Below are 121,896 nucleotides of genomic sequence, written 5' to 3'. Positions count from 1 at the left end.
AAGCAGAATGGCTCTGTTTTAAAAGTATTTTGCTTCGCCGCATTCATTAAAAAAACGTTTTGTTTTCTTTTTTTTTTTTTTTTTACATATGGGTTGGAGCGGCAGAGTGCGCGATGGGCTGGCTCCGAGCCTGCGCGATTGCTCGAGGGACCAAAATACTGTTGTCGGTGAATTATGCAGCGTAAGCCCTTCAGCAAAATTAATTTCACCTCGCCAGTCAGTTGCTTCCATTTTTGTGTTAAGCCTCTGAATTGTTTCAAGACGCTCTTGTCCCAGACGTTCGCCGTGATCAGCAACGTTATTCCGAGAGAACCGTAGCTTTAGTTCGTGTTTTTTTAAAGTCAGTCTCACTCTCAGACAAAGCACTCTACATGGATTTGCTCAATTGTATATAAATAGTAGTATTTCAATTACGGAAGCACTATTGGAACAAATTTTACAGTTTTGTTTTTTCATGTATTACACCTTTTTAGGTATTTGTACCCTGTCGTAGTGTCTATCTATACACTCATTTTCGTCACGATTACTACTACCAGACACAACGTAGTGCATATCGTTCGCATAAAGTCATTTGGTTGAATAACCAAATGACTTTATGAGGCATTCAAAGAATTTTATTCAAGGAAACTGGCCCATGTGTGCTGTTCAGTTCATTCTGCGGAGGAACTATGAGGATTGTAATTCTGCCCAGACAGTTAAGAACATTCTGAAATGTCGGGACTGCAGATGACAAATAGACAAATATACTCAGTGACAAAAATAAAACACGAACACGAGGGACCCTACATCCAGGACACTGACCAAAGTAATTGATCAGGTGTATGCCCGAAACTGGCACTTGGCAAAATTCGCAGTCTCGAGCCGGAAAAAATGCATATATATTGTTTTCTTTTCTTTTTAATTCAAATTCTTTTTTCTTTTTTAATCAGATGGATGTTTTGACTCTGATGGATGTTCTTACTCAATGGATGTTTTGACTCAGATGGATGTTTCGACTCTGATGGATAATCTGACTCGATGGATATTTTGATTCGATGGATGTTTAGGCTCGGATGGATGTTCTGACTCGATGGATGTTTTGACTCGATGGATGTTTCGACTCGGGTGGATGTCTTGACTCGTTGAATGTTCTGACTCTGGTGTCGCGTGACCTGTTGGATGTTTTGACTCGATGGATGTTCTGACCCAATGGATGTTCTGGCCATAAGCGCCGATGAGGGTGTATTAAGGATTCCGAGTCAGAACATCCAACGCGTCAGAACATCCATCGAGACAAAACACCCATTCGTGGATGTTTTGTCTCGGTGGATGTTCTGAATCGATGGATGTTTTGACTCGGATGGATGTTTTCGCTCAGATGGATGTTTCGACTCTGATGGATGTTCTGACTCGATGGATATCTTGACTCGATGGATGTTTAGGCTCGGATGGATGTTCTTACTCGATGGATGTTTTGACTCGATGGATGTTTCGACTCGGATGGATGTCTGGACTCGTTGGATGTTCTGACTCTGGTGTCACGTGACCTGTTGGGTGTTTTGACTTGGTGGATGTTCTGACCCAATGGATGTTCTGGCCATAAGCGTGTATTAAGTAGAGAGCATTTTGGCAGTCTGCGTAAGAGGTGTGGTCGGTTTGCCTTGCTGCATACCCGACCCGGAGGAATAACACGGAGCCAACGGTTTCAACAACAAGAAACTACATTTAATAAGACAAAGACAATCACAATACTAACATGATTACTTCAGCTCGGCGGAAATCGGCCGACTGCCCTCGCGCCACTCCTGTCTCGCCTAATATAGGCGAGCGGCACGACGCGCGCGTGGCCGGCTGCTTGCCGCCACCTTGCGGCCGAATGATGGCCGCGGTATTTGGGGTACCGGGCAACCGTGTGCCCCCACACTCTCCCCCCCTTAACAATCGGGCATGTCTATCACGATGTCGTCGGCGTCGAGGGGTGGGGTGCGCTGGCGCAGGAGGTCCGGCCGGCGGCACTGGATCAGCGCGATGGCTCGCTCTAGGTCGCGCTCGTTCAGCCTATTGATGCGGGCGATCCTGTCCGCGTCTGCCCTTTCCCCGTGCAGCTGGCCACGGATGTGGGCCGCTCTGGATATTTCTGGCACCCCACAGAGTGGGCAGTGGAGGCGCAACTCCTCGGCTGTATATATTAGGTGCCAGAAATATCGGCCGATTGCCCTCGCGCCGCTCCTGTCTCGCCTAATATAGGCGAGCGGCACGAGGCGCGCGTGGCCGGCTGCTTGCCGCCACCTTGCGGCCGAATGATGGCCGCGGTATTTTGGGTACCGGGCAACCGTGTGCCCCCACAGAGGAAGCGTGTTTTCCTACGTCACTTCGGTACAAATAGTGAGACGTGCTAATCGAAAAGCGCCGAGTAAGCGGGAACAAGGAAGTAGACAAGACGAAGTGCACTCTGAAATGTAGGTTTATCGCAACAAAGACGCTTTCTGGCTATTCGTTTAGAGTATAAAACTCTGTATGTTGTCAGGTGCATTGACGGGGCACTAACGCACTAGCTTTCCCCTTGCTATCGGATACATAATGCATCGTAAAATTCTAAGGTGGCTTTACTGCGTATCTCCCCAGAACTGTTGTTTGTGCTGATTCTGGTAGTGAGGTTCCTATCTTCTCTGATGATGATGTTTGATGCTGATGCTAGCTGCTTGATGTCAATTTTGAAGTCTCGCCTCTTGTCGAGGATGTCGAATAACGCATCACGGAGACTTGACGTCAACAAGAACAAATACGTTTACTAATTAAGAGCGAATATAAAAATTACGAGAGCAGAATTTTACAGAACACTCATCCTCGCCGGACACCGCATGAGTCTTCCGGCATGACCCGCTCCGGGAGCGTATATCTGGTCACTCCCTGGAGCCCGTACAAACACTTCCCTTTCCCCAGTCCTCCTCGGGTTTAACAACCCATGGCCGCAACTTGTTCCACCCAATCACAGTCCGATACCCTCCTATTGGGTGCAGTTGGCAACGCCCTCATAAGATAGATACGAGAGGTCACGCACCCCCCCCTCTGGGGCCGGAACGAGGACCCTTGGGTGATCACTGGTCTCTGAACACAGGGAGGGTCGCAGGAAGCGGGCCCGAACGGGCACCCTTTTCCACGTGTGGCGGCGTCGGTGTAGCCACCTGCCAAGGCGGTTCTCCAAAGAGAAGATGACGAAAGCCGACACGAGTCGGAAGCCGAAAGCAGTATCAGGAATCACGTATCTCCCCCCGGCCTGGCTCCCCTTGAGAAGCAAAGAGAGCCGCCAGGACGGAGAGACGCGGTGCAGGGAGGACCGGAAAGGCGAACATCGTCGGGTAAGAGAAAGAAGAAAGGGACCCTGACGAGTCGATCCCAGATGCTGTCCGTTCGGCACACGTGCAGGGTCTTTCCAAATGCACTGCCGCGGGCGCATAATGATCGGGACCCGACACCGCCGAAGAAAACCCCTCACCATCCACCCTTCTGAGCCAAAGCCGCCGTGTATACAAACAGAGAGCCTCCTTCGAGCATCGGCTTCAGGACACACGAAGCTCTTCAAATGGTGCGCCCTTTCGACCGCTGCCGCGCATTGCAACGATCTCACACGTCCCCTCCAAGAATGTGAGGTTAAAAACGCTAAAAACGACGGACAAGTAAAAAAAAAAAAACGTACAACACAGAGCGCTCTGTGTTGTACGTTTCTTTTACTTGTCCGTTGTTTTTAGCGCTTTTAACCTCACATTCATGGATCACCAACTACCCTAAGTGCATACGCTTCTACCCCTCCAAGACTGCGCCAGTACTTCTAGGGCTAATTAGCAGTACAAAAAAAAAAAAAAAAAAAGACAGGTCGCACGAAAAAAAAAGAGGGGAAAACAAGAACACAACAACGTACGACGTACACATAGAGAGACCACGTTAAGGTCTACCTTTGAAGGGCAGCTGCACCTCTTAAAAACAACCACGTGCCGCCTTCCTCCTCTGAGAAAAAATGACCTCCTTAGCAAGCACGTCAACTTTTCAACTATAGCGCATACAAATTAACGGAGTTAAGCAACATGTATGTATACGCACTAGTCACTACAAATAGCAAAACCGATGGAATGTAGTAGTAGGATCACTCTATACAAGGGGACAATGATAAACACGGCACCACCGCGAAACAATAGCACAGCGGACTCTCCTGCCTCCGAGGGGCATGACAAATACAGGCCGTCGGAGTATCCTCTCTTGCAGGATTGTCAAAGGGTTCACACATGAACACACCATCACACACCAGCCACTGGTAGGGCCCTCCGGCCGCTGCAACCCGCACACTCCATGACAGCACAGAATATTCTTTTGTTTCGCAAGTTGCAGGGTTATACGTTTTTACCCTCTAGGTGATCATGGCTCGACCGTCACCAGTCTGGAGAGCGCGTCCGCATCGGCATTCAGTTTGCCCTTCTTATGTACAAGCGTGACATTAAATTTTTGCAGCGCGAGAGCCCAACGCGTGAGGCGGGCGCTATGTAGGGTGCTGAGTGTCAAAAACCTAAGAGGATTGTGGTCAGTGACGAACTTGATCGATGCCGCGAATAGCCACGTCTCGAGCCGCTGTAGGGCCCAGATGATCGCGAACACCTCGCGCTCAATAGTAGCCGAACGGGTTTCAGCAGGGGTTAGTTTCTTGCTAAGGAAAGCAATCGGACGCTCTTTTCCGTTGTCACCTTCCTGAGCCAAGCACGCTTCGATCGCGAACTGTGAAGCGTCCGTAGCCAAAATGTACTCCTTTGATCAATGAGGGAGCATTATTGGGAGAGAAGACGTATTGAGAGCCATAATAAATCCGTAGCCGTTGTCAAGGTTGAGCAAGGAAAAAGGAACAAGGATACCTGTCTTGCGAAAAAAAACTGCAGATGGAGATGCCATTAGGACTAGCACTTCGAGTTTAGATGACTGAATCGGCAGAAACACAGAAGCAAACGCAGGAATTCTTGTGTCATCAGTTAGAAATAATTTGATCGTGTCGACAGCGCCATTTTCTTCAGGAAGCCGAATTTCAGCAAAGTCCACCTCTGCACGTTCACAGTCAATAAGGGCATTCGTTGCTTCCAAAAAGTCCCAGCCAAGAATCACGTCATGAGAGCAGGAGGAAAGCACCACAAATTCGACGCAGTAACATATATCTTGAATCACAGTGCGTGCTGTGCAGACCCCGGTAGCGACAATGTTTTGCTCACCAACAGCTCTAAATGGACGTCCAACAAAAGGGGTCGTGACTTTCCTCAATCGATTACAAAGGTCAGCCCGAATGACTGATACTGCAGCGCCGGTGTCAACTAATGCTTGAACATGCAAACCATTAATTACAATATCAATCATATTTCGTGCAATAGGGCGAGGACTTAAGGATGTAGAAGGATTCGCAGTTCTCGCCTCTGGAACTGCTCCTAGCAGTTTCCCTCTGGAGCGGGAGATCTCGTACGTGGGCGGAGAGGAGACAGCGAGCGTCGTCTGGGAGACGGAGATCTGCTTGGTCGTTGCTGCCGTTGGTAGTCAGAGTAATCTTGGAAAGCATCACTTCGACGACTACCAGCGAAGCCTGGTCGATAGTGAGATTGTGGTGGGGGACCATAACTTTCAGGGTACCGACGTCGACAAAACCGAGCGACATGTCCAACCAGACCACATGAAAAGCAAATTGGTCGATTCTCCGGGGTCCTCCATATGTCGGCTCTACGTCCTTGCCAACGAGGGGGAGGAAATGGTTGCTGGGGTTGGACGACAGGCATGGGGGGCGGACGCGCTACCATTTCGGCGTAAGTAGGCGCGAGCGGCATTGGCATGGTGGGCGGTATCACAGGGTTAGGGATAGCGGCTGTGACTTGCTCTTGAATAAGCGCTCTGATGGAAGGTGAGACGTAGGGCTCTGGGGAAGTGGCAGGCTTTCCTAGTTGGCGAGCCACCTCGTCGCGGACGATTTCCTGAATGAGATATCGAAGGTCACCCCATTTATCGGGAGGACAGTCCGCAGCGTTATTCAAGCTAGCTAGCTTGAATAACGTCTTTGCAGGCGCAAAGAGTGCAGGCGCCTGAGCAAACCGTGTTTTCACTTCTTCGAATGCCTCTTGGGCTTCCTTTGTCCATGGCAGCTTTCGCGGTACGCGCTTATTGGTGAGATCAGTCAGCGGCAGAACGAGACGAGAGTAGTCGGAGACGTAGTCGCGGTAATAGTTTGCTAGCTCCAGAAAACTCCGCAGCTCTCGCTTCGCCTGCGGCCTAGCGATGTCCTGGATTGCCTCTACCCGCTTCGGGTCCGGGCCATGTTTCCCCGACCCTTACAACATGCCCCAAGAAATATACTTCACTTCGAGCGAATTTACATTTCTGCACGTTAACGGTCAATCCAGCGGACGCCACTGCTGCCAAGAGGCGCTCCAGATGAATTACGTGTTCTTCTCACTTCCTCGAAAAGATCGCCACATCATCGACGTGGGCGCACGCATACTCAGCATGTGGTGCCAAGATCTAATTGATGATCCTCTGAAACGTAGAGGCTGAGTTTCGGAGCCCATACGGCATTACCTTCTACGAGTACTGACCTTGCGGTGTCACAAACGCTGTATAGTACTGCGCCTGCTCGTCTATCGGAATCTGCCAATATCCTCTAAGCATGTCGAGGATCGATATGAAGTTTGCTCCTGCAACTTCAAGCAGTAGATCACTCGCCCTGCTCATGGGGAAGGCATCTGGTTTGGTGATAGCGTTCAACTTTCGATAGTCTATGCACAGTCGCATACTTCCATCCTTCTTGGCAACACATACCACTGGATGCGCGTGACTACTTTCCACTGGATACACTAAGCCCCATTCTTCAAGCTCGTGCACCTGGCGTTCCACTTCTCGTCTGAACGTCATAGGAACCCGGTACGGGTACGCACGCTGAGGTTCGGACCCCTCTTGCAGTGTGATTTTATGCTTTCCAACGTTGCACATTCCCGGCCTTTCAGAAAATACGACGCGGTTTTTCTCTACCAATGCCTTCAGCTGATACTGCTGGGGTTCCGTCAAATGAGCGACCGTCGGAAGCTCACCGCTTTCCTCATTTCCCTTAGCAATCGGAAGGGTAGGAACGTCACCGAACGCTCGATCCTCCTCGAAGATCACGCCCACTACTGACACCCGAGAGTGATATGCCCTTAGGTTGTTTGCGTGGACAGTTCTACGGCTTCGATCCTCGAGCTCCACTTCATAGGAATACGGACGCAACCGCCGAACTATCGTGACCGGTCCGGTCCACTTTGGCCTCAACTTACCCTCTTTTTCTCTTTCCGACCACAAGACCTGGTCCCCATCACTGAACTGCTTATCCCTAGCCCGTAGGTTGTACCGGTTAGCATAGGCCTCCTGAGTCAGCGCACCTGTCTCCTTCGCACGTTCGGATGCACTCTCGAGGCGCTTTCGCAGCTGAGACAGATACGTTCCTGCTGAGACATTCAGCGAGTCTGGCACCGTCCACTCACCCGTCCATGTTTTCTGAAGTATAGCCAGTGGCCCGATCGGCACCCTACCGTACATCATCTCGAACGGTGTTTCACCGGTTGTAGCGTTGGGAACCTCGCGATACGCCCATAAGAGGTACGGTATGTACCTTCCCAGTCGCGCCCATGCTCCTGAACTACATGACTTAACATCACCTTGAATGTTGCGTTCCACCTCTCCACGAGTCCGTTGCTCTGAGGGTGGTCCGGTGTAGAGAACCGCGGCGTCGCTCCTATAGCCTTGCCATAAGCTCCTGAGTGAGTTTTGCCGTAAAGTTAGTTCCCTGGTCCGAGCAAACCGTCACAGGAACTCCCATTCTCGAGAAGATTTCTAAGAGAGCGTCACATGTTGCCTTCGCGGTCAGTGATCGAAGGCAGGCGACTTCGGGCCATCTCGTGCAGTAGTCCACGACACAGAGCGCATAGCGGTGACCCCTACCTGAAGGGGGTCGAGCGGGCCAATAATATCCATATTCACCATTTGGAAAGGCGCGTCCCGTCTCGTGAGCGGCGCAATAGGCACTCGGTCTGACTGTCGCGCGGGAGACCTCACTTGGCACGTGTGACAGCCTTGACATCGGCGGCCACGCCTGGCCAATAGAACGACTGCTTGATGCGCTGAAGTGTTTTACGCTCACCGAGATGCCCAGCCCATGCAGAATCGTGTGCCATTCAGAGCACCTCCTCACGTCGACCCTTAGGGATCACCAACTGGTTGCATGATCGACCGGCCATTGGTTCACAATGGTATAGAAGCTCGTCCATTACAACCATTCCATGCGTTCCCACGCGAGCTTGCTTCCAGGCCTCATCCAGTGTCGTGTCGCTCCCCTGACATCGCCTAAACTCATGCCTGGCAATCGGATTCGCCCCACTGCCAGTTTCTCGTTCCTCCGTCATTACAGTCAGCACTTCTGCTTCTAACGACTGCCTCGCCGATCTCCCCACCCTTCGCAACTGTTTCACTTGCCACTGATCCCATAGGCCGAGGCGCGGAGTCAGTGCACACTCGCTCGCTGCGAAGCTGCTCATAATCAGAAGGTGTGATCAAAGCGTCAACCCCCTCAACCAACCTCTCCGTAAGGGCGCATAACACCCCTTGACTTCCCGGTTGCAACGAGACATAAGGGCCCGCCGTGACGGCACTAAGTGGCTCATACGCAAGCTCCGCGGTCACCCGATCGCTGAACGCACTCGTTAGCTCACTCCTGGAGCCCGCGGCCTCATAGTCAAGGAGAATAGACTGTCGAATCACACTAATGTCGGCCCCGGAGTCCACGATTGCAGTAATATCCACATCGCCACTTTTTAGCGACACCGTGTGTCCGCCACTGCCCTCCTCTGATCTCGCCGTTCGGGGCTCAACCTCAAATTCTATTGCACTGGCCATAGCTGCCAACGTGCGATCCTTTTCCTCGTTACGTTTTCCCATTCGGTTGCTGGGGTTGGTGTTACGGGTAGGGCAATCTTTTGCGACATGACCCAGCTTGTTACAGCCGAAGCAGCGGCGCCCGAACGGTGCGGCTGACCGTCCGTCCTTGTCGCGTGCTTCTGTATTCGGCTTTTTTGTCGCAGCGCCCCTGTCTGTGGCCGAACCCCCCTTCGATCTCAGGCTTTTATCAAAGTCCTCTGAGAGCTGAGCAATCGCGCTCGGGGTCAGGAAGCCTCCCTTTTCCTTGAGTATGACGTGGGCTCTAGGGTCTGGTGCAAGACACTCCTTCATGCGGTCGCTAACCATCAGCTGTTGCAGCTCCTCCATGGTCTGTACCTTGGAGCTGTTCAGGTAGTATTGCAAGTAGTTCTCGAGCCTGACCGAAAACTGCTCCCACGTCTCCTTGCTACCCTTCCTAGAGCTCAGAAAGAGACGTCTGTATTCAGCCGCTGACAGCCGCAGACCCCCCAATACTTTGGATTTGAGCGTTCGATAGTCCTTGCGCTCTTCTGCGGAGAGCTTGGCAAGCATGCCCCGAGCCCTCTCACTCAACCGCGGCAAGACCATCCCCGCTCACCATTCGTTGGGCACACCATACGAGTCTATAGGGTCGCCTCAACATCCTCAAACCATCCGGGCACAAACGGCTCATGAGTAGGCATGGGGTCGAGGACGCCCTTCATTAGGCTGGCGTATTTCATCCTTCTATCTACCTCAGCACTCCCAAGTCCGCCTCTCCCATCCGTCACGGACACCGCGCTGGAATTTTGGAGGCGTTGAGTTTCTAACAGAAGCCTTTGCTTCTCCATTTCTGCCTCTGCGATTTGTAATTGCAATTGCATTAGTGACATCTTGTCTGCCACCGACATCTCCGAGCCACTACTGCTACTATCACCCTCAGCGTTGACCGCCGACGCACGACCTCCGTCCTCCCCGTTCATACCGCCTGGTTTGCCCTTGCCACTACGTAGATTATACCGATCTGTCATAGAGCGCGCAAGTCCCAGCAAACGAAAGGGCACCTACCAGTGAACGCGATGCGGTTCCGGTGCTCCTCCACCCAGGTCCGTATGAAGAGACGGTGCTTGTCTGTCGGACGCTGTTCGTGAATTCTTCGCGCCCAGTGTTCCGAGATCCCGGCTTCCAGCAGACGTCTCGATGTCACCAGCACTCCTCGATCAGCAGCCTTGCATACGCATCCTGCCGACTGCACCAGTGAGGTTCTTTTCTTCTCTGATGATGATGTTTGATGCTGATGCTAGCTGCTTGATGTCAATTTTGAAGCCTTGCCTCTTGTCGAGGATGTCGAATAACGCATCACGGAGACTTGACGTCAACAAGAACAAACACGTTTACTAATTAAGAGCGAATATAAAAATTACAAGAGTAGAATTTTACAGAACAGTCATCCTTGCCGGACACCGCATGAGTCTTCCGGCAAGACCCGCTCCGGGAGCGTATATCTGGTCACTCGAGCCCGTACAAACACTTCCCTTCTCCCAGTCCTCCTCGGGTTTAAAAACCCATGGCCGCAACTTGTTCCACCCAATCACAGTCCAATACCCCTCCTATTGGGTGCAGTTGGCAACGCCCTCATAACATACATACGAGAGGTCACGCACCCCCCCTCTGGGGCCGGAACGAGGACCCTTGGGTGATCACTGGTCTCTGAACACAGGGAGGGTCGCAGGAAGAGGGCCCGAACGGGCACCCTTTTCCACGTGTGGCGGCGTCGGTGTAGCCACCCGCCAAGGCGGTTCTCCAAAGAGAAGATGACGAAGCCGACACGAGTCAGAAGCCGAAAGCAGTATCAGGAATCACGTATCTCCCCCCGGCCTGGCTCCCCTTGAGAAGCAAAGAGAGCCGTCAGGACGGAAAGACGCGGTGCAGGGAGGACCGGAAAGGCGAACATCGTCGGGTAAGAGAAAGAAGAAAGGGACCCTGACGAGCCGATCCCAGATGCTGCCCGTTCGGCACACGTGCAGGGTCTTTCCAGGTGCACTGCCACGGGCGCTCAATGATCGGGACCCGACACCGCCGAAGAAAACCCCTCACCATCCACCCTTCTGAGCCAAAGCCGCCGTGTATGCAAACAGAGAGCCGCCTTCGAGCAGCGGCTTCAGGACGCACCAAGCTCTTCAAATGGTGCGCCCTTTCGACCGCTGGCGCGCATTGCAACGACCTCACACTGGTCACAAAGACACCTATCCCAGTGCACTGCCCGATTACTGGGCGGGGAGTGTTTTACTGACTACGCATATTATCTCGCTACCATGCCTGGCCATGCATGTTATCTTGCTCGCTCGTTATCTCGTTATCAGCGGCCCATGCAATGTTCTTGGCGGAATGTCAAAAATGGCTAGCGTCGATATGGAGCGCGGTCGACGGTGCGAAATAGCGAAGTGTCCCACGAACAGCTGTCGCTGTAATAAAATATGAAGTCTCTCTGCATCCGAGCAGCGTACGTAACCAATTAGATGGCTGATTGGTCGACCAAATCCGGTACTTTTGACCTTCTCGGAATCGTTTGTTTTGTTTTACAGCAAACGAAGATGACAAATTTCCTAGTGCAAATCCTCGGAGTCACGCTGTCCCTGGCCACCAGCAAGATAGTTCTTCTCGTGGCTGTCGGTCTACTTTGCCTGAAACTCTACCTGGTTCACAGTAAGGGCGTCTGCAGGTCCACACAGACGCTAGAGGGCAAGACGGTCATCGTAACGGGAGGCAACGCGGGTGCGTAAACCCTCTTTTTATTACATATAACGTGTGTAGCGTTACAACCGCTAATAAAAAAAGAACGGCAGGACGTGTGTTTCGAAAGCTTGACCTCAGCACGCGCTCCGTGCCTTCCGCCGGGCTTGAACTGCGCGCCCGAAACGCCGAAGCCTTTCTCGAATGCAGCAAGCTTGCGCTAGAGGCGGGACGACTGAATCTTCTTCCTGCCGTTTTCTTATTTTCAGTAATTACAGTAATTAAAAAAAAAAATCGTCAAGAAGGTGGCGCGCGGAACTGTACAAATATATCTCACACTAAATTTAGCTAACTTATGCCATAGCTTCCTCTATACTGACGAAGCCTGGCAGATCGCCACGAGAAGCGGCCGCCGAACTTGAACAGGTAGAGCGGCAGACAACGGATGAGAGGAGAGCCACGTGACAGGCGCCCCGCTGCGGCGAGACGCCGAAGCACACCTCTACCGACTGATAGAATGTCCGCTCATGCTCATCGCGTTCCTCGCGCTACCGCTTCTTTTCTCGTCGGGTTTGAAAACCATGTTTCGTGTCCTCGCTGCTGCAAAAGCTGTGCGCTGACGTCGAGGTTCCCCGAGAAATGCTCTGTGCTACCAGATCCTCGCGCTCCAAATCTGCGACCGGGCACTCTGTGGCTCCGTCGTCGAACTGCCAGGCTTTGTGAGTATAGAGAAGGTTATGCTTGTACCCTCCCGCTAAATTTAGCAGAAGCGTTTTCCTGATATATTTAACCCGAGCTTGGGAGTCACACTAGGTTTCGCTCAGTTTAACAGACTAATGTCTTGCCGCTAAATTTGGCGGGAAATCCTGAATTTCGGTATATTGCCAGGCCAATTAAAATTACCCGCTAAATTTAGTGGGCGAAACGCTTTCCGCTATAATTAGCTGGTAATTTTAGTAATTGTAGGATCACACGCACATTTAGGTTTAATCCCTTAATTTAGCAGTATTTAGCAGGACCCGCTAGCTCAGAAGAGCTCACAGGTTTACACACACGCCCAGAGGAGCTCAATACGCGCGTTACATTCTCTGCCACCTGATTTTATCACTAGTCATAACTCTTTAGCTACACTTATTTTTGTTTTCTTACCGTCAGTGGCCACTTACGAAACGCAGAGCATGCGACAGCTTGTAACAGAGCCTGTGATAACTTGTGACTGAGCCTGTGACAGCCTGTGGCAGTCAAAGCCTGTGGCCACTTAAAAAAAAAAAATCGCATAAGTCAATGACGGTTCGGGCTTCTTGGTTGAGGATTCGTTTTTCGGAGATCATAACAGATGATGCCACAACCCTAAATGGGTTTTGGGGCGCTGATCAGATCATCCGGACACGCCACGCTGGACATTTCTTAAAGGCCGACGACCAGACTCGAGATTCCGCAAGCCAGAAGATTCTCCTTACTATGGGGAGGAAAAAACAGCCGACGGTGGACGGGGCAGAAGGTTGGAGAGGAGGAAGCGGAGGAAAAGCGGAAAACGCGAACTGGTCGTCGGTCTTAAAGCTGTCAGTGAAAACAGAAGACTTAGAAGACTCGTGTAACCCTCAGGGATTGGGAAGGAAACGGCCAAAGAGCTGGCGCGGAGGAAAGCGCGGGTCATCCTGGCCTGTCGGAACCTGGAAAAGGCCAACAAGACGATGCAGGAGATCTTCGAGGAGACTCAGCAGAAGGTAGTCATCAAGCGCCTCGACCTGGCCTCCCTCAGGTCGGTCCGGGAGTTTGCCGACGACATCCTCAAGACGGAGTCTAGGCTAGACGTCCTGGTCAACAATGCCGGCCTCATTAACGGTGAGCTTCACCATAAAACGAGCCACATGTACAACTTACGCAGCCTGAGAGTCTCCTCGTGCTCACACAAAAATTGTAAAAAAACAAAAAAAAACAATTACGAGTCAGTATTTGTAATTATTCTTACCATGGGGTCCTGATCGTTTGATGCCCATACACAGTGCCTTGTCCCGCGAAATGGTAGAAGTAATATATTTTTAAAGTACGGACAAAAAAGTGGAAGCAACAAACGATGTTATATAGTAGTTAAAAAAAAAGAAAAACGTATCGAATTAACTTTGTTTTTCATTCTTACCATATCCTTTTAAATTGTTAAAAAATACTTACTGAAAATGGCACAAGCCTACGCAATAGGTTAAACGCTCAAGCTTTGAAGCAACATCTTCATGTCTTGGGATATGCATAAAAAGTTCGCTCCGCGCTTGCCGCATGTCCTTTCTGTGCGTGCAAAGTGCAGACAACTAGGATACTACTTGGAGGGCACTGAGGGACGACCTTCGCCCTGCCTCGGGACCTTGAGTTTTTTGTACTTGCTTCTATGTTTAGAGTGTCAAGAAAGGTTCGAACGAATAACATAATAACTAGGCGAGTTTCTTCAGAAACATTTACTTCATCTGTTGGCGGGAATTTAACCAACGTACTTTGTACTTTGACGTTCTACCCCTGCGTTACCGGAGCGGCTTAGAAAAGTATTATTTATGCTTCAAAATATCTGCACTCATGTGGCCACGAAACACGACACATGGGTAAAATATGGGTTACAAACCTTCTAAAGCTTAACGCGAGGGTTGAAGAAAACATAACGTTCCTTAATACTTCGCAAACGACAGACTGACGCAGAGCCTGTTGTGTGTTCCAAGTCTCATTCTCTAGCAGATTACCTCAGAGGCCTAAGGGGAAAAACGGGCGCATTAAATCCTAGCAGATCGAAGCAGGTCGACGCAAGCACACGACGTATTTTGCGTTAAATGAAAACTGGTGAAAACATATTTACGAATTTTCTGAGTAATTGTTATACATGTGCAACTTGTAACGCCTCTAAATTGTTGAATATGCCTCTGCCAGCTGCGCCATAGTACAAAAAAAAAAAAAAAAAAAAGAAAACGAGGAGGAAGAGAAGGGGAGGGTGGTCCCGTTGGGCTCTTTGCAGTTTTCAATTGTTCTTCGATATATAACACCTAATAGGTTACATTATGCCTTTATGACGCGTCTAAAACAATAACCAAAATGTCGATTTTGCAGCCTATCAATTATTTATCAATTCTATTTCAAAAACATGCAATTTTTAGATCTATACTCTGTACGTTACTCGCACTTATCTGCGTTGAGAATATTTTAGATAAATTAATAAACCAGCAAATATTGCTAGAATTTGTTATATGTAAACGAATAAGTGCCAACATACTTTGAAATCTCACATCCAGCAGCAGATGGTATTTTAAAGAAATTTCGGTAAGACAAACTTTCGCCTGTGAATGAACTAGATCGACACCTAGTCATTGGAGTTATGAGCCCAGGGTGTGCTGCAAGATGGTTAAATAAAAAAAAAGTATTTATAATTTTTATAATGGTACGCGCTTCCTTTTATATTCAGACAACTTAAATACGGTCGATTTTATTAACTTTTGCTAGCGTTACCAGGCAGCGAAGTTTACTATTTGTACTAATATATCCGTGAATGGCGATTCTGCCAGTAAAAACAAAAACAAACAAAAAAAACATGCAAATTGTTTAAAAAATCGGGACTCGTCGTAATAAAATAAGCGCGACCAGGATATATCTTTCTGCTAATTTCCACACGCGTTAAGGAGCATACTACGACTGTAGTTGGAGGCGTCGCACGTGCTCACGCTTGCAGAAAGAAGCGTTCTAAAGATAACTAAACATCTAAAACAAATAGCAAACTACACTTGCGTTCGTCAACATCTAATTTTTATAATTCACTTTGAATCCTTGATAAAAATACGTCGAGTGCGTGCATCACGTGTACTAAGATTTCTAACATGCTGGGAAATGCTTGGGTAATTTGGCAAAAGAAGTAGTATTCAAATATGCTCCAGGCTGAGATGTCCTTTAATTATTCAGGGAATATATAAACAGCGTTCGCGTAACATTGAGGATACATCCTTTTTCCAGATAGGAGCAAAGTGCAGCTCACTGAGGACGGCTACGAAGTGTGCTTCCAGACAAACTACCTCGGACATTTTCTTCTCACCATTCTGCTCTCTGGTAAGGAAAGTGTTTCTAGGGTGAAAATATAATTGAGATGTTTCATGACCTGCGGAAAAAAGAAATTGAAATGTTCTTTTTTTTTTCGTATTTCGTTCATTTGGAAAATTTAAAATCAGACGTCGATCGCTCCACCGCATTTTATGCTTTGATTTGGTATTTATGTGTCAGAGGGTTCGAGGGGCATACGTTTGGCTTACAATTCCGACGTTGAGTCATTTAAATGCGGCGGTCAGGAGGTAAAGAAGAATTATATATATATATATATATATATATATGGTGGCGGGAGGGGAGGCCGAAGGCGTGGGTATAAAACTGAGAAGAAAAAAAACCCTTAGTGAAAAACAGCAACAACGGACGATTTAATCTTCGACGTTTCGGCCGGAGTCCGGCCGAAACGTCGAAGATTAAATCGTCCGTTGATGCTGTTTTCCCCTAAGGAAGGCCGGACTCCGGCCGAAACGTCGAAGATTAAATCGTCCGTTGTTGCTGTTTTTCACTAAGGGTTTTTTTCTTCTCAGTTATATATATATATATTTATTTTTTTATTTATTTCAGTACCTTCAAGGCCCAGGGGGCGTTACAGAAGGGATTGGTGGAAAACATAAGAACAAACAACAGGTAGTAAATGCAGAAATTAAAACAGAGAATGAAAAATGCAGACAACGCCGGTTATTAAGAAAGTACATAACACTCAATGGCGGATCTGAAAGTGAAATCGTCGGTAATCATTGCGATGGAGGCGGGCAGGTGGTTCCATTCGTTACTAGTCCTTGGGATAAATGAATCGAAAAACAAGTTAGTCCGACAAAGTGGCACGCCTACTTTGTTATGGTGGTCCGAACGAGATGACACGTATGATGGCTCTGAAAAAAGCTCAGTTTTGAGGTGCGGGTTATAATGATACATTTTATGAAATAGCGTGAGTCGCGATATTTTGCTGCGCAGAGAGAGGTTCGGAAGTTTCAAGGTTGCCTTCATAGAGGATACACTAGATGAACGGGAGTAGTTCGACAAGACAAAACGCACGCTGCAATTCTGTATCGATTCTAAGTTATTAGTAAGAAATTCCAGGCCTGGGTCCCACACCGAAGATGCGTACTCCAGTTTAGAGCGGACGAGAGTTTTGTAGAGGAGAAGTTTTAAAGATGATGGTGCCATAGAAAAGTTACGACGCAAATATCCAAGCATGCGGTTAGCGTTATTTACTATATGTTTAACATGCATTTGCCAAGACAGATTAGCTGTTATGTGAACCCCTAGGTATTTGTATGACGTTACTTGTTCAAGTGCACTGCCTGAAAGTTGATAATCGTGAATGTTGCCACAAACGGTCTGACGCGTAATCCTCATTACTTTGCACTTGTTAGTATTTAGACGCATTTTCCAGATATCACACCAATTAGAGATTTTGTTAAGGTCAGACTGAAGCACATAGGAATCGGAACTAGTAGAAATGACTCGAAAAATGACGCAGTCGTCAGCAAACAACTTGATGGATGAGTTGATAGAGTTAGGAAGGTCATTAATGTAGATGAGAAAGAGAAGAGGGCCAAGCACAGACCCTTGCGGCACACCTGAAGTGACGGGGGACGAGGATGATTTGAAGTCGTTAGCAACTACAAATTGGGTTCTGTTAGACAAGAAACTTTCAATCCATGCGAGAATGTTAGGGTCAATATTTAATTTGCTTAATTTCAAACAGAGTAGCTGATGAGATACGAGGTCGAAAGCTTTAAAAAAGTCCAGAAATATGCAGTCAACATGAGATGCATTATCTAAAGCTGCAAAAAGTTCATGTGTAAATGAAATGAGTTGTGTCTCACAGGAGAACGTCTTACGAAAGCCGTGCTGGCATGATGTAACAAATGCATTACTTTCAAGAAAACTAACAAGGTTAGAATAAATTATATGCTCTAAGATTTTACAAGGAATACTAGTTAAAGATATTGGTCTGTAGTTAAGGGGAGAATGCGAAATTCCTGATTTAAACGAGGGTGCCACCTTGCCCACCTTCCAATCGCCAGGCACAATGCAGGTATCTAGGGACTGTGAAAAAGGTTTTGACAAAATTTTGGAGGAATATATACTTCGGTGTTCTTCAGGAACTTTAAGTTAATATCATCGGGTCCAGATGACGAAGAAACTTTTCAATTTCGGATTAAATGCATCACACCAACCCAGCCAATCAGCATAGGATCTATAGGAAAAAAAGCTCGAATCAGCAACATCAGGAAGACAAACGGAGGGTAGATTCAAGAACGACATTGCAAACACTTCATTAAACACAGAGCAGCAATCAGACTGAGGAATAGTCACACCATTGTCGTTGTTTAGATATATCTTATTCTGTTTCGGACCACCAACGACGTTCCAGAACTTTTTAGCGTTGTTTATCAGTAACGAAGGAAGTGTGTTATGAAAGAAAACCCTCTTAGTTTCTTTCACTGCGCTTTTAAACAGAGCTGTAAATTGACGATAAGCACACCAGTTGACATCACTCTGACTCTGTTGGGCTTTGCGATATAATCGCTTTTTCTTATTTAAAAGACGCTTTAATGGAACGTTGAACCAAGCGGCTCGATGCTTGCATGAGATTACGCGTAAAGGTATGCATTTTTGTACTAAATCATTGACCTTGTTCCTAAAAAGATACCAATTAGTTGCGATAGTGCGTTCCGAAAAATCCAGCATGTATTCATCTAAAAACACTTCAAGCTCTCTGTTTATGGCTTGATAGTCGGCCTTGTTGTAGTCCCTAATATACTTTGGCTTACTGACTGAACGATGAACAGATCCTTTAAGAGTGAAATTAATAAAACAATGATCACTTAGACCGGGCAAGTAGGTTATTGAGTTAACCAAGTCAGGAGATGTTGTCAAAATGAGATCAAGAATATTGGCACTCGATAATGAAGTTCGTGTAGGCTCCGTTACCATTTGGGAAAAATTAAAATCAGAGCAATGGTTTACAAATGCCGTAGATTCACTATGTGACTCGGAAACAACTGGGCATGAATCATTCCAAAGTATTTTCGGAAAGTTGAAGTCCCCGGGACAACATGCCCCGATTTATAAATTATATCAATATAAACAGTTCTTTTATTCTAAATCTTCCTATAAAGGACAATCGATGTGTAGTCCAATCAGTACTTAGTGCAATGACGGTCACTGTAAACCGAGGCCTGGTGAAATCAGCCTGCAGCTGATGTTATATGAAGCGGAAATTAAAATGCGCCACTGTACTGGAGTTAGAGATTTCATACACTTGCCTCTAAAAGTCTGAGCGGTGCTTTATGACGAAGAGACCTATGTACCCTCTCTGTGTAGACCTCGAGATATTAGAGGCTCTGAACAAAAACGCCGATTGTTTTCGTCTCTTTACGAAGTACAACGGAATGTTAGGTGTCGAAAAATGTTACGTAATTTAACATTTTTCTCTAAATTTAGTTTTTACAGATGCCAGTATAAACGTTTTATAAAGGTATTAGCAGAAGGGCGGAAAAAATTGGTTGTCAAGTTGCGATAATAAAAAAAAGAATTACTGCTAAGCTACGCGGTGGAGTACTTAGTTCCAACATTGTATCCCGTGACGTCCTAAAATTTTGCTGTCCGTAGTTTAGGGGTCTTCTTGCGAATAAGAAATAATCGCGCCTCTCTTGCGTGTGCTTTCACTTGGTGAAGAATATTTTCATTTATAAAGAAAGTTTAATAAAAAAGAAAAAAAGACGTAAGCCGCGTTTTCCGTATATCGCCGGAACAAAGGATGAATCATTTCCGCCTCGCTTTTCGAACATATTTGAGAATTTTATGAGATCGCACTCTCGTAGACAATACAGGTGTCGGCAGCTCGCTAAACGGTTCATTCAAACTTCCCATTGCCACGACTGTCCAAATCACATAAAGCAAGCACTGTTCAGGTCCACCTTGTGCTTCTAGAAGTGTGGGACTATGTTTGTAGCCATCACTAGATGTCTAGAAACATAGATGACTGCTATCTGAATGGCGATAACTAATATTGTTGATTCCATTCCTGCCGTAACTAATTATAACTTTAAACGGGTAGGAATCAATCGTTTAAATACACGTGTAAATTCTAAATTCCAGAGCAGATCGTGCACTATATGCGATGTCAAATTAAAACCGCTGCACTCAACAGAGAAAAGGAGACTACCAACAATATAACTGAGTGATGCACAGCCATTTATTGTGACCATAAAAATAACCATAACAAAAATAACTGCTTTTCAGGCGTCCGTAGAAATGCGTACTCAATTTCACCGTAAGGGCGAGCAAATGAGGAGGAGCGAAAGCGAGTTTGACACTTCAGACGTACCCGTAATGCACGCGTCCTCGAGAACAGAAAGCGTCGTTCGAGACAACTCGTTCGTGTTTGTAGCATCAGCTCGCTCAAATTTATGGGAAAAAGAAAAGAACTTTCGGCGACGCAGCTGACGCTCAAGAGACTCTCGAAACACTCTCGACGCGGTTGCATTGAACCGTCTCACCTTCGTCACAAAGAAAGAACGTCGAGAACTCCACACGACGACTGGAACAACACGCAGCAATTGCCCCCAGGCCACCTTGGCGGGTCCCTATCATTTCGTCGAAACTCGTTTCGTGGAATTACGTTTCGTGGACAACGTTTCGTGGACACACGTTTCATGGACACACGTTTCGTCGACAGTGTGACGTTTCATCGACAATCGTTTCGTCGACAGCACCACCGTAAAACGTTTCGTCGACAAAAATTTTTTTTTTTTTGCGGTTTTGAAAGGAATGCCGGAAACTTAAGGTACATGTAAAATAATTTAATTATGACTTTGTTCCTGAGTGAGAGCGATGAAAAGGACATGCTGGATCGCGAAAGGAACGGGGCAGCAGAACGAAGACAACGAAGTGCGCAACGATATAGCCTCAACGAATACCGAACGACGCAATACATACCGAACGCCTCAACGGATAAGAACGTTTTTCAACAATGTAAATATTGTACATAAACCGTTTTATTCCTTCTCTTAACGCTATCTAACGGTACATGCGCTTGTAACAGATGAAAAGGACGATGTCTAGCGCAGTTGCTCTCCAAGGTGAGCAACTGCGCTATCCTCTCGCTCTCATCCGTGTCAGATGGAAAAGCAAGAGCGCGCAGGACTTCGCGCGCGGCCTATTCGAATATTTGCAAGTTCCGATGCCCGTTTATGGAACCGAAAGTTACTGGAAGAAGAAAAGTGGTGGAGAAAAATATGCGTAAGCACAAAGCAAAACTTCGATCCAATGGTGGGTTGCGGAAAAGGGCGTAAACACTGTTTTTTTTTCTCTTCATATTGGTTATTTTTAAACAAAAATACAGCTTGCAGCCTTTTATTGCAACATTACAACCCTAATACTTCAATTGAAATTAAGCGTGTTCATTACCCTCAATTATTCAAAACGAAAAGTGATGCAGTGTTTTACTGGCTACTGCGGCTTATACGCGAAAAAACTGTTTAGTCACACTAGTTTCATCGTCATGTATCCTTAAGGGCCGATTAAAAAGGACATTACACAATAAGGGGGCTGTAAACAATGTCAAATAAAAATAAATAACAAAAGCACGAAAACCAATAACACTCGCACTACCGGGAGCGCGCTGCCCGCCAGTAAACCAAAAAAAAAAAAAAAGCTTACATTGCAATGCAAAAAATAAATAAACAAACAAACGCGATAATTGGTTACAGATAAATAAAACAGTACACGAAGTTTAGTCGTATTACACAAAGTAAACCATAGTTGATATCGAATGTGTATCTTAATCCATTATATAGCTTCTCTCGAGCAGCCGCCACATGCAAGGCCTTGGAGGCAGTAGTACCACTAGATGAAATCTGTCGGTAACAGCCACACGCGACATTAAATTGTTATTTTATCGATGCCAGCAGACAGATACCTGGGGCAAGTTCGTAGCTCTTTTCATAAAAGAGCGGCTTCCAAATCTAATGTTCTTTGGTCACATATTGGCTTATCTGCATGCAAAATTTCAGTACAGGCATAACATATGGAGAACTATTGTGTTATTCATAATCGAGAAGCTAAATATGCTAAAGACTAAAAATTGTATGCGGTCTGGTAAGTACAGTACGTTGGATACCCAGTGTTTGGAGAAGAAAACAACCGTGTTTTATCGCCGTAAAAATAAACCACGCGTAGGAAAATGCTCAGTCTCCTTGAAAGTTTATTGCTAGCGGCTAAGTGCAGATGCCAATTAGCTTGAAAACCGATTTTATGCCATTTTCAACGGTAGGAAGGCTGTGTGCACCGCAAACAGGCCTCTTTGATTCTTTCAAATTTTCTTTAAGAGCTTCAGTGTTTTGACGTGTGGACTATCTATGCTATGTTCAGGTGGCTCTTGAGTGTTCTGCCAGAAGACGCGACGCGCGAAAAGATACGCTTGCTCTGGAAATGACCCAGCCACTTTTTCAAAACAGTCGGAGTGCCGGCGGCCAGTCCGCGAAGGGTTGCACTCGATGACGTACAGACACCTCGATCACGTATGCTGCCGAAAGCGTAGCCCTCAAGAGCTGCGCATATTGTTGAATGTTTTAAAAATCTAATTTGAGAAAGGACACTGGGGGGGGGGGGGGGGGGGGTCGATAACAAAACTTCCCGGCTTTGGCAACGCTTCCCCAAAGGTTCGGGCAAAGACACGAGCGAAACCATTCAAGTCGTAAGTTCCGAAATCAGTGCAATCGGCGAGCTCCCCCCTCCCCCCCCCCCCACCCCCCCCCTCCCCCCCCCCCCAAAAAAAAAGAATAAGCAAAAAAAAATTGATAGTTTAAATTGGTGAGGCAAGATGGCTGCGCACTGGTTCGCCATACTTGGCCCAGTCGGCCATCTTTCATCCATCCATCCATCCAACACAAGGCCGCGCGAGGAGGCGCAGCTGGCGGAGCTTGCAGAGCGAGCTGTCGACGAAACGTCGCAACATCTGTCGATGAAACGAGCACTCGCTCGTTTCCACGAACGATCTGTCGATGAAACATCGCAGTGTCGACGAAACGATTTGTCCATGAAACGTCGTTCGACGAATTGATTGCCACCGCACCTTGGCCGCTGTTATGGCGGCTGCCAAGTTGTGCCCCTTGCCAAAGCCCCAGTCGCAGTCGTAGTAATATTTTGAAAGCGTTCGAAGCGACTGATAGTTTTAGAAATACGTAAAATAAAGTAAAACTATTTCTAAATGGCGCGAGTATAAAGGATATATAAATAATGAGGCACCACTGCGCCAGCTGTAGCGGGTGTTGTGAATCCCAATCACTGGGCTGCGATAGGTGCTTCAGAGGCCGCTCTTTACGTATCACTATATCACCCTATGCACGACCTGTAAACATAAGCACCCCGCTTACAAACACCAGGTCCTGAACACCGCGCGCGCGCAGAACGTCAGAAAATTGAGGTGGTGGGCCGTCAGTAGGCGCCGTAGAAAATTGAGCACAACGCCTTTATATCCAGGTTGCGTTGGTCAGGCCACACTTATACTCGGACATGTACACATTACCCCCCAAAGAGTAACTAAATACTGTTACCCAACACTCGCTCAAAAAGTAACTAAATACATTACCCATTACTTATTCTCACAAGGAACGCGCTACTTTACCTTAAAAGTAACGAATTACTTTTTTGTTACTTCCTTCTTACGCGTCACCCCTTCTCCAGAGATTATTTTCGCCATTCTTGTAGAGCTCGCTTGCACCTTTGAATTAATCGCATTCTCATAAAACACACAAGTGTTTTGTTTAATGAAATATTCTTTTCATTTCAGTAGTCGTTCGTGATAAGCAGTAGCTGACTCTGGAAGTTTTTCCTCAGTATCATATTCCCCGCTTCCTTGAGAATACGTATCCGGCGACGGTGAAGAGCCGTTCTACTGACGCGCTCGAAGGAATGGCAGTGTTGTGCTTCAGGAAGAGCTGGTGAATCTCGGATTATCCTCTCTCTCTTTTGTCCTCTCTGCTTCTAGAGTTCCAAGTTGACAATGGGTTATGTGCCTTCTCGCGTTGCCTACCTCCGGGTTTATATTAGGTCTGTACACGAGTCTAGAGGGTTCAACCAAGGAAACGTATTGTGTTCTCTGGGTGAAGGACATTCCTGACTGTAGAGTTCGACTTAAGTGTTCAGCGATAAACGTTGCTATACTGTCATACTGTTTAGTGTATATTTCGGGTTGTCCATCTGCCTTTGTTGGGGTAGACGCGTGCTCAGGTTCGAATTAAAACGAGGCACTCCAGACGTTGTTGGACACGTTACGCCTCAAAAGTAACGACGAAATAACATTACTCGTTACTTGTCCTTAAAAGTAACTAAGTACGTTACTCGTTCGTTTTCCAAAAAAAGTAACTAAATGCGTTACTCGATACATAGAATAGTAACTAAGTACAAGTAACTTGTTACCAGTAACGCGTTACGTACATGTGTGGTTATATAACTTTTTCCGAATCCGCCGCCGTTGTACAGTCGGCACAAGAAAAAGAGTCGCGACACGCGGCGCCGCGTTGGCGGACATACACAGAGAGTGAGGGTGAGTAGGTAGTTTTTACCTTTTAATTTAACGGGTGCTCAGCACGGAGTTATCGCTTGCAAGTAGTCTTTATTTACTAGATTGATACTGTCATTTATGACGCTATCCAGTTCGGCATTCTAAACCACGAACAACGTTGAAATAGTGTAAAACAGAAAATACAGTGATGTTGGAACAACAAACAAGCAAAATAAGACCATCTGGGCACCGGCCTTGCTGTCGATCCTTTCTGATAACATTTTTTAGTGTCAACTGTATGTTCGGCGAACATTAATGTATCTCGAAATTCCTCACATTGGATTGTTTTATGAAAAATTACCTTTTGCTTCGGTTAATGAAGGCGGTGCTATGAAAGAAAGGTCTTGGTCGTTTGGCGGCTCTTTTACTTGTACCCTCTTCCGATGCAGAGCTGCTGAAAAAGAGTGCCCCGAGTCGTGTCATCAACCTGTCGTCTATTCTTCACCACATCGGAAGCACGGCGAATCTGCACGACAAAGCCACGGGCAACCACCCCTGGACCCATCCGGTGCTTGTGTACAGCAACACCAAGATGGCCATGCTTGTCTTCAGCAGAGCCCTCGCCGCCAAGCTCAAGCCTCACGGTAAGACATGTGCACGGTGGAATAAGACAGGTGTGTAAGCATGGCCAGCTAAAGCGGCTAAAGTTTCCTCGGGCTTGGCGCGCCTCCCGGCAGGGGGCACTATCGATTTAGAAGTTTTCGCGTAGGCGCGGCTTTGAAAGCCTGTGCGCCAATAAGCATGATTCTCTGGTGGGCTATAGAAAGGAAGCGTGACTATGGCACGGGCCAGCGGAGTCCCGCAATTTCTTAGCATAAAGCGCAGCTTAACCGGTATGGTGGAAGCAGCGCCACATTGCACTTCTGGGCATCACAGAAGCAAGACAATTCCAACAAAAATGGGCAGATTCAGCATATTTGCCACATGGTAGAGGTACTGTTCAGCCGTAAATAAAAACACGACGTCTTACGTTTTTTTACATTTTTTGTCTGTTAAGTTTTGTTTAGAACTAAATTTTCAAGGAATTAATCGCACTTGTGACGTTGCTGCCAGCACACCAATGGTACAATGAGGGTAGAGAAACACAAGGCATGAACCATACTTGGGACCGCTCTCAGCCAGAGATGGCAAAATTACTTTCAATAAGTAATTAAATTACATTACTAATTACTCTCATGAAAACTCCAAAAATGTAATTCAATTACATTACAATTTACCGCAGGCTAAAGGTAATGACATTACATTATAATTACTTTCCAAAAGTAAAGAAATCGCTTCGAAATTACTTTTATATTACTTTTGAATACCTTGAGGTAGTAATTAGTGCTCATTTCATTTACCATGTACACCAACAAAGTGTTTGCAAAACAAGCCCTCGATTGCCCACACGGCACGTGTGCAGCAACCAAATCCGTGAAAACCGAGGCGCGGCGCATGTGCAGTGCCGACAGAAGCGCCACCACAGTGATGTGACGTCGAATAGCTGAGTTGGTTTATATGTACCAAAAGTCAGATTTCCCTGTTTGCACCGCAACAACCTTATATGCCTCAAAGTGAACCATACTGAACATACGACCTAAGCGCATACGACCTAAGTGTTAACCATGATGAATTGAGTCCGTAAGTGTGGCCTCATGGGTCCAAATAAACCGTTGCTAGGGTCGTTATTATGGACAAATACATGTGGCGAGATGTCACTACGAAAGCCCGACCGTTCAAAAACCAGGAATAGGATTTAAACTTCCAAAAGTCACAGATATAGAAAGCTTGAATGTCAAATATGTTTCGACAGAAGTGTCGCGATACTCGCTTGTTTCTTAAATATTTACGACTGCAAGTTCCGGTCCTCAAGATGCCTGCAGCAGATGACGAATGCAAGAAGTATGCCGTCTGCCACACGCCGGCCGGCCAAGCTGGCGCCGTTGTTCGCATCTTGCGAATAAAGACGATAATTTGATATTGCATTTGTTTGAAATATAATGAGTTTCAGACAGTTATAAGAATTCTTAGTGGGGTGCGATGAAAAATATGGTTTGTCGAAAGTCCGGGCGTCGATCGAGATGATCGCCTGCTAAAAGTTCGCATTGCACATATGAGAAAACCACTTCAGGCGATCGGTTGAAATCCCAAATTTTATTTGCGGACTCGCGCTATGGAAGGGTACTTTGCACCTGGTTGTAACCATCGTGTGGAGAAAGATTCTTGCAGTTTCTTCAGATTTCCGCAAGACCCCAAAAGCGCGAAAGAACTGGATAAAAAACGTAAGCTGAGTTTAGTACACACTGCATTTGAATCGCGGGTTCGATGGAGATCTTCACCCAAGGGGCACATCCACGTAATTTGATGTATTCTAAGGGGGAAAAAGCAATATTTCGCGAAATCGCGATAGACATGCAATTCTTTAATAACCTGTTAACCCCAATAATAATAATAATAAACGACTTACCTCGACCGCGTACGATTTGTTTCTCGTGCTGGCCTGCACTACGCCGGTAATGCACTTCAGGTCGTCGTCGTAACTGATCTGCATGACGTGGTTTGATTTTATGGCATTTTCACCCCTGTATACAAAGCTGAGTCCTTGACAAAAAAAAGAAAAAAACACTATGCGGAGGCCTTTGCGGCCATGGCGATGCACTTGTTTTTGTCGTTCGTTTACCGGCGCTATTCACTGAAGACATTCGCTGCAACGGAGGCCAGCAAATCTAACGTGTCGTCTGCTACCAAAGCAAAGCGGAGTGTGATACTCCAAAAATGCATTTTATCGTTGCAATACGACACTGGAATGACAATAACGTCTTCATATCTAGATATCGAGAAGTTAGGTTGATCACAAAAAAAATATTTACTTACTTGTAAGTAAAAAGCTACCCTCTTGTGGAGTCTCCATGCATTAGTCCATAGCAACGTCCCTAGCAACGTTTTGTTTGGACCCAGATTCCATGTTGTGACGTAGTCACCTACGGGGTTAATAGATTCTTTAGATGTGACTCAAAGATAGTCGACTCACCGGTTTCGCTGTTCATTCAACGGAGGGTGACATGTTTCCGTTTTTTCTGATTTAGAACTGTTATAGTCCTTGTCAGTATGTTAAGATCGAACTATGAAAGCCCGCTTTTACTAAAAGTCGTCACATGCTACGTTTCCTTCCCGTCTTGAACACGATCTAATCCTAGTCTCGAAGGTGCACTGGTTGACGTATTTCCGGTCATCCCTCTCAAGAAGTATTGTTCCCAAACACCCCAAGAGCGCAAGTTATTACGCGTTGTTACACAAAGGGGCCGGACATTTGCTAGGCAGAAGCTTCTCCAGTTGAGGAAAGAGATGGCGGGAGCTTCGAAAAAGGTCCATTTTCCCAACGAAGAGGTGGCGATATCTGCTCGTAGGCTTATTCCCCAATAAACTTCCCAAGGAAAGGCAGCGAGGCATATCTCGAGCGACACCTGCTTTGCTCGACTTTCGTCCTTCCTGACTACAAAACACCTTTTCTTAAAGTAAAAAATATGCAAGAAACTTTCTGGGCCTTTGAAAAGGAATTTGAGATTAACTATTTATTCCGCTTGTTAGTTGTTTACAATGATCGAAGCTTATGGTTTGACCTTACTTTACGAAAGAGCAAGGGGGCTGGGGATCTGTTCGTACTGTCCTCTCGGGTTTTAAAATGTGTTGACCTCACTGGTGATGTGCGTTTCGCCTTGATGCCTATGAGTCGTTCATTCCAAGGCTGACAGTGAGGTAGAAGCTACGTGCTCGTAGGAGCGGTCACACGCGTATCTTTCCACACGTAACCACGCTCTAGTTCATACCTCCCGCAGAGAAAGGGACGGGTCAGGTGATCAAATGGAGGTGATTGATAGGTCGTGGTAAGCTCGTAGCTCCAACCGCGCTGTCAGCTCAGGGATGAACGAAGTAAGGTACCGTCTTGATGACGCGACGCCATGACTCTGTCCTGCCTGTAGTTTGTAAGCCTTTCCCTTCTAGCGATGTCTACGCGTAAGCTTTCTTCCTTCGCCATTCCAGCCCTCCTTTGTGTGCCTGTTCAGCTCTTCGTACGAGGCTTTGCGCTCAAGTGGCTGTCAATTATTTCCTCTGATAATCTTTCACAACACTTCACCATGCAAAATAATTGTTCTCTTTTTCAAAGCTTGCAAACAAACTTTCTAATTTAGGACAAAAGTAATTTCAAAAGTAATCAGTAATTTTTTCGGAATTATTGCCTGAAAGTAATTCATTACATTACTAAATTACTAGCCTAAAGAAGTAATTCATTACATCACTCATTACTCCAAAAAGTAATTTAATTACAGTAATTCCATTACAGTAATGTCGTTACTGCCATCTCTGCTCTCAGCCGCTGGGAGAAGCAAGAAATGGCCTCACCTCTTGCTTACCCTACCGGTTTCTCGAGTGGCTCTCACGGTCTTCCTGATGCCCAAGTTAAGATGCCCCTAGACACGTCGCGCCATCTCACGGTGTTTGCCAGAAAGGCGAGCGAACCATCGCCACAATTGCACCCTGGCGAGGCGCCGCCGTTCAGACCACTTTTTCTCCTTTCGCCGTGGATGGGACTCGCCCAGCAGTAATAGAGAGTTTTAGCGAGCCGTTTCGACGCGAACGGTTCGTCCACGAACGCATCGGCGACTCTACTGCGCATGCGCGCGCCAGTCGTTGGGGGCTTCGGGAGGCTCTTCTCGTTCGTTTCTCCCGCTTCAACCGCTGGAGTTATCACCGTAACGCAGACAGCACCTTTCAGGACTCGAGTAAAAAAAATATGGCGGTCGGTTTGTCCGCTGCCCCAGCCGAGCGTTAGGCTTAGGACAGCGAAAAGCGATTTGCCATCCTGTTACTCTGCTTCATTTGAGAGGTTGGACCAAATCACTTCGAGGAGTGCTCACAAATGTAAGCGATCGTGACTGCCGTAAACTATGCGCATGCTAGTAAATTTTTCGGGATCTGCGGGCTGACTAGCTCCCGTGGCGACCGCGAGCAGGCGAAATGATTTTTCCGACGACACAGAACGTGAACGAACGTTCAAGTTCAAGATGACGGAGACGCACCACCTACCTTGGCGCTCGTTCGGATACTTTTAAGCTCTATCTTGCTTCGTGGGTTTTGAAATTCTGGCCGGTAATTGTTACGTTGGCCGTCTTGTTTACGTAAGTCGTGCGCTGGAAACACGAGCCCCACGGATTTGCACGGTGCAGAATGTTTCACATGCTTACTAGAAGATGCCGCTTCCGGTCAAACGCAATCACCATCATCCTTTATACGGTTGCGCCAACTTTTCAATTCGCTAAATTGTGATAAATTTCATGTACGGTTTCTTGGAACGGACCAGCTGCACCGTTCTTGATTTTGGAACCACGTGTTCCAGAAACGACTCACTAAAACTCCATATTATTGGGGAGTTTCCGTGGATCGTTTCCGCCGTCCCGCAACGGCACCGGAACACGCTAGAAGATCAGGAACTCTGAACACAGGTTGCAGAAGTGTTGTAAGTTGGGCGAGTTGGTATGAAGACATATTAAATAAAACTACGCACAGAAAAAACAAAAACAAGGACAGAGAGAAGGAACATGCACAACGCACAAGCGCTTGCGTGTTGTGCATGTTCCTTTTTTCTCTCCTTGTCTTTTTGTGCGCTGTTCTCTTTAATATGTCTGAAGACAAGACTATCAGTAAGCATGTGCAGTAGTGGCTTCTTCGTTCCGGACAGCATTCCTTGATGACAGATACAACCTACGGAGCCTTCATTGTGAACGGTGCAAGGAACGGGATGTGCTTGTTTGGCGGCGGTCTTAAAGACGAGTCCACTTTTTGGTGCAGAATACATTTTAACGAAAACGAGGTTGGGATTTCTGTAGCCGTTTGGTCGTAACTGTAGGCAGTTTTAGAATAAAGCACGGAATTTCAGCGCACGCTAGTGCAACATTTAGCGCTTGGGGTAGCGCACGCTACGCAAAAGAGTTTTAGAATAGCGTTTCTTCGTAGCAATCATCTCAGGCTTGTAACGCCACCAAGATACAGTAACGATTTTTATTCGACGCGGCGAGAAATGCTGTAACTTCCGAAAAGGCAAGTTTTTTGATCCAGAGTAACATTTTTGATTTGTCTAAACGTGAGAATGCGACACGAGCGGTCGACCGGTCGCGTCTACTTGCGCCGCATCGGAAAAAAAAAAAAAACTCTTGAAAAGACTTCTAGGGCGCAGGCGAGCTGGGGTAACTATACTTCGTCTCACCCTAGCATGGACTAACCGCGAAGGCTGTGCTAGCGCGAGCGGCCAGCCTTGACTGCCTTGACTAGAGCACTTGCTGCACGAGCGCTCGTGCAGCCGCCGCGGCTTCATTCAAAGCGACTAGCTCGCGCTTTTAGCACGTGGGGCTAACAATAGTCCATATTAGGGTGAGACGAAGTATAATCATGTGGTTTAGCACTTGAGACTGTGGTGCAGAAAAGGAATGAAAAAACGCTTAGTCGAAGGAACGAACAGTCACAGAAATTGAACGTCTCAAATTCAGCTAGCTGTTTTATTTCTCAAGCATCCCATATGCACCTGCAGGGCCACTCTCAACCACCTTCTACACGGAGATCTCCTTTGGTGAAAGCGTTTTTCAAATGCAGAGGTCTAATACTCAGACCTTCGCACGCCGTATACCTCCACCGAGAATTGTTCGCGCGTCGCAAGCATCAAGTTGCCGGCGATCGGTGCCCCTGTTACTGGGTCTTCCAGACCGAGTGAAATGTCGTCGTTGACGGCGTTTGAAGCATCAAGTTGCCGGCGATCGGTGCCCATGTTACTGGGTCTTCCAGAGCGAGTGAAATGTCGTCGTTGACGGCGTTTGAAGCATCAAGTTGCCGGCGATCGGTGCCCATGTTACTAGGTCTTCCAGACCGAGTGAAATGTCGTCGTTCACGGCGTTTGAAGCATCAAGTTGCCGGCGATCGGTGCCCATGTTACTGGGTCTTCCAGACCGAGTGAAATGTCGTCGTTGACGGCGTTTGAAGCATCAAGTTGCCGGCGATCGGTGCCCATGTTACTGGGTCTTCCAGACCGAGTGAAATGTCGTCGTTGACGGCGTTTGAAGCGTCAAGTTGCCGGCGATCGGTGCCCATGTTACTGGGTCTTCCAGACCGAGTGAAATGTCGTCGTTGACGGCGTTTGAAGCACCAAGTTGCCGGCGATCGGTGCCCATGTTACTGGGTCTTCCAGACCGAGTGAAATGTCGTCGTTGATGGCGTTTGAAGCATCAAGTTGCCGGCGATCGGTGCCCATGTTACTGGGTCTTCCAGACCGAGTGAAATATCGTCGTTGACGGCGTTTGAAGCGTCAAGTTGCCGGCGATCGGTGCCCATGTTACTGGGTCTTCCAGACCAAGTGAAATGTCGTCGTTGACGGCGTTTGAAGCATCAAGTTGCCGGCGATCGGTGCCCATGTTACTGGGTCTTCCAGACCGAGTGAAATGTCGTCGTTGACGGCGTTTGAAGCATCCAGTTGCCGGCGATCGGTGCCCTGTTACTGGATCTTCCAGACCGAGTGAAATGTCGTCGTTGACGGCGTTTGAAGCGTCAAGTTGCCGGCAATCGGTGCCCATGTTACTGGGTCTTCCAAACCGAGTGAAATGTCGTCGTTGACGGCGTTTGAAGCATCAAGTTGCCGGCGATCGGTGCCCATGTTACTGGGTCTTCCAGACCGAGTGAAATGTCGTCGTTGACGGCGTTTGAAGCATCAAGTTGCCAGCGATCGGTGCCCATGTTACTGGGTCTTCCAGACCGAGTGAAATGTCGTCGTTGACGGCGTTTGAAGCGTCAGGTTGCCGGCGATCGGTGCCCATGTTACTGGGTCTTCCAGACCGAGTGAAATGTCGTCGTTGACGGCGTTTGAAGCATCAAGTTGCCGGCGATCGGTGCCCATGTCACTGGGTCTTCCAGACCGAGTGAAATGTCGTCGTTGACGGCGTTTGAAGCGTCAAGTTGCCGGCGATCGGTGCCCATGTTACTGGGTCTTCAAGACCGAGTGAAATGTCGTCGTTGACGGTGTTTGAAGCGTCAGGTTGCCGGCGATCGGTGCCCATGTTACTGGGTCTTCAAGACCGAGTGAAATGTCGTCGTTGACGGCGTTTGAAGCATCAAGTTGCCGGCGATCGGTGCCCATGTTACTGGGTCTTCCAGACCGAGTGAAATGTCGTCGTTGACGGCGTTTGAAGCATCAAGTTGCCGGCGATCGGTGCCCATGTTACTGGGTCTTCCAGACCGAGTGAAATGGCGACGTTGACGGTGTTTGAAGCGTCAGGTTGCCGGCGATCGGTGCCCATGTTACTGGGTCTTCAAGACCGAGTGAAATGTAGTCGTTGACGGCGTTTGAAGCATCAAGTTGCCGGCGATCGGTGCCCATGTTACTGGGTCTTCCAGAGCGAGTGAAATGGCGACGTTGACGGTGTTTGAAGCGTCAGGTTGCCGCCGATCGGTGCCCATGTTACTGGATCTTCCAGACCGAGTGAAATGTCGTCGTTGACGGCGTTTGAAGCATCAAGTTGCCGGCGATCGGTGCCCATGTTACTGGGTCTTCCAGACCGAGTGAAATGGCGACGTTGACGGTGTTTGAAGCGCCAGGTTGCCGGCGATCGGTGCCCATGTTTCTGGGTCTTCCAGACCGAGTGAAATGTCGTCGTTGACGGCGTTTGAAGCATCAAGTTGCCGGCGATCGGTGCCCATGTTACTGGGTCTTCAAGACCGAGTGAAATATCGTCGTTGACGGCGTTTGAAGCATCAAGTTGCCGGCGATCGGTGCCCATATTACTGGGTCTTCCAGACCGAGTGAAATGGCGACGTTGACGGTGTTTGAAGCGCCAGGTTGCCGGCGATCGGTGCCCATGTTACTGGGTCTTCCAGACCGAGTGAAATGTCGTCGTTGACGGCGTTTGAAGCATCAAGTTGCCGGCGATCGGTGCCCATGTTGCTGGGTCTTCAAGACCGAGTGAAATGTCGTCGTTGACGGCGTTTGAAGCATCAAGTTGCCGGCGATCGGTGCCCATGTTACTGGGTCTTCCAGACCGAGTGAAATGCCGTCGTTGACGGCGTTTGAAGCATCAAGTTGCCGGCGATCGGTGCCCATGTTACTGGGTCTTCAAGACCCAGTGAAATGTCGTCGTTGACGGTGTTTGAAGCGTCAGGTTGCCGGCGATCGGTGCCCATGTTACTGGGTCTTCAAGACCGAGTGAAATGTCGTCGTTGACGGCGTTTGAAGCATCAAGTTGCCGGCGATCGGTGCCCATATTACTGGGTCTTCCAGACCGAGTGAAATGGCGACGTTGACGGTGTTTGAAGCGTCAGGTTGCCGGCGATCGGTGCCCATGTTACTGGGTCTTCAAGACCGAGTGAAATGTCGTCGTTGACGGCGTTTGAAGCGTCAAGTTGCCGGCGATCGGTGCCCATGTTACTGGGTCTTCAAGACCGAGTGAAATGTCGTCGTTGACGGCGTTTGAAGCATCAAGTTGCCGGCGATCGGTGCCCATGTTGCTGGGTCTTCCAGACCGAGTGAAATGTCGTCGTTGACGGCGTTTGAAGCATCAAGTTGCCGGCGATCGGTGCCCATGTTACTGGGTCTTCCAGACCGAGTGAAATGCCGTCGTTGACGGCGTTTGAAGCGTCAAGTTGCCGGCGATCGGTGCCCATGTTACTGGGTCTTCAAGACCAAGTGAAATGTCGTCGTTGACGGTGTTTGAAGCGTCAGGTTGCCGGCGATCGGTGCCCATGTTACTGGGTCTTCAAGACCGAGTGAAATGTCGTCGTTGACGGCGTTTGAAGCATCAAGTTGCCGGCGATCGGTGCCCATGTTACTGGGTCTTCCAGACCGAGTGAAATGTCGTCGTTGACGGCGTTTGATGCATCAAGTTGCCGGCGATCGGTGCCCATGTTACTGGGTCTTCCAGACCGAGTGAAATGTCGTCGTTGACGGTGTTTGAAGCGTCAGGTTGCCGGCGATCGGTGCCCATGTTACTGGGTCTTCAAGACCGAGTGAAATGTCGTCGTTGACGGCGTTTGAAGCGTCAAGTTGCCGGCGATCGGTGCCCATGTTACTGGGTCTTCAAGAACGAGTGAAATGTCGTCGTTGACGGCGTTTGAAGTATCAAGTTGCCGGCGATGGGTGCCCATGTTACTGGGTCTTCCAGACCGAGTGAAATGTCGTCGTTGACGGCGTTTGAAGCGTCAAGTTGCCGGCGATCGGTGCCCATGTTACTGGGTCTTCAAGACCGAGTGAAATGTCGTCGTTGACGGTGTTTGAAGCGTCAGGTTGCCGGCGATCGGTGCCCATGTTACTGGGTCTTCAAGACCGAGTGAAATGTCGTCGTTGACGGTGTTTGAAGCATCAAGTTGCCGGCGATCGGTGCCCATGTTACTGGGTCTTCAAGACCGAGTGAAATGTCGTCGTTGACGGCGTTTGAAGTATCAAGTTGCCGGCGATCGGTGCCCATGTTACTGGGTCTTCCAGACCGAGTGAAATGTCGTCGTTGACGGCGTTTGAAGCATCAAGTTGCCGGCGATCGGTGCCCATGTTACTGGGTCTTCAAGACCGAGTGAAATGTCGTCGTTGACGGTGTTTGAAGCGTCAGGTTGCCGGCGATCGGTGCCCATGTTACTGGGTCTTCAAGACCGAGTGAAATGTCGTCGTTGACGGCGTTTGAAGCATCAAGTTGCCGGCGATCGGTGCCCATGTTACTGGGTCTTCCAGACCGAGTGAAATGTCGTCGTTGACGGCGTTTGATGCATCAAGTTGCCGGCGATCGGTGCCCATGTTACTGGGTCTTCAAGACCGAGTGAAATGTCGTCGTTGACGGCGTTTGAAGCGTCAAGTTGCCGGCGATCGGTGCCCATGTTACTGGGTCTTCCAGACCGAGTGAAATTTCGTCGTTGACGATGTTTGAAGCATCAAGTTACCGGCGATCGGTGCCCATATTACTGGGTCTTCCAGACCGAGTGAAATGGCGACGTTGGCGGCATCCTCGCAGTCGCGAGGATGCCGCCAACGTCGCGCTTACGACGCCGTTAAAGCGGCTGCAGTTTCGGTCCTGGGTGCCGCCATTTTTTAACTCTGCTCGCTTTGGTTTTGGCCAACTTCTCATCACGAATCCTCCTTAGAGGAGGGCAAAGACTTTTTGCGTACGCAAGGAATTTCCGAAAAATAGCGTACGCTAAAGTGGCGCGCCCAAAGCGCAGAACGTGGTTAGCGTTCGGCGCATGCGCAGTGGCGACGCGCTAAACTTTGCGTACGCAAAGCTTCGGCGTGCGCTCTTCTAAAACTGCCTAATAGAGAGTTTTATAATAAGGTACTCAATTTTAGCGCACGCTAGCGCTAAATTTAGCGCTTGCGTTATGCGCATTCTGCGAAGGAGTGTTTTAGAATAGTGTTTCTTCGCCGCGACGGAAAGCCCAAGCATCTCCCGCTTGCAACGGCACACACATATACGGTAACACTTTTTATTTCGCACGCAGAATGCTCTAACTTTAGAAAAAAACAAAATATTGTTTCGTAGTAATATTTTCGATTCGTTTAAATATGAGAATGCGACGGAAGCGGTTGACTGGTCGTGTCCGCTTGCGCCACCTCGGCAAGTAAGGTCTCGTGTACTGACCTTGGCACACAGCACTACCTTCGCCATGAAACGTTCGCGCGTTACAGGCAGCAAGTGGCCGGCGAACGTTGCCTACCTTGCCGGGTCTTCCAAAACGCTTCTGACGTGCACCTCCCGTAGGAGTGCAATGTCGTCGTGCTTTGATGATCGCATTCAAGAGGATGCCGCCGACGTCGCGCTCACAATTCCTGCCACAGCCACCATATTTGAACTGTGCTCGTCTTGGCTTTAGTTAAATTCTCACCACGAATCCGCCTTGGAGGAACGCAAAGACTCTTTGCGCACGCACGCAATTTCTGAAAAATAGCGTACGCTAAAATAGCGCACGCGAAGCGCAAAACGTGGTTAGCGTTCGGCGCATGCGCACTGACGACGACGGTATTCTTTGCGAGCGCAAAGCTTTACCGTGCGTTATTCTAAAACTCTCTAATGCCTCGTTAAGATTAGCGGGACGGATGGCCACGTGGACGTGCGACAACGGGTGACGTGGTAACGTGGTTGGTACCACAACGGTAGGAGTGATCACGTGACTATATTAAAGTGCTCCGGGTCACACGAGGACACATGACGTCACGGTGTCATGCCGTGGTCACGTCGCAGTGTAACGTGATGCACGTTGCGAAGTCGTGGTGTCTCGTGATGTCACGGTATAAACGACAGTTATAGATCTAGTAACGCTGGGTGTCAACACTTGGTGTACCGTGACGTCAAATTATGTGGTCGAATCGCGCGGTGTCATAGTATTACGTGGCGTTTTCTGACACCACGATTGGAAGCCGTAATGTAACGTGGCAGTGTGACGTCACGTGACGACACTCTGTGATTCTGCCCAGATTTGTGCGTCATCGGTAATGGATTTTGCATTCGGGACTTTTGTGCGGTAGATTGGAGGATCGCGCTTTAACTATCTATAGGGTGTCCCAAGTCCCCAGGCTCGATCCAAAAATTAACCGTAAAAATCGACGCCTACGCATAGCATTCTAAACTTTTCTTCAAAGGCGTATTTCAGAGGTCGTTGTTTTTCTTGTAAAATTAAAAAAAAAGTAGCTCCCTTTCCCTCAAAAATAGGGCCGAAAAAACTCGCCAGGGTCAACGTCGACCCAAACGACGAAGTCGAGTTGCGAAGCCGGTTTGGGGCGCGTTCTGATAGAGGGCGTCGGGAGCAGCGCCGGAAGGTGCAGCCGACCAGGGAAAGAAAGCAGACGACACGCAGACGAAATCCGTTGACAGCAAAGGCGCCTGCCGTCATTATGCAGACGCGTTTCTTTTCTTTTTTTATTTCAGTTTTGATTATATTTTTCGCCTTTACTTTTAACCAAAGGTACATTCCAAAAAGATTATGTCCATTTTAATAAACCGCGGTGGTCGCGAGCCGTCTCGATAAGGAGGTAGCGCCATCTATCAATACGAGCGCCAACGTGCCCAGCCACTGGACTCGGTCATCTGCGTCGCCGCCCGCCGTTGACCCTGGCAAGTTTCTTGGCTCTATATTTTACTGAAAGTTTACAAGAAAAACCGACCTGTGAAATACACCTTTGACGCAATGTTTAGATTGCTACATGCCGGCGTCGATTTTTACCGTTCATTTTAGATCGAGCCTAGTAACTTCGAACACCCTATATTTTCCTTCTCTGTTTTTGTTGTGTGGTGTAACGCAGTGTCAGGAACCATCGAGTAATAGGCGCTGTAATCCAATGATACCTCGAAGCAGCGCGCATCAGAACTTAGAATTTACGCTTCAAAAACAGGTCATTGGCGGTAACGTGAACGTGCCTGTCCTGCCTATGTTTATTAGCAAATGAAAACGCGTTCTTAATATTAAAAAACAAGAAATCGCAAGGCAAATTGATTTGCAATTGTGTTGTTAAATGAAACGTTCTTAGTTTAGCGCAAGTAACCTTCAGGCCTTTCTTCACGAGCTGTGCCTCCGGGTGTCTCCACTCCTCTCCACCCTATCGACTTTCCCCGTCAGTCTCCCCTGAATCTGTGCATACGTCAGGTGACACGAAGTCATGTGATGTCATTTGTCCCGCAAAATTTAGCTGGAAGACTGATTGGATGTTGAGGTCACGTGACGTCACAGGCCACGGCTTCACGAAATCAGAAGCAACTTGCTTAAAAACGTTTCACGTTAAAAAACAACAAAAAACATTGACAAGTTTTTAATTTTATTTGCACCCGAAGGTGAATAAAAATGGTGACACATTCAAATTGAAACGCTGGTCATCCTCCAGCTCTATACGGTTACGGAGTTTTCAAACCGCCATGTTAACGCAACCGAAACAAGAGGACTACCGCGTCTTCTCTTAGTGCGTAACCGCATAGGAAACCTCGGAAAAGGCCCATTAGAGCAAATGTTGTAACCATATATGATAAAGAATCCCATCGTTGATTCAGCGTTTCAGTTGTATCCATTGTAGAGTGCAATTTTACACGAGAGACTAAGGCACTATTTTGAAATATACTCGCCGTTACCAGCGAAATTCTACAGTGCATGGTCGGCTAATTTCGATTACTTATGTATCTGTTTTGTTTCTTAAGTTTCTGCAGGCCGTTATAGCATACAGTATTGGATGCTTTCATATCACACACTTATCAGAGTGGGCGTCTAACTCTTGTTGGTTTCCTTTAGTTTGGTCCTCGATATTATTCAATGCCGCCCTCAAGGCGCTCCTCTTACAACTAGTTTTGGATTCCACGTCCTTTCTCGTACGAAAATGTCAGATCGGAGCGGTTCCAGTTCGGATTCGCGGGATTTTAAACTTGCGGGCAGTTCCGATCCGCGCGATTCTGGGAGTAACCAGTCGGATCCAGGGAGACGCAACGCACTGGAATCGCACGGTGTTCAGTGGATCCGATCCGCTCCCCTTGTTCCAGTAGAGTTACCGTGGGGACATAAAAGATCACTGCGGCGGGACCGCCTGGTTCAGTTATGGTTGCCTTGCGGTCTCGTCGACCCACTGTGCCACATGCTCATGCCCTCTTCGTTCCGGTACAGGATCGGACGGGGGTCGGGGTCTCGGGGTCCTCTGCCCAGCGGGTCCTTCCTGGGTCGTTCGCTTGGCGACGCCCAGCTTTATTTTTACAATAGTTTGTCCCCAATTGGCTTTTTCCTGAAAATTACCACTTGATCACACGATCCAATGCATTTTTATTTGAATTGTCTAAGTCTGCAGTGCCTCACGGCGTGAGCGGACAAGGGGACTGTTATTTTTCAATCTTTTACAAGGAACCCCGACCTCAAAATCTGTACCAGTAGATTCAGCTTCCAGCCTCCCAGCCAGCGGGAGCGCATATGCGTGACTGCAGGAGGGGAAGGAGGGGTGGGGTTGGGGGGGGGGGGGGGGGGGGCGATCGGCGAGGAATTTCTGCGGTTTCTCGCAGGTCACGTGTTAGGGACAGTCGCATCCGCTGCGGAGGCGCTGCGAGCGGGCGTTCTCCGCGCGCACGTGGCGCACACCTGGCTTTGTCCGTTTTCTGTTGCAGTCGGCGGCAGCGCGGCTGGAGTTAAGTCAGTTTAGTTTCCTTCGCTCTCGTCGGACTGTCAGTCGGCACTCGGCCGGCGGGGACGTTCGCGCTGCAAGCACACGGATACTGACGCGCCCATCGTTTCCCTGGATAGATACCCACTGACCTCGGCTTTGAATCTTTATATAGTGTGAAGCTGCCGACCAATTGCGTTTGGCTCGGCATCTAGATGCGCTGGTGTGCTTGGTGACAATACCTGGACAACTCGGATACCGCTTGCCCGCCGGAACTTCCCGATGCACTCAACACTGGATACCGTGCTTGTGCGTGCTGTGTGTGTGTTCCGTGCACCGTGTTTAATGACGACGCGACAACGCCTGGACGACCGTGTGCGCCGCCGGAATTACTGCTGCGCTCACCACTGGATTCTACAAAAATATTTCGCGCGATGCCCTTAGCAGTTACAAGGGAGAGATCGTCGCGATTTCACACCCAGTCCGCCTGGGTCTGAAACCGCGACGATTTCTCGCTTGTAACGGCTAAGGGCATCGCGCGAAATTCTTTTGTAGAGTCCAGTGGTAAGCGCAGCGGGAATTCCGGCGGTGCACCGCCTGGGTTTAAAGGGATACTACAACGAAATTTCGGCGCTCATTTTTTGGTCTATATGTGTTCAAAAACGCAGCATCACATCGAACATACCAATATCTTGTTAAAAAAGTCACGAAAAGGAATTTTAAAACGAATTAAACGATTAGCAAAGAGCACCTGGTGGATGTCGCTAACGCCTCGCTTGTAATGCCCGTCTAGGAACCTTGACAGCTAGTGACGGAGGTTGTCTCGTCTCCGGCCACGACGAGAGAAGAGGGGCAGGAGGATCCCCTCTTCCCGAGAATGCCTTTTGTGTGTCGCAGAAGTCGCTATTGTCCCCCTACAAGATTATTGAAGATTAACCCGTCACTCAAAATTCGTACAAAAGCAGCCGCTTCGGTGGCCGGAACGACTAGGCCATCCTCTCGACGTCAGCCTCGGCGTAGCTTTGCTCGTCTTGAGACGACCTACGTCACGATTGCGTTGGATGTCACGTGGTCTCCGCTGGGCCTTCTCCGAGCGCTTGCCAGAGTGAGCCGTTTATAACGAAAAAATACAGCCACCAGGCTCAAAATACAAACATGCGATTGTCATTTACGGATATTGTGGATCATATTTAACCTATTTTTAAACACGACGGGAATATTTCAAATTTCGTTGAAGTATCCCTTTAAAAGGGTAGGGAAGCGAAATTTCAGCGCACATTGTCTAGCTTGAATGTGTTGCATGTTGCACCCTAACCTCAAAAACACCAGTCTTCCGTTGAAAGGCGCAAGAAAACTAATTTTAAAGCTAAATAGACGATCCTTTAATGTGCGCCCGGTGGATGCATGCGGAGCCTATTTGGGAGATAGTCTAGCAACGTTCTGGAAACTGCTACGTAGTCGTGACGTAGCAGATTCCTTCGGAGCAGCGCCGCCCTTTGGAATTTCCACATTTTCCTTCTTAGCATTCCTCCTAGCCCAACTCACACATCGCGCACTGTACCAAACGGTCTAAGAAGACAGAAAGGAAGAACTGCACTCTTTCTCGGACCCTCGTTCGTGCGACCGGAAACAGCCATTCTCCCCCTAGAAGATTAGCCCGTCTCTCAAAACTCGAACAAAAGTTGCTTTCCCCACCTCGTTCAGCCGTAAGCTGACAGTGTTGTGGAAGCTACGTGCCCCTTGGGCCAGCCACACGCTCGTCACCCCAAGGGTACTTCGTACGGCTCGGTTGTAACGCGCTGACGCTATTAGGGAGTTTTCGTAGATCGTTTTCGCCGTCCCGCAAGGCCCTCCGCAACCCGCTACGATAGCGGGAACTCCACAGTCAAGGCTATCGGCGCGCAGGCGCAGTAGCGACTTCTTCGTTGCGGAACGCTTAGCGGAGGGGGCAGCGCGGTCTACGAAAACTCCCTATTGACACCACCACAACCCTGACAACGCCACCAAGTGCAAAGCTTATAGCCACGCCAGCCTTGCAATTCCACGAACGTGGGAAACCTTTTCTTTCTCTTTTTGTTTGCGCCGGATAGCCCATGACGCATCGCGGTCTCCGATCGCTTCTCTTGGAGCGCTTGCTCGAGTGCACCGTCAGTCGTTCAAAATACAAACGTGCGATTATAATTTACCGTTATTATCCGCCATGCTTGACTCGTTTCCGAACGAAATTTGAATATTTAAATTTTTGTTTCCGTACCCCTTTAAAATTTGGGCTGGAAATGCGCGGTTTCAGGCTGGATACAAACTGGTGCGCCAATTTTTTGTCTAGGCGGAACCGGCATTTTTCATTCCGGCCTGAATCTGACATTTTCGTACGGGTTGTGTTGCATCCACTCAATTAAAAAAAATATATATATTTTTTTATTTTTTAGCAGGAACTTTCTTTTTGTATTTAACAACGCTGGTGACATAATCGCCTATCAACGTCTCAGGTACGCCTCCATCTTCATGCTCTCGTCAGCGCGCACCTAGCCCTGTTGTCGAGAGTGCAACTGCTACATGCGCCTTAAAACACTCCAATCCCTGTCGACTTCCCGCCGTTCGTGTGATTGCTGGAGTCTGGAAGGGAGTCCCGCGGGTTCCGCCGATCGCTGATGCCACCAACATTCCTCCCCGAAAACATCCCGCGTCTAAATACCGCCTTTAGGTGAAGACACAAAGCACAGGGAACGCTGCGAGGCCATGGACCAGAGAAAGTCCTCTTGACGCGCGCCACAGTAGCCAATGCCACTAGCTTTTCCGCCGGCCGGACAGGGCAACTGAGGAGAAAAGGAACAGATCAAAACAATAAGTGTCTCGTCATGGCACTCGACCGTATGTATGCGCGCTTTAATTCTGCGCCTGAAAGCTTTCCGCTTTAACGAATTCACAGAAGTGTTCTTGACTCCGTTGAGACACGATACCAGATTGAACGACGAAGCGCTGTTAAGCAACACGCGTAGTTTAGTTCGGATATTTCCACGGCTCACCCAGGGAAGAAGACTAAAGAAGCTGGTGCAACTATTTTAACGTTGGAAGAATTTGCTTCTTCTACTTTTGGCATTGCTCATCTTGTTCCAAAAGGCAGAAAGCCCATCTCCTTCCTCCGAAATGTTGCGATTCTACCGCGTAAGCGCGAGGCAGACATTAAAATATTTCCCGAGCTGCAGCCGCGAGCGGTGGCCATGAGAACCACGCAGCGTGACGTCAATGGGGGACCCGTAAAAAGATAGCCAGTTGTGCAAATACAGGGTGTCATAAAAGAAAATTTACACGGTCTTTTTTCCCGCAAAAATAAACTAGGCATCGCCGAACGCTCATTCTCCGCCCAAAGGTAGAGCTAGAGGTCACAACCAGATGCCAAAGTTTCAGCCCGATCCGATAACTTAATCAAAAGTTATTAGTGATTTTCTGAAAATTTCAATGGGAAAATGGCGGCCGACGGAGTTTTCAAACACATGGGGCTCTATGGCACCAGAAACCGAAAACGGTAAAAAATGGGCTCCATTTTCCCATTGAAATTTTCAGGAAATCACTTATAACTTTTGATTAAGTTATCGGATCAGGCTCAAACTTTGGCATCTGGGTGTGACCTCTAGCTCTACCTTTGGGCGCAGAATGAGCGTTCGGCGATGCCTAGTTTATTTTTGCGGTAAAAAAGACCGTGTAAATTTTCATTTGTGACACCCTGTACTTGTTCGATAAATGGTAATTTTTCTATAAATCTTGTCGTTCCAACATAAATATAAATGCATCAGAACCCCCTTATCAGCGACAAAACTTTTATTACACAGAGTTTCAGTGGTGCCATCTATCCGAGGTCAACAAAACCATCAGCTCTATCTGCTACCGCGACCAGCCGTCAGAAGCCGGAGGGGGACGGGGGCAGAGCCGGACGGGGATGGCCGGACCCGGACGAGAGTTTCCTCCTTTGGCCATGTTGATCGCGCTGCGCCAAAGCCTGCGCAAGCGCGTGGTCACGTCTTCGCGAGCGGGCGAGTTCTCGCTGCTCACCTATGGCTCTAGAGAGAGAGAGGGCTTCACCGGAACACCGCACGTCCCCCCTTGACGTCACAGCGCACGTGACTCGGAAAATGGTGAAGGAGTTGAGAGGTGCCGAAAACCTCAATCTTTGTCCAGTTTTCAAAATAAAAACTAGGACATGCAGGCAAAAGCGGTTTTTTGTTCTTTACTTCAGAAAGGTCGAGACACCAACTCCCAAATTATTTAAGCGAAGCACTGAAATTGTTGCGCAGTTCCTTTAGAGACAAGCTAAGTGAGGCACGGGAAACCTGGCCGTGCCTATTTATCTCTCTCTCTCTCTCTCTCTCTCTCTATATATATATATATATATATAGCGTCGCAGCCATCAATGCCGGCAAAACAGCAGGATCAAGCGCTGCGGCGAGACTGACTCCGGCTCGCCACGCGGAGCCCCTTTTTGTGCACGCGAGTGCTTCTGGAACGATCGGCATGGAAGGTTTGGGGAGTAAAACATTGTAACCTAGAACAAACAACCGGGTTCTCGAATTTACTAGAAGGCGACATTTACAGAAGGTACAGAAAGGTGGGACCTCCACTGCCAGGTACCGAATCGTGTCTCTTTCCGTGAGAGCCAAGCACGGTAACCGTTCGGCCACGGACGCCCTTGCTCGGGGGCGCGCGTGCCAATATTTCTTAAACCAGCCTCTAGCCTGACACAGTCGTAGAGGCATCCCAGGGGTAGCCCAGATGCAGATCCTTCCTGCGTTTGAGTTTGAAATGTGGGCGTGCTGGCTGCCTTTTCCAGGCCAATTTTTTTTTTTCGTTGTAACTAGAATTTTTGTGCATTACAGGTGTCACCGTCAACGCCGTTCACCCAGGCCCCGTGAAGACAAGCATCGTTCAAGACACCTCGCACTCTGTATCTCTCTTTTTCACCTTCATCTTCAACTATTTCGGAAAGGTAAGATGCACCTTTTTTTCAAAGCTACAGTCGAGCAACCGAAATTTATTCAGCGGGAGTATAATGCGTACGAAGCCAAATACAACAACAACAACAACAACAACAACAACAACAACAACAACAACAACAACAACAAAAACTACATCTACAAAACGCTATGCAGACATAAATTGCCGCGACTGCTTCCTTGTGACTTCCCGAAGCCCCGTTTATGACAGCCGTTGATACACGAAGGCATCGGTTGTTTTTGGAACGACAGTCTGTCACACACTGTGCCCTTCTACGGGCTGACGATGCTAATTTTTTTTTTTTATGTGGGAAACTTTCTTAAAATTTGCTTCCTCCTAAGCCTTTGACGAGTTCGTTATCAGAACCTCGCCTTCTGGACACCGCCTTTACTGAGTTGACATGTAAGATGTAAAGTGTGTTCGTTATGATACACTGTTGCGAAACGAAAATTGCGAAAGTACCTTGGTTACACCTGCCAAGATTTTTATAGGCGGAACATGCTTTTCAAGTTTCAAAAGTGAAGTATCAAAAGAAAATACTAATGAGGGGCTGATATTCTGTTCCTTCTCATATTAAACTCAGTTAAGTACAAAAGAGATTCTGATCTTCAGTTTTCAGGGTGCTAGACAGTTAACAAGATGTGCCATCTCCGGCATATTCAACGAATGTTTATTATTAGCCGGCACACCTTGGTGAATCCTGATTAAAACGCAACCACTGATTCATCTGGTTTCCCTCGAACACAGCGGAACCCGACAGCGCGAGCAGCTAGGAGCGCAACAGTCAAGCCGGTAAATAAATTTAAGGAAATCCGACGCCGTTCAATAATTGATAAATAACGCTTTGAACCGAAGTAGTTTTGTTCTTCCATTTAGTGAAGCTGCCGCTCAGCACTAGCTCAAGTAATATGTCAAAAATGTGAGTAAGATTGCACCAGAGGACTCACCCACAAGTGGTTGGAGAATTGCTTTCGGATGTGCGGTTAACTTGGTAGTTCCTTGGCCGAAGTAATGTGTTTTGGTGAGACTTTTCTTGTGTGCTTCACGAGTTCTAATGTTAGTCACAGTTTCGCACCATAACGCTGCAACGCTGCTTGTCGGTAGTTGTGTTGCTCGAATGTTCAGCATTGGAACCCATTCACTGGCTGAGCTAGAGTTAGAAGGGCCGTTATCACTTGGAAGGATACAACGAAAAATGGATGTATAGAGACGTCTTGCGCCGCTCATTCCCAGGGTTCAAGTGCCGTTCGAGTGGGTTCATACTGTGCACTAAAGTGCCGTTTCTAAATTTTATAAGCGCGCCTAACTATCAGTAGGGTGGTTTCAAAGCTCTTCAGCAATTACCACAGCCCAACAGACGCTTGTTCGAAAACACGATATCCAATTTTTTTGTAATGATTTTTACGAATGGTCTAACAAAACGAAAGTAGTGATATCTACTTATGTAACGTATCAATTTATATGCCGTAATATTTGAGAGCTAATGCTCACAACTACGATACGAAAAAAAAAATAAAAAAAAAAATAAAGCACTACAATAGCGTACGGGCTAAGCTTATTACACTCAAGTAAAAGAGCCCTCAGTCCCGAAAGTACTACTCTTAAGAATTTGAAGCACTAACTTGGAAAATCTTGATTAAGGCAATTTTATACCAAAAAACGTGCACCTTGATGGCAAAAGCAAATTGAACGTATGTTTTCGTTGCAGACAAAGTAAAAGAACGCAATCCCTTTTTCTGGCGCCTTTTTTTCATTATGGTGGAACAGAGTAGCGGCGCGTGCCTGGTAAAGCACACATTAGAATAGAAACTGGTTCACACACTTGCGACTGCTTGCTCCATCTATCGGGTGGCCGAGAAACACTCGCAAGTTCGTATATTGCTATTGCTTTCGCTCAACGTTCTTCCTTTATTGGCCCGAAAACTTTGTACAATATTTTGAACAACCGTCTATCATAAAAAGAATGTACGTTTGATATAGAAAAAAAAAAAAAAAACTTTACTCTAGTGAAATGCAGTCCTAGGGCCACTAGGGTGTTGTCTAGTCGAGATTAAAAGAACTCGGTTGTGCGCAGCCGGAAGTATGTAAACCAAATTTTACAGGGTGTCTTGAGCTGGAAGCCTTAACTTTTAATCAGAGAAGTGCCGATAAATACTTTTTTTTTAATGCGAGTGCTTGAGATATCTACAAGCATCGAGTGAGCGCGATACGAGTACTGTCTAAGGAGGCGCCAGGCTCTGCCTCCCAGGACAGGACATGTAGCTTCCACACGGTCTTAAATGCACGCAGGAGCTCCGTCGGACGGCACTTGAAATGCTCGGCTGAATAGCCACGATACGACTTCAGACACGGCACAAAAAGTTTCGAAACACGGCGCAACGTCACGATACGACTCTTCACAGGGCACAAAGATTTTCGAAACACGGCGCAACATCTTAAGATTTTATATAGCGATCGATTTGTGATTCACTACATTTGCTCGAAAGTCCTCTGTAGTCGCGCCTTTATTGCAAATAGGGCGCGTGTGCATACGATTGCTCGTTTTAAAAATGTTGTAAACCCCGTAGTTTAAGGTAGACTAATAGAAATGAGTTCCTCGGCCGTAGACGCCAACTCGCAAGAGTGACTTTTGTTAAACAGTGCCCGCAGGCGTCTGCCACAGGTGTCTCTACCACGTTTACCAGGTTAAAAAAAAAAACAACAACAAAAAAACGTCTTTCGAGTTTTGCCTGATGACGTCATGCTGTCGCCAGTCGCAATCCTGGCGGTGTCACATGCAGCAGTGGCGGTGCATCTGGGCCCGTTTGCTCAAAGCCGGTTAACTTTAACCGCGGTTAAAAGTTAACCGCCCTTCCCTACTAGGTACCTACAAGTACCTAGTCAAGTTTGAAGAGGGCTGGATGAGCGATAGCTCCGTATTCTATTGTGGGGTGGTAGCTGGTGTCACCTACTGGCTGTAGCGAATATACGTGGCTTCCGTGGAAAGGTTCCCGAAATGGGGGGACCCAAAAAATGCGCACTGCCTGGTTTTCGCGACACAGTGCGGCATACATTTGAGCTTATTGAGAAAGAATTTTTATTGCTCGTGGTAGAAATAATCGGCAAGGTAAAACTAAATTAGCCCTTGTTTGGAAATTTTCTAAATATTTGGTTGTATGAAGTGAAGAAAAGCCTCGTTGAAATTTCCTTCCGAGTTCGAAAGAGGACGACGAAGTTGAGTCCTAGAAACGATGAGGAAGAAGTGAGCAGTGAAAAGCGGGCGGTACACCGGCAGCATGGTTGGTCAGCATGTAAGAACTGTATATAACACCGTCCTAAATTGAAAAACCTGTAACTCGGCTCCACTGAAAATTGACCTATTACTAGATTAACCAAGCATTGAGGAGAACGCTGAAAGTGTAATTCTACGATCTGCGCGCTGGCCTTCGATTTACAAAAAATTTGAAGTAAATGATCATAATGAATCTTTGACGAACGCGCGTGCACGGCAAAATTTGTTTTAGGCTTTTTGCTTCAGAAGAGTTATTACTGCAGACGCCAGCAGGTGCAGCGCGTGTAACCACACTCGTAGCATGCACCTCGGTGCTTTTGAAATTTAGCAAAAGGTCTATGGGAATGCTGTCTGCTTTTGTGTGATATCAATACCCGGGCGATTCAGTCAAGGCAATCCACTTTCCAAAGACGTTGCCATGCCGACAACTATCGCGTTCATTTACGCTTAGGAATGGCCAGAGTCGAAAGTCTATCTAAAAAATGCGGCGAGGTCATTGCTCATGCTTTGCGTTTTAAGTGAGGTAAGGCAACGCGAAAACCTCCTGCACCATTCATTGCTGACTAACGCGCCCGCTACTGCAGCTACTACTACGTATTAATTCCAAAGCGAGCGGCGCTCACTCACCGGGGCACCGCCATATTTCCCCGCCGTCCTTACTCTGCCGGTCACGTGACCCGAAATTCCCCCTCGTAGGGAAATCCGGTTAACCGCGGTTAGTTAACCAGCTTCGAGCAAACGGGCCCTGGCAGAGGCCTGTTGTGCTGCAGGTCGCCCTTCAGCTTGGCAGTCCACGGAAGATTCTCCAGTCAGAGCTTGGGACGCCGTGACAACGATGACACTCACGTTTGCTCGGGCTCTCTGTCGAAACTTCTACCAGGATCGCTACATCCGACACTGCAAATCTTCGGCTGTTGTGAAGTAATTTGTTGGTCACTTCGGAACCATATGTTTTTTGCATGGGCGGAATAGGACACACCAATCGCAGACGTGTTCGAGGCAGCGTCGTTGTGCCTAACCTGTTATAGAAAACGTACTCAATCAACCAACTAATGACATGCTGACACAGAAAAAGATGCAACTTGAGTTTGCAGATGCTACATAGTATAAATATTTGTTTTGTTTTCGGACATCTGCGCAGACACCTCAAGAAGGAGCCCAGACGTCCATCTACGCGGCTGTAGAGCCCTCGCTGGTCAAAGAGACCGGCAGGTACTTTGTAGACTGCCGAAAGGACTTGATGGGCTGGAACGCCCTTGGACGCAAGAGGGCGCAGGAAGTCTTCGAGGCCTCTTTGAAACTGGTGCAGCTGGATCCAGCCCAAGTGGAGAAGCAGTTACAGTCGCCCACGTCGTGATTGCGAACAGTGTGGGACACTCACAAGAACGTGAAAAGTTCGGACTCATTACCAATACTTCATTTGAGCAACTACAGGAATGCAAGAATTCAAAGCATCGAAAAATGAGACATTATCCAGCGACCCAGTAGAACTTTGCGAGAATGGCTTTCAAACGCTGGCTCGAATAAAGGAAACAAAACTTCTAGCAAACTTTAGGTGTCATTCCTCTCTCTCTCGCTTTATATACCGGGTGTTTTTGCGAAGACTTTCAAAAATCCTAAAAATTAGGGCGATTGAAAAACGAAGAAACTCTTCTCGGGAACAAACTACCAGCCACGGCGTACGCCAGGAATTGCCAAAAACCTACTAATTAGCCAGATAATTAATTAAAACTTGTTAATTAACTTTTCAATTAGTGGAAATAGACATATGATTCCAATTAGAAAGTTGCTGAGCGTTATCGAAAACCACTAAATCAGTCATTTTCAGAAAGACTTTAAGCGCTTGAGAAGAGTAGTAGCGCACTAAAATTACCACTCCTGGAGCAGGTACAAGGCTGGGGCTAGATAAGAGGCGGAAAAATCGCGCGGGCGCCCGACACGGAGCGGAAGTCGAATATACACGGTTTGCACGAGACACGTAAATTACTTGGACGTCATAACCTATGTGCATTACTTCAGTTACTAGGAGGATCTTCTCGCCATCCAGGACACGAAGTACTCAAGGCGCTATAGAAAACCTTGAAACAAGCAGATCACACGAAAACTTTTCCTTAAAGCATATTCTCACACACTCTACTGCTGAATAAACTTAAACTTGTCTTAATTATTTTGACGAGGCCGGAAAACATATGACTATGCCAAGTTTGCAACGCATTTGAAACCGCCCAAAGATCCCTCTAACCATGCATAACTCTGTGCTTCGCGACAAATTAATCACCCGTCCCTTTTATAGTTATGCTCGTCATGATCATCAGCACAAAGTTGGGGTACCTATCGCTATCACATCAACATTCCAATCTTCTTTCCTTCCTCGCACATCCGTCGACTGGAACCACCTTTCCGGACCAATTGCATCCATAACTGACACTGAACTTTTTTGATCTGCTCTTACCAGTATTTTTTTTTTAGTGTGAATAACTATAAATTATCTTGTTTTGATCTCAAATTTATTCTCCGTTTCTGTAATGCCTTTGGACACCGAGGGTACAGGGAATAAAAATAATAAATATAAAATGACGTAAAATATGCCGGGGTGTCATGCTGTGGGACATGACTCGTTCCATGGCGGTTGGTCGTAGAAATGCTGGCAAAGAGCACGATAGAAAGCAAGCATCGCTGTCGTCGCGGCGTCCCAACACCTGGCTGCCGGAGTTCCTGAGACCTGTCCAGCTGGAGAGCAACCCGCAGCAGAACAGGCGTCGGGCACATTCACCACCTCTGCTGCGACACCGCTAGGATCGCGACCGGCGACAGCATGACACTTCCGTCGTCATCAGGCGGAAATTGAGACCCGCTTTCTTGGGCACGTTAAAAACACGAAGCGGACACTCGTTCCCGGCACCATACCTTTGATAAGGGCTGGCTCATGCTTCGCCTTCGTCGCTCTGATTGAGTCGGAGTGGCCGTAGCATTTGCTTTTTGAAAAGTTACAGTGAGACCACTGCTCTGTAGGTCTAGTGAAATGTTATTTTGCAGAGCAGCCAGAAATTGCGTAGTGGACACGATGAACCTCTTCCCTTCGCGATAAGGCATCACGTGACATAGCTGACGTCACTGCCTGCAGTGTGAGAGACACTTCCCGCACCAGGCGAAGCGTGGCGCAATTGCACGGGTATGCCAGGTCTATGCAACTTTTCCTTCTTGCCTTGGGCATGTCTCGTGGGTTGCGCGCTACGAGCTCGAATCTACAGGAACACCGGGAGCCATGAGATGCCCGTAATTCTGCGCGGCGACTTCAACGTCGACGTTCGGGACCTCAAGAACTTATGGTCCTTGGAGTTAATGTACAAGTGGTTCGAGTTTGTCGTGGAAGCCCGACCCGGCATGTACCCGACACGGAGCGGAAGTCGAATATACACGGTTTGCACGAGACACGTAAATTACTTGGACGTCATAACCTATGTGCATTACTTCAGTTACTACGAGGATCTTCTCGCCATCCAGGACACGAAGTACTCAAGGCGCTATAGAAAACCTTGAAACAAGAAGATCACACGGAAACTTTTCCTTAAAGCATATTCTCACACACTCTACTGCTGAATAAACTTAAACTTGTCTTAGTTATTTTGACGAGGCCGAAAACATATTACAATGCCAAGTTTGCAACGCATTTGAAACCGCCCAAAGATCCCTCTAACCATGCATAACTCTGTGCTTCGCGACAAATTAATCACCCGTCCCTTTTATAGTTATGCTCGTCATGATCATCAGCACAAAGTTGAGGTACCTATCGCTATCACATCAACATTCCAATCTTCTTTCCTTCCTCGCACATCCCTCGACTGGAACCACGTTCCCGGACCAATTGCATCCATAACTGACACTGAACTTTTTTGATCTGCTCTTACCAGTATTTTTTTTTTTTAGTGTGAATACCTATAAATTATCTTGTTTTGATCCCAAATTTGTTCTCCGTTTCTGTAATGCCTTTGGACACCGAGGGTACAGGGAATAAAAATAATAAATATAAAATGACGTAAAATAAGCCGGAGTGTCATGCTGTGGGACATGACTCGTTCCATGGCGGTTGGTCGTAGAAATGCTGGCAAAGAGCACGATAGAAAGCAAGCATCGCTGTCGTCGCGGCGTCCCAACACCTGGCTGCCGGAGTTCCTGCGACCTGTCCAGCTGGAGAGCAACCCGCAGCAGAACAGGCGTCGGGCACATTCACCACGTCTGCTGCGACACCGCTAGGATCGCGACCGGCGACAGCATGACACTTCCGTCGTCATCAGGCGGAAATTGAGACCCACTTTCTTGGGCACGTTAAAAACACGAAGCGGACACTCGTTCCCGGCACCATACCTTTGGTAAGGGCTGGCACATGCTTCGCCTTCGTCGCTCTGATTGAGTCGGAGTGGCCGTAGCACTTGCTTTTTGAAAAGTTACAGTGAGACCACTGCTCTGTAGGTCTTGTGAAATGTTATTTTGCAGAGCAGCCAGAAATTGCGTAGTGGACACGATGAACCTCTTCCCTTCGCTATAAGGCATCACGTGACACAGCTGACGTCACTGCCTGCAGTGTGAGAGACACTTCCCGCACCAGGCGAAGCGTGGCGCAATTGCACGGGTATGCCAGGTCTATGCAACTTTTCCTTCTTGCCTTGGGCATGTCTCGTGGGTTGCGCGCTACGAGCTCGAATCTACAGGAACACCGGGAGCCATGAGATGCCCTTAATTCTGCGCGGCGACTTCAACGTCGACGTTCGGGACCTCAAGAACTCATGGTCCTTGGAGTTAATGTACAAGTGATTCGAGTTTGTCGTGGAAGCCCGACCCGGCATGTACCCGACACGGAGCGGAAGTCGAATATACACGGTTTGCACGAGACACGTAAATTACTTGGACGTCATAACCTATGTGCATTACTTCAGTTACTACGAGGATCTTCTCGCCATCCAGGACACGAAGTACTCAAGGCGCTATAGAAAACCTTGAAACAAGCAGATCACACGGAAACTTTTTCTTAAAGCATATTCTCACACACTCTACTGCTGAATAAACTTAAACTTGTCTTAATTATTTTGACGAGGCCGGAAAACATATGACTATGCGAAGTTTGCAACGCATTTGAAACCGCCCAAAGATCCCTCTAACCATGCATAACAAATAGCCCACACACATTGCACACACGGCTTATATTCTACGCTTCCCGTGTTTATCATTATAATAAAAACAAGTTTAAACTTTTTTTCCCTAAAACTAGTACCTGATTTTTGCTATAGCATGTTTAGTCTTGCGAAAGGTTTTGTGTATTGCGAGTTAAGTTTTTTTATGAAATCAGATGTAACCGTAGGTTAACCTTTGAAACTGATTTGCTTTCGCAAATTCGACGCTTATAAAATTTCGTGTCCGTGAAACTTTTATTTCAGGGCGATTCGGCCTTCATCAAAGTTTGATGCAGCCATATGTATTATTCCCTAGAATTATGAATAAAGCCAAATGATGTCCACAGACAGATACGCACCAAAAGAAAGAAAACAAATTAAGTTTAATTAGGTACATCATTTACAAGGACACCAAATACACGTCAAAAGCACTAACACTGCCTGAAGTAGCTACGTTAAAGCTCGTCAGAAAAAGTCAAGCATACTTGCGTAAAAAACATCTAAAACAAAGCGAATTCTTACATATTAGAGGATGTTGCCAAAGATCAAAAAATATTTACTGTTTTTTTAATAACTTGACTAATTCCACTCTAAAGTGGTTGTGTACAAAATATGTCTTAGAAAGCAAACTGTAACTGATTTTACCGCGACTCGGACAGACTAGAGAAATCAGTCTAAAAAGAAACCTTTGTGAGTACACTTTTTCGGAGTATTCAAAGACGACCAATCACGGCAAACGATACAAGAATCGCAGCGAATGACGGAGCTTAGAATATAGTTAGACCACCCACCCAAGACATGCGACGTGCTCAGGGTTAATAAACATGCCGTTTTAATTTTTCCTTGTCCCGGTACACTTTCCAATTCCAATCGTATTCTGATCTTGTTCATCCGCCGGGATTCTTCCATTTCTTGCCGTGATTGGCTGTGTTGGTGTTCTGCAAAAAAATAAAATCGTGTTTTTTTAGACTTTGATGTTTCCTGCACCGATATGGCCGACCCTGTTGCTGCCCTCCAAGGGTCCAGTGGCAAGATGTGCCACTGGACAATTTATCGTCAGCCTATCAGCTGACGATAAATTAGATAGCTAAACTGCGGCTGCTATTCGAACGTTGGTCACGTTACCTAACGTCATGACCCGCTCACTCTATCTATCCTCCGAGTTTCGCGAAGAATTGCTCTTTTGGCAGTGTGAGTTACACGCTTGGACGATGTCACGTGTCCAGCAGCTTGCCGATCTCGGAGTCATCGAGGTTCACGAGCTTGACCGTTGCTTCAAAGACCCTCTCCGAGAGGTCGCGGTCCGCGAGGCTGGAGGCGACGCGGGCCTTGGAGCAGTCCACGAAGTAAGTTCCCGTCGTTTTCTCCAGGCTGGGCTCCAGGGCCAGGTGCAGCGTCGTCTGCGCGCCTTCCTTCGGAGTCTGCCAAAAAAAAAAAGTTTATAGCCGTTTTAATTAAGGCACCCGCTCGGCGGGATATGTATCCCGACGATCCCTCCCACCAATTTTTTGTGTCCGTGGTATCCACAGCGCTCTCAAAAACTGGCGGTACGCCAGAAGAGTACGAAGCACTGTTTCGGCTCACATTGTACGTGATAGAACATATACTGTGCGACGCTGCGTGCACGAACACGACATCGGGAATTTCAACGCATAATGTGTCATTGTGCTGGATTCCATGTGGGAAGCGTAACGCTCGAGTGCAACGAAAAGCCGTTACACGCGGGTGAAGGCAATATAAATACATATCCCATGCAGTGGATCAGAATATAAAGCACATGCATGATTAGTCAAAACTGATTATAATTAGTAACCGGGATTTTCCGATAGACAGAGCGGCAATTAAACTCCGGACAGTGCATTCTGTAACCCGATGTCATATATGGGAGTCTTGGAAAAACGTAAAGACCCTTGCGTTAGCGCTGCGTATAGGACGCAAGCATAAGCTCTCGGTGGAAGGCAGAGGAGTGCTTCGAACTAGCACTTTTAGAATGGCGGAATGCATACGCATACGCAGGCATTTGCAGGGCGATCTATAGAAGGCAAGGTTTGCGTATGCTGTCGAGACCAGTTATAACGAAGTCGGTTATAACGAAATAGCGGCTGCAGCCAAGCGATCACGATTTCCCATTCCTTTTTGCACATCGTTAATTATAACCGATGTCGGTTATGACGAAATAGCGGATATAGCGAAGTGATTTCCGATTCCCGTTGGCTTCGTTGTAACCGGTTTCGACAGTAGTGTCATCGTCGGAGGATCTCCGACATGCCCCAAGCGGCCAACACGCTGAAGCTCCGCGAGAGACGCCGTAAACCGGCAGACGCGCCCGTCTTGGTGTTGCCGCGCGCTAGTGCGTGGCGCTTAATTGTGAGACGATGCGGGACGCGCTGGCGGCCATACTGGCAGCCATCTGCCAGTGATGACGCTCGGGCGGCAAAGGCCTCGTCATCTAGAGGTGGCATCGGCCGAATGCGCCGGTAGTGGCTCACCTTTCCGTAGAAGTTGCACAGCATGAAGAGGAACGTCAGGAGGCCAGGTGCCTCGTTGGCGATGTTCGTTTTGACAGTCCCAGGGTGGAGCGAGTTCACGGTGACACCTGAGAATGCACGACCCACGCAGAGAGTTCGGCGGGACAGTTAACACAAGGTGCGAAACAGTTGTTACGAGGTTGCGTCGCTGAACGGAGAAGCGTTGCTTTTGGCGTTTGAAACGTCTACGTCTTGATAAGATAACATATATCTGATCTAAAATGCACCTACATATGCCTTAATTCTCTGCATAAAGGAGGAAATTAGTAATAGTTCGCGAGGAGCCGGACTGTTTTTACTACGGTTCTTGGGGTAAAAACGAGAATAGAAGACACTAAACCGTCGATTCGGGAGAGTGAAGAAAGCATCATTAGTATAAATTTCCCCGGTACATTGAGGTGAAAGACTGAGTACAAAAGTCAGGTGGCGTCAATTTTTCGCTAAATTTAGCGGGGAAATTAAATTAGCATAAAGGTCGCGTTACGTCCATTGTGGTGCTATAGATTTGTGGGGAAATCGCACTGAGCAGTTACGTGTCGTCAAGTCAGGTCACGTCAATCTTGTCGCTACATTTAGCGGGGAAACTGGATCGGTGTATAGGTCACATGACGTCAGGTCACGTGACGTCCATATCCCCATCAAATTTGGCGGGAAATCTTAATTGGTGTGTAAATCACGTTACGTCAGGTTACGTGACATAATTCGACGTCAGGTGACCTAAACGCCAATCTAGTGTTTCCGCTAAATTTAGAGGGAAATGCACGGACGGTCGGAGAAACTTTTGGGATTGGGGGTTTCAATGAAACGCATGCCACGCTTAATACACGCCAAAGGAAAGTGTTCCAGTGCTACCCGACAGGTGGCGTCAGCCTGTTGCCGCGTCGAAAGCTGGGAGAAAAGTGCACATGACTGCCCAACGCACTCGATTGCAAACACAGTTAAGTGTGAACCAGCGCGAATGCATAGAAGGGTGGTCACTCACCAAAATCGATCAGCTTCTTAGCAAGGACCCGGGTGAACGCGTTGATGGCGAGCTTCGTGTTGGAGTACACAAGCAGCGGGTACTTCCACGGGTAGGTTCCTCGGGCCTTCTGTTCGAAGTATTGGATGCTTCCGAAGTAATGAAGCACCGAGGACAAATTGATGATTCGACTTGGAGCGCTCTTCTTGAGCAAATCTGTTCGGACAGAACGAGTGCGAGTCGTCTCCTAAAGATTAAAGCAACCTAATAAGGTTATTTCAATACTGGCCGATTTTCTAGAAGTGAAAGATCAGAATGGTTTGCCGCTATAAGGGGGTTGACTGAGGCAGTTCGACTAAACGTTGACACGCCCTCAAGTAATGCGTATTTAAGCAAAAAAGGGTATATGCTGTGAAACAGCAAATAGACTCCATTGAAACTGTCGGCGGAATAGCCACTGAATCTGTATTTTTATCGATTAACACAGTCACAATTTCAGCGATCCCCATCAACCCTGACACTGCATAAATGAAGCTTTTGCCAGTGTAACGTATTACCTAAGTATCGGTTCCGCTCTTTCCCCCAAAAAGGGAGTATAGCTGAACGAACACTTCTACAGTACTAGGTTAGTTTGCTAAATAAAAAATCATGAGCTTTTTTTTTTTTTTTTTTTTTTTTTTTTTTTTAATTGAAGAGACAGCGGAATACCCAGAGCTATGTCTCGAGAAAAGAAAGCTGTGACTCGAATTGTGCTTAACTCAATATTATCGGTTCTAACAACTCATGAATACCAGAATACAAATATTTTGTTTTTTTCCTTAATTGCAGATTACAAGACGTCATTGATTTTGTGAATGGCTGAGCATGTTAATGAAGATTTGTGCGTCATACACGCTTCTTTGTGAGCTAATAAAGTAGGTGTTTTTCGAGTGGCGGAATAGGCACCAGGTGCGGACTATGAATCTGGTGCGGAGAATAAACTAGAAAATACGTCGAATTCATGTGGTGTGAGAGAATTGAGAGGACCATACCAAAGGAGTCGTCTTCGTGCTGGTCACTGGACGCCACAATACATAGTGACAAGAAATGCCTTGATGTACGCATATATATATATATATATATATATATGGCAGTTGTCTGTTCACCGGTGCTGATTACTTTTACCTCTATTGTTTTTCCTCGCCTCGACGTATGTTGGCATACTATATTAGTATAAACATAAATTACATTAACCCCTCAAATATTTCGTCGCTTATTCCGGGAGTTCACGACATTAGGTTTCGACTTTCGACAGCTCTTTACGTCGCCGCGAGGCAGCCGAACGGGCGCAATTGAAAGTGGCCAGTTATAACACATTAGGCTTGTATTTCAGAACAAACACGGCAAACTGAGTCGTGTTTCTTGAACCTATCGTGGAACGCCTTCCTCAACACTTTGAGCACATTCAACGAGAATTTTACAGGACAACGGAGGTCCTTCTCTTCCACATCAAAACAAATATAATCTGCACGCCTAAGAGGTGTACAATGTTGCATAAGACCAACAAGGCCCTCGCACCTCCTATCTGCCATATCTGTGAAAATCAGATTAAAGTAGTAAACCTTCAATATCTCCTACTAAACTGCACAGGCCTCAAACCCTTTAGAAAAACACACACACACACACACACACACACACACACACACACACACACACACACACGCACGCACGGACGCACACACGCACACACACGCACACACGCACACACACACACACGCACACACACACACACACACACACACACACACACACACACACACACTCAAGGACAGCGCAACTAATTTGCGAGACAGGTGGTTCACCACAGGGTATGGTAGGAACCCTGTTTGGAGACGGTGAGAGCCGTGAAGCTGCGTTTCGTGAGACCGTGAACCATCACGTCCCATAATGCAACGCGCGTCACGTCCCATAATGCGACGTCACAAACCTACACATCAATTCAGCTTCTCCGCTAAATTTAGCCGGGAAGTTGGATTGGCGTGTAGATATGTGACATCCCAGAGTGCAACTCGCATTTACGCCGACGCCGACGCCGACGGCGACGCCGCTGTATGCGGGAACGGGCGCCTATGAGCTGCGCTTTAAGATAGGAAATATACGGGAATCGCAAGTGTTCCACGACTTCCCGATAGATGGCGCCAGTGTGTTCTCTCGTCATAAAAGGTCACAAGAGGCCATAAGGCGCACGGCCTGGCTCGTTCACACACTTGCAACCGAGTACGACCGAGAGAGACAAGACCGAATCTTAAGCCTCTTGCGACGGTGTACAACCTGCTCTGCAGCAGCGGATCTGGTCCTCCGCCGTCGCAAGAGCTTCTCCGGTCGTAAACGGTCGCAACTGCTTGAACCAGCTTTTAGGAATCTACGTTTACTCCTCTTCACTTATTTTTCATTTTTTATTTAAAAATACTGCCAATCTGATTGAGATTTTTCCAGATATTGGGACAAAAGAAATATACATCAAGAGGCAAATATCAATCAAAATGAAAAAGCAGAGATATCGCGTCATCCCTGTAACAGAACCCCCCCCCCCCCCCAAAAAAAAAAAACAAAAAAAAAACATATTCATAAATTGACAAAGTAGATATTTTTCAACTGCATCACTAAACAATTCAACACTTGTGCAACTAAAAAAGTGCCCATCTGAATTGTTTCATTCTCTTATGGCCGTAGAAATAAAAAGGGTATTTAAAGCTGTTGTTATTGAAGCCTCACCGAGTATGTCGCCATCAGGGATGGACAAAATACACGCAAACATGTACCGACATACAAATACAAAATACTTCGTTAAAAATGTATTTAATTACAAATCTAATTACATTTCCAAAAAAAGCATTTAAGTACAAGATACAAATACAACCAAATGTATTTGGTTTCCTCCAAATACTTTTCCAAATACATTCCTCAAAATTTGCGTCAGCGACTTTAGGGCACCTCCAACGGTGCCCTGAAGTCGCTAAACAAAACATTGATGAGGCAATCGCAAAAACTTTTGGAAAAACAACAGATTTTCGAGCACTCGGAAACGCCTTCAAAAACATGTTTATTGATACTGTACAAAGTTTAAGAAACATGATAAATAAAAATGAGGAGTCCGTTGTCGACACTAAAACTAATATGACATCAGCGTATTTGCCTTTGATGACTGATTGCGAGCTAGAAGAAATACTTTCTGGTATGTCTTTACTGAAGCCAGCCGGTCATGATCTAATACGAGTGCGGGACCTTTACTGCAATTTCGAGAAATTGAAAAATGCTTTACTTGCGATTCTTAAGGTCACGGTCCCACTGAATGTGGCAGCTTCGGTACTTTTTGGCAGGCCATTACTCATCTCCTTTTAAATACTGTTTTGTGCGATTGAAGTCATTCGAAAGGCAATGCAATCCTCTTTCATTTGATATTATGTATGTGTTGGTTTTTACTGTTCATGCGCATTTGTAGCGTTGCGAATATGATGGCGCGGACCCTCACTTGCTCCGCTAGTTCATGTTTTATGAACGATCCATTAAAGATAACACGGTTCCAATATAGCAGTTTTGTTAAGATGATGTCGAGCAGAATCTAACGATACACTTTTTTGGTATTTGCACTACTTTGTTTTCTTGATCCCTCCAAATATTGCCCTAAAATTGACATTTTTCAGCACAAATATGTTTTTAATGACAAGCGCTAGAACAATGAAATTAGCTACAGATGTAGTGCTTATAATTGGTAATATCCAGAAAAAAATTTAATGTTGTGCAAAAATTTTTTTGTTTAGATAGTTTATATTAAACGTAGCACTTTCTTGTGCTTCGAGTCATGGTAGTTCAAATGCCGCTGAAGAAATAATTAAACTATGATAAAATATTTTATAACATTTAGAGCTCCAATGGTTGCCCAAGAGGTGGACGATGGCTTTTTTTCATTTTCAAAGTCATAACGCTCCAGGAGCCTTTCATACTTATCTGTTTTTTACGCATATCTCTTTTGGACATCAAACAGATTTATTGGCATTTAATAACATTTATTGTTTGCAATAGATATACATTGCGATGTATTAAATTTTCACAATGATCTTGCTTTGTTTTCTTAATGGGTGTAGAGCTTAGCTAATTTTAAAAACAATTAAAAACTGTCTGGGTGTTTTGTTGCGCTATCTGACGGCTGGCAGGCAAACTGCTGATTTCTAGTGTTCAAAAAATTTCCGAGGGCGGCGTTGGCGTCTGTATCATCATCAATCTCCGTGTCTTTTTACCTCCACATTTAAAAAATATATTGGAAGATTTACTATAGATGAATGAAAGGTTTAACTACTGGGTCAGGTTAATAAATCTAAGAAAAATAATTACACACGCGTAGCGTGATATAATGCGTACATTATTCGATATGATTGAAATCAATAAACAATAAAGACGAAGAGGAAAATAATACACCCGAGTTCACTTTATGCCTAGAGTAACTACATGAGCATTAAAGTATCGGCACTCAGTTCCCCAAAATTGGTTTGGGCGCCGCCATTTTGGGTCTTGCTCAGAGCAAACGCAACTGCCGATCATCATGATCTAAAAGTACGACTACCTCAGCATTAGATGCGGTGCTATAGTCGGTTACAAGTCAAGAAGGTAGGAGAAGCTCCTCCCACAAGTGTGATGCGCCTGTTTCAAATCTCTCCGCAGTCGAGAGAAGAGTTCACTGGAAACGCTCCAATTGTTTCGCTTCAATGGATTCCCACTTGTCTCCGATCCCACTTTTTAAGAAAGCGACCTTTGTATTCATCGGAGAGGGAACCGAGCCCCTGAAAGTGGCCCTTGCATCCATCGGGGGGGAAGCTAATCCCCGAAAGTCGTATTTGTTTCCGTCGGTGGGGGAGAACTCTAATCTCCCTCTCGTGGCTCCCACAATGCTAAGTCAAAGTCGAAAGATAAAGCAAATATTTACAGAAAGGCAAGACCCTCCTCGCGCGTTGGCCGCGACGTCACGGAAACGGTGGGACGCTATTGGATGCGGAGGTGGCGGAGGGATATCTGATTCCCTTTGAGGGACATTTGCCGCTACCTTCTTAACCTGTAACTGACTATAGGAAGCTGATGCAGTATTGAAATGCCCTGTCGCGGGTTGTTTAAACATTTGTGAGGGACGGAAAAGCGTTTCCTGTGATTTTAGATAAAGCTCCATATAACTGGCAACCATGATTTTAAGCCACAATTTTAAGCCAAGTGTCGTTCCTCGGAACCGCAGCTAATTTACTGGCACAAACGGGAACAATGAAGAAGAGGGAGGTGTCAAAAGGTAGTGGCTTGTGGAATCCACGGGGCTTACGTCATGGCCCCTCCAGGTATTACAAGCCTCTTGAACAAGAGCATGAATAGTGTCATTAAATAAGCTACGCTTCAGAGTAGCGACACTTGGCCTTAATGTGGCTTAAAATCATGGTTGCCAAATATTTGAAGCTTTATCTGAAATCACAAGAAACGCTTTTCCGTTCTCCACTTCGAACAGTGTTCGACAAAGCAAAGCAACATTACATGAGCTTCCTAACACCGAATCTAATGCTGAGGATGTCGCACTTTTGAATCATGACGATCGGCAGTTGCGCCTGCTCCGCACAAGCAACAAAATGGCGGCGTGCACACCACTGTCGGGGAAGAGAGTGCCGATACTCTAAGCGCAGCTCATTTAATGGCTCTAGTTCTCGCGAAACTCCTTTTCCCTGACTGAAACTGAAAGTAAATATGAATAATACACCATTATTATAGCTTATTTAGTTATAACCAACTACACATAAAGAGAGGAGGAAGCGGCCGGGTAGGAGAAACGCGGGTTTTATGTGCGACCGTTTTAACCGTCTCAAAAGAGAGAACGCGCGAGCTTGCGCTGGTTTAAAAATAGGCATCCAAAGAAAACAGGCGGCACGCTGTGCTCTTTGTTATTATGCGTCTAATTGCAAATTGTTGTGTGTATGTTTATACTGCCGGAAGTTAGTCCGCCTTAGTGGGTGTCTGATTCTCAGTTGTAGATGAGCAATTCAGCCAGTGCGGTACAACCGCAAACCTGGGGTCTTTAATGTGCACCACGCAGTAGTGATACACGACCGCACGCCGGTACGTTGCTCTTCCAGATCGAAACGGGCAGGGGCGGGGTGGCTTCTGCAGCGCGAGCTTTCGCTCCAAGTGCTCCGAGCTAGTGAGCGCTAGACCATGCACTCGGCCACCGACCCCCCCCCCCCCCCCCCCCCCTTGTGCGTCTAATTTATATACAGGTATAAGTATTTGAAGATCGACGATGGACGATCGACGATGGTCGATCGTCTCGAGGTAATGTAACGTAATAACAATGTATAAATAATAAACTTGTTGAAGCACTGAACGACTAAATTTTTCAATTCTTGGATTGTAATATGGCAGTAGAATATTGTACTTACTGTTGATGAAGAGCAATATGAGGTGACGAGGTAATTATTAATTGATGAGGCTTTATAAGGACGACGACATTAGTGGGTGTCGAACCACAACGTGCAGTACCAGACTTGTTTCAAGTATCGTGTACCCAAAGACTTTCTTCACGCGCAGCAGTAGAAGGTAGAATCAATGAGGATGCTGCTTTACAACTGTACGTGGAACAGGAAAATTGCACTGTGCAGAAGTGCGGCTTATTCGTTAATATGAGGGACGGATTTCTAGCAGCATTCCCTGATTGACTACTTGGAACAAATGGCCTCGTTGACGTAAAGTGTCCCCGTTCCAAAAGATTCTTGAAGCATACTTAAACTATAAAGGAGTATGAGGCGAAAAATAAGAAAAAGGAGCCTGGTGTGAACGGTCCAAATCGCCACCATAGCTTCTACTATCAAATACAAGGGCAGTTACACAATACACAAAGAGAGTTTTGTGATTTAGTTATATTTACACTGAAGGGCATTGATATCCAACGTATTCAGAGAGATGACACCTCCTGGTCAACCAACATAGAGCTTTTTCTACTCAAGTTTTACATGGAAGGCCCCACTTCCGCTGAAATTCTTCACGTAGACGAGTTGTCCGACCGATTAAACTGCCATTACTCTCTATCTGGGAATCTCTCGATCTTGTTCGGAGGCCACAGTATTATGAGATCGAGGGGTGTGGCTCTTCGTCCGCCGAATATTGCTTCGGCGAGTTTTTTTCGTGTAAGATGAAACCGTCGCGTGCTGCCGGAACAAGAGCCTGGCGATTCTTCACTGAAGTGCTTCCTCCGTAAGCTTCAAAAGGGCTTTTTTTCGTTTCGCACATCATCTGTTCTGCTTGCCCGTTAGTTGCAGGATGGTATGGTGCACTAATGTGATGCCTCATGCCGGCTTTTTTTCTTCAAAAACTTGTTTATTTTATTTGAAGCAATATTTTGCGCGTTATTAGAGAAAAGTATTTTCGGTAGGGCAAAAGTAGGTAAAAGAGACCGTAGAACGTCAATGACGTGTTTGGACGTCGTGGCAGGCATCGTGTAAACTTCCAGCCACTTAGAGCACGCATCGTTTCGCCACCCACCGACTGAATAGTGGATCGTTTTCAGTTACTGTTCATGATGGCGTTGGACTCGAGGAAGACTTCGAGTATTTCCACAAAATCAGCCTATTGGCCAGCACTTTTGTCGAAAGCGGTAAGTGTTCGAAACGTCGACAACGTCGGTAGCCACGTGTTGTGCTTGACACTGGACACTTTCCATTCCCTGAGAAGAAACTTGCTTGTTCGCATGTCCATAGTTAGCAATCACGTAAACTTATATATTCCCGAACGCTCATAACTTGCCGTCGCTAAACGCCGTTCATTCTTAGCGTCTTCATTGCAAATAAACGTCTTCCTATTTCTTCTGATGGTTTTCCTAAGCTGTACTTACAACATTATGTGTGTCGGTACTTCCGAAAATATTGCAACGGCGTTTGTTTTCCGGGAACTATAATGTAACAACCTTTACAACATCTTCCGGACCCCGTGAAACACAATATTTTGTGACATTATTTTAATTGTCATTAAAATGGTGAGGTAAGTACCGTAAATCGCGAAGCAGTTTACTTGACGTCCGCTTCCACTGGTTGAGTCTACTGAGCGTGCATTCCTGCAGAGGAAATTTTCATTGATAGAATATTGACACGTCAATCAACATTTGATTCCTTCTTGGTAAGATTTATTGCGAAAGCCCGTTACAACCGCCGAACCGTATGTCCCTATATCAGAGAACAATTTATACCCAGCCTGACATTATCGCATACATCCGTTTGATGGGCCACGCTAGTGCCACTAAATAAGCTACGCTTCAGAGTAACGACACTTGGGCATATTGTGTCTTAAAATCACGGTTGCCAGTTATCTGAAGCTTTATCTGAGATCACAGGAAACGCCTTTCCGCCCTCCACAAAGGTTTAAACAGTTCGTAACAGAACAAAGCAATATTGCGTGACCTTCTTAACAAAGAATCTAAATCTGAGGAAGTCGCACTTTTGAATCACGACGATCGGCAGTTGCGTCTGCTCTGCATACGAGCCAAAATGGCGGCGCCCACAACAATGCCGGGGAACGGAGTGCCGATACTCTAAGCGCAGCTCATTTAGTGACTCTTGGCCACGCTACTTAAATAATTGGGTTGTGTGTGCGTTTATACAGCCTAGAACTTAGTCTGCCTCACAGGGCCGACGAGTCTCCCAGCTGTAGATGAGCAATTTAGCCAGTGCGGTACAGCCGCTAGCCTGGGGTCTTTAACGTGCATCACGCAGTGGTGATACACGACCGCACGACGGTACGATGCTCATCCAGATCGAAACGGGCAGGGGTGGGGCTCGAACCCAGGATCCCTGGGTTCTGCAGCGCGCGCTTTCGCCCCACGTGCTCCGAGCTGGTGTGCGCTAGACCACTCGGCCACCGATCCCCCCCCACGCTACCTGAGTTAGCTGAGCACAGCTGGCAGCGGCGCGAGCAAGGCCACGAGGGGAACGTGATGGTGCTCGAGCCATCCCACTGTGAACCAGTGTTTCGGCCACCCCACGGGAGCGTGTCGCCATCTATTGGTTGAACTAACGCCTTGTTCAAGATGGCTGCCGTGGGACCGCAGCCTTAATGGCACATTTGAAAGCGGAAATATTCCAGATGGGATGAAAGTGTCTATGATCAGACCACTATACAAAAAAAGATAAAAAAAAGAACTGAAAAATCATGGAAAAGCATTTAGCGAAAGTGATGACATCATTCTGTGACAAATTCTCTTTAATACACTCCTCACCCCCCCCCCCCCCCCCAATACGGGTTTCGCAAACAAACAAAAAAAAAAAAACGACTTTGTTAATGAAAAGATTTTTAGACATAATTTATCACTCGTTAGACAATAATCAAACCGCTCTTGCACTGTTCATTGTCCTATCTAGAGCATTCGATGCCATAGACCATTCAAATATGCTAGCTAAATTATACAGAATAGGTTTCAGGAGGCCATTTTATGCACTTTTGAAAAATTATTTCGAAAACAGATTTCAAATGGTGAAGCTTAAGGGTCAAATAAGTGACCCAATTCGAATGAAATTTGGTGTTCCACAGGGATCAATTCTGGGTCCTTTACTGTTTAACATTTATATTAATGGGATAGGTAATCTTAACCTTAAATTTAATATTTTCCAATACGCAAATGACACAGCCTTAATACTACCTCACGAACAATATAATCTCGCTGCTCCGATTTTTGAATGTGACATAGTGGAATTAATGAGTTGGATTAAAAATAAATATATTTTGGTCAGTAGCGACAAGACTAACTGATGCGTTTTCGGAACCCTCATAAACATGTTCCCTTTGATGTTCCTATATTTCTTCATGATCGAGAGTGTCATCAGTGCAACTGCCAAAGAATGGAAAATGTTAAAACAACACCCTATCTTGGTCTGCATTTCGACGATCATGTTACATGGGGTAATCACATTGAACAAATTGCACAAAAACTTTGTGTTGTCTCAGCATATCTTTATAAGGTGAAAAGTGGCTGTGACATCAATTTGAGGAGAGAGGTGTACCTTTCACTGGGAGAATCTGCACTCCGTTACGGTATTACAATATACGGAACATGCGCTAAATAAAACAACACAAAATCGATAATATCATAAATAGATGTGTTAATAATATAGTATATGGGTCTAAATATGAGCCACCTGAAACCGAAGAAAGAATGAATGCAGTCGGAATATTATCTTTTAAAAATGTATTTAAATTTGTTGTTTTAACCAGCCACTATTTCTTCAGTGAGTTCAGAGACATACCAAACAGAATAAAAACGCTCCGACACACAGAAACCTATGCCATTCCAAAAATATGTACGAACTATGAAAAAAATACAAAGACAGTATTATGTTCCTGAGATATTTAACAACTTACCTAAAGATCTCCTTAACCTGTCATCCAAGAAGCAGATGAACAAGAAGATAATAGAGTGGTGTTTTTCTGTCTAGTGATGTAATGAACGATAAAAGATGTACGTAGATACTGATTTGTGAAAATTGTTCGTTTGATGTTTCTTCGGGTACTACTGACTGAGTTTATTATTGCATTCAATGTTACTTATCGCATAGACTTGTTATTAGTTCGTTACGACTGACTGATTGTTTTTCATTGTTGCACCTGTTATTGCATTTCGCGTTCAATTTTGTTAATAGCACGTGAACTCTCGTAGCTGCCTGTGCTATTTTTGTACTTTTCTCTCTTTTTTTAGAGCGCAGCTCTTAGGCGCCCGTTTTCGGCTTGAGCGGCGTCGCCGTCGCCGTCGGCGTAACCGCGCGGTGCATTACGGGAAATGTCCCATAATGCACCGCGCGAGCCCCCCACCGGTGTCACGTGACCTCGTGGGGGGGGCACGTGACCCCTTCGAGGTCATGTGACCCCCCCCCCCCCCGAGGTCACGTGACCCCCCGAAGTCACGTGACTCCCCTGAGGTCACGTGACCCCCTCCTCGAGGTCACGTGACCCCCCGAGGTCACGTGACCCCCGCCGATGTCGCGTGACCCCCCGATGACGTCATCGTCACTGATGACGTCACCGGCATCCACATCGTCATCGTCATCATCACTGATGACGTCATTAGTGACGTCACTGGTGACGTCACCGGCATCCACATCGTCATCGTCATCATCACTGATGACGTTATCATCACTGATAACGTCATTAGTGACGTCACTGATGACGTCACCGGCATCCACATCGTCATCGTCATCATCACTGATGACGTCACCGGCATCCGCATCGTCATCATCACTGATGACATCATCAGTGACGTCACTGATGACGTTACCGACATCCGCATCGTCATCGTCATCATCACTGATGACGTCATCAGTGACGTCACTGATGTCGTCACCGGCATCCGCATCGTCATCGTCATCATCCCTGATGACGTCATCAGTGACGTCACTGATGACGTCACCGACATTCGCATTGTCATCGTCATCATCACTGGTGAAGTCGTCAGTGACGTCACTAATGACGTCATCGGTATCCGCATCGTCATCGTCACTAATGACGTCATCAGTGACGTCAGTGATGACATCATCGGCCTTGGGGGGTCACGTGACCTTGGGGGTCACGTGACCCCCCAAGGTCACGTGAACCCCCTGGTCAGTTGAACCCCCCTTAGTACCCTTCCTTCGTCCTCCTCAAGAGCTGCGCTCTAATTCGGTGTTACAGGGAGTTGTAAACGGCTTTCACTTTTTTTATCCTAATCATATAGGATGTTAAGTGCCGTATGCGTTTGTGATTCATTTAATTGTGAATTATATTTATGTCTACAAAATACATATAATTACTGCCATGTCCCTCATACAAGCGTTCTACGCTTAAGCGGGCTGGATTGTTTGCCGGTTTTTGATTGAAAATAAACTTTATCCTTTATCCTTTAACGGGTTTCTGGGTATCTCATTTTAATTTTGCATCGCACGCTCGGGAGTTAGTGTGCGAGGCTCTAGTAACGTAATATAAATATAATCACAAAGAAATGTAATCAGCTTGGACGTAGTAGGTGAAAAAAGTACAGAGTTTCAAGCACTTTGTTTTGTCGATTACATTTTGGTATAGACAAACAAAGAAACGCTCGAGACGACCTGGACGCGCAGCACTAGCTAGAGAATGTTTTACTGTTGCAACTTGCACCAGTTACGAAAATCTGGACGACCCGCACATTTAGAATGTCCCAGGCAAAAATATGGATGGATATTAGGCTGGAAAGCATCACAAGAAGTCACAGGCACATATTTAGCCAGTCTGCCTGGGAACGTCGATTTCGTCCCTATTCTTTCCCGGGACTAGCACCGTAATTACAAAGTCACTAAACGCTTGTGCTTGGTTGAGAGACACCGCATTCGGTGCAGAACGTAGTTTTCTTCCTGCTCTTGACAGTGCATTTAATGTATTTTCGCCCTCAAAATTGTATTTAATTACAATGGACCTTTTCCACATACCGGCGGCACCAGGCGGTGGCGGCACGAACTAAAAATCGAGGAAGTGACGTACCTGCGCTACCAATCGATAATGGGAGCTACGCTACCAGTTTCTTCGCTCTCTGAGCAGCGGCGCCTGCCATTAAAGAGTGGCATCCGTGGCGTCCACCCATACGTCGTGTTTTCCTTTCCGTCGACGTTCTTTTTTTGTGTAACACAATTATATATGTGCTGCAGTTACGTGTTCTACTCGCTGATATACAGCCTCCTTCCAAATTTCCTCGATTATTCGTTCCGACTTCCGCCGCTTGGCATCGGGCGCTCGCGCGTGCGCAGAACGCTTCTCGGAAAAGGTCCATTGTACTTAAAATACCCACGTTTTAGCATTTAAATACACACGTCAACTACATTACCCAATTTGTAATTAAATACAAATGCAAAATACACAAAGTATTTGAAATACGTATTTCAAATACGTATTTCAAAGTATTTGAAATAGTGCTCATCCCTGGTCGCCATGTTTACATCTGGTGGCTCTCCTTTACGATCGCTTAACGTTACAATCGCTGAACGTACTTCTTTTCTATTTTAAATGCATCGTTTCAAAGGAGGAATATAAATTTCAGTCGACTGAGTCTTACACGATCAACGATAGTCAATAAACCAGCTTTCTTTAGTAGTTCTCTTGGTGAATCGAAATGACTGTATTTCTGGTAAACAAATTTGACTGCCCTTCTCCTGGGCACTTTCTATAATATTTATATTCTCCTGCGTATGTGGGAACCAGGATATAATTGCGTATTCTAGTACTGGACGCACAAGAGGTGTGTATATGCTAAAAGCTCTATTTCGGGAGTTGAATATTGTTACGTTCTCTTCAGAAAGAATAATTTTGCCTGGGCTTTGTTTGTTGTATATTTAACTTGTGCGTTCCAGCTTAGGTGGAATGCTAACATTGATACAGAGATGCTTATATTGACTGACCCTGCGCAAGTCTACACCGTTAACACTGTATGGAAACTCAAGAATATTCTTCTTTTCCTCGTTCGGCACATAGTAACAACGGTTTTGTCAGAATGTAGAGCCATTCGCCAGTTATCAGAGCAATCGGTTATCTTTTTTAGAGATTCGCTTAGTAGAAATGGGTTAGTTTGGCTTGCTATTTCACGATAGATAATAGAGTCGTCGGCAAAAGTTTTATATTTGCCTCGATACCATTAACAATGTAATTTATATAGAGAAGAAACATGAGTGGTGCCAAAACAGTGCTTTGCGGGACACCAGACAGTACCTTAACTGGTCGAGAGGCGTGTCCTTCATATCATACAAACCGAAACATGTTGTTTAGGTAATTTTCTATCCACGAAGCTAGAGGACCCTCAGCCATGATCTGTGTAAGTTATTTTTTTTTAAGAGCTTTGATGTGTAAAACACGTTCAAACGCTGTTGATAGGTCTATAAATATTGCACGTATCTGGCTTCTATTCTTTGTGCCCGTCGCGAAGTCATGGATAGTCTCGACCAGTTGCGTAACAGTTGATAGTCCACTTCTAAAGCCGTGTTGCTGCGCGTATGAAATGATGTGTTTTTCAATAAATATCGTCATTAATTTAAGGATGATGTGTTCGAGGAGTTTACAGCACGTGCATGTAAGATATATAGGTCTGTAGTCTGAGGCCAATGAGTATTCGTGGATTTGTGAATAGGTACAGCATTAGCCATTTTCCACTCGGTTGGCACATAAGAACAGCCGAGACTTATTAAAACTAACACTAAATATTTACTAATTCATTCGGCATAGCGTTTTAGGAACATATTTGGAGTTTCGTCGGGACCGTTACCTTTTTTATTTCTAGTTCAAGCAGTAAATCGAGAACGCCGGGCTCAGTGACCATTAGGCTTCCTAGCCCTTCAGGGTCATTATTTGGAGTTAGAATGGAAACAGTGTTGCCGTTGTGAGCCGTCTGAACGGACTCAAAGTAGCCGTTGAATTAATCTGCCATTCTCTGTTTCTCCGGGGCTGTCACGACAGGTTTTTTACTTTTTTTGGTTTAATGTGGTTCCAGTATTTTTGGGGAAATGCTTGCAAAACCTCGCGAAGGATCACGTTGTTGTACTTTTGTTTGTCACTTGTTGTACTACCGCTTGCCCAGGCCTCACGGTCCCCGGCACACTCCCTCTCTTATTTATTTATGCGGATCCAAATAAACGTTTATGACTAAATGACCTTATCTATTCCGCACGCGTATCTAAGATTTGTGGGGCATAGATATGTCGCTCTTACATTTCACCAAGCCTCAAACAACAATTCGCCATGAGGGAAAGGCACGTGAAAGTGACGAAGTGGAAAAAGTTTCGTCCCGTGAGCGTGGTCTCGCCAAGGGTAAAGCTAACGTCTCATGCAGAAAATGGACAGAAAACTAATAACTTGACCGCTTAAATTCAAAGTTCACATAGTTAAAAAAAAATGAAGAAAAACGAAAAAAAAAAGAGAAGAAAGAAAGAAAAAGAAGGCACAGAAGATTATGATTTTTTTAAGAAAAATACTTACCCAGTAGAAGAACGGTGAGCAAGAAGTGGCTGAGGTAGTTGGATTGGAAGCAAGCTTCGTAGCCGTCTTCTGTTAACTTCACGGTGTTCGAATCTGCCATAGACACAACAAAACACGAGTTTCCGTATAATGTTCTGAGCACTCCCTGTCTTTCTTTTTTGTCTTTTTTTATTTTTTCTCGCACCCTTGTTACAGCATTTGATTCACGAAGCAAGTCAAAGCGCGCATCACGGGAGCCCCGGCGTTGAGACGCGGCTGGAAGCCCCTGCGAGGTAATGCGCCGAGAAAGTGGAGGGAGAGAACGAGACGACAGCGGTAAGGGGACGTCAGAATGCAGAGTTCTGATTGGAAGGATTAGTGGGTAGACATAAAGCTGGCTGCCTTTGTGTACACTGCACTCGTCGAACGCTTTAGAACGCGGAACTCCGGCGTCCGGCGTTTGGCTCTCGCATTCGAACGCTTACGACGACTGCAGTGGAAATAAAGGCAGGTAGCTCTAGCTCTACCCACTAATCCTTCCAATCAGAGCTCTGCATTCTGACGAGCCCGCCCGTTCTCGGTTCCTCCTCTCCCTCCACTTTCTCAGCGGATAGGCCTGTTTCTCACGGACAGGGGGCGAGAGGGCGTCCTCAAGGTGCGACCATGTAATGATTCAATCGAACGTAAGGCGGCACTGTAGCGCTCGATCCTACACGAGCCATTGTCGTTTACAATCGTGTGCCAGCTTTCGCCTACTAACAATGTGTCTGAAACAACTAAACAATCTGAATCACAAAAAACAAAACGCCAAAACACAGCTTTATTGAAATTATAAGAATGTTTTTCTTGTAGCTCCTTTGTTCTTGTTATTTTCTTTTACAAATAATAATAATAATAATAATAATAATAATAGCTTTATTAAACATGTATAAGCATGGTGGGGGCTGAGAAAAAAAGCTGTCCAAGCAGCTTTACTGGTCCTCAGCCCCCCTCACGCCCACCAATGCAATTCTGCCAGCTAGCGTCCGCGAGTAACGCGAGAAAGCGTAATAATTAGGACTGGGCGTCGATTAAAAGTTTTGACCCCATAAATCGGCATCTTTGATTGATTAATTAATCGATTAATTGGTCTCGTTCATTTCCATGCGCACTATTTTTGTTAAATCAAAATTACATTTTTGTTCTGAATATGTAATAAACGGCGGCGCAACATACAATTTCAACTGCAAATCAACATCAAGACGTAGCTGAGAACAGTTGAAACACACGCGAGGCTCGTTCACACACCTGCGTTTGACTAGGTTAAGACTGCTTGCGTCGAACTGTTGCCAAGGCGACCCTTGCGACGAGCCAATGGAGAGGCCCTGTACAGCACGCCGCAACGCAGTGCAACGTCGGTCGACGCAAGTGTGTGAACGAGTCTTCGCGCTCACAGATGATTACTTCAGCTGCATAAGGCAAAGAGGTTCGATGATATACTCCGGCAAGAGCGTCATCCTTTGAACGTTCACGATAGCCTCTGCTGCGCTAAACGGACACTCGCACGGCGTAGAATCGGTCGGGACACGTGTAACCTTTTGAACTTTTTTGCATTTACAAATCTCGCCCTAACAGTACTTTAATTAGGTTAAAATTTCACAAAAAACGTCCCCTTCATATAGATGTACTTGTCCATGTCAGCGTGGTGGAAGCATTTCTGTTTTACTTTTTTTTTGGTTTGCTCAAAGTTGACCGCTTAACCGTTTAAAAAGTTAATCGTGTTAATCGTGATTAAAGCAGTAATCGATAAATATGTAGGTTAATCGACTAATTGCACAGCCCTAGCTTTACTTCCTTTGAAAACCAGCGAAATTAAGTTTCACGTTCTAGTTCGCAAAAAAAAAAAAAAAAAAATTACGGACAGGTTTTTATGTTTACCGATGGCAAAACAAGATATTTTCAATGACGCCACTAGTGACAGGCGTTATATACATGAAATAGTGCCCGTGCCCAGACTCACTTTCTACCATTGTCAGTATTTGCGAATATTAGTCTAATCGTCACCAATCACAACGTTTTTAGACGCGGTAAAAATGACAGTACGGTTTGAACCCCTCACATTCTGAACGGCTAGGGCATTGCTCACGACGGTGCATACGTGGTAAACCGCCGCCTCATGTCGCGCCCGTCGCGTCTGCTGCAAGAGCGACGGTCGCTTCTCGCGTAATACTTATATAGAAAAAAATACTGTTGCAGTACTCTGCATTGCAAGCGAAGCATATACGGTTACTCTAGGGCACCTTACAGTGCAGCGCCATCTGGGTATGTGCTTCAATGCCTGTGTATTTCACAAAGCACACTGTACTTACCATGTCAGCCGTCCCTAAAACGGTGGAGCGTCGAACGACTGAACGTGGCCCTTCGGGGTAAAGGGGTGCGCTGCTCCAAGAAGAAACGTCTATGGGCAGTTTCTTAGCTAAGTAGATCTAGTAACGTCCAGAGCAACCAACAGAGTCGAGCACTGCCGACAATTGCCGAAGTCGTGTTTGGATATTTCTAAGCCCCGCCGGCGTACAGGTGCACTACGCTAGTTTTGCTTCTCGAGTAGCACGAAGCTGAAGATTTTTGGTGGTCATCCCCACGTGCACGGAGCATAGCACAAGTAAGGCGCCCGTAACTTCAGATTCGGACGTCCGTGCCGCTATGCTAACTGCGCTTTAATGTTTTTCTCACTCGTTGTTGCCCACTGTGTTCACTTTTCAGTGAAAGGTCGGAGATATCGAATAAGTCGTACCAGTAAAGCGACTACCAATCGCCGTTAACAGCACATATATACTATAGTATGGCAACTTCTCGGGTTAAAAATGGAGATCACTATTGGTGTTTCCATGGGCGTACCAACCGGGGAGCAAGGGCGCTTGCCCACTCCCCCCCCCCCCCTCCCCCCAGTTCTCAGAGTGGGGGGCAGGGCATGTGTTTTGTCACCCCTGAAACAGCCGCCACTGGGCAGGACAAACACTGGCCGGCGGCGCCCAAGGAATACCAAATCTGCCCCCCGACCCGCGGGGGGCATATTTTTAACGCGCAGGCGATACAATCCCTACCGACGGCGCTCACGCCGGATTGGCGGGTTCGTGGAGATAGGCGCTGCCGCTGTCAACATAGGCAGTGGTTACAATGCGAGTTTCCGAAACGGTAGCGTCACTTAGTTGTAAGATGTGTGCCTCATGCGTAGCAGACCCGGGTTCTATCCACGATGTGGGCTTCTATTTCTCTTTTTTTTTTTTCTCGAACATTTTGTTTTGTCGAGGCATTTTGCGATATTTACTACATTTCGTTTGTTACACTGAAAAAAAAACAAAAACAAAAAAAAAAAAACGATAGTTGTCGACGCGCTGAACTAAATCGCAGGGGACAGCGGGGCTTGGGTTGCCGGCTGCAAAGCGGCGTGTACGGGGGTAGAAGGGGGGGGGGGGGGGGTGCTATGGTGGGTTAATAGCTTTGTAATTAGCAGCCGCACACTGTCACCGCGAAGCGTCGTGAACGTAGGCCGGAGGGGGAGGAGGGGGGGAGATTAACGCGGTTTGAGTGATACACGCGCCGTCCAAATCCGAAATCTAAGTTTCCGCGCATTGAGCCAGTCCGGCGTGAGCGTCGTTGTTAGGGGGTCCATCACTTGCGCCGTAAAAGTTAGTGATGGACCGAATCTGCCGAACTTCAGATTCGGCAAAGTTGCGCACGTGCCAAATTTTAGAAGCAAAGTTCGGCAAATATTCGGCAAAAATTCGCCAAATGTCTGCGCACGCGCACGACCGCGACGGGGCCATGATTCGCAAATAGTCGCCGCGCAGTCGCGCCGTTATTATCGTACAGTTTAGTACAACCAGCGGTTACGGCGAAGTGTGGAGTGGGCGACACGGTAACTGTGCGTTTTTGAGCTTTCGCGAGTGTGGTTCTCTTCAATATTTTCTGCCTCAGGAACAGGAGATCGACTAGTAATTTGTGCAGCCCACTGCGCAAGTGACAAATGATGCGGTGCATTCTGGATAACGTGATTTTCATTTGATCTTTCCATCAATGAAACGAGGTAGTTGAAACATTGACTGACAGCTGGCCAATTACGCTCAGTGTTCGAAGCCCACTGCCGTCAAACGGGGCGGAGTCACGAGAGCTTGCCAGAATGTATGGGATGCTGCTGGCATCCTCGTCATAATGTGATACATGTTTCCGCCTTTTCTTTTTTTTTTGCGCACTTTCTGTAGTATGTATAGTGTACATTTATATATCGGTTTTGTTTTTTCACATATGGTGGTGGGCTGGTAGGCGCTCTGCGTAAGGGTTTTCACCTATCTGCCTAGCCCCGCACACTACCACATGGGCCCCTTCCAGTGTGGGCAAATAAATTTATTCTTATGAATATAACAATCCTATATTCGGCTCAGAAGTACTTTGTGCCAAAACAAAATAATATTGCTTTTTAGTTCCCGCTATTTCGCGATTTTCATGAACCTGCATAAAACTGAACACAAAACTATCATGCTCGACATTGCACATCCGACATTTTTTGTCTCCCCATCTTCCTAAACGCCTGTGTGTGTCCTAACACCAGAAACCGGAATTTTAAAGGTTAAAAACGGCACGTTGCGAATATGGAACGCACACTTGCTGGCAAAGCTGACGTCAAGTGACTCAAATCGAAACGCATGCATATTTACAATATTGTTATTTCTTCTGGTGAAGGCTCAGCAGCCGTTGCATTCGTTTTCGCGCACGACACGGCGACTCCTAGAGAAAATAGGAACGTAGTGATTGCCATTATTTTAACAATTTAAACACTTGCAGGCGTGCGCTGATGAAGTTTCAAAATTATAACTCGTAGCGTGATTCATGACTGCGCCGGCTACTACCCAACCTCGTTGTCACAAAACTTTCCGGAAGCAGACACTGAAATTGCAAGTAAACAAACATAAGCGACACCCATACAATTATCTTGAAGAATATCACCTTATTTAGTAATAACTGTGTCAACAGGCACTGCATGTTGTATTTAAGTTAAGAAAAAAAACTTAACCTTTGTTTGTAATAAAAAAACTAAATATCCACATTAAGTCTGGTAACAGTATTTTTGCCAAATCTTTGCCGAATATTTGCCGATCTTTGCCGAATCTTTGCCGGATCTTTAGAAAAGCTCGGCAAAAGTTTGACTCCACCGATTCCTAAGATTCGGTGCCTAGTTTTCTATTCGGCAAAAGTTCGGCCCATCACTCGTAAAATAGTAAAAATATGCGACCCGGGAAAGGGGGGGGGGGGGGGGGGGGGCGGGTTCGTGTGCCCATCCACTCAAAAACAAGTTGGTACGCCACTGGTTTCCATAGTCTCCGCTCTGGCAGTTCGACGACGGAGCCATAGTGTGCATGGTCGCAGATTTGGGGCGCGAGGATCTGGTAGCTCAGTGCATCTAAGAGCCATTTCTCGGGGAACCTGAACGTTAGCGCACCGTTTTTGCAGCGGCGAGGACCCGAAACACACTTTTGGGTCCTCGCGTGTCGGCGCAGCGTCTCGCGGCAACGGCGAGACGCTGCGTTTCGCCGTCTCGCCGCAGCGGGGCGCCCATCACACGGCCCTACTTTAATTCGTTGTCTGCCACACCACCTTTTCACTTTCGGCGGCCGCGTCTTGAGGCGATCTGCCAGGCTTCGTCAGTACAGAAGAGGCTATGGTGCTTCTAATGTCCCGCATCTAGGTGGTTTCGGGTGGCGTGGGTTCTCTGGCACCTAAATTATATACTGTGGCTTTTAGTCTTACACACCGTGGATCATGCCGGCGTTGTTGATGAGCACGTCCAGTCTCGCCTCGGTGTCCACAATGTCCCGGGCGAACTTGCGAACGGATTTGAAGGACGCCAAGTCCAGGTGTTTCACGACGACGCTCTGGCCGGTCTCCGCCAGAATTTCCCGGGCCGCCTCGTTGGCCTTCTCGAGGTTTCGACATGCGAGGATGACGCGGGCTTTGCGGCGAGCGAGCTCCATGGCGGTCTCCTTCCCGATGCCTGAAACAACAAGCCCTTAGTTCACCCAGCCTGCGCGGGAAATTAAGAGATTGCTTCACCGGCAACAGCCCACCTAGCCACCCAGCTCGTACGCCATCCCAAGAAACGCCGCGTTCGCTGCAGACATGATAACAAAATTACCTGCGCATACGCCTCAGGCATGTTGGGAGCATATTTGCTTCAGGCATGTATAGAGCATGTCTGCGGACTTTCTTTTGAATCATGTACTAGCTGTCGGACCGCAGCTTTACAGTTACTAGTAATTATTTTTTTTTATTAAAACAAACCATAAAACTTTACATTATGTTTGTCTCAATAATTTCGAGGAGAAGCGCTTCGCGTTCATAAAGTGTGCAGCCAAAATAAGTTTCTTGTTTTGCACTATTTTGTTTTTTTAGATGTGAATTTATGAGATTTGCTCCCAGTCTTATTTTTTCATAATTTTTCAGTTTTCTTTTTGTTAGAACGACTCTAATCTTCAATTGAAACAAACTATAATTGCAGTATTTCATGATAAAAGGTTCCCCACCAAAAAGGGACAACAGAAACACAGAGACAGATCAGACACAGCGTCTGGAGGTGTTATTTTGTGCTCCCAAAACTAAATATATTTTCGGAATAGTCGGGCTTCACTCTTCACTGCAAGCTATATATTATTTCTATATTCAATATTGTTATTGAAGAACCGACAAATGAAGGTGATGCCAAAATTACCATTCAAATCTTCTTGCGCCCTTCAGTGGGATGACGTCAAATGTTGTATAACTTACAACTTTGAGCAGCCGGTCCAAAGCACCGCCTAAAGCATCTGTTCGTTCTGATGGCGTGAACTTCCCAAACCTTTATTCCACAGTATCAAACTCTTGTAAGCTGTCTGGAACGAGCTTTATTTCCCAAGTGTGACCCAAATTACAACGATTGACGTAAGGTTTTCAGTATTTCAAGTACAGCCTCCAAGCCTCTGAGAACAAATGTGAAACTTTAAGAACTATACGGATAAAGATGTATTCTGATTTCTAGTTTGGGTTATTGGTTCGAATAGGTCTATATATATGTTGAACAGAACTGAAGCGATTTCCTGAGCATCAAAATTTCACCAGGTGTGGGAATTGCATATGAGCAAAGGCGGAAGAGCTCTTGTTTTCGCAAGTATACCGGTCTGTTTTCAGGAATGGTTGGAAGGGGAGATTAAAACTCGAGCTTACAATTGACATGGTATTAATAACAAAGATTTAAAACTTGGGGGACACTTAAGCTTCGCCTTTAAGGGGGCAACGCGATAGCGTTATCGGGCCCCGTTCGCAAAGCCTTCTCATTACACCCGCGCTCGTTTTCAAACCGTGCAAGTGTGTGTGCATGGCCTATTCTACAGGAAGCAAGGAGACGGTAGGCTCTTTAGATCGACCGGAAAATTCGGTTTCTTAACCTATCGCGCTACGACTTTGTGCAGCGTTGCCCGCAGATGGTGCATTTTTTTTTCTAAATTTGCAAATAGGGAACTTACCTGAGGAAAAAGTAAAGAAAGAAAAAGGCTTAGCTCCTATGGAAACTCAGCGAGGCCACCGGTCTTCAAACAACACGGCGCCGTTTCGCACGGGAGACAAGAGATGGCGCAACGAACGCTGCCAACGAACGAGCATACGGCGCCGAGAGCCGGCGTATTTAGCAGACAAGGAACTGCAGTTCCTTGTTGTTACTGAGCCTGTTTTTGTTTCTGCGACTGTCGCCGCCTGCGGAACGCGCGTCGCTTTTGAGTCGAAAAGATTGTCTGCTAAAGACTCTGGCTCTCGGCGCCATATGCTCGTTCGTTGGCGGCGTTCCTTGCGCCATCTCTTGTGTCCCGTGCGAAACGGCGCCGTGTTGTTTGAAGACCGGTGGCGTCGCTGAGTTTCGATAGGAGCTAAGCCTTTTTCTGTCTTTACTTTTTCCTCAGGTAAGTTCGCTCTTTGCAAATTTTACAAAAAAAAAAAAAATGCACCATCTGTGGGCAACGCCGCACGAAGTCGTAGCGCGATAGGTTAAGAAACCGAATTTTCCGGTCAATTTAAAGAGCCTACCGTCTCCTTGTTTCACCCAGTATAGCGCCACAACTCACGTGACGTCACATGACGTCACGTGTTTCTATTTGAATTTTTTCTTCCAAATTTTGTAGGAAACATTTCTGCTAAATTTTGCGGGAAAATATTTTCGCTAATTATGTCGGGAAAATTTTCCTTTAATGTTGGCGAGAAAATGTTCCGCTAAATTTGGGGGAACGTTTCCGCTAAATGTACCGAAAACTTTTCCCGTTGAATTGAGGGGGTCGATAGGGTAATGACGCTAAGGCCACGTGTGACGCCACACGTCGCTGCGCGCGTTGCATTATGAACGTCTTAGGGGCGAAGCTCCTTAGGGTCTAGCCTTGTCCGTCCGTCCGTCCGTCCGTCCGGCCGGCGTCCGTGCTCACTTAAAAAGAAAACAATGTTTGCGCAGTCGACAAGATTCGAACCTGTGCGGGGAGAACCCAATGGATTTCCAGTCCATCGCCTTAACCACTCGGCCACGACTGCGGGACGAGTAGGGGGCTCTGGGATGTGGTGGTAACTCAAGAACTGGGGTTTCTGTCATGGATGAAACGTTGCATGTAGCCGCTCAACGTCTATACAGGAGAGGGCGCTGCGGTCAAATGCGTATATAATCGCGTTAAACGTTGTATGCATTGGCTCAACGTTTATAGGCGAAAGGGCGCTGCGGTCAAACGCTCAAATGCGTATATAACCACGTTCCATACCACACATTCTCTTTCTGACATGGACCGTTGACATAAGCGGTGGAGATGCGTTCCCACGGCTTCTAGCGGATCCAAGCTGATCCGATAGAAGAACCACTGGCTCTGCATTTCACCGACCATAAAGCAGTAATAATGAAGTCGAAATGCAATCCGGAACTTAGCACTACCTATGAGCAATAAAAAAAAAATCAGCACCATCAGCACTACCTATGAACAATAAAATCAGTATGATCAGAACGACCAGAGCTTCGCCCCAATCAACATCATTCACCACGAGGAGATGCGGCTACTTTTTGGTCCCACCGACGCGATGGCGACGCCGACGCCGGAATTTTCGCGACACAAACTCCTATACGTTATAGCGATAAAAAAATCGAACTATTCGATTGAGTTCATCGTTTACGGAACTTAAGAACGACGCAGAGATAATTCCGCAAACGAACGTAAAAGAATCGTCATTAGGAAAACAGAAGCGCAACGAAAATCGGAAAAAAAAAAAATCTTAGAAGTGGCAACACAAACTGCATATTGCATTTTGTAGAGAAACTAAAAAGTAAATTTTTCTTTCACAAAAAAGAAAGTTTCTTGTCAAAGTATAAATTATCCTAAGTTTCATGCGTGATTAGTGCAGCTCTTTTAGTAGTCTATCGTAAAAATTATTTTGAGCACAACTAATAAGCCTGTGCACTTTATATTCCAAGGAGGTTAACCCATAAAGCCGCGGTAACACCGTAAACGCATCATACAAAAGACGCGGTTTGCAGACCTGACGAGAGAATTATCACCACCTGAAGCATGGTCGAAGCATGCTGCCTTCAAACATGCGGAAAGTGTTCCCAATCATGCGAGCAAGAAATCAGGCAGTGCCTGAGGGCTGTCCTTTAACCGAGGCACTTACCGTGCCACCAGAAAATACAGAAGTGCTTGCAAGCAATACAAGACATATGGAAGGCCCGTTAAATCCAGAGGGCCAATTGAGTACAAACGTAAGAGAACGTGCCAAGTGTGAACAAGTTTGCCTGGGACGTCTTGCTCAGGTTTCTACAGTCAAACTATTTGAGAGATAAGGCCTGCCCATTACGCCATCGATGGTGGATCCCCTATATCCGCCCAGAGCGGCAGGTACGCCGAAGCTCGTCGACAGCGCGCGTCTTCAACTATGGGCCCTCGATTTCCGCCTGATGATGTCCTCTAAGCGTCAAGCTGTCGCCTCCAGCCTTAGCTTCCTCTATACACACAAATCCTGGAAGTTGGACGGCGGAGCCGTAGAGTGCCTGATCGCAGATTTGGAGCGCGAGGATCTGGTAGTACAGAGAATCAAAGAGCCATCTCTCGGGGAACCCGGACGTCAGCGCACAGCATTTTCCAGCGGCGACGACCCGAGCCACACTTGTTCGCTCGAGAGAAGTGTGTTTCGGCGTCTCGCCGTAGCGGGGTGCCAGTCACGTGGCTCTCCTCTCACCCGTCGTCTGCCGCTCCACCTTTTCTGTTTCGGCGGCCGCTGCTCATGGTGATCTGCCAGGCTTGGTCAGTATATAAGAGGCTTTGGTTCAGCTTAACAGTCCAAGTAAGCTTGGGTGGCCTGAATCAAGGACGCGGAGACGAGAGCGACACTCACGGTCGCTCGCACGCTTTGCCGGGATTTCTGCGTTCAACCAACGGGCTCGATTACGGGTCCTGGCGTGACAAGCAGGCTCCTGTGACGTCATTTGTTGCCCCTTTGGGACGTCTTTCGATGCGTGGGTGGACGATGCAAAATAATGCTTCACTTTTGTCTTTAAAGCTCAGAAGCGAACTTTTAATTTGGGACAAAGTAATTTCAAAAGTAATGAGTAATTTTTCGAAATTACTACCTCAAAGTAAGTCATGAAATTACTAAATCACCGGCCCATAAATGTGAAATATTACAGTACTCATTACCACAAAGAGTAATTTATTGACTGTAATTTAACTACAGTAATCTCATTACTGCCATCTCTGATAGAGTTGCTAGTGTCTGGGGAGCTCGTAAAGTGATACGCGGTAGGCACAACCGGACATCCCGGACCAGACTGCGACGAAGGGACGAGGTTTCCGTCGGCTTCTACGTTCTACCAAGCGCGTGAAGAGAAACACGGAGACAAATGACGAACGGCGGCGCACGCGCAGCATGTCGCCGCTCCCTATTTGCTCCGCTCCGCTCGCTGCGGCAAGCGGTCTCACAGTCACGCCGTCGGCATCTCCGGGCTTCCTGTAGAAGCGACGGTCGCTTCCCCGCAGTGAAGCTGAGGTCCAACATGACCTCCCTAATAGCAGAATTACGATACTCTGCTTCGCAGACGGAGCATGTACAGTTACTTCGGGTGTAGTAAGCCCATCTACATAAAAATAAAACCCAAAAAAACGAGAAAACAAAAACAAAAACGCTATCCTTGGAAGCACCTCGCTTGGTATCCTTAGACAATTCAAAGAAGCCACCCCTCCCCCCGAACCCCATTCCCAATCAAGAAAAGCCAAGAATATAACATTAAAGCTCTCAGAATTTTTTTTTTATTTTTTTATTTATTTTTTTGGAGGGGGGGGGGGGTTGGGGATGCGTTATTTGTGGCTAATCTGTCTAGTCTGCATTGGAATGACTACCCTTTCGCTGTTCGTAACATTAATTAATGGCGAATACCAGCCTGTCCAATGTACTGTGCTAGAAAAAAGACTAGTTTGCCGAATTTCAAAACTGCTAACTTCGTCGCAATCATACGGTCTACCTAGTTGTTTAGTAAAGACATTTCCACCCTCTGTCGCCTGAACGCTGCCATCTTGAAATCACGTGACACAGACGCCGCACAGTGGCTTCAACCCGTCGCTCCGCTCTCCCCTCCGCGCCTTGGCAAAGGAGTTCGTGTTTTTCGCCGCATTTGACAGCTTTTGTCGACATATTTTGTATAGTGTCGACCAATGCTTATAGACCTTTTCCGCTTACTCTCGTACCCAGCCACCTCGCAAACATATCCGGTATAAGCGACAAAAAAAGTTTTGAAAATAGTAAGGAATTACTGGGGAAGCGAAATGAGAATGAGCGACAGTTACGGCTATATCCTAAATACAGGCATGTACGTAATACATTACAAGTAACGAGTTGCTTCTACGTAGTTACTTTTTACGGTAACGAGTAGCGTATTTAGTTTCTTTTTTTAGAAAAGGAAGGACCCCGTTGAAAAATAGTCTTGTTTTCCTTCTAACCTGTGCATGCGTTTATTTCTACAAAGGCAGATCGGCAACCCGGAATAGACAGTACTATACTGTATGACAGTACAGCTACATTTAACCCTGATTACGTCAGTCGAACTTTACAGCTAGAAATGTCCTTGACACCGCGAACACAATACGGTTCGTTGGTTGAACCTTCTAGAATCGCGTTCAGGCCGAATGTTAACCCGGATATTGCCAGTACACGAAGGCACTCAACCCATTGTCAATTTGGAACTTTACAAGCAGAGAGAACAAACGAGAGACGGGAATCCCAGATTCATCAGCTGTTCCTGGAGCACAACGCTGCCGTTTCTTCGAGAGCGTCAGTAGAACGACTCTTCAGCCTCGCCGGAGATGTGTTCTCAAGGAAGCGGGGAATCAAAACTGATGAAAACTTCGAGAGGTGTACTGGTTATGTGCAACGACTACTGAAAAGAAAGCCATAATCCATGAAACCAAAGTAGTTGCGTATTTGGTCGTCAAAGCAACGAGAAGAGCAACTCGTTTCTCTTGAGGTAAAGCAACGCGTGCTTTGTGAAAATCAATAAAGAGTAACGTATTTAGTTACTTTTTGAGCGAGTAAGGAGTAACTGTATATTTAGTTACTTTTCCGGGGTATTGTGTACATCTGTTGCGCCAAGGCCATTGGACTTCCACGGAATAGGAAGTTTTTCCTCGTAAACCACTTCGTTTTCGAGTGGAGCACAAACCTGCGTTGCCGCCCGTGATGATGACCGTCTTGCCGTCCATTTGCTGCGTTGATCGACAAACTCCTTTGGTGTACATGGTAACAGCTTTGTGAAGAAGGCCCAGGCAGACAACGAACAGCACGGTTTCGACGAAGACCGCCCAGACGATCCAAGGCACGCTTGGTTCTTGCTCCACTTGCAACAGCTCCATGACTCGGTAATTTCTGCGGTTAGAAAACAATTTCAACGTTTTGCGTCTTCGGCGACTGTGACATACAGCAAATAACGAACGAGTTGTGTAAGACGAGGTTAAAACTGTTAAGTACAACTGAGCTCTCACGCGACTTTCTGGAACCTAGATCTAGAACATCGATTATTTTCTCAAGAACTCATTTTGTAGCTTGTGAATGGCCTTTTTAAATTGTATCTATAGGAACAACTATAATAGAAATTCAGTTCTAAAGGCTAACTACAGATAAAATGCATAAGAGCATTTGGCTAAAGTTTGATACTATTTTAAACGAGCACATAGAGACGCCCGAAATACATAGGGCTCCTCCGGAGTATCTTTATTAAAATGCACTTTGTTTAAATAAAAGAACAGATATGATTCCAATGCACTCTTTAACCTGACGTCCGAGCGTTTCTAACGCTACGACCCAATGAAACCATTCAAGCTGAGCCAAAAGCGCCTCGTCATGGCGTGTTTCGTGTGGCGTGACTTGTGTCACCGCCACCTGATAAGTGCAAACAGTGTGTCTTGATGCCGCGTTTTTACTTAGTATGTTTCTGTTTGTATTGCCACTAGCTTTAGTTCCTACTCAGACCTGGTCTAACTGCCGTCCTGAAAAATGGCAAGAATAACGAGAAGGCTCGTGCCACCATCCGTGTTGCTAAGTGTTTCTTTGTCAGTCAGATTGGCCTAAATTGGCCTCACTTGGCTTGACTCACATTGAACCATTTATTTTTTTTAACCGACCTCTATGTCGGCGACAAGGTTCCAGCATCTCAGAAGTGGAACCATGAAACCATGGCGCTCTGCGTATGGACTGCGGTGGTGACGTGTGACGAGGCAGTGGCGGATTTCTCGCTACATTAGCCATTAGTGGTAACGGATAGCTGGCTTTTCTAAGTCTTTCAACCCGCATTGTGAAGCTGGCTCCCATTGTGTGGAAACATGATTTCATTAGCGCGGATCCCAAACATTTCAGAGCAATGCCCCTCTTGACAGCCTTAGAGTGAGCCAGAACTAAAATCCAAAATTCTTTTCTTGGAGTGTGGGGAGTACGACCAGCACACATGCGTGTCACCTAATTGAAGCGGAAGGTCTAAAAACTGGAGAACATAATCTTGAAGGACCTCATATGTGAACCTAAGGCCCCCCCCCCCCCCCCCGCCCCCCATACTCAGTAAAGGTCGCCAAAATATTATTCACCTGTGTGTGCACATTGGTGTTATCTTTAAGAACAACCAAGAAATCATCCACATAGCGGGCCACCTTGTTAACTCCTCTACTTCCAAGCGCCCTTTCAATGGCACAGTCTACAGCTCCCAGATAAATTTCACTAAGGACTGGGGCTACACAGGAGCCAATACATACTCCTGACGTTTGTACAAAGTACAAAGTACAAAAATAAGACCTGTGGTAATCCCGTACCTCCACAAGACTTCACACAACTTAAGAAACGTAGTAAGTCGTTATGGGGTCCGAGAGGTTTTTTCAGCCCCGCAAAATATGAGCAAAATTTGCTCTAAAGTCAACTTGCTAGCCGAACGTGCCACAATTGACACAGGTGCACTCAAAAAACATGCCAAGCCTTCTGTTCCGTGCACTTCAGGCGTGGTGTACAACATTCCACTCTCGTGTGGCAAGACCTACGTAGTCAAACTGGCAGATGTCTTCATGAGAGACTACGCGAACATGATTACTCTGATGAAAATAAGCCCTGGAGAAGGGGGACAACAGGGACAAAGGACAAACACAAATCTCCAAACACAGCTAAGTGACTGGTGAGCGACCGAAAAAATCCGCCTGGTCCGGGTATCGAACCCGGGACCTCTCCATTACAAGTGGAGCGCTCTACCAACTGAGCTAACCGGGCGTTAGACGTCAGTAGAGCAAACGGGTTTTATCAGCTGCCACCAATCTAACACCAACAAGGGTGAAGCTTGCAATTTAATGTTATAATTATAATGCAATTAAATGCAAAGGGGCAAGCGAGCTGGACAAGAATGATGAAAATAAGCCCTGGAGAAGGGGGACAAGAGGGACAAAGGACAAACACAAATCTCCAAACACAGCTAAGTGACTGGTGAGCGACCGAAAAAATCCGCCTGGTCCGGGTATCGAACCCGGGACCTCTCCATTACAAGTGGAGCGCTCTACCAACTGAGCTAACCAGGGGTTAGACGTCAGTAGAGCAAACGGGTTTTATCAGCTGCCACCAATCTAACACCAACAAGGGTGAAGCTTGCAATTTAATGTTATAATTATAATGCAATTAAATGCAAAGGGGCAAGCGAGCTGGACAAGAATGATGAAAATAAGCCCTGGAGAAGGGGGACAAGAGGGACAAAGGACAAACACAAATCTCCAAACACAGCTAAGTGACTGGTGAGCGACCGAAAAAATCCGCCTGGTCCGGGTATCGAACCCGGGACCTCTCCATTACAAGTGGAGCGCTCTACCAACTGAGCTAACCAGGGGTTAGACGTCAGTAGAGCAAACGGGTTTTATCAGCTGCCACCAATCTAACACCAACAAGGGTGAAGCTTGCAATTTAATGTTATAATTATAATGCAATTAAATGCAAAGGGGCAAGCGAGCTGGACAAGAATGATGAAAATAAGCCCTGGAGAAGGGGGACAAGAGGGACAAAGGACAAACACAAATCTCCAAACACAGCTAAGTGACTGGTGAGCGACCGAAAAAATCCGCCTGGTCCGGGTATCGAACCCGGGACCTCTCCATTACAAGTGGAGCGCTCTACCAACTGAGCTAACCAGGGGTTAGATGTCAGTAGAGCAAACGGGTTTTATCAGCTGCCACCAATCTAACACCAACAAGGGTGAAGCTTGCAATTTAATGTTATAATTATAATGCAATTAAATGCAAAGGGGCAAGCGAGCTGGACAAGAATGATGAAAATAAGCCCTGGAGAAGGGGGACAAGAGGGACAAAGGACAAACACAAATCTTCAAACACAGCTAAGTGACTGGTGAGCGACCGAAAAAATCCGCCTGGTCCGGGTATCGAACCCAGGACCTCTCCATTACAAGTGGAGCGCTCTAGCAACTGAGCTAACCAGGGGTTAGACGTCAGTAGAGCAAACGGGTTTTATCAGCTGCCACCAATCTAACACCAACAAGGGTGAAGCTTGCAATTTAATGTTATAATTATAATGCAATTAAATGCAAAAAGGCAAGCGAGCTGGACAAGAATGATGAAAATAAGCCCTGGAGAAGGGGGACAAGAGGGACAAAGGCGCACCCAATATGTCCGGCTTTTTTTTTTTTAGGATTCTAAAATATATGGCATGCGGAGCATTTAACAGCCTTCCAAAGCAGAAAAAAATACCATTTTGGAGGCGTTTTTGAATTTTGGTTTCCTATCAAAGCACTTCTTCGCGACAGCAGTCATGCTGCCTTGGCCAAATCGAGCAGCTAACGTGAGCCACAACGTAATCTTTGCATGATAGAGGACTCCCATGGTGGTGAACTCAAAACACTTTACAATGAGGATACAATCAACTTCGCTCATTTGAAAAAGACATCTTGCCTGCAGCACCAAATCCTCCTTTAGCAGTGGGGAGAGCTTTCGAGAGAACGCATAGACATTACGCTGTCCTCGCTATCTTGCTTTCGCGCTGCGCCAAAAGGGAGGGCTGCCGGCGCGACGAGATACTGAATTCGCCAAGAGCGCGGAGACTGCAGTCTCAGCTTTCTCGACGGGTTTCCACGAGGATGGATTGTGGAAATTCAAAAGCGAAGGCCCCGAGGCTGCCCGTGGCCAGCCATCCCTATAACGCAAAACCTGTCGGAGCCAAGCTGTTTGGATTTTCGTGAAATAAAACTCTCTATAGCAGTATATATTAATAAAGAACTCGGTGAACCCAAAAATAAAAGTTTATTTTTTATTGTGATTCTAACAGCACATCCTTTAAATTGAGGAAGGGGATGCGTTAATTGAACGCTTCGACCACGTATAGCATGAGGGGATGCGCTCCTATGGAGAACGGAAACCTTGAAACGCGTTCAAATTGAATAATAATTTTGGAACACTGTAAAATGGTGCGCGTGACTGCTATTTTTGTCAGGTGTGATGGTTTTGTCTTCTTGAATAAAGCGCAGAACGTTTTTCAGTTTACCGAACCTTGATGATAGAAAAACACCATGCATTTGATTCCCGTGGCCTTTCTAAAACGTTGTGGGGAACGGATTTTCATATATCTCCGCATCATGGGCTCTCGGGAAAGGGAGGGGGGGGGGGTTCCCCCTTTCCTCTTCCCTCCCGCCCCCGCCCTTAAAAGTTTAGCGAATATTTTTTTTTATGCACTAGCAAATTGGAGTCGCCGATATGCCAAGGAGTCCCCCATACACGTACGAAGAGCCCTTGAGGATTGCGAACCAATTTCACACGTGACTGATTCATGTCTGATGTTGTGGGAAAAAACAAACAATGGATGGCTATTGAAACAATTTATGATAGAAGACGATTCTAAGATGAAAGGTAAAGGTTTTTTTTTATTACACGGATTTTATACGCACTATTATTCCGCGAAGTGAAGCTTTAGTAATGAATTGCCCGCCAGATTTAGCGGAAAAAGAGTATACCATTCGCTCGTGGTGGCATTCCTTTTGCACACCCTTCCGACGAAATGCCAACTGCCCGCTCCCCACCCCAAACATGACCAAATAATCCGCCCCTTCAAAAGCTCGTACTTCGTACAAAGTCAAAGAGAGGCGATTAATACTCTTATTGTACGTGACGTTTCCACTTAAGCATAAACCCAAACCAAAATTTATGCATCGACGTCTCTCTAACTAGCAAGGTTAATTAAATATAGACGCTGTTTTTATGGCTGACAGAGTTTAATACATTACATAATAGACCTTGTTTCGTTTTTTTTTGTACAAGGTCAAATGTCAGACTCTTTAAACAAATGTAAGATAATGAAACTCCATCGAAGCCTCATTATCACTGTCACGAGTGCGATGCGCCGGAACAGCGCTGTACAAGGCGCTGTAGTGATGGAATTTGCTGTCTTGAAGAACATAATGAAAAAAACAACAATTGCAATAAAAAAGTTTAAAAATTAGTCGTTTAGGTTACCGACAATATAAGAGGGGGCAACGTTCGGAAGAAAAGTTAAAAATAAGAAAGAAAAATTATTCCGGGCAAGATCTACTACCATCGATCTAACCCTGTTGTCAGTTCGTTATGTACAATGAGACACTTCCTTTACTTTATTTTAATTTAAATACTAACGAAGCCGGCGTAACGAGACAACGAGACAAAACAAACAGGATCAAAAGTGCAAGTCAATAGGCCTTTTATTGCCTATGATTGGTACAGCGAGCAGAAAACAAGCGCAGAAACATGGCGAACACTATGGTGGTAGGCTTTCGACGCTGCCTGGTTGGTCCAATAAACTCGTATAGCGTCAGCTGCGTCTCGACTTAGTGAGATAGTGCAACTATTTGAATGTTGAAAGAATTTCCAGCCTGTATTTTTTACATTGGTTATCTAGGCACAAGTAACAAAAACCGCGCCGCCTTGACCCAGACAAGTGATATTTTGTGGCGTAATCGCAAAGGAAAACAGCAACAATTATTTTCAGATCTGCAGCCGCGTGCGGCGGTTACTAAAACTACGGTGACATATCTGTGGGGGACACGCGAAGTCAACAAAGCCCGTTCCCCTCCGCTGCTACACTCGCCGTCAGCCCCGTGGCGAACCGACTTTCGTGTCCATCGTTTGCCACGACCTTCAGCTGCTAATCCTTAACAAGTGGGCGATTTCGGAGGGAGCGACTGGGGTGTTTGAAGAGAGAACCCGACGGGAAACCAGGCGGTCCCCAGAGTCACCACTCACTCAAAAGACTGCGTGAGGGTCGAGGGGCAGATTGAACTTCAATTTGTTCCAATTTTTTAAATAAGAACGAATACGCGCAGGAAATTATAATTTTTTGTTCTCCGTTCTATAGTTGACACAAATTAATTCCTGCAGTAAGATGGTAAAATTTGAAAAAATAGTTGCACCGTCCTTTTATGTTGAAACTAAATAGAGCGAGCGTTGCCTAGCGCGATCGCAAACAATGGGGATTTGACGCTTTTTCAAGCTTTAGCGGAGGTGTGACCAAGTGTTATCAACCAGTCCTGCTGAATATCCTTGTGTGACATGTCATGAAATTGCCACATCTGACCAAAGTGAATCAATTTGTATCAGGAAATAGCAGCTGACATCGTCGAATCCACAAAAGCGACTGCACAAACAGTGAGTTCCCGCAACGCAGTAAGCTATAATGATTCCCCTTCTCTTTGCTTGGGTTTAAAGTTAAATCAAGGTGACACTAGCAAGAGAGCAATTCACCTGTTATTCATTATGACACGGGGAAGTTTGTAGACAAGGCTAAACACGCTAACATTGCAGACTGTTTCAAGTTGCGCTTCCTTACTAACGGATAAACGAGGGATGTTACATAGAACTTTGAGAAAGCTGTGACATCTGATAAGAAGATATTCCGCTATCGGTGCTTGGCAGATTATTCCCCTTGACTTGCGTACTCAAAGACAACGAAAGGCACCCTCTGCCGTTACTGCGTCCATTTTCCTCCAAATGATCACCGAGGCACTAATCGGAGCTTTATCGTGCGTGCTTTCATGAACTACAAAAAGATGCACGGGGCGTGCAGGGATCGCGTAAAATTTTGATGGCGCCAGGAGATAAACAGAAGTCGTTATGGATGTTATGAAGAGAAAGCAGCTAGCCTTAGTAGAGGAGCTGAAACGAGTGTTCCATGATCAGGGTGGAAGGAACCTCGAGAATCTATTTTTTATATTTTCCCCATAATGTTTTGCGCGACGCACGAATTATCTGCCTACGGGAAGTAGTCTGTCAGTAGAGTCTTTAAAGATCTTTATATATCAGTGGAAACAGGAGAGCCTCGTCTTCAGAAACACTTAGCTTTTTCTGCTAGCAATGTTAAGAACATTTCCTTTCGGAGGCAGAACAAGATCATCATAATCTGTAGCGACATCCTGAAAGAACAAATAATGTTCATAGTTTACATAACGTTTGCTTTCTCCGGTGCATAGTGGATGAACAAAACAGCTGCCGATAGACATTCTCTTTAATGACAAGGCAGGAACAAGGAATTGCGTTCGCGAGCAGTGTATGGGATTTGTAAGGCTGGAGCAACTGAACTCCGCATGCATAGCCGCTACAATTTTGAAAATCTTGGCGGATGCTTAGCTGACTGGTTTGAATCCTTTGGGTAGGAATACGATGGACACTCTACAGCTGGTGTAAATGAAGCTGGAGCAACCATGATAATGCAGCAAAAGCTTCCAAAAACACAACTCTGCAGCTGCTCAAGCCACGAACTGAATATTGTGATCAACAATTTGAACAAGGTTTCCGGTATTTAAAGCACAAGAGGGGTAATTAAACAAACCAATAACTTCTGACGTGAAAGCGTGCTTCGAAGGAAATTGGTGCCAACATTTCTAAGTTGATGCAAAAATAGATTGTCTGCAAAATACGAGTCAATTCAGAAATTATCTGAGCATTAAGACGTGCCCGAGGAGTTGGCACAAATGGAATCAAGCTCGAACGCCGCAACGCGGCTGTGCGCTCACATTCTTTACTGCGCAACAACGAGATCATCTTTCATCTTGTGCTAACATGTGGACGCTAAGTTCGTGGCACAGCAATTGGAGCCTGTTATGTACGTTCTACGAAGGGTATTTACAAATATCCATACCGTACACGACCAGATCGTTGAGCTCCAGAGTATTTTTCGCGGCTATCGGACCAACAATAAAGGTACATTTTAGGAAATCATGAAAACAGCAAATAAAGTAGCCATCGTCCTTGGCGCGTCGATTTTGCCAATGTGGCAGGCCTCCCGTCAGGATCACCGAAAAAGAAGCGATTTAATCGCCGGACAACTATTACTGTACGTGGTAATATATGTGCCATTCTTGGACTCTCTCACAACTTCTTTTGCTCGCCACATTTTTGAAAGCAACGTGAAGAGCAGCAGACTTTTCCAGCAGCATCCAGCAAGATTGAAGCATTTGAGCGACTTTGCCCTAAGCTAGCGGTTCTACTGCACTAGCTAAATTGCTCATCTACAGCTGAGAGACGAGTCGCCCGTTGAGGTGGACTAACTTCAGGCTGTATAAACATACTACACCATTTTGTGGGTGTTCCAAGGTGTCCAAGCGCGAGCATGGCAAGCTTCAACTCCCTGTACAACTCCCAAAGTGACACTTTCCGCTGATATTGAGAATATTTAGTGCAGATCCTGAAAATATGATCTTGGAAATAGGCTTAATTTGATACCACATATACGAAGATTGCAATTTAAATCGCGAGAAATTATAGGGTTGCAAAACTTTATTACTAACCTACTACTCAGCGTGCATATTGAGAGGGCCGTTTTACGTGGGGTGGAACTTCTTACGCACAGTCGGAATGTCATTTTTGGGCACCCATATCAGTCCACTTTCAATTCATTCTACGCTCTTGTCAATGTGTTCTTTGCATCCTTGTCTGTCTATTCTCTTGTCTCTGTGGTTTTTGGCGCCTATCTACGTCATCATGAATCAACTGGCCCAAATTGCCACTTTAATGTCATTATCGGTCTTACAACTCTGTGCGAGTTATGCTATACATTGCGATTTTATATAGAAATGTGAAGTTGTTTTGTTGCATTTCGTACACTTCAATTGCCTATTTTTCTAAGTTATTGCTAAAGATGTTTTATTAATCTATAAAACGTATCAAGATGGTAATTATTCTTCTAGTACGGATACAGGAGGGGTTAAGCTTGCTCAAAATGGGGTGCAGAGCAATACTCCAGAGCTCAGGGGAAAGATGAAATAGCCCCGAGCAAAATAAGTTTCCCATAGCTGCCAAAAAGAAGAAAAAAAGTGAGCGTTTCATGTTGGAGCGAATTTATTGGTAAAGCCGGGAGTGGGGGCTGCAGAAACATGCGGCTTCACGGAACGATGTGCCGTCACTAGTGGCGCGGTGAAGCGTTCTATTTCGCTGACCTAATATTTTCTATATCACCAAAAATTGAACATTTCTTCTCCGAAGAAGATAAGTATGTATGTTTTGTTCTCATTAAACGTCGCCCTTAGAGCTTCAAGGGAAGGAAAGGTCCCCCCTCCCCGCACCCCCCTCTTCCCCACCCTTAAATCTGATTTTGCTTGCATGATACGGTGGCGGCGCTTCATTCAGAAAAATGGTAACGTAATGTTTGCTTCTAGAATCGGGGAAAATGTGTCGCTCACCCCACTGACCTATAGAATGGCCGAAGAATTTCTCTACTGCGAGACGTTCTCGAAGAGGACGGGCCGGCAAAAATCTAAACAGTTCTACTTTATGGGAAAATATTTATACCATTCCAAAATCTCTCAGCAGGCAGTTGAAGATGCTAAACAACGATCCCTCGGTGATAATCTTAGAAACCTACGGCGATCTAACCCTAAAACATGTGGAAGTTCATTTTCCCCCAGAAAAAGGATAGCGCCCCAGGTAAGAATATTGCATAACGCCCCAGGCAAGAATATTGCCGCTCGCGGCAATATTCATGGGACCAAGCTATTTGATTTTGGGAGTGCGGCCCTTTCAATCAATTCTTTTTGCTAGGTTTACACTGATGAGTGATTTATCTTGCCTGTCTGTGATGATAAATATATAGTTATCATCAGAGACAGGCAAGATAAATGACTCATCAGTGTAAAGCTAACCAAAGAATTGATTGAAAGGTTTTCGATCGAGAATATAATTATTTTCTTCTCGATCGGATAATCGTTGACTCTGACGGAATTACCCAGCTTATAATAATCCTTTCGAACTCATCTAGTCTTGGAAGTGATGGATTAAAGCTCACTTGGCCACACTCGAGTTTGCTTCTGCAAATGCTTGTTCAATGAAGTTTGGACAAAGGGAAACTACCTAAAGAGTGGAAACACGCAAATGTTATACTTTTCATAAAATCTGGTGACGTTGCATCCGTTAAAAATTACCGTCCCATTTTCGTAAGAAGTCTACCCTGCAAACTTTTAGAACAATTGATCTACAGCTATGTCATCAATTATCTTTCGAATATTAACTCCTATTTTCTCAACCAATATGCTTGCCGTAAATAAAAGTCATGTGAAACTCAGCTGGAGCTCATTGACGAGTGCAACTACCCAGCGATGGAGGCGGAGAAATGCGTGGTTATCCTGGAAACACTGTCTGACAAACCACGAAGGCACTACTTCTATAAACTCTTTGCTTCGTAGGATGAGTTGCTGGACTCATTCCTCCGCTTCGACCAGGTAGTCTTCAGCCCATTGGCTGAAGACTATTGGCTGAAGGCCAAAGACACCGGCATTGACGGTAGCTGCAGAGCCAGCTCAGGCTGCGAAGGTAATCAGGAAAGCGACCTCCTTCGCGCTCTCGAAGCAGCACCAGAATGCGGACGACGGCCATTGTCAGCAGCCTCTTTCTCCACGCGAGAAGCAAGAGAAGCAGCACGTGTCGCCTCAACGCCCGTCAAAAGCTTCGCAGAATTTTCGGCGTTCTTCGTTTCGTCACCCGGAAGTTCGTCCGCTGTGCCTCAATTGTAAGAAGAGCGGCCACTTCGGTTACCCGGTGTCGGCAGGAGCTCACACCAGAATTTTTGGAGTGGCAACAGCGCTTTGAGTCCACTGCAGCACCGACGCACGGAGACGACAATATGATGCCTCTGACGCCTGCGAGAGGTCATGAGTAGTTCGGCGCATCACATGTGGCGCAGCAGTGAGCACCAAAAAAATTCAGGTTCAGCTGAACGGACAGCCTCTGACAGCTTTCTTGGATTCGGGGGCAATGAGAAGTCTCATCAACGTTTCCATTGCCGACCAGTTGCACCTTCTGATTCAACCTTCTTCCATCCGGCTTCATAGTCCCTCACGAACCTCGGTGAAGTGACTGCCACAGTGACAGCTGACGGACACACGCTGACCCACGCATTCATTGTGGTCCCACATCTGGAGGAAGAAAATTTGGGCCTTGGTGATGATTTCCTGACAGCGTGCAAGGCCATGATCGATTGGGGTGCAAATACATTCTCCATTTCTCCGCCTACGACATGTCATAAGGTCATCTTGTTCACGGAGCAGCTGATACCTCCGCGGTCACGAAAGCTTGTTCAAGCACGCCTGAAAAATACTGTCCGAGGAAAATCAACAAAGATAGAGGTGAATGGCGCAAAATTACCCTACGACCGCCACTGCCTTCTAGTTGAACCCATGGTTATGGATAAGACCGAGAGCACATTCTACGTACTACTGGCCAACTTGTCATCTCGACCAGTGGCTCTACTCTGTGATGCTACTGTTGGAGTCGCTAGGGGTGTCACAAGTGTCGAAAACGTCGAGCTTAGCGATGACGAATCAGCGTCCATCTTAAGTTGCTCAAGCCTGCCTTCGCCGGAGGACCCGGATCAACCGAATGCTTTGGAAATCGTCGGCCCTTAACATCAGCCGCTATCGGTTGAGGGTGTCACGTTCAACATTGGTTCAACGCTGGCAGCTGAAGAGCTTAAAAATTTCGAGAGCTTCTGGCGAAAAACATGGCTTGCTTCGCGCGAACTAGCATTGACGCTGGAAACTCTCGGCTTGAGCAGCACTCCATTCCGACAGGTAATGCGAGACCTATCTCCCAGAGACCACGTCGACTGTCGCCGGCGCAGCGTGATCTGGTCAAGGCGATGATCAAGGATCTCATGAATGCCAAGATTGTGCAACCATCGCGCAGTTTGTGGGCGTCCCCCTTGGTCTTAGTCACAAAAAAGGACGGATCAACTACGAATGTGCGTCGACTACAGAAGGATCAACGCGCTCACTCAAGACACTGTCTACCACTTTCCGCGAATTGAGGACGCCTTGCAGACTCTGACGGGGAGCAAGTTTTTCTCTGTCATGGAACTGGTTTCTGGGTTTTACCAAATTGCCATGCGGCCAGAGGATGTCGAGAAAACGGCCTTTGTTACTTCGTGGGGCCTGTATGAGTTCTTGAGGATGCCATTTACCGTTTATCTGTCAGCGTGCGGTAGACACTATCATCGAGAATGCCAAGTACGATCACACACTTGCCAACATGGACGATTGTGTTTTCTACAGCAAGACATTTGACGAGCATGTTACGCACCTGCAAATCATTTTTTTCGAGGTTTCTCAAAGCGAACCTGTAGTTCAAGCCGCAAAAGTATTTTTTCGTTTCTACGTCAGTCATTTACCTCGGACACATTGTCACGAAGCATGGAGTTTCTCCAGATCCTTCGAAATTGGCAGCTGTCCATAAGTTCTCGGATCCCCGCAACATTCAGGAACTCCAATCCTTCATGGGCCTGACATCTTACTCCCGGAAGTTTATCCCGAATTACAGTGTTCTTGCTGCTCCTTTGCGCGAACTTCTCAAGAAACAAACAAACTTTCTCTGGAATGAAGAACAAGATGCAGCGTTTGGGGTACTCAAGCATGCTCTGTGTGAACTACCTCTTCTTAAGCTTTTTTTTGAAAACGTACGCTTTGGCGTGAAAGTTCACACCGACGCTTCCAAGCTTGGGCTGGGAGCACTGCTATTGCAAAAGGACGAAGACGGAAACTTGAGACCTGTAGTATACTTGAGTCGCTCCTTCAAAGGTTCCGAGTCCAACTACACATCGACAGAGATGGAAGCTCTTGCCGTCAGGTGGGGTCTGGATGAGCTTCGCCCTTACCTCATGGGTTGTAAGTTTGAAGTTGTTACCGACCACCATGCTCTTTGCTGGTTGATGCGGTACAAGGAGGGGAACAAACGCTTACTGCGATGGTCGCTCATCCTGCAGGAGTTTGATTTCGAGGTCATCTACAAGTCACGAGCTCTACACAGAGCGGCAGGTTGCCTCTCCCGTACTCCGCAGTAAACACGGGAGTTAGATGACAAAGTTCTCTGTGTCACATCTCCGGTCTTCCTGCAGCGTGACCAACATGAGGATTTGTATTGCCAGGACGTTTTCAAACTTCTGGACGGAAGTGCTGGCACACGTAAACAGCAGAGGCGAGCACAGCACAAGTTCGTCGTTCATGACGGAGTCCTTTACAGGACTCCGTCATGAACGCTCAACAAAAACAAAAGAGCTAATTCGACAGGGGACTCAAGGACATCACCTTCGAGAAGGGCCAGCAGTGCTGTTAAGGACACCACCTGTGGGAGTCAAGGCAGCACGACGATTTTCTGGCCCCACCGAATTGCGAGCCGGCTCTCTCCTGTGAACTACGAGATTGAACTCATGGACGATAAGGGCCGCGATGTAGTGCACGTGGAGAAACTGAAACCGTATCTTACACAGATCGCTGAATTCGCACAGCCTCTACCCGATGACTGAACTTTTGTAATTTATAGTGGGTGCACTTGTTTATAGGGTGCCTTCTCATTTAGCATCTTGTATGTAAATATTTATTCACTCACGTGCATATCTCAGAGCGCGGTATTTGTTTAATGTTGCTTTGTCTTTGTCTCATGAAAGCGCAGTGTCGGGTCGACAGTTTCTAATACCCCGGCATGTGACGAGCCGCGAAAGACGACTCGTGCTGCTCATGCGAGCTCCGGTGCCGCGCGTGTGATGTCGACGAGAAGAAGTATAAAGAAGAGTGGGAAGTTCTGCATGGAATCTCGGAGGTGGACGTGTCTATACTGAGCTTGGAGCCTATTTCTCTTGACGACCACAACAAATCGTCACACAGCCATTCTGCAGAACTGAAGTAATCGGTCAAGTAGCGGCACAACATTTTTCAAGTAATGGCCAATTACTTTTCTTCGCGAGCAGTAACATATTGAATACGTTATAGCCAAGAATAATTGTAATTGTACTCGATGACTTTTTTTTTTTTAGTAGCGCGCACAAGTCTGTACGGAACGTATGCGCATGCGCGGTAGCTTGGTGGGCGGACAAATTAGGGAAACAAAACGAGACCCTTTAAGTATCCCAGGGGAGGTCGAACCCAGAATACGAAAATTGCAAGACCAAGGCTTGACCACTGTGCCCACGAGGAGGCCAACTAAAAAAGGGGTAGTTGTTATATGCGGCAGCATGTTTTGTTCGCCATCCCACACCGCCAGACGTGCAAGCTTCGCCAGCGGGTAGCTTCGACTCGTCCTCCTGATTCACGAGGCTTCGTGCGGACAAGGCGCAATTTATCGCAAGGAGCTCGCGCTTGTCTGCGCACTTGTGTAGGATTATACAACAGAGGACACACGTCCGAAAGGGGTCAGAGTGCATGATATTCATAGAAAATTCCCCAAATATATTTCGGGAGCTAACTGAGATATAAAAAAAAGGAAGGGGACATCGTTGGCCTGAGTTTTGATAGTAACAAGTCTGGACTAATGGTGTATACCGACGAAAAACGGAAGACCCTGAAAACACAACGTATTGTAATAGACAAACCATGTAGAAAAACGCAAATATCTCGAGGTACAGTACAATTTGCGAAATAAACATCTAGAGGAATATAAATATATATACATAATTAGGAAAGGAAAAATAAATTAAGCTATAACGAAACTCAAGGCACTGTAGAATATAATGGATATGTAGGTGTATAGGGAAAAGAGCACTGGCGCCTGGGCTCTTTGTTGGCGATTGGGTACTAAACATGAGGTCAGAGGTTCAAACAGGACTAAGAATTCGACAAAAACAGTGTGGATACATCGGCCCTGGGGACGTATATGAGTATAACAAATGAGGGGGTATAAGGGTAAATGAGCTGGTCGTCCTTTGGGAGCAGAAAATGGGCGGACCAAACCAGAAAGTTGATATTGAAACACCTACACACTGGTGATGGGGCTGAGCAAATAAGTTTAGTCGAAATAATAGTAAAAAAAAATATGGTCGAAAATAATGGGAGCGAAGAATGCAAAAAAAAAAAAAAAATCTGCCCTATGTACAGGTCACATAATTAGGACGAAAGAAAAAAACGGGTGTTTTCAAATATGCGGTGTACCTCTTTTACTTTTTAAGGCGAGGACGGGGGCATTGAGAACAAGGACAGATAGAGATAAACTTTAATCAATAGATACAAATATGCCGTATGTCATTGTTATAACCAAACGCTAAAACAAGTTTTTTTTTTTAACTGAACGTTTTTTTTTTCTGTTCTCCCCAAAGGGGTAGCGGTTTTGGCTAGAGCCCTGGGTTTTGGTGATGAGGATGAATGAACGGTGGAACAAATGATTATAATCGCAAAAAGTAAGTTATACAATTGATGGAAAAAGTCTAGAGTAGCATGTTAATACACAAAATTTGATGGGGTAGCACAATTTAACGGTATGTGACGTATTTGTTTTGAGGCTAGAGGTGCAAGATACCGCCCGATACAAAGGGTACAGTCAATAACATTCACCCATTCATTCGTCTTATGATAGAGGACAAAGGCTTGCCGGAAGTGTTCTGGTGGTCTTCACAATGCCTCGCGGAGCGTTTGGATAGGAACAGAGAAGCAAGCTGGACTCGCTCTGACCAAGGGCAAAGTGAGGGAACTAGATTCGTGTCAATTTAATCATCGGAATATAGTTCACTAAAGAAGCGTAGTCTGCAGCGAAACAGCGCAGAAACAGCCTCAGTTTTTAATGCAACTTACCCAAGAATGCAAAAACGCCGAAAAGATGGGAAATGTATCCAGTCACAGTGGGCGGTTCTTGTCAATTTTTTTTCCGATGCGAACAGACCGCGCGTTGTGAGTGCCAATCGATGCACACACTATACATACATCGTTTCACAATAAGTTCGAATGCTGCGAAGACTCTAAATACAAGCAACCGCGTACACACAAAACTAAAGGAGAAAACTCATGGCGTACTTTGCGTTTGAGTGGATGAGCTGGCAGGTGATCGAGTACGCACAGAAAGACGGCGAACGCCATACCGTTTCGCTTTTGGCACTGCTTGAAAGTCCCTTCGGCTCGTACCATTGGCTCAGTACAGTTCAGTTTAATATTATTCAAAGGGACTTCAAACGAGTGCAGTACACGAGGGAAAAAATTAACAGTGGCGATTGACGATTGAGAGCAAGTTTAACGATGAAAAGGATACATCCATTATAGAACTCATATAAAAGCACAGATAAAAATGTGAAGGTTCTTGAAAAAATATATTTTGACTAAAGAAAAACACTCGACTCGTGCCTTGCAAAGAACACTGAGTTTAGCCGGATCAGTTTCGAGTACAGTTATTAAATGAGTGAGCACTTATTGCCCTGGTGCATGCAGCCGTATTTGGTTTTGTCTGGACTGGAGTGGTTTCGTTAGGGCAGGGAGCGGTTCCTGCCGTGCTCTGTCGCTCCGTTCGGTCGCTCGTTACGTCCACTTTCCCTCTCACGTAGGAGGAAAAGAGTCTCGTCGCACGCTTCCGATGATGCGCCGCTGTTGATGCGAACATTATAGGTTACCTCAGTTGTGGAACTCCCGCGGAGAGGAATACCCCCCTCCCCCGCCTTACCTTAGTTGTGGAACCCCAACGGAAAGGGGTACCCTCCCCCCCTCCCCTTTCAGTCTCTTCAGTCGCCTTCCATAAAGTCCCTTGATACTCCTTTTACAAGTAACAATTAATACACATGACAACGGACATTCCGCTGGAACAAAATGGCGGCATTCAATTCAAACTTCTGCGGTCCGCCGCCATTCGCTTCCTAAAACCCGCACCGTCAGCAGTCGGCGCTTCAAAGAATGTCGCCACTTGTAGGGAGCTCTTAACTTGGGACTTTAGGCTTCCGTCGTGTGAAGCGCCATTTAGAGTTTTGATTCAGAACTCTGCGCTCTATAGAGTACCGTTGAACGCCATCTAGACGCTGTGCTTCGAAACGGGAGGCGCTCACTTGATCGAATGACGTTTTAGCGAACGCCCACGTTTCACCGAATGACATTTTAGCGAATAGTTGGACCCCGCGAAGCGGCGTTTTCGGGTGGGCCAAATGGGTTCACATTTTTGTAATGAGCCGCCGCAGACTGTCGCCGCGAAGCGTCGTAAAGCGCAGCGCGGCGGATGGCTTAATGCGCGCCCCCGTTATTTGCTAAAACGTCGATTCGCTCAAATGTCGCTGTTCGCTAAAACGTCATTCGTTCATCTAATATGGACCCCTTCGAAACATACGTAGTCCGCAGAATACGCCGCAGTTACCATAGCAGTCGTCTCCCCAAAACGGTGACGCGACGAACGACGGGATGCGGGCTGTGGGTGGAGAGGAGGAAGTGCTACATTTTACTGCTCGTGCAACCAGCGTTTATAGGTAGTTTTACAATTCAGCTAATCTAGTAACGTTTGTTACTAGATTAGCTGAATCGACTGGGGCGTAGGCATGCGGTTCCGTTTCCTGAGTATGCACAACGCGCGCGTCAACGTAAAACCGAAGCTGAGCAACGACGCCGTTTGCGCGAAAACGCTGACACCCGAGGGAGAGATTGGCTCGTCGAAGACAACAGTATGCGGACAGCCCAAGCGAATAAAACGCTGCGAGGTTGGAATTCTCACATTCGCGTCGGTCACTGAGCTGGAAGCCCTGCGCGAAAAGTTAACGCTTGAGAATCAGCGTAGCGACAGCAGCGATCGGGGCATATATTTCATGAAGATAATTCTAGTCGGGTAGGGAAAGCGGAGAGTTTTAAAATGTATTACATCTTGCAAATAGAGAATTTACATTCAAGGTGTGGTCACAAATAAAATTAATGTGAGATGCCGGTCGACAGTAATTGTGACAAAAAGAAGAGAGATGTTAGATTTTGTTAAACATGACAAGACGAGGAAGTTTAGTTTTTTCAGTGTACGGACGAAGCTCTAGATTTGATTTGATTGAAATACGCTTGAAGTCTGTAAGTAGTCGTGTGATATGACACAAGACGCATTATTTCGAATGGATTCGAATTTGTTTCTAAAGTAATTTTTCATTTGTTTTACTTCAATCATTCATTCATCTTATTTCAATCCTTTAATTGAGACATGAGACTTGGGGTTAGTAAACTGAAACCAAAATGAAGTACTGGTTTGTCCTATATAATCCATGCTACATACTTTACCGCGTAAAATATAGATAACGTTAAGCGTACCACAATCGAGGTTTCCAGTGATTTTGAAAGAAAAGTTGGAGTTCGCGCTCGTGACAAGTTTGGCGTTTTTTGCATATTTACAAATCTCACACCTGGGCGTCTGGCAAGGTCTACAACCAGAAATGCCCAAAGTCCTGTTTTTTTAGTCTACCAATATGTCCTTAATGTTTCTAGTTTGTCGATAGACCACGCGTGGCGATACCGGAAAAAGGGTGCGCAGTTCTTTGCTTTGCAGGAAAATATTATGATGTTTCCTGAGAATATTATTTAGATCTGGAAGGAGGGCTGAATATGTAACCATCAAGTTTGCGTGCTGGTTTTGTGACACTTTAGGTTGGGGTTGATTAATATTTTGTTCTCGGTTGAGGGCTCGTGATCTTTCAATATTTCATCGACAATTGTTGGTGAAGAATTCTGCTTAGACAGCACGAGTTTCAAATTAGTTGCGTTGAGTTCGAATTCATCTAAATTAGAGCATATTCTACGAAATCTATGCGCTTGAGAAAAAGGAATATTTGTTTTGCAATGTTTAGGGTGGGAGCTCTTGAAGTGCATGTGCTGCTGACGCCCCGTCGGCTTCCTGAAATGTTTTGCTGAAAGAGCACTCCCGTTGATCTCTAGTGTCACGTCAAGAAAATCAATGCTCGTTATAGAACAACTGTACGAAATTTTAATACTGGGGTGGAGATCGTTGAAGTCCTAAATGAACTCTAGGAGTTCTGACTCTTCGTGTGCCCATACCATAAAGATATCATCAATGTAGCGCTTATAAAACAGAGGCTGCCGAGAGTAGCTAGACAAGAAACGATACTCTAAATCGGCCATAAAAAGGTTTGCACAATTAGGGGTCATATTTGTGCCCATTGAAGTACCCCGGGCCTGTAGAAAGTGCGTTCCTTCATATTCAAAGTTGTTATGTTCTAAAGTAAACCTCATAAGTGCTGCGAGGACGTCGTTGTTCACACGAAGTGTGTGAGGGTCATTGCTATACACCTTGATCAGTGCTTCAATGTCATCCCGGTAAGCGATGTTTATATCTAAAGACCCATGGTGACCAAGATTGCGTCGGTGGAAATTACAAGCTCTGTTATTGTTCGGAGAAAGTGACTTTTGTCGTTTACATATGATGGCATCGTAGGAGGAAGGTTACAAGGAAATTTACAAAGCTACAAATTATCTCTGTCCTTGTGTCTATTCCGGACACAATTGGTCGTCCTGGGTTTTCTTGTTTTTGAATTTTAGGTAATGTATAAAAGCGGCCAGCCTTTGGATAAACCGGCTTCATCTTTTCATGCATATCCCACAAAATGTCTTTATTATCAAGCATAAGTTCAAAATATGCATATTCTCCGAAATGTATTCATTTTCAGGCATTACGTTCAAAGTTGCACATCCTCCGAAATGTCTCCATTATCAAGCATTAAGTCAAAAGTATTCGTATTCTCCAAAATGTCTCTATTATCAAGCTTTAATTCCAAAGTATATATATCCTTCAAAACGTCTCCATTATCAAGCATTAAGTCCAAGGTACGCATATCCTTCAAAATGTCTCCATTATCAAGCATAAAGTCGAAAGTATGCATATCCTTCGAAATGACTTCATTATCAAGTATTAAGTCCAAAGTATGCATATCCTGAAAAAAAAACAATATATATATATATATATAAGGGTGATTTCATCTCAACTCAGGCACGAATTTTGGGTCGAAATTTTAACCGTTAAAGCGGCCAAGGTGGAAACTGACGTTTTTCCAGCTTATCGGGGGTGACACATTTCACTCTATCCCTTTTCTGTACTTTTTACGCTACGTATAAAACTCTTGGGAACATTCTAGATATATGCTTTTTTTGCTAATTAAGTATCTAGGTAATAAGACCCTTATTGCTTTTTGCTTTAATTGTCAAACCGCCTCTCTTGACGAAGTTCAACAAGCTGTGCTGTGTGACCTAATCAACATATTTTTATGATTTTTACACCACCGTAATGCTCCAATTTAGTTATTTCATTTGAGTATACTTCGAATATTTTGCACTGAATATATAATGCGCAACATGTGCCTGAAAACACGAGTATCTCGAAAGATTATCAAGTTTGAAGTCGATTTTCCAAAAAACGAAACCCACATTTTTTTCTTTTATTTTTTGTTCACAGTTAAGTAACTATCAGGAAATACCAACAGAAATTGTAATATATTTTTTTGTATGGCCGCTATTCAGAATCGAATCTCTTGCTATGAGCGTTTTGAACGGGACTTCGCACAGGCGCTCTGCTGAGCAGAATTTCGGCCTATGAAAAGTTTTCTATTTATCGTTAGCAGCAACGTCAATATCCAACCATAAACATTAATAAAACTTCAAGTAGGAAACTTTAAAAAAAAGTTACTTAGAAATCTGTATCCACAAGTGTGGGCACCAGCGCCCACTTCCTCCCAATTTGGGGGAATACAGTTCGTTAGAGAATTCCTCTGGGGCCTTCTGCTTTCGGCTCTGAGTTTGAAATACAGAACTTGATATGTAATTGTCGTATTTTCTTATGTCAAACAGATATTTAGTGCATATACATATGCACGATTTAGTGTGTGACACTTAGGAAGTACGGTTTATTTTGTGCGCATACGGACTCTTTCGTGAGCATTTCGTAGCGTGTAAGGCTTCAAATGTGTTAGTCATGTGTTTAGGTTTCATTTCTATTTTCAATGATTCATGCCGGGTTACTTAGACTTTTCCCTCTTGACGTAAGTTTGTCCGAAAGTCTAGATGTTACGTATCTTTTCCGTCAATACATAGGGCGAAGCTCACACACCTTGGAAATCACCCCAGTGCCAAGTAAATAAACATTGTTAGGATAAATATTCTTGCTTTACTGTCTTTTACTTTAGATATTGAGGTAAGTACTAACATTAAATAGAAAACCTTACATAGATCGAAATTCTGCCCAGCTGAGCGTCTATGCCAAGTCCCGTTCAAAACTCTCATAGAACGAGATTCAATTCCTAATAGCGGCCATAAAAACAATATATTACAATTCCTGTTGGTAGCTCCTGACAGACTACTGTATTACTTAGCTGTGAATAAAAATTAAAAAATTAAAAAGTAAGCTTTTTTTAATTCGACTTTAAACTTGCAGGTTTTTCTAAACATTCGTTTTTTAGGAAAATGTTTCACGTTATGTGTTTAATGCAAAAGCATTCAAATTATACTCAAATAAAAGAGCTTAATTGGAGATTCATGATGATTTAAAGATCATAAATATATATTTATTAGGTCGCACAACACAGCTTGCTGAACTTCGTCAAATATTGTTGCAGAAAGGCGGTTTGACAATTAAAAAAAGAAAAAGAAAACATGAAAGATATTATGACCTAGACGCTTTATTAGCATAACTCGCCGATTGCATCTTTTTTTATTAAAGAAATTTACAGGTAGCTACTAAAAAGTTTAAATTGGTTAATTTTGAGTTACTGTAGTTTTGTGAGACTCTTATTACTGGAGAACAAGTGAACAAAAACAAAACGTAAGCTCTTATAGCCGCCATACAAACAAAAAATTACAATTTCTGTTAAGTTTACTTTATAAAGTACTGCAATAGGTAGCTAGAGAAAAACAATTAGCCAAATAAAAGGAAGGCTTCTTAAAAACTCGAACTCCAATTCACAAAATTTTTGAAATAGTCCTTGCTTTACGAAGAAATACTGCCCTTTCTTTTTTACACACAACGTCAAATTTGCTATCATTAAAAGGAGTCTACTCTCAGCTTTCTGAAAATACTAAATATGTTAAGACACCTCATATAGGTCACACGGAAAAGCTGGTTAACTTCGAAAAATATCGTCCAAAAGCGTCATATTGGAACCTTTTCTAAAATACATTTCACACAAATAATCGCGTTAAAGTTATTTATCAGAGAATAAGTGTCTTCACGGGTATCTATTGAAAAAATGAGAGGCGCCAATTAAGAAATACTGTATTTTTGCGAGTAAGTTGATTTACTGACAAAACAGTCAAACAAAATCAGACTTCAAGCTTTTATAGCTGCCATACAAACAATATATTACATTTCCATTTATAGTACCTTATAAAGCTCTGCAATAGCTGACCAGAGAAAAATAGTCAGCCTAATAAAAGGTGGGTGTTTTTCGAAAATCGACCTCCAATTTGCATAAAAGTTGAAATAGTCCTTGCTTTATGAGAACACACTGTCCTTTCTCCTTTACACACAACTTTACATTTGTTATCATTAGAAAGAGTATACTCGCAGATTTTTGAAAATACTAAATATGTTACGATATCTTAAATAGGTCTTACGGAAGAGCTGTTCAAACTTTGACAAATATTGTCAAAGGGACACAATTTGACCATTTTTACAACAAAAGTGATGACAAATAATCACGATAAAAGTATTCATCTCTATTCTGAAAGTGGCCGAAAAAAGTTACATTACAATACCAAAAATGGCAAAAAGTTGAAAGGAGTGAAACATAATATATCCGACTGGCGTGAGAAAGGTCAGTTTGCGCCTTTCTCACGCCGAGCCCGCACCACCACTCTCCCGAGGCAATGCTGCTCCTCAAGGTAGGGCGGCACACAGCGCATTTTTATTGAAACCACAACCATTTGACGGAACGGTTTCCTGGGAAGCCTATTACATGCAGTTTGAAACGATCGCAGAAGCCAACGTTTGGAACGTCTTAATCAAAGCAAGAGTACTAGTGTGCTACCTCCGGGGGAAGGCCGTCGAAATCTTGGAGACTATCCCAGCGAACCTCCTTCACGACTACCCTACCTTGATCGCTGCCCTGGACGCTCGGTTCGGCGACTCTCACCATGAGAAACTTCACTATGCGGAACTGAAACTTCACTATGCGGAATGCACAACATTCTTGCGAGACTTTCTCGGAAATGGCGGTCAGCATCGGCCGTCTTGAACGAAAATGCTTTCCAAGTTCTCCCCCCACACGATAAGTGCCTTGGCTACCGCTTCATTTTTGGACGCCATTGGTGATGTCCATATTCAACAAATTGTCCGGCTTGGACGCCCAACGACCCTGCAAGCAGCTTTAGTCAAAGCAGTTGAAACACAAGCCGCTTTTCGTTCTGCAGAAAGGGCAGCAAGTACTACAGCTATCAGCACCCTCTCCATGATGAAACGCCACGAGTTGTTGCGGCCGTAAACTTGCTTCCTCTGTGGTGCCATCGAACATTTTGCTCGACAGTTCCCGAATGAACCCCACAAAACATCACATCCGGGAAACGCTTTCGCGAGCCATCGGGGCAGGGCTTGCTGGTATTTCACCCAGTCCCCAACGTTACATTAGGCGTAACTGCGGAAACACAAGCATCACTGAAGATGCCTAAACCTTACTCGCCACCATGTGTATCCATACATATTGTGGAACTCAACCAGAAGTTTAGTGCTCTTGTAGACACCGGGTCAGGAGTGAGCATCATTGATAGTCGAGTTGTATCTAGCTTCCTAACACATCTCAAGGCAACAACTACCATCAAAATCCTTTGTGCCAATTCTTCCGAGTTAAAATCCACAGGCGTAATGCCCTTGACAGTGGTTGGAGAAGCAACACAACTGCTACATGATTTTGTTGTCGTAAAAAGTATGGTACATCCGGTCATTCTTGGGTGTGATTGGTGCAAAAAGACCGGGGTGACTATGAGTTCAAACCAGACATACCACTCACTGAGACAACAACCATGGCTCTCCCAAGTAACCCTAAGTCAAAACCGTTAGCTGAATCGCAAGATGAACCTATAATATATCAAGATGTCGTGCTGACCCACTTCGCTCAATTCATCACGTGGTTCATAACGTTTCCTCTTACCCTCGGTGAATATTGTTGGCAAGCAATGAAACCCCGCATCATCATTGAACCTAGGTCTACCCAAAAAGGCACTAAACTTAGTGCAGTCGTCTCCAGAAGAACAATTGTCCCAGCAAGCTTTGGAGTATGGGTAAACGCCTTTGTGTCGGAACAATGTTTTGGAGATATAACCTTCTATCCTGATCTTAAGTGATTTCCTGGTCAAAAAATGGCAGCTCCCAGAAGCATACTTTTCTGTAAAGATGGTCACACCAAAATCCTCGTCATCAACTTCGAATCCACCGACACAAACATTAGTCGCGGTGAGAAGTTGGGAACCGTAACTCGGCAAACCCATTCCCGAATTGTTTCGACTGTTATCCTAGTCGACAACTTGGGTTTTTAAAGTCCATCTAGCAAAACAGAACGGAACAAATTGAATTTCCGTCCTAATCTGACGGAGGAACACGCTCGGTCTCTCAGGAATTTCGACACGTTATTGCAACGACCTGCAATGACTTCGGTTGCACTTTTCTGCTTGAACATTCAATTGATACAGGAATGTCTCACCCATTCACCAGCATCCTCGTCGGGTTGCCCCTTCAGAACGACAGATCAACGAACAAGTGCACAAAATGCTTGAGCAAGACGTCATATCGCCATCTGATAGCCCGTGATCATCGCCGGTAGTTCTAGTTCCCCAAAAGATGGATCCATTCGGTTTTCTGTCGATTATAGAAAACTTAACAGCGTCACTAAACAATACGTCTACCCACTACTTGGTTAGACGACGCCTCAGATCGTTTCGCGACAGCAAAAAATTTTTACCACCCTTGATTTGATTTCGGGGTACTGGGAAGTCCCCATAAAACCCTAGGATGCTGAGAAAACCGCATTCGTAACAACTGACGGCCTATCTTAATTCAATCGGTTATCATACGGACTCGCCAATGCTACAGCCATATTCCAGCGGCTATTCGATAAAGTTCTAGGTCATCTCAAATGGACAATGGCCCTGGTCTACCTTTACGATATGATCATTTATGCTCCTACACTCAATGAGCATCAACAACGACTTTGCTTTGTACGTCAGGCTTTACCTTATGCTGGACTTAAACTGAAGGCTAAGAAGTGTTTTTTAGGCTTTGGACAAGTCCCATATCTAGAACACTCGATCCCTTCGGAAGGCATACTGCCTGATCCTTAGAAAGTGCGATCCATTGCATAATATCAATCTCCGACAACGATCAAAGATCTAAGAAGCTTTATAGGATTCGCGTCCTATTTTCGGCGTTTCATAAAAGATTTCGCAAAACGCACACGACCGCTAACCATTCTTCTACAGAAAACAACCACCTCAACCTGGGGGCGAAGCTTAAATTCAGGCATTTGCGGACATCAAACATGCCTTGCTAAACCCTCCCATTCTAGCACACTTTAACGAGACGAGTGAGACAATCCTGCAGACCGATGCTAGCGGCGATGGTCTGGGGGCAGTCTTGCTCCAAATCCGGCATCGAAAAAGTTTTGGCCTTCACTAGTTGGCATTTAGACGACTGTGAGAGCAGACGCCATGTCCCCGAAATGGAATGTCTCGCCGTGTTCTGGGTCGTCAGCAAGTTCCATACCTATCTCTATGGTCGTTATTCCACGGTAGTAACGGACAATGCCGCATTGCAATAGTTGCAATCCAAGCAGTACTTGACGCCAAAGCTCGTGAGGTGGGCACTGCAGCTGCAGGAAAACAACTTCTCAATTCGTCATCGCAGTGGATCATCTCATCAAGATGCGGACTTTCTTTCCCGCCACCCTGTGGGAATTTTCGCTGTTCAAGACTTATACACGGAACAGGTAAACGACGCTGAGCTAGCTAATATACGCTCGATCCTCCAACGAAGTCCCACAGAGAAACTCAGTGACACACGACAACGATTACCGGGCCTGTTGCGAGCTTATAGGATTGTCGACAGAATCCCATGCCACGTAAAGAAACGACAGTCAGCAGGCACCGTCTGGCTCTCAGTTGTAGCCGTCAGCATGTGGGTGGCAATACTTGAAGCATGCCATGACGCTCCAAGTGCAGGTCACCTCGGGCGAGAAAACACCAACACTAAGGTCGCCGCACGTTTTTGGTGGCACGACCTACGTCAAGACGTCGTTCGACACGTTCTGACATGCGAGCACTGCCAGTTCCGGAAGACATCTACTACTAAGTGGGACGCATCCCGTTGCCCTTTCATAGCTCCAGAACATGCGTTTGAGCTAATCGGAATTGACTTTCTCAGACCTTGTCCAAATTCCCGGAGAAAAAATCTTTATGTTATAGGTTTCCCACTTAACCAAATGGGTAGAGGCCCTAGCGATGCCAGATGCTACCGCAGATTTCCTAGAGGAGTTTTTTTATGTCAACATTGTTCTGAGTCATGACAAGCCACGCTCAGTAATCTCAGGCCATGGTACACCGTTCATGTTTCACCATTTCAAAAAATGTCTGGCGACGCATGGCATACGACATTCTCCGACATCCGTGTATCATCCTCCAACGAACGGTTTAGCTGAGAGGAACAACCGTACACTTACCGATATCTTGTCCGCCTATGTGAACTCCACGCCTACTAATATTGATAACTTTGTCCCGTATGCCATGTTTGCACTGAACATATCACAGCAAGAAACTACAAAAGAAGTACCGTTCAGACTCTTCTACGGTCGTGTCGTGACGCTGCCAATTGAGACAATGCTTGGGGTGAACGGAACACAACGTTGCAGAGACACTCAGCGTGCTTCACTTGATGAAATTCGTAGAGAGGCACGGGACGCCATTCGGCGAAGTCAGGAAGAGACTGGCAATATGTCATAGACCGGTAACCATAATGTGCCCGAGTTCAAATTGGAGATAAAGTTCTGGCGAGACGGACCTTGCGTCCTGCCGGAAGAGCTGCTAAGCTTCTTCCCCGACACTGAGGGCCTTACTAAGTCTTGGAACGGAGATGGCCTGTCACCTACTACCTTAAGGACCTCACTGACGTGCGAGCTTCTGGCACACACCACTGCTTTCTTGAGCATGTATCGCATCTCATGCTATACATCCCATGAGCGCGCCAAGTCCAAGTTCCGAAAAAAAAAAAAAACATGTGGGTATCTTCTGCTGACGGACTACGATGAATACCGCATTAACTGTAATGTTAAAAGAGGTTACCAACTTTGTTACTTTTTTTCAAGGGGAGGGGGAGAGTGGTATGATAATAAAGAGAAAGAGGAAGAAGACGGCGGAAACTGAAAATGGGACGGCTCGGCTGAGTAACTAAGGAGAATTATCGTTACAATATATATATATATCTTCGTTATTTTATTAAAAATATTTTACTTTATTTTAGTATGGGGCACACCGACGTCTACAAATTATGATAAGCTGCTCATTCTGCAAAAAGAAATACCACGAATATTCGAAAATTACAACAGCAGACCTCAAGATATTCCGAGGGAGCCACATTTCAGTAAATATGGTCTGCGAAAGGTTAATAAAATGTATTACTTTAAGCTACCGGAAATAATACACTGCAAAACACTCTTTGGGATTCTTTAAGACGATGTAAATAACTATATATTGAGACACGAAATCAGACGACATCCCAGAACGCGAACAAATTAGGGTATGAAAACGAAATAATTTCAAGCGGCGGACATCCTTAACAATACTCCAAGTCAAAGCGACTTCGACTGCTCTCAACCAATTTAAAAAAAAAAAAAAAAATCTGAAGGCGCTTTTCGCGGGCAGTGACATTGGTTTTTGACACTGTTTTCTTTTGGCGAGAGTAATGTGTATGCTTGGTATTTATGGTTTTATAGGCAAAAAAGGGTGCATATGGTTGTAATTTTATTTTCATTTGACTGTAATAGAAACAATTGTCGAAAGCACTGTTCGCTCTTATTTCATATTTAATTTACATGTCCTCGTTTAATTCGAGTCATGTTTATATTTGATATATATGGATTCATGTGTTAAAAAAGACTGCATATACTTGTAGCTTCTTTTTCATTTGACTGTATTAGTACCTGTTATTGAAACCACTGTTATGTCTTCATTCCTAAGGTACATATTTTTTAATATTCCTTTCTGAGGTTTAAGATTGTTTTTTAGTTGTTTTTTTACGAAAGTTCCAAGTTCTTGTAAGTGCTAGGGAGTCAGAGACCTCGTCAGGCATCAAGCTTCTGCCCACCTCCCGGTCAATCGGGGAACAAATAAAAGAAAGAAGTAAAGAATGATACGCTCGATGCTCGGCCATAAGTTCAAACAGATATGCAGGTGAGCACAAAATTCACATAAAGGGTGCGAGTCCGGAGGTACTCACCGGTCGGAGCTGTCACAACTCGAACTGAAAGGGCGGCGGGGATCACACGGTGCACATGAGACGTCGCTGCGGGCAGTGAATCATTCGAGGAGACGTCACAGTGACCACCGTTGCGAGAAACGGAAAAAATCGAGTTTTAGTCCAAGCGGCGATAGCTTCCTTTACACGCGTGTTAAACACCGCAGGCGTCCGGTGCTACGATTCAAACGGAGTGTCGCACCTCTGGGTCGTGCCCTGCCCCTCGCCGCCATACGTATACACCGAGAATCGGAAAGAATCCGCCGGGGAAAAGTGAAAGACGGGGGGAGGGGGCTGTCTATTTACAAACGAAGGTATCCTTGTCTCCTACATCGAGCGAAGCTATGCTCCCTTTCACCTGACAATGAACCGCAGCAGAAGCTACGATAGAACGCTGCCAATGTGTCACGTGGCTTGGCGCTCCGCGTGTGGAAAAACGAGGTGCATATTGAAGGAGAAAGCAACCGACCTTGAGGCGCTGAGCCGACCGTCCGCCGGTCTTACTTGCTAACTGCGTTCCTCCAGGAATCCTTGTCGGTTAGGAATTTTAACAATGGGGAGCGTAAATGTTGTTTGTATAGCGTTTCAGATATCCTTGAATATTCTAATGACGTCCCTAGTCCTTACCTTTTTTTTTCTTTGTCTGGTACATCTAGAGGTGAGACGTACGGGATACTGATCAATCGACCTTTCAGGCTCTGCTAATTTTTCCGATAGGCGTTCACACCGACCCGTAAACGGAAGGAAAGTCTACATAAACTTGTCCGTTTTATATTGGCGTGGTTGCCCATGCGATACAGCGATAAAACGACGATTATCAGTGACTGAAATAATATCCTGTTGATTAAGGGTTTTGATTTTCATACCTGTTTCCTCAAACGATATTTTCTTCTGATTACACCAGACAATTTCTGAGTATCATCAATTTAATTAAGTGCATTGGAGCAGCCGGGACTGCAGAGGCAGTCTCAGCGGGATCCGTACATTTCAGTGTAGGACCGTTCCGGTGTAGGGCTTTTCGGTAAGGTCTTTTTGGTGCACGGACTTTCCGGTGTAAACTATCTGTTTCGATTTTTTGTTCCCGAATTTCAAGAAATTCGACGGAAAACAGCATAGACACCAACAGGCTGCATTTGGCGAGCGAGACGAGAAGTGCCGAAATGTGTCGCCTGCGATGCAGCCAACGATCATACTTTTCATTTCGTCATATGCTAGCAGTGTATTATGACATCGCTCCGCAGGGTGCCGTGATCTTCCGCAATATAAATCGCGACTGAAGACATAGCCAAGTTTCCCTTCTCACACCACCCACACGTAGATCTATGTTAATACTGGATATCACAAATAACGTGCCCTGAATATTTGTTTCATCTTCAAAAGTGGATTGTTCTAGGTCAATGAAACGAACTGTATTTTGTTAGCATGCGTCCTGCGAGAGTTCCATTAATTTTAATTAAGGCTAATTATAAAAATTTTAGGAGTGATGACCTCATTTCTTCAAAATAATGTACTAAGACCTGAAATGTCAATGGGAAAGTTAGATATCCTTGAGAAACACCGGAATTGGCTGTTGGAAAAGTGATACGATTCGCGTGCATTTTATTTTTTCTTCTCACCAGTAAAGAAGTTAATGAAACATGACAAAAAAAAATCGTGATATGTCCGCCTGCCCCATCATGAACGCAACTTCCATTGTCACGGGCGTGCTTTATTGGCCGAAAATAAAAGAAGCACGCAAGACGCATGCATCACACTTTATTTTTTTCGTAAGCAAAACCACTTATGTTTTATATACCGGGTGTTTCAGTGTAAGCTTTAAAAATTGCTAAGAATAGGGTGGTTGGAAAAATATTTTGGAAACATAAATTTAGTCGCAGGAGACGCCGGGAATGGCAAAATATATACCAATTCGCTATCTAATTTACTAAAATTTGCTAATTAACTTTCTTATTAGCGACGTTTAGGTCCATGTTGCTATTATGATTTGGAAAGGTGGCACCCTGGAAGGCTAAAGCAGTTTACGGACAGTAAAATGAAGCAACAGGCTTGGAGATATTCGTCGCCAAAATTTAAGCTGTAATGCGCGATAAGACATTTGGGTCCAGTGATATCAAATTTCGGAAATCATACCCATATGCAGATCAAAGTTCGTCAGCAAATTTCTCCAAGCTGGTTGCTTCGTCTTACTTTCCGGAAATTGCTTTAGCCTTCTATGGTGGTAGCCTTAAAAATTCCAATTGCAACATTAACCTAAAAGTCGCTAATAAGAAGGGTTATCAGCACAATTTAGTTATTTATATAGCTATTTTTTATTATTCTGTGCGCTTCCTGGTTTTCTGCATGGGTTGAGGTGTGATTTTCGAACGAGTTTTTTTTTGTTTGTTCTTCAAGAATTCGTTAGGAATTGGGAATTTTTTGGAGCTATTGCTGAATCGTTAGGAATTTTTGTAAGCTGTTACTGAATCACCAGTATAAACATCGTTGAAACGCAGTTTTTTTACGGCTAGCAACATCGATCGTTATGACTCAAAATGAGAAGTTGACACCCAGACCATGAACAACCACTGATATTTTCGCACCAAAAATAGTAAACATTCGATCTCATGCAAAATAAATTTATTCAGTCTATTCGGTTTGTTTCCTTGATACCAGTCAATATTTGTATTGATTGAAATTATTCGGTACTCGCACACCCCTTAATTATTTTGTAATGATCTACAAGTGATCGATTACTTTTCTTTCGTCGTGCGAGGTTATTGAACACAGCAGAAATCCGCTCCTGAAGAGGTGCCATTCCGGATATGAGTTTGCAAAAATGACGTGCACGTTAAATTGTGATTGGAGTTTATTTTCCTCTGCGTCACCTCCCAAACAGCAGAGAACTGACAAATCTTTGTTTTCATAAATGAATTTTAATGTGTTTTTCTTCTCGCTGGGTTAGCAGGCTAGGAGGATTTTATTTTCAAAGTGCTAAACGGAACAGCAGAACGACGGGACTGACATCATCCAGCTGTACTCTTGGCAGACCATTTATTCCAGCGGTGGCCAAGCTGCGGCTGTTTGCGTGTGTTGAAGTGCGCCTCGCCGCTCCCTAGTAAACCTACCCCCCCCCCCCCCCCTTAAGCCTTTGTCTTCCCCGCCTCTCTCCCGGCCACACGAGCACTACCACAAAAAAAAAAAAAGAGCGCGCTTTAAATTGAAGAACAGGTTGCGGTTTGGTATTCTTTTGCTACAGCTACCTTACGTATAGTTTGACTGCTTTTGGCTCGGATAGATCTATAGCTGTAGTAGTTGTTATAGTCCGTTGCAGATGGAACGCTGGACATAAGAGGTTTTTCCTCTCCTCTCCAGCGTTCCGTTCGCTTCTTCCTCCCCGGCCTTCCTTTCCCTCGCCCTACCTTCTTGAGTTGCGACGGACTACATAAACAGTTTTATTGAGACAGAAGGAGGATGAAGGGTATAGTTTATGGGAAATAAAGGAAAAAAAATGCAGAGTCCGAGGGTAGTTGTACCTATTCCGGGGGTTCACCGACCTCGACCGCCGCCGCCGCTCTCTTCTCCAGCAAGCCATGCTGGCTCGGGTCCTCAAAGCGGCGTGAGGCCTCCCACACCTAAAGTACTTCACGGTTTCATCTATTGATCTAAAAAAAATGGTTTGCCCCCCCCCCCCCCTCCCTTTTTCTGCCTTTGCTTTTCCAGGCGGCTCCTGGCAGTTACGTGATTCTGTTTGCGGCTCTTAGGCCGGATCAGCCTGGCCACCCTTTATCATCTATGTGGGCAGCGGACGTTTCCCTCTTATAGTGGGTCAGATAGTTTGTTTCCTGTGCTTGACGGACCGGAAACCACCATTTCGCCGAGAGCATGCATGACGAGCGCAAGAGGTTTCTCGTGAGTTTATAAAGTACGTTAAAATTATTTTTGTGATTGTGAAAGGCTTCCTAATGCCCCTGAAACAAAGTTTCGTGGTTTGCAGCAACCACGCCGATCAAGGAAGAACATATTTGTTATATTAAAAATGGGGTAGGGTAGTCAACAGCCCTACCGTTTGCAACTCCTAGATGTCAATGCCTTTGTTTGTAAGCACGGCTACTTCCTTTTCTATTTTTTGCTCAACTAATGGTCGTTGTTGCCTATCAGTTTTAGTTGGCCAATCTGCAATCTTTCGCCCAAAACATGTGTGGCGCGGCTTGGAATGGAACAGTGTCATATGGAGAGCCTGCAACAATACGTACAGCTACTGAATTAACTTCTCAGTGGCATCCCCAACGCAGGTTTGAAGACATTCTAAATTGTTCTAAGCTATCGAACAGAAAAAAAAAAAAAAATTCTCAATCTTAACGAAAGAACGGTGAGTGCGGAGGCGTGAGATGGATGTTTTTCAGGTTGAAAATTACCCGAAAATGTGGTAGAAGATGAGAAACTTCGTGGAACAAGAAAGACACAGGAAGGAGGATGTCTCAAAGTTGCACGAAGTTTGCCATCTTTTACCATAGTCTGGGGTAATTTTCAACATTCTCAAGATTATTGGTGTTGGGGCTTTTCCTAGACTAAATACCAAAAATAAAGCCCATACCCTTACCGCTCATTCACACTGAAAGCGGATCCGCGTTTGCAAAGCGGTTGCGAACGCGGTTGTATAAAGATCCAGTACAATTGCACGCGCCTTTAATGTCATCGAGTGCGCGTGCAATTGTACTGGATCTTTATACAACCGCGTTTGCAACCGCTTTGCGAACGCGGATTCATTTCCGGTGTGCATGAGCGGTTACAGAGGACGCCGAGAACGCCTCTATCGACCTAACGAGTAAATACGACGCGATGCATCTAGTGCGTACGTTGGAAGAGAGACACCAGCAATGCGCCACATCTCTAATCTTCACGCAGGATGGTGCTGCGCCTAACAAGGTCACTTAGGTCGTATATCAGTAAGTGACAAATGAATGACCAAATCTACAAAATTATGATATGCAAAGAAAAAAAAAAGAATTTCTAGCTAAAATAGTGCATAGAGGGTATAGAAAAAAAAAAAGAAAGAAACTCGTGATTTTGATTGGCCATGCATGAAATGCCCGTGCATCCAAAAAGTCACACACTGCAAAGTCCGTTCACGTAAAAGTTCCTTCACCGAAAAGTCCGTCCACCGAAACGTCCATGCACAAAAACGTCCGTGCACCGAAAATTCCCCACTCAAAAGTCCTTTACAGAAACGCCTTACACCGAACGGTGCTAAACCTAGTGCCAACATCTCCAAAAGTAATAATTTATGAAACAAAGATTAAACAAAATGTGTGACTATGTAAACAAAAACCTTACGAGGAGGATCGTTCAGTGACATTTTTATGTGTGAAATCTGAACCGCACATATTGATATTCCATCGCATAATATTGTTGCAGTTTATGGTTCTTGGGTGTATTTATCTACACCGAAGACTACAATCACGGCGACACCCTCTCTTAATTAACAAGGTATTATGAAGCATCTAATAGAAGTATTGTTTAAAGCCGTTTTAACAGCAGGTATTTTACATGCAAAAAACGATTTAATTTCGAGTTCGTTAATAATCAGCGGGAAGTGCGTATCAATAAATTTATTCATATAGTCTAAGCATACGTTCACTTAACAAAAAGAAGTTTTTTTCATGTCAAATCGTGCAATAACGAAATATCAAGAAATTTTTTTTTTAACTTTAATTGCTGGGCTAACTTTTGACTGGAATAGAAGCGAAACCGCTTTTGCGACGCATTTCTGAGTCCCATGTTTTTGACTTCCAAAGAACCGAAGACGTATCCTGAGATTTGTGTGATTTTCAAAGGTAGAGCATTTGGGTGTTGCCGCAAGTTAAGACATAGTTAGCACAACTACATTTTGTACATGTTTTTTTTTCTTCTTTCAAACAACATTAGAACAGAATTGCCGTAAGATAGTGCTTATTTTCAGTTATGTGTTTATAATCCAGAACAAACAATCACCGGTTATGGATGATGATAACTTTTCCGTTCAACATTACGGCGCAAGTATGAGCTAGGCCGCACTCCAGCTTCGAGAAAGGCATTCCTAGCGCGACCGCTCGTTCTGAAAAAGAACGTTTCAAGGCAGCGACCTTTAGCTTTCGAACTTGCCGCATTGTCTACAGTCTTAAGGGCTTAAGGGTGAACAGAGTATAATAGCAGCGTCGCAGCAACGACTGGGTGAAAGAGAGAACTGCCAAAGCCAGCGCACGAGCTGAGCAGGATTCAATCCTAGTCTCAAGACGTTCGCCCGCCCCAGCTTTGCAGTTCTTTCTTTCACTCAGTCTAAGCTCAGGTGCTGTTCTAGCAAACCGGTCCTGATATAAAGTGTGTACACTGCGTGAAACATTCGGGGCACAAACTTATGCGATAAAAGTTTGACGCTGGTGAATCTCTTCTCTAAATGGATACTTCAACAAAATTTGAAATATGCCCGTTATGTTCAGAAATAAGCTGAGTATGATCCACAATATCCGTAAATGACAATCGCACGTTTTATTTTGAGCCTGATAGCTGCATTTTTTGTTATAAATGGCCCACTCTAACAAGCGCTCGGAGAAGGCCCAGTTTAGAGCACGTGACATCCGACGCAATCGTGACGTAGGTCGTCTCGGGACAAGCATAGCTACGGCGAGGCTGACGTCGTCTGGATGCCCTAGCCGTTCGAGCCATCAAAGCGGTCGAAGCACACCAGCGATCGGGCCACTGCAACTAACCCCAAAGCTGCTTTTGTGCAAATTTTGTGTGACGGGTTAATCTTCTATAATTTTGTAGAAAGAGAATAACGACGTCTGGTACACACAAAAGAGAGTCCCGTTCCTCCCCTTTTTTCTTGTGCTGGTCGAAAAGCTGTCGGTATGACGTCAGGTTCATAGCATGTATAGTTCTCGGCAAGACAGTTATAGGCATTATCTCTCACGGTTTCTAGACGGGCTTTACAAACGAGGGTTTAGCGACATCCACCAGGTGCTCTTTGCTAGTTGTTTTTGTTTTAAAATAACTTTTCGTTCCCTTTTTAACGATATTGGTGTGTTTGATATGATACGGCTTCTTTCCATACATATAAACCAAGAAATAAGCGCCGAAATTTCGTTGTAGTATCCCTTTAAGTAAAACGCGAAAAATCGCTTCATGCTAAACCTGTTGCACGGTTCACCGGCTGCGTGAGGGGCGCCTATAACCTTAGTAGCAGTACTGCTTTTAAATGATGAAGTCCACTTTACACAATGATTTATTTCGAGGCTGGCTTTTCTCCGGGTCTGTCAAACGACTGGTGAGGTTTTTCTCCGGACGCGCACAAAAATGGATAATCTTTTCTCCGGTGAGCTTTCCTCCGACCAGATTACCTCTGGTGAGCTTTTCTCCAGAATTCCTTCAGAAAGTCAAGGAGAAAAGTAATGCGGCACTCTAAAGTAACTAATTGCGCACACAGTTCGTATGCATATCCGGCAGGGGGCCACGGTTTTTGTTCACCAGCAATGAGTCACTCCCGCGATGGTCGCTCTCAGATATTTACGTAACGCGTTGCTAGTAACGAGTTACTTCTACCGAGTTACTTTTTTGGTAACGAGTAGAGTATTTAGTTACTTTTTAGAAAAGGAACGAGTAAGGTTCTTAGTTACTTTTAAGGTGAAGTGACGAGTAACGGTATTTCGTCGCCTTTGAGGAGTAACGAGTAAAATACCGTTTAAACAGCCTCGCTTTAATTCGAATCTGACCATGCGTCAATTGCCACAATGGCAGCTTGGCAACCCCCCAAAGCATATCAATTACTTGTTATTTTACCAGCAAGAAACAACTCAATTGTTTATTGTAGGTGAATCTTGTATGTTCGCTCACCAACAAGAAACAACTCAATTTTAGATTTCTTATTACCCGAAAATGCCGGCGTTATTTCCTACATCACTAAAATTCATGGTATAAGCAACCACAGTGCAGTGGTTTGTAAATTGTTATCGAGTAAGGTGGCAAAGGTGTCAATTCCCACGCGAAGAGTGATTTTATACGGACAATGTGACTATGGTAATATTTCTTCGGAACTCTAACAATATTTTCTTACTTTTTAGACTAGCGTGGAAAATGATATTAAGTACTTGCGGGAATTAAAAAAAGATATATATTCTACTCTCCAAAACTCACATTTCATTCAGAATTTTCAAAGCGAATAAGAAACATAAATATTGGATTACTTATCATCTACAAAAACAAATAAAACGTAAACGCAAAGCTTATAAAAGATGTCGAACGAGTCTGTGTGATGCATCGAAACATAATGAGTTTTTTCAAGACCAACTAAAGAGTTACCATCAATAATTCTAAAAATTCGTGAAAACCACCAAAAAAAGATTATACTTTTATTCCTGCTTTGTAACAAAAAGGCAATTTAATGAATGGGGCCATTGAAAAGGCCGATTATTTAACGCATATTTTAAACCCTTTTCACGCCTTCTGTTTCTAATCGTATCGTTCATGTATGTGAACGGATGAAGGATGCGGTTATGTTGGGTGTGATAATCGAAGTAGATAGAATTTTGGCTTCACTAAAAGACATAAACACCAGATGGATTCTCGTCAAAATTTTTTTTTCAATTGCAGAGAACATAAGTTTCGTATTTCTGGAGGTGGCCGGTGTCGGTAGTGAGGTGGTGGTTCGACAGGTGCTGTTGGGCACCGGCGCAGCGCTACGTGGATGGCCTTGAATGCCGGCGGTGGCGATGTCTTGCCTTGCCAATGTCGGGAAAGAGGCGGCAGCCGCTGCTGCAGGCGTCGTCGTGGGGGCGGGGGGTAGACGTCGGGAACATCCGCGAAGGCGACCCGCTAACGGCGGGGGCCCGCGTCCTCGCGGGCCCCGCCGAGGGCCCGCGAGGACGCGGGCCCTCGGCCAGGAAGGACACCGGTGAGTGTCTTATACCCGTGCCACACGGGCAACTCGAATGCCATCTACAACGAATGACATTTGAACGCTCGGCCAATTTGCGCGCGACACTCCACGCGTAGCGCATTCCACGCGCGACAGATCACGAGCCAATTCGTCGATCACACGAATGTCATTCGTTGTAAATGGCATTCGAGTTGCCCGTGTGGCACGGGTATAACTCGTTTAATCCGAATCCCAGGGTCAACTGTTCCAAAGCGAAAATAGCACGAGCTGAGCATGCGCCACTGCGAATAGGGCACGCGCTTCTCTCTTTCAGAATTCGTGCCCGTACGACCGCTGAACTCGGAATACTACAATAAGGCTGGTGATTTACATCTTATTTTTACAAGTCGAAAGAAACTGGATCAGTCCCGAGTGAATAGAAAACGGCAAATGTGACTCCTACTTTGAA

At 45.9% G+C, this 121,896-nt stretch overlaps 2 protein-coding genes and 2 non-coding genes across 4 annotated transcripts; 1 reads left to right on the top strand and 3 right to left on the bottom strand.

Moving 5' to 3' along the window:
• Positions 1–11,510: 11,510 nt before the first annotated feature.
• Positions 11,511–49,030, top strand: LOC115325131 (retinol dehydrogenase 11-like). Its single transcript, XM_040217349.3, has 6 exons — positions 11,511–11,691; positions 13,255–13,494; positions 15,631–15,723; positions 24,688–24,882; positions 44,285–44,394; positions 48,815–49,030. The coding sequence occupies exons 1-6, from the start codon at positions 11,511–11,513 to the stop codon at positions 49,028–49,030; spliced, it is 1,035 nt and encodes a 344-aa protein (XP_040073283.1).
• Positions 49,031–54,055: 5,025 nt separating this feature from the next.
• LOC115311330 (retinol dehydrogenase 11) lies at positions 54,056–84,248 on the bottom strand. Its single transcript, XM_040217285.3, has 6 exons — positions 84,052–84,248; positions 77,107–77,346; positions 71,340–71,432; positions 56,352–56,546; positions 55,331–55,437; positions 54,056–54,262 (listed from the first exon to the last, which is right to left on the bottom strand). Exons 1-6 carry the CDS (start codon positions 84,239–84,241, stop codon positions 54,056–54,058), a joined length of 1,032 nt encoding a protein of 343 aa, XP_040073219.1. The 5' UTR covers positions 84,242–84,248.
• Trnas-gga lies at positions 79,814–79,895 on the bottom strand. Its single transcript has one exon. It is a non-coding gene; the product is annotated as a tRNA-Ser (tRNA).
• Positions 84,249–86,059: 1,811 nt separating the features above from the next.
• Trnat-ugu lies at positions 86,060–86,132 on the bottom strand. The gene has a single exon. It is a non-coding gene; the product is annotated as a tRNA-Thr (tRNA).
• Between the last annotated feature and the right edge of the window lie 35,764 nt (positions 86,133–121,896).

Source organism: Ixodes scapularis, unplaced genomic scaffold (genome assembly GCF_016920785.2).
Source record: "Ixodes scapularis isolate PalLabHiFi unplaced genomic scaffold, ASM1692078v2 PGA_scaffold5__190_contigs__length_132052651, whole genome shotgun sequence".
Taxonomy (NCBI): Eukaryota; Metazoa; Arthropoda; class Arachnida; order Ixodida; family Ixodidae; genus Ixodes; species Ixodes scapularis.
The sequence above is the reverse complement of the archived record's forward strand: the minus strand, read 5'-3'. Positions and strand labels throughout refer to the sequence as shown.

Bases quoted from the DNA above. Each gene is read 5' to 3' on its own strand.
- LOC115311330 (XM_040217285.3), bottom strand. From the start codon at position 84,241: ATGGAGCTGTTGCAAGTGGAGCAAGAACCAAGCGTGCCTTGGATCGTC. The intron at 56,547-71,339 runs GTAAGTATTTTT...CTGTCCGAACAG, and splicing joins GCTCACCGTTCTTCTACTGG to ATTTGCTCAAGAAGAGCGCT. The intron at 55,438-56,351 runs GTGAGTGACCAC...GTGCATTCTCAG, and splicing joins TAAGAAGCTGATCGATTTTG to GTGTCACCGTGAACTCGCTC.
- LOC115325131 (XM_040217349.3), top strand. From the start codon at position 11,511: ATGACAAATTTCCTAGTGCAAATCCTCGGAGTCACGCTGTCCCTGGCC. The intron at 13,495-15,630 runs GTGAGCTTCACC...TCCTTTTTCCAG, and splicing joins CAATGCCGGCCTCATTAACG to ATAGGAGCAAAGTGCAGCTC. The intron at 24,883-44,284 runs GTAAGACATGTG...TGTGCATTACAG, and splicing joins CGCCAAGCTCAAGCCTCACG to GTGTCACCGTCAACGCCGTT.